At 33.5% G+C, this 144,179-nt stretch overlaps 12 protein-coding genes and 6 pseudogenes across 16 annotated transcripts; 5 read left to right on the top strand and 13 right to left on the bottom strand.

Moving 5' to 3' along the window:
- Window positions 1–7,385: 7,385 nt before the first annotated feature.
- Window positions 7,386–8,763, bottom strand: LOC120184097 (ethylene-responsive transcription factor CRF4-like). The gene has a single exon (XM_039188656.1). It carries the CDS (start codon window positions 8,465–8,467, stop codon window positions 7,427–7,429), a length of 1,041 nt encoding a protein of 346 aa, XP_039044587.1. The 5' UTR covers window positions 8,468–8,763; the 3' UTR covers window positions 7,386–7,426.
- An 8,923-nt stretch (window positions 8,764–17,686) lies between these two features.
- Window positions 17,687–18,201, bottom strand: LOC120184183 (beta-glucosidase 12-like). Its single transcript, XM_039188710.1, has 3 exons — window positions 18,002–18,201; window positions 17,869–17,924; window positions 17,687–17,809 (listed from the first exon to the last, which is right to left on the bottom strand). Exons 1-3 carry the CDS (start codon window positions 18,171–18,173, stop codon window positions 17,702–17,704), a joined length of 336 nt encoding a protein of 111 aa, XP_039044641.1. The 5' UTR covers window positions 18,174–18,201; the 3' UTR covers window positions 17,687–17,701.
- Window positions 18,202–19,368: 1,167 nt separating this feature from the next.
- Window positions 19,369–21,854, bottom strand: LOC120184044 (probable inactive receptor kinase At4g23740). The gene is made up of 3 exons (XM_039188616.1): window positions 21,724–21,854; window positions 20,224–21,523; window positions 19,369–20,134 (listed from the first exon to the last, which is right to left on the bottom strand). Exons 2-3 carry the CDS (start codon window positions 21,440–21,442, stop codon window positions 19,461–19,463), a joined length of 1,893 nt encoding a protein of 630 aa, XP_039044547.1. The 5' UTR covers window positions 21,443–21,523; window positions 21,724–21,854; the 3' UTR covers window positions 19,369–19,460.
- An 11,720-nt stretch (window positions 21,855–33,574) lies between these two features.
- On the top strand, window positions 33,575–34,557 carry LOC120184035 (acidic endochitinase-like). The gene has a single exon (XM_039188608.1). The coding sequence runs from the start codon at window positions 33,600–33,602 to the stop codon at window positions 34,494–34,496; it is 897 nt and encodes a 298-aa protein (XP_039044539.1). The 5' UTR covers window positions 33,575–33,599; the 3' UTR covers window positions 34,497–34,557.
- A 3,035-nt stretch (window positions 34,558–37,592) lies between these two features.
- Window positions 37,593–41,283, top strand: LOC120184182 (annotated as a pseudogene).
- Window positions 41,284–43,639: 2,356 nt separating this feature from the next.
- On the bottom strand, window positions 43,640–48,312 carry LOC120184209 (WD repeat-containing protein 91 homolog). Of its 3 annotated transcripts, XM_039188732.1 has the most exons (16): window positions 48,209–48,312; window positions 47,607–48,007; window positions 47,412–47,534; window positions 46,990–47,131; window positions 46,606–46,874; window positions 46,290–46,348; window positions 46,085–46,179; window positions 45,625–45,727; window positions 45,429–45,523; window positions 45,292–45,354; window positions 44,934–45,009; window positions 44,744–44,852; window positions 44,514–44,626; window positions 44,337–44,395; window positions 44,143–44,251; window positions 43,640–44,012 (listed from the first exon to the last, which is right to left on the bottom strand). In XM_039188732.1, the coding sequence occupies exons 2-16, from the start codon at window positions 47,995–47,997 to the stop codon at window positions 43,878–43,880; spliced, it is 1,941 nt and encodes a 646-aa protein (XP_039044663.1). In that variant the 5' UTR covers window positions 47,998–48,007; window positions 48,209–48,312; the 3' UTR covers window positions 43,640–43,877. The 3 variants fall into 3 exon arrangements, with proteins under 3 accessions (XP_039044663.1, XP_039044664.1, XP_039044665.1); XM_039188733.1 differs by lacking the exons at window positions 47,607–48,007; window positions 48,209–48,312 and having other exon boundaries at window positions 46,990–47,171; XM_039188734.1 differs by lacking the exons at window positions 47,607–48,007; window positions 48,209–48,312 and having other exon boundaries at window positions 46,990–47,167.
- A 2,098-nt stretch (window positions 48,313–50,410) lies between these two features.
- LOC120184045 (G-type lectin S-receptor-like serine/threonine-protein kinase At5g24080) lies at window positions 50,411–54,831 on the bottom strand. Of its 2 annotated transcripts, XM_039188618.1 has the most exons (6): window positions 54,518–54,831; window positions 51,688–53,039; window positions 51,433–51,613; window positions 51,062–51,341; window positions 50,888–50,984; window positions 50,699–50,791 (listed from the first exon to the last, which is right to left on the bottom strand). In XM_039188618.1, exons 1-5 carry the CDS (start codon window positions 54,814–54,816, stop codon window positions 50,889–50,891), a joined length of 2,208 nt encoding a protein of 735 aa, XP_039044549.1. In that variant the 5' UTR covers window positions 54,817–54,831; the 3' UTR covers window positions 50,699–50,791; window position 50,888. The 2 variants fall into 2 exon arrangements, with proteins under 2 accessions (XP_039044548.1, XP_039044549.1); XM_039188617.1 differs by having other exon boundaries at window positions 50,411–50,791; window positions 50,888–51,341.
- Window positions 54,832–59,723: 4,892 nt separating this feature from the next.
- On the bottom strand, window positions 59,724–62,183 carry LOC120184060 (reticulon-like protein B1). The gene is made up of 5 exons (XM_039188627.1): window positions 61,922–62,183; window positions 61,002–61,182; window positions 60,769–60,910; window positions 59,959–60,028; window positions 59,724–59,881 (listed from the first exon to the last, which is right to left on the bottom strand). Exons 1-5 carry the CDS (start codon window positions 62,124–62,126, stop codon window positions 59,724–59,726), a joined length of 756 nt encoding a protein of 251 aa, XP_039044558.1. The 5' UTR covers window positions 62,127–62,183.
- Window positions 62,184–72,384: 10,201 nt separating this feature from the next.
- LOC120184181 (probable membrane-associated kinase regulator 5) lies at window positions 72,385–73,517 on the top strand. The gene is made up of 3 exons (XM_039188708.1): window positions 72,385–73,204; window positions 73,298–73,369; window positions 73,459–73,517. The coding sequence occupies exons 1-3, from the start codon at window positions 72,586–72,588 to the stop codon at window positions 73,515–73,517; spliced, it is 750 nt and encodes a 249-aa protein (XP_039044639.1). The 5' UTR covers window positions 72,385–72,585.
- Window positions 73,518–76,196: 2,679 nt separating this feature from the next.
- LOC120184040 lies at window positions 76,197–77,786 on the bottom strand (annotated as a pseudogene).
- A 440-nt stretch (window positions 77,787–78,226) lies between these two features.
- On the bottom strand, window positions 78,227–80,735 carry LOC120184041 (protein SGT1 homolog). The gene is made up of 10 exons (XM_039188612.1): window positions 80,483–80,735; window positions 80,316–80,385; window positions 79,950–80,074; window positions 79,688–79,820; window positions 79,506–79,602; window positions 79,323–79,388; window positions 79,043–79,181; window positions 78,863–78,945; window positions 78,682–78,786; window positions 78,227–78,572 (listed from the first exon to the last, which is right to left on the bottom strand). Exons 1-10 carry the CDS (start codon window positions 80,640–80,642, stop codon window positions 78,465–78,467), a joined length of 1,086 nt encoding a protein of 361 aa, XP_039044543.1. The 5' UTR covers window positions 80,643–80,735; the 3' UTR covers window positions 78,227–78,464.
- A 1,851-nt stretch (window positions 80,736–82,586) lies between these two features.
- LOC120184050 (probable NADH dehydrogenase [ubiquinone] 1 alpha subcomplex subunit 5, mitochondrial) lies at window positions 82,587–84,315 on the bottom strand. The gene is made up of 2 exons (XM_039188620.1): window positions 83,884–84,315; window positions 82,587–82,999 (listed from the first exon to the last, which is right to left on the bottom strand). Exons 1-2 carry the CDS (start codon window positions 84,194–84,196, stop codon window positions 82,812–82,814), a joined length of 501 nt encoding a protein of 166 aa, XP_039044551.1. The 5' UTR covers window positions 84,197–84,315; the 3' UTR covers window positions 82,587–82,811.
- A 5,944-nt stretch (window positions 84,316–90,259) lies between these two features.
- On the bottom strand, window positions 90,260–91,924 carry LOC120184069 (annotated as a pseudogene).
- Window positions 91,925–106,434: 14,510 nt separating this feature from the next.
- On the top strand, window positions 106,435–111,714 carry LOC120184124 (annotated as a pseudogene).
- Window positions 111,715–113,053: 1,339 nt separating this feature from the next.
- Window positions 113,054–117,305, bottom strand: LOC120184180 (annotated as a pseudogene).
- A 2,054-nt stretch (window positions 117,306–119,359) lies between these two features.
- On the top strand, window positions 119,360–121,880 carry LOC120184201 (beta-carotene 3-hydroxylase 2, chloroplastic-like). 2 transcript variants are annotated; one of them, XM_039188723.1, is made up of 7 exons: window positions 119,360–119,872; window positions 119,968–120,027; window positions 120,111–120,182; window positions 120,272–120,406; window positions 120,867–120,992; window positions 121,416–121,472; window positions 121,630–121,880. In XM_039188723.1, the coding sequence occupies exons 1-7, from the start codon at window positions 119,486–119,488 to the stop codon at window positions 121,708–121,710; spliced, it is 918 nt and encodes a 305-aa protein (XP_039044654.1). In that variant the 5' UTR covers window positions 119,360–119,485; the 3' UTR covers window positions 121,711–121,880. The 2 variants fall into 2 exon arrangements, with proteins under 2 accessions (XP_039044654.1, XP_039044655.1); XM_039188724.1 differs by lacking the exon at window positions 119,968–120,027.
- Window positions 121,881–127,102: 5,222 nt separating this feature from the next.
- LOC120184178 lies at window positions 127,103–128,853 on the bottom strand (annotated as a pseudogene).
- A 537-nt stretch (window positions 128,854–129,390) lies between these two features.
- LOC120184200 (scarecrow-like protein 8) lies at window positions 129,391–131,571 on the bottom strand. Its single transcript, XM_039188722.1, has 2 exons — window positions 131,512–131,571; window positions 129,391–131,430 (listed from the first exon to the last, which is right to left on the bottom strand). Exon 2 carries the CDS (start codon window positions 131,381–131,383, stop codon window positions 129,632–129,634), a length of 1,752 nt encoding a protein of 583 aa, XP_039044653.1. The 5' UTR covers window positions 131,384–131,430; window positions 131,512–131,571; the 3' UTR covers window positions 129,391–129,631.
- Window positions 131,572–144,179: the final 12,608 nt, after the last annotated feature.

Genomic DNA, 144,179 nt, shown 5'->3' with positions numbered 1-144,179 from the left:
GTTTATTATAATATGAAAAATTCTACAGCGCTCGACAAGCGGCGATGAGCATCAATAACGATGAGCACCGATAAATTAATTTGTAAAACGATAAAATTATAAGGTACCCAAAATATAATTATATTTTAGCTAAAATATAATTGTAATTTTAAGGAAATCACAGCTTTAAAAAAATAAGCGTTTATTTAAAATATTAAAAAAACAAAGGTAAATTATACTATTGACCGCCTAACTATTTAGTCATTTTACTTTTACCAAAAATCTTTTAATTTTGTCAATCAAACCACTTAATTATTTAATTGTATTCAATCAAGGCACTTGACGTTAATGTCTAACGAAAATGTTGATGTGGCAGTTAATAAAATCGGTATAATTATACATTTAGTCTTCAATACTTATACATTATATAAATTTGGTCCTAAAATAAAATTTAATTCAATAAATTTAATCCACCAATTAGATGGTGAAACATATCACCATTAGATTAAATATTTTTTTATAATTTAAATTTATTAATTTATATATTTATCTTCCAACCAAATGGTTAAATAAAAATCAAATGGGAAATAATGGCTAAAGAAAAGGGGCATGGTGGGGATCAAACTTGGGTCCTTAGGGGAGGTAGGGCTGTTAATGAAAAATTAATTGTATCGTTTAGTCTAACAGTCGGTTAACCATTATAACAATTATGAGTTTTTTCTAACTGTAAGCTAACATTAAGAAACGGTTAATCGGTAATGATTAACCGTTATTAATGGTTCGATTACAGGTTAACCTATTACAATTATTTGTCAATTTTTTTTCATAATTCATATTACAAAAAAATATAGCACTTAACACATACTTACACCGGTGTAAGTGAAAGAAAAAAATAAGTGTAGCACTTAACACATACTTACACCAATGTAAGTGAATAAAACAAAAAAGTGTAACACTTGACACATACTACACCAATGTAAGTGAATAAAATAAAATAAATGTAGCACTTGACACATACTTACAACGATGTAAGTAAACAAAATAAAAAAGTGTAACACTTAACACATACTTACACCGATGTAAGTATGTACATCTGTCAATATCTTAGTACCTAACAATAAACATATAATTCTATTGGTGTAAGTATGTTTCTATATTTTCAAACAAATAAAAAATTAATATATATATATATATATATATATATATTAAGTTATTTGTATACAAATGTTATTAAAAATATATATATTATAAATAATAGAAAATTATATTAAGTTATTTGTGTAAAAATATAATAAATTATAAGTATAATTATTAATTTAATTTATTAACAGTTAACGTTGGTTAATCATTTATCAACATTTATAACCATAACCTTAATCGTTAAACATCATTTTTAGCGGTTCAGTTAACTGAAACAGTTTAATATAAATGGTTCGATTAATTAATCTATTAAATAAAAACGGTTATATTGATTAACAATTTTGATTTTTTTTAACACCCCTAAGAGGAGGTTTGCACGCGCCTTACCACTTGGCCAAACTCCATGTTTGTCTTTACAATACCATATATATTTGTTAATGTGAGGGGAAAAATACACCCACGCTTATATATATATATATATAAGTGATTATTAAATTCGATGAGAATGTATCAAAATAAAATAAATTTATTTTTAAAAAATCAGTAAAAAATAATTAAAATACAAATAATTCATACATTTTATTTTTAAAATAAATGTTTGTTTGACCTGATATTGTAATATGTATATTTAAATTTAAATTTAAAAATGAATTAAAATATCAGTATATAAATCTTTTTAAATTTTTTTTATCATATTCATTTTTCTTTTCTATTATCTGAATATTCATTACATATTTCAGATAATTTTCAGTCCAACTATAAGATAAGGGTAATAAAATTTGTCAAATAAATTTGCTTCCCATGAAAAAACCAACCTCACTGTCGGTAGGAAGTAGCCACCTTGTAATTTTTTACACTTTAACCAGTTTCACAATAGATGCAGAATTTTTTTATTATGAATAAATTTAAATTTATAAAATTTATAAAATATACATAAAAAAACTTAAAATATATAATGAATTTAAATTTTTAGGGGAGGATGACCGCCTGTATGTCCGCCTAGATCTGTCTAGGATCACTTTCAACCTTCGATTGTTCTGCTTCGACCGACCAGCCTGCAAATGTATATGCCTCTCCATGCGCTCCGGGGCAGGTACTATATTACTGTCGAATGAATATAGTCCAGTTGATACTTGATCATGATGTCCACGTGGGCATAAAAATAAGGAGCAAAACAAATGCTTGAGTTGATAGGGACATCAATTGGGTACAGAACTCCCCATACTAATTTCACGTGTCCACCACCTGATTGTGTATCGGGGCCCCTATTTTTTTTATTAGGGTCAGGACCCACCTTGGAAAATCGAAATGCCCCAAAGTCTTAAGCCATGTGAGTGGGCTCAGACCATCAAATTGATTTTGTGGACCAATGAGATTACACTGCACGGCTGCTATTCACTCTACGCTCTACACGTGGTTGCTGTTTAATCCTAGAGAGCGAAATTTCAACCCTAACCCTATCGAAGTCCAAAATCAAAAGTCGTGAAGGTAAGGTAATGTCAAAATTTTCTTTTTAACTCATAAAAAATGATATAATTTTAATTTAATTTATTCAAAACTAAATTAAAATAATAACATAATTTTCTTTTTAACTAAGTTATTCACTTACTCCCCCACGAACATATAATAAGAGAGACTAAGGAAATGCAGCCTAAAAGGGTGGAGTGTTTACGGAGTTAATTTAATAGGATGAAACGATATTTTTTTTAATAAAGTTAGAGGTTTATATTTTTATATTGTAAATGAAGTAAACTGACATAAAAGAGTCGTCTTAATATATATTATTTCAATATTTTATTTAAATTAATTAACTAATATATCGACGTAGGTCAAAGACTATTATTTTAATTAATAAGAAATTAATGATGATGATCTTAAATTTTAGGGTTGATTGATAAACAAGGGGTAAGATCAGTTGACATACTAATTGTGGGCAAAAGCCGCCCATCCATTGTTCAACTTCAGCCATATTCCCTTTGACGAGAGACATTAGTAACATTTATCTATTTGCAAAACGAAAAAGAGTTTATGTAAACTGATGTATCATTTCATATGCAAAAATATTTGGGTAAATTAGCGTTTAGTACTTAAATTATTAGTTTTAGTATGTTTTAGTACCTAAATTTTCAGTTTTTCAAAATCATATCTAAAGTTTAGTTTTTGTTTCATTTTACTACTCCGTTCAAAATTTAACGTTAAATTTTGAAAAAATTGAAAGTCTAGGTACTAAAATGGACCAAAACTAAAAATTTAGGTACTAAACACGTCAAGTTTTTAACGGTGCGATACTAAGATGAAATGAAAACTACAAGTTAGGTATGATTTTGAAAAAAACTGATAGTTTAGGTACTAAATGCATGGTTTACCCTAAATATTTTTATTTAATGTATTATAATTTTATGTGTCATCATTCAATAAAATTATTTTATATTATTAAAATAAATATAATTAATTAATTTTTAAATTTTTATTATGATGCGTCATTGCTTGATTTACTAATAGTATATAAAAAATTATATAATATATAAATATAAATTCAATATTTAGAAGTGTTTAAATATCGAAAAGTGATTGGTCTCGTGTTAAACTGCTATTATTAGACCAACTTGGGTGTTAAAATTTAAAAATATCAGTTAAACCACATTAGCATCTCACGCGAGGGGTCATGATTTATACAACCGTGGCATGAACAAGGTATAAAAGGGTTAAATTCTCTGGAAGGCTCCCGTACTATTCATTTTTTCGATTTAGTCCCTCTAATATAATTTAATCATTTCTTATTTTTAAATTGTATCGTTTTGGCAATTATTTTGTGATGATTAATTTTACTTTACTTATGTTGGAGCCGTGTCTCTATCCTTGACCTTTAAGATATTTGAATCGATGGAAAAGGCATGAGAGATCGCCTCCACGCGCCATTCATCATTAATTTCACTTGCTCTCACCTAAACCGGTAATTCAAATTTCAATCCCCCATAGTTAATATTTTGGGTAAACTATGTAGTTAGTATTTAAACTATCAATTTTAATATTTAAACTTTTAATTTTTTAAAATTATATCTAATGTTTAATTTTTATTTTATTTTAATATCTCACCGTTAATACTCAACGAACGAGCTCGATGGTCGCGTCTGCAGTCATCAGTCGTCAGATCCATCGGCCGATGAAGCTCACACTTTTCAGTCCACACTTTTTGGCCTCCCTAAATGTGGTTTTGAGCTCTATTTCATCGGAAAATGCTTCAATCTATCCAAATTGACAATGAACTCATCGATTTTTTCATCTTCCGATATTGGTCATCAACCATCTGATTGGAATGATATTGGACTATGTTGGTCGACTCGTCGTTTTCTCATGGTCCAGCTTTTGGATTGGTCATCCGTCCACCGGAGCTATGCATTGTTAGCCCATCCATTAAGTTTTTAATTGTAGGGTGCTAAAATAAAATAAAAACTAAACATTAGGCATAGGTTTGAAAAAATTGAAAGTCTAGGTACTAAATGAACCAAAGCTAATAGTTTAGATACTAAATGCATAATTTACCCTAATATTTATCATAATGGAAATATAAACATATTTATATCTTTATAAAAGGTAATATATATTAAATTTTAAATCATATTAAATTTTAGAAAATAATTTATATATAATAAGACTTAAATCTAAAATCTAAAAAAAGGAAAGAATATATAATTTTTATGAAGTTGATAGTATGCTTTTTGCATCTCTTATAAAATATTTTTCCATCATAATAATTTTTTACTTCTCTTATATGACTTACTTATTTATGATTATTCATGTAAAGTGTATTTTTTTATTTTTTTATAATTATTTATGTATTATTATCATTTTTATTTTTTTATTCTTTTACATGAGAAAACACAATAAAAAAAGCTTTAAACTTTTGATTTTTTTATTAATTTGGGATAAGCACAATATAGTATATGTTCAAAGACAACTATTCAAATTATTTCATCTAAGTTCTAAGAAAGTTGACGTGTGACATTAATGAAAGAATACTTTAAGTACTTATTTTGACCAAAAAGATAACTTTAGGTATTTATTTTGATCAAAAAATACTTTGAGTACTTAAATAAAAAAGAGAGCATAGTTTAAGTACTTATTTGTTATATAAGCCAAAAAGGAAAGCCTACGGATTAGGGTTCTCCATGAGTTGAATTGAATTGTGGTTCAAACTTTTTGTGTTTAATTGTTTGCAAGGCCCCTATCAACGTGGAAGCTTAGCAAATTAACCCCTCCCATCTTTTGATTTAAATACTACTACTCTATCACCGCAGAAGCAGCTAAAACGACATTTGTACGACACAATTGCTGGGAAATAAATATCCACGTTACACGGCTCCTCTATTATCAAATATTTGTGAAGTTAATTATTTATATTTGTCTAAAGTTTCAAATATTTGTCTAAATATTTGTGGAACTGTTATTAGTTATTTATATTTGTCTAAAGTTTCAAATATTTTTGTGAAGTTAATTGAGACATGGGTTAATTGTATCATCAAGCGTCCGAGGTACATGTTTTAAGCGTCCGAGGTACGTTGAATACTTGTATTTTGTACGGCATTAATTCTTGTCTTCTTTGTCCACAATTTTCCCACATCTCAAGCAACCTTTTTAATAATTAATTCTACCTATATATAGCACTAATATATTAATTAGATGACACTGATATATTAAGTACCTATTTAGAAATAGTGTGTCAAATTTTCCATGTATGTACAATTATATGCATGGACGTGATTAAATATTAATTTGATACAATTTTAATTCAATTATAATATTGAAATTTTAAAAGTTTTGAGATTTAAAATTTCATATTACGTAAGTATATATTTTATTTAAACTTTATTATAATTTAAGTCGTAATAGATTAAAAAAATTAGATAACAACCCTAGCCTTTCCCTCCCACTCTCCTCTCCCCCTTTCATTCTTTACATATCGTGTTATTTTTAATAGATCGAATCAATTTTTTTTAATTTTCTTTAGACGACGGCGACACCGGTTTGATGTTGGTTATTGGTTGTCGGTTATTTTTTTTCCTCTTAGTTTCTTTTTTTAATAAAAATAATATTATCTTTATGAAACATTTATCTATGTCTTTGTGACACGTTTATCTTTGTCTTTGTGACACGTTTATCTTTGTCGTTATGTCATGTTTTTCTCTATCATTTGATAGTCTTCGGTTGTTTAGCCATTATTTTCGTTTATCTTTTTTCTCATAGTTGGATTTTACATCGCCACATCTGATCAATATGACACTTATTTGTTATCATGTTGATATTCACTGCTTTTAATCCTCAAAATGATTTGGATACACATTATGTGTTCGTGGATAGTTTTCTCACGTCGCTCGACTCTAATTTGCGATTTGTCGGTGTTCTTTCAGTAGTTTCATCCCTTTTGTGGCTCGCTTGCCAATACAACCAGATTTGTTTATATCTTTATTTTGTTCGAGCTTTTTGGTTAGGTTTTCTAACCATGTCATTCTTTGGTCTTGTGTGATATTTGTAGCTAATTTTTGTGTCAATAGTTATAGGAAAATATCCTAATTAAATTTTAGTTTACGGTTATGCTTATGAATATTCATTGTAATTTTAGATATTTTATATTTTTAATAAAATTATTAACTTTCTATCACAAACAAAAAAAAAGTCGTGTAATCTGTATCTTATTTAAGTTTATTAGGTGTAAATAATATATATTTTTTTTAAAAATAAATCGAAAAGGTAATAAATATTGGTGTTAAATTTGGCATGGTATATTATTGTCGTTATTAAGGCAGAAGATACAAACTCAACAACTTACAAATCAGCCAATTAATTCAACAAGTTACAAGGCAGACCTTGTCGGTTTTCAGAAATGAACGGCCCGACTCGGACTCACTCGACCGGCCAAAACCGTGAATTACGGCCGAGTGTATGGGGAAAAAAGAATGCCACCGTGGGACTTTCAGATTTCCCACACGCGATGTACTGCAACATTGCCAAGTCATAATCGCATACATCAAATTAAAATATTTTATTTATAGCTCAAAATTATAAGTTCACTCTATGGTAACAGCAATTATTAATCTAAAAAAAGAAAATCTCAGCAAAACTCCACAGTCCACTCAACTCTCCGTTTGTTTCAACGGAGAAATTTAACATTAACAACTTTAAAGCAAAAAGACTATGCTAGAACATATATATATATATATATATATATATATATATATATATATGTCGTCGCCGATACAAAATCTGCTGGAAAATCGACAAGCAAAACGGCGACGACATAAAATCACTTTCATAATGCTACTACAGGATCTGAAAAGAACAGATCATCGATGTCTGCAAAATAATCATCGACTTGACAAATAGTCGATGACGACGAGCAGCCAAAATCATCACTGAAAACAGTACTGTCTGGTAAAACCATCGCATCATCATCATCGAAAACCGACAATCCCGACACTGACATGTCGAAAAGCTCGTCGACTGAAGGGAAATCGAGCGGCAAATCGAACAACGAAATGTCGGAGAAGTTGGTTTCAGTTTCGCTTTGACATTCTCTCAGAACCGGTTGCTGCTGCTTCTCCTTAAGCGGAGGAGGTTTACTCTCTTCTTCTTGGGATTCGGGAGCTTGTTTCTTAGGTTCGACCGGCGTTTCTTCACTAGACTGAGTTCGGAAGTTGAGGACCGAGGTTGGGGAAGAAAGATTGTGAGTTGACTCGTCACCGGATTCGTACTCGGAAACCGAACTGACATTGATGTTTTCGTACTTAGCCGGTGGAGTTACGAAGTTGGTCAAAGCGTCAGGTCCTCGGAGCTTGATCGCTGCATTATCATAAACCATTGCTGCTTCTTCAGCAGTATTGTAAGTGCCCAACCACAGCCGTACACGTCGAGCAGGATCTCGAATCTCCGCCGCCCATTTCCCCCACGGTCTCTGTCGTACTCCTCTAAACTTCCTTCCATTCCCGTTGACCGGAGAAACCTTAATCGGTCTACGACACCTCGTCGCGACCCCAGCTGCTACAGCCGTCCTTTTCCGGTTTCCGTTGCAAGCCGCGCTTGAAACGACGGCAACTTCGATATTTATCTCGTTGACGTAAAGTTTCACTCTCTGACGACCAAAGAAGTCAGCTTCCTCGTCGCTGGAAGAGTCCGTCGCGTCATGGTCTGTAACAGACAGCCGAACGATCCTCGGAACTTCAATAACGTCACCGGATTGAGTACGTTCGTGATCGGAAGCTGCTTTCTTCGGTTTCAAGGCCGGTTTTTTGAACTTCCGAGTGATACTTTTGTGTTCGGTGTATTTGATCGGACATAGGATGCTTTCCTCCATTTCTGCTTTTATCTTTTCTCTCTCTCAGATTCCACCGGTAGGCATCGACTCAGAATAAAGAAAGCAAAAAGAAAAGGCAAAGGAACCGTGAAAGTGAAGCTTGAAACGATGAACAAAAAGACGAAACCCAGAAATCTGACAAAAGGGTATTCAAAAAACACAAACTCGGTCCCTGGAAAAAACAGAGAGAGAGAGAGAGCTTTCAACAAAGCGAACCTGCCATGGGAGGCTGAGAAAAGGATAGAAAAGCAACGGCTTTAAAAAGCAGGGACTGAAGAAACACAAAAGGAAAGTTATCTACTGTTTGCTTTGCCAAGAAAAACGCAAGCACCGTGCCAACTCAGTACAAAGAAAATTCTATACTTGTCACTGTTCTTTTGAAGATTTGGTTTTTCAAAGGAGATATAGCACAAGTACTGTGTACTTGTGTAGTATAACGTTGTGAAAATGTGTGCAATAGCCGGAGGGTTTTGGTCGCGGTGGAGTCCCATGCACACTGATTTTTCTGTTTTATAGGATCCCAAACAGCCGAAATAGGAAGAAAAAAAATATCCTCAATATAATATTATACTGATATAACGTATTGTTTACAAAATGGTCAAATTGTAATTCTGATCCTTCTATAACGCTAAAATATGAGGTTTAATTTTTTATTAAATTAAAGTGATTATTAAGTATAATATGTTTAGTGTTCTATACACTCTTAATATTTGACAATGAATTCTCAATCACTCTGCTGCAGTCATTGGTTCTCAAACTCGTGACCTCTATGAACAACAACTATTTCTTTAATCACTGAGGTAATTTTGGTTCAAATGGTAAGTAGTTTGATATCGTTTAAGCAAGGTCTCGAATTCGAGTGTTTGTGTATGCAGAAAATTCCTTTTGGGATACTCACCCACCAAAATCAAATGCGTAACTAAGGTCGGTCTGAATTAATTAAGACGACCTTAGAACTGAGAAGGCAACAAAAAAAATCCCACTAAATGATTCGACAATTTTTGATTACTTTGATATAGCTTGGTATCATATTAATTTATCTATAATTTTAACACAGTTATTTTTTTTCCTTTAAAATGTTGAGAATATTTTAAATTTTAGTATATTAGAAAGACCAAAACCTAAATTTGACCTTAAATATTTTAAGTATATACGTCTTCGTATTGTCGTGGGCAATTAAATCGATAGGTATAAGTGGGTCCCGGGAGGCGTAATTTAACCAATGGGATAGCACGGAACGGTGCTGACTCAGCGTGTGACTCACTCTCGAACAGCGTAATGCCGGTCACGTGAGGCCCCCAAGATACCCGGCTCAGTTAAATCAGTTTTGATTAGGCAAAGGAAAACACACACACGACTCGTCTACTTGTTTTGTCCATTTAAAAGCCTCGCTCCATGGGTTAATTACGGGTTGTTACCCTCGTCTGTTACCTTAATTACCAATTAATCTCAGTTTAGTAAGTCAATGAATGGGGGTATTTTTGTAATATTACTGGTATGGACCACCTCAGTTCTTGCTGGCTTTGTTAGAGCATCGCTAGTTTACCGATCTAGTAATTTTTTTATCTAGTAAAGTTTCAACTTGACGGAATATATTTAAATAAAGGATAAATTACCGTTTAGTATATAAACTATTTATTTTGATCCGTTTTAGTACTTAAACTTTTATTTTTTTAAAATCTTACTTAAAGTTTAGTTCTTGTTTCATTTAATACTTCGTCATTAAAATTTTGACTTTTTGTTTCGTTTTAACATCCCGTTCAAAATTTAACGTTACATTTTGAAAAAAATTAAAAGTTTAAGTACTAAAACAAATCAAAATCGATAGTAGGTTCTAAACACATTAAGTTTTACCGACTGGTACTAAAATGAAATAAAAACTAAATATTAGATATGATTTTGAGAAAATTAAAAGTTTAGATACTAAAATGAACTAAAACTAATACTTTAGATACCAAATTTGTAATTTACTGTTAAATAAAATAAAATAAGATAAAATTGTCGTGAATTTTTTATGGTAAAAATATGACATTTTAACAGCTAGAATGAACGTGGCGGGCAACCTTGAATTCGCCGCCATTTTATAAAATCTGTGCTGTAACGAAATGTATAGGCAGAAGCTGTCCTCCCCCCCCCCCCCCGATATTTTTCATGCTCTTTTATTTGCATCACTCTATTTTTAACTAAAAATAAAAAAAATTATTTTTTTTAAAAAAATTACTAAATATTTTAAATACACATATAAATTAAAATAAATTCTATTTTATTCTTATATAAAAAGAAAGCTTAACTAAAAAAACTCCTGTGTTGAAGGAAAAAAATCGAATATCATCGCAATAAATGCCGATATCAGAATTCTTTTCGCAGCTTCCCGCCGGTTCCCACCGAATGAGTCGACTCTATATGGAGTCGAGTTAAAACCTAAGTTGTCTTTTTTTTTAAAGTTTTTAATTTGAGAAATTGTTTGATTAATATTTATTATATAATTAGTTAAAAAAACAGACGAAAGGGGACACATTAATAGATAATGTACATAAATTATATTAAAATATTTTTTAATCATCGTAAACTTTAAAGTTAAATATGATTATTTAATTTATCAAATTATTATAAAACAATTTTAAATTTTATTGAATAAATACAAAATAATTATAAAAAGTATCAAATCATTGCAAAATAATTAATAAACTTGTTAAAATTTATTATTATTTTAAAAATTTAAAAGATTTATAATAATTCGGTAAATTCATTTTGTATTGACAAAACAATACCAAAAACATAAACCAGCTATTGAATGCTTGCATCATGGATGTAGCTAAGATCAAACGTTGAGGGCGACAAATTATTTCATAGAAAAAGAATAAGGGTCCATTAAATATTTGAAACTAAAAATTGGGAGGAACAAATATTTAATTTGACTAATATTTAAACTAAAAAGGACCTAAACTATCATTATACCAAAATTTTTGCACGTACTTGGAAACGGATCTTTGTTCCCAAAATTCCATCAATTTGTCACCATCGATTTCTCAATCCATTAAAACCTCCAACGATTGAGGAAGTACGTTACAAAGATTAATCAGAAATTACCAAATGTTAAACGACATAAATTTCGTTAATTTTATTCATTTGACTTAAAATTATTATTATTTTTTATTAATCTGGAGTAAGTATAATGCATTATCTGTTCTTAGATAATTTTTCACCATTTGATACTGAACGCTCGTACCTTTGATATTTATGGTGCTCGAACGAAACCTCAAGAAAAAATAACAATTCTTTTACCGTCCGAGCTCGCTTGGTTCGTATTTGATTTAAAATTAAATCGAGGAAGGAAAGGATGTTTTACCATTGAAATACGCTTTCAATATTGACCCTAGAAATTGTCAAGGGACGGTCGTCCAAGCCTTCAAAATGAAGCAATTATTATTATTATTATTATTATTATTATTATTATTATCAGGATACATTACACTAATGATCACTGAACGTTTAGGACACTTTCACTTTAGTCACAAAAGTTTTAAACTGGCAAAGACTCCAATGAATATTTTCAATTTTGGTGATTAAACTGAAAAATTCCTAAAAGTTCAGAGACTATTAGTACAGTTTACCCATACTATTATTAGGGAAAGGAAAATAAAAGGTCACTAATCTATACTTAAATAGTCATCTTAATCACTAAACTTTTAAAAGTTATAAAATAACCATTAAATTTATCAAACAATTATAAACGATTGTTAACTTTTATCGAACTTTAACAAATTTTTCATTCAATTCTACCAAACTATTACATAATGGCCGTTGAGTTTATCAAACTTTTACAATTATTATAACATTACACGGACTCCTTTATATTTCAGTAAATTTAATGATCATTTTATATATATTTTTTAAAATTTAATGATCAAAATTTTCATTTAAATATGATTTAATAATCTCTAGTGTACTTTACCCTTTTTTTATTATTAAAATAAAAAAATCCCAAGACCCACGGTTACATGGAACAAAAAAGCCGACTGTGTTTTGTTTTCTTTCATGTTCTTTTCTCGCATGGCCTTTCCTCGTGAAGGAAGAGAGGATCAGACAAATTAATTAACAAACGCGGCTCTCATTGATTGGTTGTTGAGAAACGAAAACGCCACTGTTGGATATTTTGGAAGGGACAAAAATGAAAAATTAAGAGGATGAAAGGGATTAAATTGAATATTTAATTTTTAAGATGGCAAAAGAAAATTATGCTAAGAACCCCTGCCTGCAAAAAACCTTTGGTTTAATGTTTTTTTTAGGTAGTCATAGTTTTGAAGCTAGATAAATTATGTCTTGTCTCTTAATTTTCCACATTCAATTGTTTTTAAGGCCCTCTTAATTTTAAAACTAGGTGAATTAGATCCTAACCTCTCATTTTTGGTATAATTACTTTTTAGGTCTCTCTTGATTCAAAAACTAAAGAAACTAAACACCGTTTAAAATTAAGGGTGAAGTACACAACTGGTCCCCCGACTATAGGATAATACTTCATTGAGTTCTTTGACTATTAAAAGTTACAAAATAATCCCTCGACTATAGGGAGTTGCTTTGTTGAATCCCTCGACTATTAAAAGTTATAAAAATAATCACTCAACTATTCATTATGCTCCAAACTCATCCTTTTCCTTTAAAAATTTAGCGGTCGTCTAAGTTGGAAGATAACATGACCGAGACATGATAGTCATTTAAGATTATGAGATCAGATTTTATCATATCTCAGTTAACAAGTTAACGTACAGCTCAGATTGCTGTCAAAATTTAACAGAAAGTGACAAGTTTGGCACATAATCAGTAGTTGGGTGCCGTCGAGGGACTCCACAAAGCAGCTTCCTAGAGTCGGAGGACTATTTTGTAACTTTTAATAGTCAGAGACTCAGTAAAACAGTATCATATAGTCAGGGGACGGTTTGTGTGCTTTACCCTAAAATTAAATAAACTAATTCCCAACTCCAATTTTAAATGAATGGTTTAATTATTATTTTATATCTATTTTTGAAATTTTAGCTATATTATTTTCACAGTTATCTGTTGCCGTTTCGTTAAAATATTATAATATATCGCTTATATTATTTGGATTATTTTTCATCCGTTTGTGCTTAGACGTGTCTAATTCGAAACATTGTAATTGATTAGCTATATGCGTTATGATTTTTTAAAATGGTTTCGTTGTCAGTGAATGCAGTGAAATTTGGACATTTCACTGAATGGAGGTCATGATATGGGAAGGTGGGTGATAATGTCTTGTTCCGGTACAATTAATGTTACCATTGCCTGTCACATGAAATTCTTGGGGCACATGCTACTTTGGTTCAAAGGTAAATGATTCGAGTTTGAAATTATGATGAATTATTATATATAATTTTTCATAAAATTAGATTTATTATATCCCACATCACGACTTTCGAAAAATATAAGTTCGCCGTTGATCGAGAGTTCTAAGTAGGTCGTCCTGATCAACGGAGCCTCTAAAGAATCCGACTCTTTCGAGCAGAAACCTTTGAGCCAGCTATAACCTATAGATGAAACTTTTGGATACAATCTCTGACAGACCTACTTGATCTATTAAATTAAGGGTAAATTACATAATTCTTCTCTGAACTTACAGATTGAATTATTTTCTCATTTCCCCGTTAACTCTCTAACGTTTTGATGATGTGGCATTTTTTTTATTTTTTAATATAAAATAATTGATAAAATAACAAAAAATCAGAAGGTGGCAGGGTGCCACCGCCGACCACTGTAGATGGAGACCTTTCGGTCCCAAATTTTATGGGTCGCTCCGCCTCGACATCGTGATTTCGAATCCAACTTCCATTTTATTGGAACTTGCTTCAAGATCCACGAATTTGAGATTGAAAGTGAGGGAGTTGAAATGTTTCATTCGAGATTCACGGGGTTTGAGACGCTTTCCGGTGAAACAATCACTAGATTTGGATTCAGGGGTCGAGATGAACCGACCTGTGAAATTTGGGACTGAACGGCCACCACCAACGACTGTGGACGGTGGCCGGACTGAAAAATGGCTGGTGGTCCAGAGAGAAAATGAAGAAGAAAAGGAAAAAGGCTAAATTACACAATTCCTTACTGAAATTTACTCCCTCTCATATTTTACTCACCAAACTTTCAAAATATAGAATTCAAAACGTCGTTGTTTTGATGTATATTTAAGTTTTTCAAAATGACGTCGTTTTGATGCTTGTTCCATGTCATAAAGCTGTTAAATAGTTAACGACAAAGTAAGCAAAATGATTTAATTTGTAAAATTCAGTGAGCAAAATATAAAAATTAAAAGTTGGGTGAAGAAAATAAGAGAGAAAATATAGTTCAATGAGGAACGATGTAATTTACCCTTAAATTTAATATTTTCATTGTTTGTTTCGAATATCAGTGAGTAAACGAACAAGATTAATATATCTATATCTATATCTATATCTAGAAAAATTCTTTAGAGAAAAATCCCAATGACAACAATTGCAAGAAAGACTACAAGAGAAGCCTAACAAGTTCACAATGTCACTATCTAAATCTAAAAACCTTAGAAATATATTTACATAGATATTCAAAAATTACATATCTCCTTTTTTTCTCTCTATTTAATTTATTTATTAAATGAATCACGCCGTACATTTTTTATTGGACTAAATAGAACTCAAATAATAATATCTAACCATTATAAATAAGCATGAACCGAGTGATTTATATGATAAAGGAATTGTTGTTATTATTTGAGGATACGAGTTCGAGCACCATAAACGCCAGGGGTGTGAACATATGTCAAAAGGTTTATATATATATATATATATATATATATATATATATATATATATATATATATATATATATTTGCATGTATTTTGATGAACTAGTAAAATAAATCACATGTCAAATGGTGTGAGCATCAAGAATATAAGGAGTGTAATCATTTAACATCAAATGGTAGAGAGTTATCTATGAACATATATTGTCCTTACTTACTCCATATTAATAAAAAAATATTAATAAAACACAACAAAATTTATAATATTATAAAAACAAAATATAAAATAAAATAAATAAAATATCACCATTCAAATATGTAAAACAAAACATAGTTTTCAACCTCAACATACTAATTAGAATAATACTTAACATAACACATAATAAAAATCACCATTGCATACTTCTGCCTACCCTACTGAGTTAGGATAGAGGGATTAGTCAATCCCATGCACATGCTCCTCAAGGCGACATGCAACTCTCTCTTTTTCATTAAAGAAAAAACATATTATTGATTCATCACCTTATAAAATAAATCGTCTTCAACTTCCGACTCTAAGAGATCGTTTGAAAATACTTATGGAAATGTTTTCGGCACAAAATTCCATTTGAAACGCAAAAGCATTTCCAAACAAATTCATTTTCAGTCAAAAATTTATGTTTGAAACGTGATTATTAACTTAAACAAAGAAACGATATTTTTAGGTTAAAAAACTTATGTCTTGAGTTTTTGACTTAGGATGGGTGTATCTTTTTATTTGAAATTAATTAATATAGTTCAAATTATTGGGAGTAGCAGTAGAAGTGTTGAGTGTCTTAGGGGAAGCTGGTGACTTTGTCTTAAGTGGAGACAATGTGGAGTTCATTCAAACTATAAGATAGGGTTTGGTTTTATTAATTAAATAATATAATAATTGAAGCTGATTTTTGGGGACCATGCTGCCCTCCACTCGTGCTCACGACCCATAAGCCAGACCAAACGCAAACTTAGCTTCATTATTTAAATGTTGTTTTTTGTTGAGATAGATTTTGGACTGAGATCTTTGGTCAAGTTCATGACCAGACTTGTGTTGATTAATTAATATTAATGGATTGAATGATAAATGATAATATTTTAGTTTAATTTTTCTTTATTTTCAAAATTTTGATGTTAATTGCCGTCATTGATATTTCTTATTTTTTAATTTATCTATATTATATATTTGATTTTTTAACTTTCAATAATCATGCCTTTATAATATGTTTTTATTTACCTTTCGACACGTTTTTGGTCTTTTGATTGATGTTTTTGTTTATTTATTTTTTTTCACTTTAAGGTTGGATTTGACATAGCCATGATTGATCAACATGACACATATTTATTATAGTGTTGATCTTTCATACTTTGGATATTCGGATTGGATTTGAATACACGATTTAAGTTCGTGGATAGTTTTCTCAAGTCGCTTGACTTTGATTAACGATTTGTTAACGGTCTTTTAGTAGCTTGATCTCCTTTGTGGTTCATATATCGATGCGATCAAATTTGTTCGTATCTACTTTCGGTTCGAGTTTTTTTTGTTGGGCTTTTAACCTTTTACTTATGTGGTCTTCGTGTGATCTTAAATGACTAATTCTTATATTAATGGTTATACGAAAATATCATTGTTATGTATTTAGTTTATGATTATAATTATATATCTTATTAAAATGCCCACTCTACTCAATAAACAGGCTAGGCTTCTGTTTTTATAAATTTAATACACAATTTAATTATTATTTGTAAGTATACTATTTACGTACAGTTGTGGTTTACAAATAAATCAAGTTTAAACCAGTTCCTAAAACAGATCGACTAAATTGATTCATCTAATAGTATATGGGTTAATTTGAGCTAGTCCCTATAATAGAGGGACTTGATAGGTAAATTTAGCCATCTCTAACCACACTAGTATATATCTTCTTGGTGAAAGTGGGGAAGGATGAAGCATCCGAGCTCTTACAAATTTATGACAATTTTATAAATTGTAGCAGTTAACCAAAGAGGAACTTGTTGAACCAGTGAGCTGAATGCTTAAGGTATCTTCTCAAATTGTTCTTGTAATCAATGTATGTGAACCATAATCCAAGAGTATATCCAGAAGTCCACTCGAAGTCATCCAGAAACGCCCACACGTAGTAGCCCTTTATGTCAACACCCTCCCTGCCAAAATTTAATGACCATTTTGTAAAATTTGAAAGTTTGTTGACTAAAAAGACTATTAATTTGTTTCCTAAGTACTCACTGGATTGCTTTCAACGGGGACTTTAAGTGGCCGTCAAGGTATTTGATCCTTGTGGTATCTTTGAGGGCTTCTTTTATTGGCAATGAATCATTCTTTGCTTCACCACCCCTGCAGGGACAAAAGAAACGAAATTCAGGGTAATTCCCATGTTGAAACTCGAGGACCGAAGACTCCGGTGATCCGGCTAACCGTTCTCCGTGATGTAAATCGGTGGATTGTGGTGTTTCTTCTTCATGTGTAGCATAAGATCTCTCAAACCCTTTGAATATACGAAAAGCCAGCTCACATCGGTCTGCAAAATCGACACCGACATTTCATTCGTCAAAACGGAAGATCCAAAAAAGAGGAAAAGAAAAGAGAAAGCTTCGAGATTACGGGTGTGCCAATCGGGACTCCGTTCTTCTCGGCTGCATGAACGAAATGGTACGTTAATGAGAGTGCTAGCTCTTATTGGTTCAAATGCAAAGATGTTTGATGAACATACTTGTGATGTTTGCCCTGGCATCACTGAACAAGCTGGAAGTATTTGATGGGGGAGCATTTGCTTCATAATTTGAAGTGTAGTAATTTGCACCGAGGAAATCAATGGACCCTTTCAACATCTTGGACTCTGCTTTCGTAAATTTGGGCAATCTGCTCCCTACCAATGCCTGCATGCTCTTCGGATACTCGCCGTACGGATCCAAAAACCTGCACGGTTTTTGTCGAGAAACGTTCGGATCCGATTCCGTAAAATCGGGTACGTGAAAAAATACAAATACGACATGCATGAATGAATTATTTGGTGCAAGGTTGAAGTGTGTAATGAAAGGGTAAATCAACTGCTACGTCCCAAGTACTTCCATCAAGGATCCTTTCTGTCACAATATGCCAAGCTAACTTCAGATTGACATATATATATATTATATTGAAAATCTTAATATGTACATACATATGATTAATGCATCTTTTAAAAATGCGCATATTATTGTTCACAGAGTTGGGAGCATCACACATCAGCTGCTACTTTATGTTCGGATTTTGTCTTCCGACTCTACTGGTGCCATACTTCGATTCAAATGTACTTGGACTCGCACAATGGTTCTCGATAGACAACACCTTACGAATTTTTTTCCAGGAAAAATTACATCGAAAACAATAGCATTAATTAACTAATGGGAGAAGATAGGCACCTGGTAAGCAGCCAATCCAGCGCCGACGTCAAAACCTTCCGGAAAACAGTTGCAGTTAAATGGCTTACATGCATAACTTGCGGTTGCACCCAAAGGTCCAGCCAATGGCATCACCATGCACAACAGAAAAGGCCTATTGTTTGCAATGTCTTGCCCCTTTCCACTATGCTCCCTATCCCTCAATCCATATATATGTATATACACATACACACCCATTGTTATATAAACTAGCAAAAATGGCCGTCCTTTGAATCCAGGTTTAAGAAAAGATTAAATGGAACAACTTGGGATTAAATTAGAATTTCGCAGTTGATTATAAAGACCACTAGATGGTTCATATTGACTGGCACTTTATATTTTGTAGATAGCCGGCAAAACCAGACGCCTAGTGGCTAAAGTCCACAAGCAAAAGGACAGAAGAAAACTACCCAATATACCCATGAAATGGTGGTAGCCTGGCCTGCTTGCTGGGCCATAGAGGTGGAAATTTAAAACAACGGAATCAATTTCTCAACATGTTTCTGGGTTTTCTTGTCCATAGATTGTGGTTGGTTATGTGTTCTACAAGAAACACAAAGGAAAACTACAAATCAAGAGCTAAATAAATCTAATAAGTCATTCACTGAGCAAAATCATGCTTTTTGAATGATACAATAGCCCAGATAACTACACTAATTAATGACTTAAATAATCAAAGGCCCTTCTCCATCTCCCTATTTCATATGAAATTTTAAAAGATTCTATAGTGATTCATTATTCTAAATGAATCACTCACAGTGGAACTGTTGAACAGGAGGCTTTTTCAGCTCCTACATGAGGGGTTGTTGTTGGAACTGAGATTTCCGGTGTAGTTTCAAAAGATGATTGCATCCCACTGTTACCTCGCCGAATTTCCTCCACCATTTTTGCTACGTTGGCCATTTTCGGTCTCTGCTCCGGCACTCTCACCGCACAACTCATTGCAATTTGTAGCAGCTCCACCATTTCCTCCTCTATATTCGGATACCGTAAGAGTTCCAAGTCAAAAACTTCGGCTGTCCACTCTTCTCGAACCACCGAATGCACCCACCTCACCAAGTGAACAGTCTCCTCGCCACCGGTGACATGTATTGGTGATTTCCCGGTTAACAGCTCAAGTAAAAACACCCCGAAGCTGTATACATCAGATGCTTGAGTTGCTTTCCTTGTGTCTGTTACTTCGGGAGCACGGTACCCCGCGGCACACAGTATGGGCGGAGGCATTGGACTCATCACTTGTGCTAAACAGATATCCGAGATGCAACCGTATCGTTCGGAGTTGAGGAAAATGTTGGAGGCTTTTATGTTTCCATGAACAAGTTTGCCATTGCTTCGTGTGTGGATATAAGCAATGCCTCTAGCAGCACCAATTGCAATCTTAAGCCTAGTTTCCCAGTCCAGAGGTGTCCTGCCTTCTCCCCTTTTACCTGCATCACGTTACCATAGATTGAGGATAAAGACAAAAGATTATATCGAACAAAACGGACCAGTATTCAAGTATAACGAGTTAGATTACCATGTAACAAATCAGAGACACTTCCCAGGTCACAGTAATCATGAACAACAAGCTTCTCATCTTTTGAATAATAATATGCTCTAAGAGCAGACACATTCTCATGCCTTATATTGCCAATTACTCCCATTTGTTGCTCGAACTCCCGTTTCGCCGAGGCTACCTCTTTCAACCTCTTCACCGCAACGGTTGTTGAATCCTCCAAGGCCGCTTTATATGTCACCCCAAATGTACCTTTCCCAAGCACCTCAGCCGAAGCAATCAACAAGTCCTCGAGATCGAATGCCAGATTACACCCCTCGAAGAACACAAGCCTGTTGTTCTTGTCACGACTCTCAGAAGTCGTTTTCTTCAAAGAGACCTCTTTCTTTCGCGTGTTTTCCGGGAGTTCTTGTGGCCGGTTTCGTCTCTTCGAGTGACAACACATGATAAAAAGGGCAATTAAAACACACAACAGGACACAAGATCCTATTATTATCCCCAAGAGTGCAGGTTCACCGAGTCTATTAGCTTTCTTGGATGGTTGAGAACTCGGTCCTTGGCCCGGGAGAGGAGGAAGGACGATGGCTGATGAAGAAAGATTACTATTACCAGAGAAAACCCAGTTTGGGAATCTTTGAAGAGACTTGGGGATGATACCAGTAAGATTATTGTTGGATAAATCAAGCTGTTGTAAGCTAGAGATATTGATATCAGGAATATCACCTGAAAGCAAGTTATTAGAAAGATTCAAAGCCATTAAGTGATACGGTTTCGACACCGAAGGAGGAATGCTTCCATTGAAGCCGTTGCTCGAAAGATCAACGATTGTTAGATTACCCCAAGCTGATAAATCAGGCAATGGACCAGAAAACTCATTGAACTGAAGATAAAGGGTGGTCAAGTTCTTGAGTTGGACAAAATCTAAGGGGAATGAACCAGAAATGGCATTGGATCTAAGGCTCAAGAACTCAAGAGCTGATAATCTACTCAAAGTATTGGGTGGAATAGGGCCTTGGAATTCCATTCGAGGCAAATGCAGACCAATAACTCTGGAATTATCACTGTTGCATGAAACTCCAATCCAGGTGCTGCAAACAGAGGCTTCCTTGCTCCATCTGAGAGAGCTTGAATGATGATGAATATGTTCAATGAAATCTAGCAATGCTTGTTTATCTCCAACAGGGTCTGCAAGTATAGACGAGAAAACTGCCCCCAGGATGAATATCAACAATGGGTTCATTTTCTTTCTAATTTTCCAGCAACCCAAACAATTCAAATCTCAGTAAAAGAGAGAATCTTTTGAGGAAAATTTTGGCCACATCTACATGAATTTGAATGAACAGAGATATCAGAAAGTCAGAAACACAATCACTAAAGAACAGAAAAGCACCAGCTTCAGGTCTATCTATTTGTCGACTTTTCCTATCGGTTTCTACACTTTTCTCTACATTTTCTCAACAACCAAACAGTTAATCTGCAAACTCCAAAGAATATTAAAAACGCTAAGAAGAACAGAGTTACTTGGAGAGAAGAACTCAGAGCCCAGATCAAATGAAAACTCGGGAAAGCTTCAGAAATGACTAAAGCTTAAGAAATTGCACGGGCAATTAATCCCTGGAAAATTGGAAAAGGAATTAAAGATGAATACAGAAAACAGACAAACAAATAATAACCATTAGATGATAACCATTTGAGAGAAAGATTTATCATTTATGAGCTGTGCTCGCTTGAGAGAGCATCATCACATGCAAAAAAAGAAGAAGAAGAAGAAGAAGAAGAAACAATAATAACAGTACCGGAAGACCTGGAAAACACCATGTGAAGACAAAGAACAGAGTAAGAAAATCTGATTAAAAAAAGCTCAGAAGATAAACACACGAAACTCATTAATTACTTTTATATTTGTATTCATCTAATAGCTTAAGAAGAAAGAAACTGTTAAGGATCCGTGCAAGTGTTTTCTTCTGCCATTGATGAAACGATGATTGCTTTATTAAGCTGGAGCTGTTTTTTTTATGAATGATCAACGTAAGTTTTGGTTATAAAAAAAGAATTAAAAAAACAAAAAGTCAGGGAGAATTAATTGGAGGGGAGGTGATAAGATTATGTCATTGTTAAGGAATTTTTTGCAAAAATTAATGATTTCATTTGTGGCAAGCGATTCAAACATATAAGCATGGTACATGACCTCATTTGCTTGCGAATTATGTATTAGAAAATGAAATTATTTGATATCATAATAACTATTTATAGATTGATAATATATATATGAATGTCAAATAATAAATTTAATTCTAATAAATTATTTGTACGAATCAAGTGGTCTTGTGATAAAAGAATTATTGTTATTCTTAGGACCCGGGTTCGAGCATCATATATATCACGAGTGTGAGCGTTCAATGTTGAAAGATTGAGAATTTATCTTCGAACATATATTATCTTATATTTAACTTAGATTATTCAAAAAAATTATAAAAAATCATTTGAACATATTAATAATTACGTTATGAGATTATAGTTCATGCACGAACCAACGAGAATTTATCAGTAAATTACCCTAAGAATATATAACTGATATATTTTACGAAAAATTGTCATTTGAACTTCTGTCCAATATAATATGGAAAACTCACATGCAGGCACCGGTGACCTAACAATATAAATAATAATATTATTTGAGAAAGGCACGCTCTAGGATTTTAGACGTTGACTTTGTATTCGGCGGTGTAAGCTATTTAATAATTAATTATTATTAAAACGGACAAAGCGGGAACCATTTAAGAGCGGGCAAAATCCCCTAATAAATTGCCGACGGTGACATGGCTGATACGACAGCACCACCACACGTGTCAACTTATTAATTACACATCAATGCAGATGCTCTTCCATCGGACATAAAACCATGATGTTTATAACAATAATAATATTTTATGATGGATTTGACTATATATTAATTATATTGAAAAATTAAAAGAACCGATTATTTTAATATTTTTTTAGAATTCGTCATCTTAAGACGACGAATTACGTATAATTTTTTTATGTTTTAGATTATGTTGAAAAAAGAAACAATCTGTAAACATTAGATTAGACCATTAGAAATACACATTAAGAATGAAAAAAAAAAATATAAACTTTATACATTAACATAAGGACGAAAATAAAACTATCCTTATGAAATCATAAACATTAAATAAAATCATTAGACTATAATCTAATTATATTTTCTAAGTACTTGTTCGACCATGTGAGGGTGAGATTTATGCCACATACACTGGTAATCTGAATAGAAGATTTATAGTCGATGATTGTTATAACTTGCATACTATGTGCAACATATACATTTGTGAGTTTAAGTGTCTTCCGAACGATGTATATTGGCTACCTATTGTCTCTAAAGAATGGTTGTTCAATCCACAATTATGAAGGAAGTTGAAGGGTCATCTCGAATCTAGTCGAATTCGTACTGATATGGATAATCATCAAAGAGATCAAGGTCTGCCAAAGCAATGTGGCCGCTTGCAGAGGTGAAGACCACAATTAAAAGCACTGTCCACATCTCTCAATATATCAAGCGGGCTGATAAATCGTCCTTTGTAATCGTATTACCATGTTGTATAGATTTTACAAAATTAATCAATATCAATATAATTTTTTTTAGTTTTTTACGTTTCATATATAATTGCAAACTATAACGTTTAATTAAGTTCAAATTCATACATTTATTTAAAACATTTTTAACAAAATAAACAATTTTTCTTCTTCTCGATAATCTCAATTTTTACATTATTATTTTTTTCTTATTCTTTTCAATGCGTTGGCTTGCTAACTCTTCATTATTCTTCTTATTCTTCTCCTCCTCTCTTTTAGGTTTAAAAATTATTGGATTTTAAATTATTATTTGGGTTTTAAATGGTTTGGGCTAAGCCCATATGTTATATATAATATATATATATATAATATTTAAAATTTAATTTCAGTTAATTAACCGATTTCAAACCGAATTAACCGTTAACCGAATTCTAAAAAATTTATTAATCGTTCCTCGACCGAACTAATTCGGTTCGGTCGGTTAATTATATTAAAACCAAAAAATGAACACCCCTAATAATATGGAAAATAATATTTTTAATAGAAGTCGTCACCTCAAGGTGTCTAGTTCCACAAGAAATATTAAAACATTGAGTCTACAATATAAAAATAATATCCTATGGAGGCGACGAGTTCTCTCTGACCGTAAAAAATATCGTAGATTCCAAAATAATTTGCTGCACCTCTTTTTCCATATTTATTTTTCAGGCCACAGTAATGGGCCAGAAAACCCTTTCACAGTGCTTCGTCCCAAAAACCCAATCTAATAAAACCTAAGAAACATAAATTTTGGGCCACCTTTGTCTCACAATTTGTACATAAATTTTCACAGTGCTTCCGTTTATAACAAATAAAGAAGAAAGATTCGTTCACAATTCTCCAAAAAAATTATAAATTTTACCCGTTAATGATTTATTTTATGGAACGAATCAAGTAACCTCAATAAGAGTTATTATTGTTTTTTAAGATTTTGAGTTCAAGTATAATGAATATCATATATGTGAGTATTCAATGTTAAATTGTTCAGAGTTATCTTTGAATAACTACTAACTTGTACTTACTCAAGTTTAATAAAAAAAATATTTATTTTATGGGTAAATTGGAAGTTTAGTAACTGAATTTTATTTTCTCTCCCGTTTCATTCGTTGTACTTTTAATTTTTTTCAATTTACTCACCAAATTTTATAGATTGAATTTTTTTGCCACTACGATGTTATACGGTTAACGACGTTTATGACATAACAATTTACATAAAAAATATGTCATTTTGAATTCTTAAAAAAATAAATTTTAGACTAAAAAATAAATTTTCTAATTAAAAAAGTCATTTTATAAGATCTTTAATTATTTAACGACATAGTAAAGTTCAGTTGCCAATCATGTAATTTACCCTTATTTTATATAAATTTTATCATGCTTGAGTACTTATGATATATATATATATATATATATATATATATATATATATATATATATATATATATATATATATAGTGGTCAACTTACCCATCAAAATCTCATTGGGGTTGTAATCATATTTTTATTGAAGAATAATATATATATTTAAATAAAATATTAATAATTAGTATTTAATTTATTAATTGATTATTTTAGATAAACTTTTATAAATTTCTGTTATAATATTAAAAATTGATTCTTAATCATAATTAAAAAATTAATACTTTTAACTCATTAAGTTGTCTCAATGCTAGAAAAAAGAATGTTACTGTAGATTATGATATTAGGTTCAAAAAGCTATGTTTTCAAGGTGTTTGTACGTTGTTAATAAACTAAGAAAATTTTTGAACATATCTTTGATGAGTGCTTAATTTCATAATTATTTTACTATTAAATACTCATTGATTAGTCGGTTTATGTTGCTAAGTTGGGTGTTCTTTCTTATTTTCTATCAAGAACATTGGATTCTAGAAAATATGCTAAAAAGGATGAATTTTGCAAAGCTTTTATTTTTCTAGAATCATGGTTGGACCAGTGGACATGACTTGGGGCATGACTTTTCTAACGTGTCGACAAGTCAACATCTTCTAGATAGTCCAGTCAACATTTTCGTGAAGACAAAATACTCAGCCGCAAATCCATACGTGAATTTCGGATTTATCTTTATTTTTTGGATTTATTTCAAACAATTAAGGGAATTATCTATTGTATTTTTTAGGCAATTATCTTTTCATTTATCAGGAATTATCTTTTAGGATTTTTAGGATTTAGAGGAGACTATAAATACCCCTTGAGGTAAGCCTCAAACACATCTCAGATTTTATTTGTTCTTGTTTTTTTCTTTTATAAAGTTTTACCTTTTTTTTTCTTCAAGTTTTTACTTTCTTTACTTTTTTATTTATTTTCTTTTAAATGCTAAGTTTTTCAGCCAAAGGCTGAAGTGATGACTCAATTTTAATCGTGAGAATTGAAAAACATGTAATACCCTTCGGGTTATATTCTCAGTTTTCTAAAAACAAGGATTGATAATCGGCCAACTTTTTATAATCAAAACGTTTTCAAATCAAAAAGAGCTCGTTGGCTTGTTAGTTGTTTCGAATAACAGTTGGGAGGAATGACCGGCTTGTAACACATTCGACTTCCTGGGAACACACTTAGCAACAGTCTGCTATTAGTAACTGAGATTGGATTCGATTCTCAGCGAGACATTATTCGTGTCGGGTTTTTCCAAATCTTTAAAATCGAGTGGCGCTAATAATGATTGTCGCGATTAGTCAACACAAGGACTTGCAATCAAAGATTGTTTTGGATTGTCAGTTCAATTGAAAGAAAAAACAAGTTATATGGTTTAGGCCTTATAGACTGTAACCGACATGAATCTGAAGTGAAAAACCTATTTCGATGATTGATGAAATTTGAGGCAAAGCGAAAGTCAGAGGCTGATTTTTATAATTAGAATTTTAGTTCAACTTTACTTCCTTTTAATATCAAAATAATGATCCAATAGTGTATAGTAAAGATGATCATGTAATTATTTAAATTACATAAATGCTCTCCACCCATACATCATATGCAATCCCATGATTTACCCAAAAGAATGCTTTGGGGCCTGAGAACCTACTTAAGAAAGTTTCTCGGGGCCTCGGAGTCTACCTAAGGGTCACCTTAGATATGTAAGGAATTACCAACTCGATCGATCTGAACCTATATAAAGAATTACTAGTTTGACCGAGTTGAACCTCCATACTCCAGTATCCTATCCAGATAATGTCCCAATAAAACAGCTCAAGTAGTAACCAATAAATTTCATGCTCCATAAATCATGAATGATCATATTTTACAATGAAAACAGGTAACCAGAGAACATATTTCAGGTAACCATAGTTCATAAACCAGTAAATAAGTGATTTCAGAAAATCACATTTTAAAATAAGTAAAACACTTAAATGACACATAAGGAGCACACTAGAGGATCTAAATATTATTCGGAGATACTCGATATTTATCAAGTAAGGGACCATGAAACTTTTTTAATTTAATATGAATTCATAATCAAGATCCCTATAAAAAGGGTTTGATAGCTAACTGATTCATCATTCAATCGAGAAGTAATTTATCAAGATCATATAATATTCAGATATTTTTCGTAGGCAATTGAGTATCGGGAAGTTATTCAAAAATCTTGTGCTTCATAGTTATTTAGGATTTCAAGTATGACAAGAGTGATTGCATTACTCAAACAAGCAGGGGTATTCCAGGCATTTTGATTCTTGGAGAATTCTCATTAATTTAACTCAATAAGGATAGAGTGGTGATTTATGATATTCAAGATTATGTATTGAATTATCAGGATTTCGAGTCCGATTGAACTACAGATCCCAATACTACGATACTTGTTATTTATTAGGACCGTGGTACTTCATTATTTTCCACTTCTTACTATTGACTACACCGGCTGATCTGATTAAATTAGAATCATCCTTGAGGATACGAATAGATATTCCGTTGGTATTTATTTCATTTCCACGTTGTAATATTATCTCAAAATGTTCGACGACTTGGGTCGTGCTCTATAACCTTTAAAGGTAGTACACCATTTAGTTTCATCCATGTTCACATAGTCTATCCAAAGACATTCGCTTAATCCAAGTCCTAGAGGTATTTAGGTCATCTCGATATTCGAGGTTATTATAGTTATTTTGGGGTCCAAACACATTAGTTATTTCAAAACTTAAGAATAATCCACCATTTAAATACTTCAGTGACATGTTGTACTTCCAGTAATCTAATCTTCAAATGAACAATAAAAAAATGAGGGAATCACCTTATTAAGAATTTCTAAATGTAGAAGTTTTTTTTGGGGTTTTCCAAATATATCATAAATTTAACGATGATTCCAAGGTTCAAGTGAATCATAATTTGAGTTCTTGGGTCATCTCCATTATCATGTCCATCCATAGTCATTTTTACATTTTAAGAGTATTAACGCCATTCCAATTAATTATGTCAGTGACATTACTTCCGATAAATTAGGCTTCAAAGTATTCTAGTTCATTTATAGTTTAGGGTATTTTGTCCATTTGATCATTGGAGGTTATTTTAGTTATTTCGTAGCTCGATGACATTTTGGTAATTCCTTTCAATCCAAACATATGCATTTTTCCTGATAATTGGTCAAGTATGTCATTTCTGGGTTATTTTTCACCATCAGGGGAAGTTTTGGTCTTTTACATCACAAGGGCATTTTCATAATTTTACCATATAGGGCTATTTTTTGATAATTTTTTATCCAAATATTCCCGGTATTTAACTTTTAAATAAATTTATCAAAATTTATGGATCTTGAAGTCAATTCATTTATTAATGAATCACTGAACTTATAATTATTTCCAATCGATCTTCTAATTTCTTATGCGATGCATGACTTGGGGCATGACTTTTCTAACGTGGTGACAAGTCAACATCTTCTAGAAGGTCCAGTTAACATTTTCGTGAAGATAAAATACTCAATCACAAATCTAGACATGAATTTAAGATTTATCTTTATTTTTGGGGTTTATTTCAAACAATTAAGGGAATTATCTATTGTAATTTTTGGGGAGTTTTCTTTTATGATTTTTAGGAATTATCTTTGCATTTATTAGGAATTATCTCTTAGGATTTTTAGGGTTTTAAGAAGACTATAAATACATATCAGGATAAGCCTCAAACACATCTTAGATTTACTGAGTTTTTCTTTGTTATTGTTTTATTTCTTTTATAAAGTTTTACTTTTTCTTTTGCAAGCTTTTACTTTCTTTTGTTATTTATTTATGTTCTTTTAAATGATAAGTATGATTTCTATTTACAGTTGGGTTGTTAGTTGTTTCCATTAACAGTTGGAAGGAATGATCGACTTGTAGCACATTCAACTTCCTGGGAACACACTTAATGGCGGTTTGTTATTGGGAACTGAGATCAGATTCGATTCTTAGTGAGAAACTATCCGAGTCAGGTTTTTCCAAAGTTTTAAAATCAAGTGGCGCTAATAATGATTGTTGCGATTAGTCCACATAAGGACTTGCGATCAAAGATTGTTTTGCATTGTCGATTCAATTGAGAGAAAAATAAGTTATAGGGATTGTGCCCTATAGACTGTAACCGTCATGAATCGAAGTGAAAAAATCTATTTCAATAATTGACGGAATTTGAGGGAAAAAAAGTCGGAGGTTGATTTTTATGATTAGAATTTTAGTTCAACTTTACTTCCTTTTAATTTCATCTTCTTTATTTTCAATCAAGCTAAACCCCTTTTTTATTTTTCTTTGTAGATTACGCCTAGCATAGAAGCAAGAAGCAACTCATTGGCAATTACGATATTCCTGCGAATCGACCCTTACCATCTCTATACTATTTGTTTTTATTTTTAGTTTAAGATTAAGACTGTTTTATTTTGCAATTAAAATGACACGTTGTCAATCTTATTTCATTAAATTAATATTTTAATATTATTTAAAAGTAAAAAATACATAGTAATTTATTTAAAAGTTGAAATTTCAACATTTTCAACTATTAGTAGTCTATGTTTCTAGATGTAGATAATGGTCATGTCCGCAATCCACTGCGCCACCTCCCCCCGGAAAAGTGGAAACTCTGGAAATTCAATTAGTCTACTAATATATATTTGGAGTCGGACAATATTTGACTTGTGCTCATTAAAAAGTTTTGCTAATCGACTTTACTTGATATTTATTAAACTCGTTAAAATTTTATTCATTAAGCTAGTTGCTCGTTAAATTTATCAAATTTTTAATCTTATTTTTTTACTATAAGTAAAATGTGCTAATATTATATATAGCATAATATAGACATAAATGAATAAATTTAACCAAAAAAATATTAAAATACTTTATGAAACAATTTCAAAGTCTAAAATCTAAAGTAAGAATTCACTAATACATTGAAATCATAAATAAGGTTTGATTTTTGGATATAGTAAAGTATTAATTATACTTTAATATTTTTTGTTGTTTATTAGAAATTAATAGATTAACAATTTATCATCTTTTTCATTATCTATTAGTAAATTAATAATTTTTTTGAATGAAATAATTTTTTACGATAACTACTAAAATTATATAAAAAAAATTAACGAGTTGCACGCGAACTTATCGAATCGAGTTGGACTTTTTGCTAAATCGTTAATGTCTTGAGTCAAGCTCGAGATTGAGTCAAGTCAACCCAAGTTAAATTTTTACCGAACTTTGACCTAATCGAGTTCGAACTGCTCAAATTGTTTTTAAAACATAATTGATTAATTGATTATTTGCATTGTTAATTTATTTTTTAAAATATATATTTTCAATAGTAAGATTAACTTCTATTATTTAGTTTAATCGATTAATTTAATATGTTTTATTTTTTAAAATATGAGATAACGTGGATATGCACTTATAAGTCTTTTTATAGAATAAAATGACTTTTTTGTACATTTAAAGAACAGTTTAAAATTAGAGACAAGTATATAATATTTGTCGAATTGTATAAAAAGTTAAAAATATCAATGTGTATGTCACATAATCACATGGTTAAAATAGTGAAATATGATTGTGCAATTACTTTGAAAAATCGAACCCATAAAGATAGAATTGAAACTCGTACTAAAAAGTTTGATTTTAGTTGTTTTTTTTGAAAAAAAAATGTATTTAATTATGATTCGTAGTGGAATTAAAATCTATAATTATTGTCATATATGTATAATGTTATTGTCAACACACCTTTTCGTCCTACTAGAATTCAAACTCCTAAAGATATGATAGAATTTTGCTAGGATTCAAAAAATAGGATAGAGTTCTACTATGATTTAAACTCCTAAAGATAGGATCCACAAGCACTATAAATAGCCATTGTAACTCACTATTGTAAGATACGATATACACAAAACATAGAGGAAAGCACGGGAAGATACAAAGGCAAAGTTATTGTAAAGGATTCGAAAAGGAAATAAAATGTAGCATTTTCTTTTTTCTTTCTTTTGCATGTGCACGTTATTTTTCTTGAGATTTGGTTCGAATAACCCAAAACGTGGGTTGCGCCGATGACCAAAATGGGTAGGGTTTCGAAGTTTCGAACCTAGATCTACCCCGAGGCTTATTTTTAAAACCGGTTTGATTTTCGGTTAAAGGAGGGAAAGAGCTTTTTAAAAATCTATATTAGTCCCTTTATTTATTATATGGATATTTTATTCATTTATTTTTATTATTCATGTTATTATTATTATATGTATATATATATATTAAATTATTTTCATTTGATTTTTACTATATTTTATTATTATTATTATTATATATATATTTCTTTAATATTTTACTTATAAGTCTAATATTACTATATATATATTAAATTATCTTTATCTAGTCGTATATATTTTTTATACTTTTAATAGTTTATTATATACATATTATTAAATATATATTCTTAATTATTTTTATTTGATTATTTCTTTATTTATGTAATATATCTTATAACTTTATATATTTATATTATTTTTTATTATTTTCGTTTTTTTTATTCATTATTATTATATTATTATTTTTTTTAAAAAACCTTGTGTCTTTATCATTATCATTATTAAACATTATATTATATACTACTAACCTAGAGGGCCCATTTTTTTGTCTTATTTCTTACTAGAGCCCCCCATTTTCGATAAATTGGGAGGGTAACTTTTCTATTTTTAAGTATTTGGTGTACATATATAGCTTATTTATTTTATTAATACTTTGATATATATATATATATATATATATATATATATATATATATATATATATATATATATATATATATATATATATATATATATATATATATATATATATATATATTTTCCTTTTTTCAAATATTACTATATATAATTATTACTTTACTATTTTTTCTTATCTTATTTACTTATTTTATTTATTTTATTTTTCCCTTGTATCTTATTTGTTTTCTTTACCTTGTTTATATAACACATTTCTCAATTTTTTTAAAGGATATTTTCAAATCAATCAAGGGTAAGTAATTAGGATCGAAACTTTACCTTTTAATTTAACTTGTTATTTTTCTTAATTAAGACAACTGGAAATTACGTAGTACCGAAAGGGCGGTTCAAGGGTGCTAATCCTTCCTTGACCGTAACCGACTCCCGAACCCGACATATTTCTGGTAAGACGCAGATCAGGTAAGAAATAGGGTATCCGATCAACCCATTTATTTTTAAATAAATGATCGGTGGCGACTCCAATCCACATTTTTCAAGTCGAAGCCCAATTACGGGGCCCAACCGAAAGACGGTTGCGACAGTTATCAACAAAATATAATATAAAATTAAGTGATCAATTATGTTACATGCCAGAAGATATTAGAAGTATCATGAGAAAAATTGTAAATACCATCAAGTTGTAGATTTGTAGTTTTAAATTGATAAAGGGCAGAGTCATAAATCATATAATAACCGAAGTAATAATCAGTTACATAAAGAGATAATGTGGTCCACAAGAAATATTTAAATTTATATTTTCTTTTATCACGTCAAATAGTTTACTCAAAAGAAACATATCTTCTTGAAAGAGCACAAATACCTTCTAGGTGATTTTCAACAATGAATTCATATACAATTTCACAATATAATATTTTATTCTTGATGATTTGAAATGAGTATATCTTAGATCTGGTTTCATATTTATTACGTTTTAATTCTAACTCATAATTTTGAACAAACCCAAATAATTGAAGCGATCAATTATTCATAATAAAAATGAATTATTTTTTTGGATTAATTTTGGATAAGTATGAGATAATATCTGTTTAAAGATAAATCTCAACCGTTTGACATTGAATGCTCACACCCCTGACATTTCTGGTGCTCGAACCCGAGACCTCAAACAATAACAACAATTCATTTATCACTAAAGTCGCTTGGTTCGTGCATAATAAAAATGAATTATATATATTAGGTTGGATTCGATTTTTAGCTTAAAAATTGGGTTGAGTTTCGAGTAGGATGAAACCCTCTTAAACTTTGGATCGGGTCGAGTAATGATGGAGGGTTTTAATTTTTTTTGTCAAATTTTAGTGGGCCAAAACCCGACCCGATATATGGATATCCCTACTTGTATCTACTTAAAAAAAGTAGGTGGACTCTGTTCAAGAAATTAAAAGGAAATGGATTTATACTTTCCCACAAATAACGTGTTGAGAAGATTTTTTTTGTTCTTTTGGAAAATGGCTTGAGAAGACTTTGATTCTATTGGATGGAACTGCATTCCAAGTCTCTATAAAGCCGAACTTCACTAGCACATTAGAAGCACGCATCTTCAGCAAAAATGACAAGTAATTTAGTTTCACCACTCTTCTTTCTTACTTTAGTTTCTGCACTGATCGGAGCCTCCCACGCCGCCGGCATCGCCATCTACTGGGGCCAAAACGGAAACGAGGGCACCTTGGCAGCAACCTGTGCCACCGGCAGATACACCTACGTTAACATAGCTTTCCTCAACCAATTCGGCAATGGTGGAACCCCCGGACTCAACTTGGCCGGCCACTGCAATCCAGCATCCAACGGTTGTGCCTCCCTCGTCGGAAGCGGCATAAAGAGCTGCCAAAGTCGAGGAATCAGGGTCATGCTCTCCCTTGGAGGCGGTGCTGGCAGCTACTCACTTACTTCTCAAGCAGATGCCCAAAACTTAGCTAATTACCTATGGAACAACTTTCTGGGTGGCAACTCGCCTTCCCGTCCATTCGGCGACGCCGTACTGGACGGCATCGATTTCGATATCGAGCTCGGGTCGAGTCTACACTATGATGACCTTGCCCGATCTCTATCGGCTTTCAGCCGCCGGGGAAGAAAGGTGTACTTAACAGCAGCTCCTCAGTGTCCGTTTCCAGATAGATTATTGGGGTCCGCTCTTAATACAGGCCTCTTTGACTACGTCTGGATTCAGTTCTATAACAATCCGGCTGCGGCATGCCAGTACACGTCGGGCAACGTTAACAACCTTGTGAACTCGTGGAACCGGTGGACTTCATCGATAAATGCGGGGAATATATTTTTAGGGTTGCCAGCGGCACCGGCGGCGGCCGGAAGCGGGTATGTTCCGCCTAATGTGTTGACTTCTCAAATCCTTCCGGTTATCAAGAGATCATCAAAGTATGGTGGCGTTATGCTCTGGAATAAGTTCTTTGATGATAGTTACAGTGCCTCCATTTTAGCTAGTGTGTGAGGCAAGACTTGACTCGGCTCGCTAATATTATTAAATAAATCGAGAGATATCCTTATCGCCAGCTATTATCGTTTCATTATCTTCTTTGTTTTCGATGTCATTTCGATAATAAAATATCCATGGATCCTATTTATCGATGATTGGATTTTATTAATAATAATAGAAATTAAAATTACAACGTATCAAAATATAAAGAGAAATTTAAATGTAATAGTTGTCAAAATATTCATATAAAAATAAAAATTAAATATACGAGAAAAATGAGAATTTTCTAATAAAAATGATGACCAACACTAGACCCAATAACATTCATAAAAAATCTTGTGTCTGTCGAATAAAGCGTTAGACTAAGTGATAAAAGAGTAGGGAGCGAATAAATAATCTATTGACAGGCTGTTTCGCTACACAATCTAATTATATCGGCTAACAACCTTTTACCAAAAGAAGAGATTTAACTATACGTGATTATTAACTAATTAATCGAAAAATAAATGTCATGATTTTTGTGGGAGAACCAAAACAATCACAAAAGTATACTAAAAAGTACTAACAAACATAAGAATCATATTACCAGAACAAAAAAAGCGTGTATTATAAAAGCAAAAAAAATTATGTCACAATAATATAATATTATTTAAAATTAAAAAAAATCAAACAAAAAAAAATAAAATACATAATATAAAAAATAAAAGAATTAATATTCACCGACATAGCAGCTAATAATAAGATTGGTTCCGTAGTCAAAGATAAAGACAGAGAAAAATAGGTTGAAAGAAAAGAAAGGAGGGACGGCTAGTTCTCTTCTATAAATAAAGAATAAAATGAAATAATTTTTTAATAAGTCGAAGCCAAATTTAACAGTAAGAAAGTTGTGTTTTATTTTCAAAATGATTCAATTATTAACAATGGTATATAAGAAAGTTTTAATTGATAGTTTCGATTGAGGTTTAAGAGATTTGTTGATGAATTTAAATTAGAAAAAGACGGTAATAGTTTAATGCGACTGGTGAAACTATTAAACGATAATAAAAATTATACATGATAAATCTTAAGGAACGAGTCAATATATATTTTCTACTAGGGATGGGTAGAGGTGGGTATACGAGTTACCGGTCTGTTTAGTCCGTGGGTTTTGACGGTGCAGGTTTAAATGGAGCGAGTTAAAAAGTTCGCATTCATAAACGGTTTTAAATTTTAAGGCCCGCAGTCCGTCCATTTAACTCGCGGGCTAAACGGGTTTACCCGCGGCCCGTTTAATAAAAATAATTTTAAATGCTTTAAATGCAATAAAAATTAATGTTTTAACTTACTATACCTTTAAAAATGATCGAGCAACTTGAAAAAGAAGGTAGCACCGTCAAAATAATAAATAATATTTAAATTTTATTTTAAATAGTCAAAAATATTATAAAATAATATTTTTTAAAATTTTTAATCATTAATATATATATATATATATAATAATATAATTACTTAAACTCAAATTAAAAAAACAATATTCACTTATATCACCAAATTGAAAAACAAATAAAACAATAACCACATTATACTTTTATAAAACACGATTATTCAAGGCTATAATATGAAGACACAGAAGTGTCTGAAAGCAGAAATTCAAATATAAAAATTCAACAAAGTCAAACATTATACAAATCTAACAAGAAAGTTGTCAATTGTTCCTAATAATTGTATTTTATGGATACTTTAGAGAAATACTAAAACATAATATGAAAATATAAAATAAAATACTTATAGTATAATAGTAAATTTGAAAGATACAATTATACTAAAATTGATAAAATATAAGTCATTAATTTGTTAAAATATATTTATTTTGTAAAAATCTTTAAAAGTTGAAAAGTATGTTTTTAATTTTTTCTTTTACTTTTCTTTCTTATTTTTAATCCAAATATTACGTGTCATGTGATATATTATTAGAATATCACGTGACTTTTTATAATTAAAAAATAAAATGGATAACATACTTCATGAAAAAAAAATAAAGGTCAAAATTAAATAAAAAATCTTTAAATACCAAAATGATAAAGATGTATATTTAAATGAAAAAAATATCAAGCAACAGTAAAATTATGACAAACGCCCTAATAAATTTAAGAACTACAATAGTTATAAGTAACATCATATTTATAGGTAATTTGTTTTCTTTTTCTATAAAATTCTTTAAGTTTATTTTCTCTAAAATTTATAAATTTTAAATTAAGCGGGTTTTAGAGGGTTTAACGGGTAGCTCGCGGTTATACCCATTAAACCCCCGGGTTTAACGGTCCGGGCTAAAAAACCCACAATTTAAACGATCTTCAATTTTTGAGGCCCTTAGCCCGCACGGATCGCAGGTTAAACGGGTAGCCCGCGGGCCTTAGCCCATATACCCAGCTCTAGGGATGGTCATGGGACCGAATCTAACGAGTTTTGATCCGACCCAATCCGATTAGGGCGGGATTAAAAAAAATCAGGTTCGGGTCGAATTTTTTTAAAAGTGATGTTCGGGTCGGGTTAGATTAGGGTTTAGGGTTTAGGGATGATTACAATAATACTATTATATATATATATATATATATATATATATATATATATATATATTCAATTAAATCAATATTTTTATTGAATAAAATAATATTTTATTATTATTTTGGGTCGGATCGGATCAGATTCGGATTTTATCACAAAAATTGGGTCGGGTACGAGTCGGATGAAGGATATATATTTTTCAAATCGGGTGAAAGATGTAAAATTTTCGAATTGGGTTGTCCGAAACCCGACTCATGACCATCCCTATTTTCTATTGTCTTATTTTGATTTAGAGCCGTTAATGAATTTACGACATTATTAAGCCCACATACATGATAAATCTCCACCATCCAAAACTGATTCAATATAGATCTCATTGCATTTACGATAACATTTTTTTCAATAACAATGATTCGTGAACTGAGAAATCATACATATTAACAGTTTAACACAATCCATTTCGATTTCGATTTTTTAAAAGTAGAGATGCACATTAGTAAAATTATCGAAGTACAGGATGCTTTGATGTAATTAATCCAAAAGTCCGTGTTATTGTCGATACAAACTAATTTCTTTAGAAGATCAACAACAAAGAAACTCCATCACCATTTCATCAGCTCCTCTTCCATTAGACGTTTTCATTTTCCTCTCTTTCTCTGTATCTATCTTGCATTTCAGTAAATGGCGGAAGAGGTGGCCACCAGATCGATTCACGGCTCATTCTTGAACCAAGGCTCTGGATCCGTTCACGAGCGAGCGGCCAAGCTTAAGCCGGCGAGCTTCGCTTCGAAAGTGCTGCCACGTGACGAGAAGAGGAACAAGGGAGTCGTGATTAGGAGGAACTATCGGATTACTGCTAAGAGAGCCGTACGCTTTGAGCATGAAGTTATTCCCGTATCGCCGGAGGATGTACCGAAGGTTTGTGCAACTAGGAACTTTTTTTTGATCGTTTTGCTTATGTGTTTGGTTGGTTAAAAAGCATGCGAAAAGGAAAAAAAAAAGAATATGTGTCGATCTTTTCTAAATCTTAGTATGTTTTTGGATGAAATTGGTAACCGATAAAGCATTAGGCTAAATTATATAGATGTAGTGGTTGTAGTGTGTACATTAGCAGTATAGTTAGAAGCTTCCTGAAGTTGAAGCTGTTATAACTGCTAAGGTTGTTAGCAAGTTAGTTTTGGTTAGTTGGTCAGTTAAGGTGGTTGTATTAGCAGCTAAGAGCAGTAGTATATAAGGAGCATCAACCTTGTACTATGGGGTACTATGGAGTTGTATAATGTATCTGCACTATAGTCATGATTTCATTGACAATCTGACACCAAACCATAAGGAAAATATTCGGACTCACGTCCAAGTTTTCTGCTGAGATATTGTTATTTGTTTGAAGCCAGTGTTTGATTTTCTATGGGGTTATTTGCCGACGATACTATCTAAAAAATGAATGACATAAAAGTAATTCATGTATCTGTGTAGTATTCGTGTACTTCGCCATGTTGTGATCTTGTTAAAGTAATTCATGTATCTGTGTAGTATTCGTGTACTTCGCCATGTTTTGATCTTGTTAAAGTATTTTATGTTGGCATAAATTTTGATACCGTAATAATGTGTATCATATAGATATTGAGATATTGGTGTATTTATGTTGTGTTCATGTAATTATTTCCGTGTTGTGTCTAATGTTGCCACATCTAGCATAACATATCAACGATAATGGCATGATTCCACCTGTTTTCCCTCTTACAGTAACAATAAATGGAGCATTGAAGTTTATAACAATTTAATTTTTGTGGTTAGATTTAGGAAGTCTGATTTATATGTCTTATCTCACAGAAAATTTAAGCTTTTGGTATATGCACTCTATTATAGATTGAAGGCACTGCAGTTGCATGACATAATAAATATGATTTTAGTTGTCATTATATATATATAATCAAAGGACTTATCCTGGGAAACCATTGCTTATATGTTGTTAGCTTCTGTAACTTTTTCCCTCTTTTTCTTCAGAGAGAGGTGCAATATGAGCAATTAAGGGGGATTCAACAACTTGGTGACACATCAGTGGCTATGTGGTCCAAACCTATTGTTAGACGTAAAACAAAGATAGTTTGCACTATTGTCCTTCAACAAACACGCGAGAAATGATTTGGAAATTGGCTGAGACTGGAATGAATGTTACTTGTTTGAATATGTCTCATGGAGACCATGCGTCTCATCAGAAAGTTATTGATTTAGTTAAGGAATATAATGCACAATCCAAAGACAACACTATTGCAATCATGCTTGACACCAAGGCAAGTTTCTCTCAATTTCATTATGTTCTACTCTATGAAGCCATGTTCTGGTTGCTTGAGTAATTGAGTTTGGTAATTTACTGTGTAAAGACATTATAATTAGTTAGACATAGTGATGTTGGCACAATAAACAACCGATATCATGTACATTTCTCTGATAGTTCTAATCCTTTTCATTTTTTATAATTTATTGTGTTCTTATCCTTTTCATTTTTTATAATTTATTGTGTTCTTATGATTATTTGGTTCTGTTTATCAGGGTCCCGAGGTTAGGAGTGGCGACTTGCCCCAACCAATTACATTAGAAACTGGATAGGTTTTCACTTTTACAATTCGGAGAGGGGGTGAGACACCTGATTGTGTCAGTGTCAACTATGACGATTTTGTTAATGATGTAGAAGTTGGTGACATGCTTCTTGTTGATGGTATGCTACCATGAGACTTTCAAATGCATGTTAAAGTATGCTTATTAAAATTCCCCCCCCCCTTAATGTTTTATATGCGAATGCAATTCATAATTTCTTGGGTCTTTCTCAAGTTGTAAATAAAATGTTTATAGTTATAGATGAAATTTCTTTGTTCTATTTAATTAAGATTTTTGATTGAATAAAATACATATTAGTATACAATTATCTCTGTATTTTATTTCTAGGATGATGTGTATCCTTTCATTATCAAACACGAATTTGGTGTTCTGGATCATTCTTCTATTATGAAAACAGAACACTAGAAAAATCTCAAGAAACACTTTTTCGTTTTGTTGATTATATGCTCCTCTGACTTTTGATTTGTGATGTAGGTGGTATGATGTCATTAGTGGTGAAGTCTAAGACAGAAGATTCAGTGAAGTGTGAAATAGTTGATGGTGGTAAGCTCAAGTCTAGGCGGCATTTAAATCTCCGAGGAAAAAGTGCTACATTGCCTTCAATTACTGGTTGGTACTTGAATTTTAATTGATGAAAAATTTACCTTGTTTTGTAGATTTTTCACTTTCCTCCTTTCCTTTCTCTCACTCCCCCTTTACACGGTTGAGGGATTGTAAGGCGCAATGGATTAAGTACTTCCTTTGATTTACTGCAGAAAAAGGACTGGGATGACATAAAATTTGCAGTAGACAATAAAGTTGACTTTTATGTTGTTTCATTTGTTAAAGATGCTCAAGTTGTTCATGACTTGAAGAATGATCTGCGGAGTAAGTAATATTGAGTTTTTTCATGAAATAATAACTGTAGACTTGGTATATGCTTTAAATCTCCATTAATGATTTTTTTCTTTCGCTTTTGGCAGGTTGTGATGCAGACATTCATGTTATTGTTAAAATTGAAAGTGCAGACTCCATTCCGAATTTGCATTCAATTATAACAGCTTCTGATGGGGTGATCACTTAAATCTTTTTGCTGAATATTTAATGCAGCTAATTTTAAGTTATTTATGCGTAGAAAGATATAAATAGTTTTCTGGCTATTTAATACCTTTTGTTCTATCTTTGCCTAGAAAAACTCATTCATTCAGGAAAATTGGTTAGCCAGTTTTCTGGGTTTTAGGTTAAAATCTTAAAACCAATTTTGATCCGTTTAAACAGAAATTTCTGCTCAGTTGTTAGTTAATACTTTTCTTGCTTTCCGTATCAAAAGGTTCTTTCATGATAGCCAGTTTTGAATTGCTTGCATAAAGGGTGTCATTGTGTCAGATATATAGTTATGGACTTGTACCCTGGGTGGGATACTTGACCTGCATCTTGGAGCTGTTTGTTACCTCCTTCCCCCATTTCCTCTCAGAAAAATGGATCGATTCTTACATACTGTGCTAGAACTAATATGATTCATGTGCAGAAGCATGGAATGGTAAAGAAGGGAGAAGATGTGGCACTTGTTCATAGTGGCAAACAGCCCACCTGGCGATTCCAGTCTACTGACAATATTCAGGTCCGCAAAGTGAGAGTCTCTTACATTTTGGATGGAATCTGAAGATTCTTTGTTTGGCGGCAGCGTTCAAGAGCGAGGAAAGAATGTTCATCACAATAACAAAAAGATAAGGGGATAAAGGGTCCCCTTGTCTAATTCCCCTTGCTCCCTTAAAAAAAAACCCACCAAGCTACCATTTAAACAAACCGAGAACATAGGGGTAGTAATACAGACTTTGATCCAATTACAAAACACAGAGGGTAGCCCCATGGCCTCAAGAACAGAAAGCAAGAAAGACCAATTAACAGAGTCGAAAGCCTTCTGCAAATCAATCTTGATTGCACATCTAGGAGAAAGACTCCTCCTAGAGTAGCCTTTCACAATCTCTTGAGCTAAAAGGGTATTATCAACAATGTTCCTTCCTTTGACAAAGGCTGACTGGTTATGAGAAATCATGCCAAGGAAATAAGGAGTGAGCCTATTAACAAGAACTCTAGTGATAGTTTTGTAGACCACTGAACAGCACGAAATAGGTCTAAATTCCTTGGCCAAACATGTATTTAAGGATTTAGGGACCAGAACTAAGACAGTAGCATTAAAAGCAGGCAGCAAATAAGATGTTTGGAAGAAATACCTTACAGCAGCAATGAAATCACTGCCTACAATGTCCCAAGCAGCTTTGAAGAAGCCAGAGGTGAACCCATCAGGGCCTGGACTCTTGTCTTTCCCTTGCCTAAACAGGGCCTCTTTGATCTCATCATCACTCACCTCCCTAATAAGGCAAGTAGCAGCATCCACAGGGAGAGAAAAGTTCAGCAGATTTTTCAAGTTATCAACAGAACAACCTTTAACTAATGGGTCAGGAGTGCCTATGAGATTAGTGAAATAATCCACTAACACAGCGGCCACTCCCTCAAAAGAGTCATAGCTCTGCCCAGCCTCGTCTTTAATAATTCTGATCATATTATTTTCACAAGTGCAATAGTTGGCTAGTAGTGTATGGCCAAAAATGAGTATCTACTAGACTACCTGTACTGGACGTTGCGAGGCTTGAATGTTAGACCGACAATTACTTTAATGGTCATGCAGGAAAAGGATACAACAAAGATTGGCTTTGTACCGAGGGGTATGCCCCATATACATGGAGTTCTCAGATGATGCCGAGGAAACATTTAAGGATGCTTTAGCTCTGCTATAGGTAAAGTTTTAGCTCTGGTAATATAGTTTTTTTTTTTATAAGAGTTTCAGGCCTCGTTAAAAACCCCCTTCTTGATTAATGGAGTTTATATGAACTCCTTAATCAGTGGAAGGAGGAAAAGAGCGCCTTAGGATTTTATTGAACCATAAAATTATATAAGATACAACCATCGTACACCCCACCAACCAAATAAACTTGAAACAACCATAAAACACCCGAAATATAAGACTAGAATAGAATCAGCCAATTCCTTCTTTAGCTAAGGCATCAGCCTCTAGATTGGCTGACCTATTAACCCATCTTACAACACCTTCTAAAACATTAAGCCTATGAACAATATCTTTGATCAAAAACGCATAAACATCAGGAACTAGATCTTCTTTCTTAATCCAGTCTACCGACCCTTTTGATGTACTTGTTCATGCATCAGTCGGTTCACGTTTATTTTGGAACCTGGTATCAAGTGGTTGTTTTGAGGTATCCAGTAGAATTTATCAAAGTTTGTAAATATTTCAAACGTATTATCTAGATGATGAGGTGCATTGATGCTTGCTGGGTTTTAGGTTAAAATCTTAAAACCAATTTTGATCCGTTTAAACAGAAATTTCTGCTCAGTTGTTAGTTAATACTTTTCTTGCTTTCCGTATCAAAAGGTTCTTTCATGATAGCCAGTTTTGAATTGCTTGCATAAAGGGTGTCATTGTGTCAGATATATAGTTATGGACTTGTACCCTGGGTGGGATACTTGACCTGCATCTTGGAGCTGTTTGTTACCTCCTTCCCCCATTTCCTCTCAGAAAAATGGATCGATTCTTACATACTGTGCTAGAACTAATATGATTCATGTGCAGAAGCATGGAATGGTAAAGAAGGGAGAAGATGTGGCACTTGTTCATAGTGGCAAACAGCCCACCTGGCGATTCCAGTCTACTGACAATATTCGGGTCCGCAAAGTGTAGAGGCTTGAAGATTGATGGAGAATCCATTTGACTCATTGATCTTCACAATCATGCAAGTTCTTAGTATTTCAAACAATCGCAGAGAAAGAAGAGGATTAAGGTTAGGTTTTCACAGGTTCCTTCACGTCATATGATTGATTGGACACTTTTGGTTTAGCCTGTATTGTCTTTATTTATTCTGGGTTTTCTTTTCTGTTTGCTTTGAGACCCATTGGATCGAAAAAAATATACCGGTGTTATTAACTACCGGTGTTAGTGAAGAGACAGAACAGTTTACAAGTAAATGACAAAAATAGATTTAAGGTACAAACACATTCAATGAATTACATCATCACTCACGAGATTACCTCTCCCAAACACTGGCAAACGAATGGCATGCTCAAACATGCATGCAAAAATGAAAAGAAAAAAAAATACTATTTTTCAAACTACTATGCCTATAATTGGTCTTCATTTAACCAAAATGGGGAAGCAGATGTAGAATAGATGTTTTGTTGTCTTCACGGTATAGAAGTTACTCGAACCGAATTGTCTGCTGATCCGGTCAAGAAAATCGGCAAGGTTGGGTGCCAATCCACTGTCGTTATAGCTGAAGTGTGGGGAAGAGTTCTGAATCCGCTTGAATGGCCTTGTACCTGATCCATGATGAAAAAATGCAAACAAAAAGAACATATAATGGCCGAAACAATTAGTTTTGATACTGGCCAGTGATTGTCATAAAAAGCAACCGATAACTATGCGTGGCTACACGTATGAAGAATTCACCTGATATATGGGTGCCCTTACAGAACCGGATGTTACTAATAGCTGCCTCCCGTTGGCATCCAGTGACATTTCATCTCTACAGTATTTTGATCTCTTGGAGTCGGAAAAGCTACAAAGTGTAATATCCATGTTACTAAATCTGGTCCCATTAACGGAACAGAATGAAGATGCAACCATCAAGAAATGAAAATTACAGGCTAGAAGTTTTTGACCATAGGACACGACCTTGGTTTTGCAGGCTCCATTCAAATATCTGACATTGGAAAATCAATATGTGAGTCTACTAGCATAATCATCAAACCATAAGATTGAACATAGTCTAAAGATAACATGCATTTGAATTTTGATGCTTAGTGGACTAAAAAACTTGCCTTTCCATCAGAGCCCAAGCTAAAAATGCTAGTCTCATCAGGCCCAAAAAGAAGTGAGCTTATTGCAGAGTCATGTGCAGGCCACCCCGTGATTTGTAAACCAGCCGACATGTCTTTGACGCGTCAAGGAGAATTCATATTACATTCTAGGTTTGGCACAACTTAAGTTTTCTAAGAAAGATACTGTAATCTTGTAGTAGGTAAGAGACCGGGAATAAAGAAAAGGATACCAAACATATGAATCATTCCATCGGTGGCAGAGGCGGCTAAAATCTTTCCGTTGTGATTGAAGCATAGGGAAGTAATTGCAGGCGGATCTTCACCAAGAGGAAGGACTGTCTTCATTGAAATGAAGTCTATTGAGGGATAAATGGTTTTTAAACAAGCCAATTGTCACTAATAAGCATTCTCTACACATACCATAACTTTCCATGTTTTCATGTTCCACACGGTCAAAGAAGCATACCCCAGAGAGTCGATAGACTTTGAACCAAGCCTGAAAGAATTAAACATCCAACTAATCTCAAGCACCCAAATACATTTTTAGGAAAAATGGGAGAGCAAAAAGGTTACTATGATAACGAGCAATCAATTTTCTAGTGGATTCTGAATAGTTACTATCAACCATAATAACACGAAATGATAAACTCTAGCAACCCAGCATAACTGCTTGCCAAAAAAAAAAAGTTGTCTGAATCACTGCGTAAGAGACGAGCAAAATGAGCATACTAATGCACACTTGTGAAAAACAAGAGGCTCTGTAGAGCTGGATCCATACCTTTGTGATGATGTGGCAGAAACAAATATTGGTTCCACGGGGCTGCATTTTAAATCCAAGACACTGCAAGATGAAAAAAAGAAGAAAGATGAAGCATAGACAAACTAACAAACCACTAAACATGGTATTCCAAGTACCTTGGAAACGCATCAGTTGTATTCAGATCACAGACAACTCTCTTCGCATCAACATTCCACGCTTTAATGCCTCCCTCAGCAGTGCCTATGAGAAGCTTTATGAAAAACAGAACTTACAATTACAAATTTTAAGATGCAACAGTTATAACGTTATACCCAATAAAACTACACATCAAACAATAAAGTAGTAGCATACCAGCCGATCAGATTTGCATTCCCAGTCAAGTGACATTATCTCAGCTCCACAATATATTGTTGCATTTCTAGATGCCGGAATTGATGAGTCATATGTCCATATCCTTCATAAAAAAACAAAGAGACAAGGAAGTAAATCACAAGTCAGTAGACAATAACTTATCAGAGCACAATAATCAGTACAAATAACACCTTATAGTCTTCTCATGTACATTTAACCAAGGTATCCGACAGTTACGTTTGTTAAAAAGCATGGTCTGCACGCAGCAGTAGCCCATCTAAACAATATTTGGTCAAATGTCAGATTGTAAGGATGATGACATTTCCTTCCATTTTCTGTTCTTTATATTAGATGCTCATCAACTATTTGGTGACAGACAAATTTAAAAACCAGCAAGCAGTTGCAGGAAGCAAAATGCTCTACTTTATAAGTTTGTATTAGTTCCTTTTAAAGAGCATACCTGACAGTGCCATCCACAGATGCACTAGCTATATTGTTTCCAGAAGCAGAAAATCGACAACGAGTAATTGAACTTGTGTGGCCCAAAAATGTCTCCTGGAAATAAGGTTGTTCCAGCAGTTTCACATATACAATCAAATGAACAAGAAATCAAATCAAAGTGCATATAGGTATGATGTTTGAATATATCTTGTCAGAGAACCTGCCTGAAACTCTACACTCACTTCAGGAAATTCTTCTTCTCTGTGCATTTCCCTGTCATTATCTGTCAAATCACATGATCCATTAAAGCAGAGGGAAAGGGAGAATTTAAACGAACCTAATTCATTGCATCCAAAATTGCACACACATTGAAAACAAAATGGATGAATAAATGGTTCTTCTCTATATTTTCATCTCAAAGCTACTTACTGAAACCATACTTGTTGACATCATACTTTCTTAATCTTTCTAATGCAGTCATGGTGCTGCCACGTTAGCCTAAAATCTATGATGGGAAAGGTATGCAGAGCTATCACTTACCATTAAAATGGCTACCATAGAACTTTTGAGCAGTATCATCGATTCCACTGGATAAGGCATGAAGACTCGAAGCAGAATATGAATCTTGCCAAGACGAGGACTCAACATAGGCTGATACAAATTTGGCGGATTCAGTACCAGCATGTTGCTCACCCTGTGCTATTCTACCCAAATGTGAGGTTGCATGAGCAAATATGTCCTCACTACTTGTAGGGAGGTGCAAGTTTTCACCATCAATGCCACTAGAACTATTAGCTGCTCCCATGCTCCTATTAAATGTTCATGCAACAATATTGGCATCATAATGTGTTTAGATAGAATCATCTTTATTTATAAGATGCAGCAAGTACTACCGTGATCTAGCAAAATCAGAAGATCCTTTACCTTTTAGATAGACCTAGTTGTACCTCCTTTTCCTCCAGTAAAGCCTGAAGTTGTAATACCTTTTGATTAAGAAGCTTGTTGTCTTTTTTAAGACTGCTAATAGTATTCTTTTCTGAACAGATCTTCAGTAGGGCAGGAAGGCGTGCTTTGGTTAAGGACATTCTTTAAAATCCCATCATTAATTGAATCACTCTTATGTCAAGGAAAAATTATTATATCCAATGCTATGCTCATACTTCTACTAGTTACAATAACATCACCAGAATGGATATCTTTAGAGGCAAAAGCTTTGAAGACCTACTTTATTTCAGAAAAGTTCTGTAGTAACTAATTCTAATTGGCTATCTGCTAAGCTGCACATAATTACATACATAATTTATGTAAAGCATCTCCAGACGGAATGCGTCAATTCTAAAGGATATGAGTACCATTGAAGATCTCGCTGAAAAAGTTCCTCACAGAAAGACGGAGAGCTTCATACCATTCCTTGGAGAAATAAACACGAAACTGAGGATCCATGCTTGGATTCTTCAAATAAGGAATCGCTGCATTGCATACTCAATAGAATCAGTCAACAAGAGAACACTAGACAAAGAAACCAAAGGAAATGAACCTACCAAACCAAGGAGTCCAATCCGAACTCTTTACTAGCAAATCATCTCCATTTATTCCAAAGAACTCCACAACTTTATCTTTCCTCCCAGATTGCAATGCATTAACAATGTAACACCGAAGAACAGAGCACTCCAATTTCGACAAGGTTTCAAGCATCGTGGTCTCAGACCATGACGAAAAGCATTGCTTGAAGAACCTAAACAGACCAACTAATTTCTCGGCGTGGAATTTAGGAATATAAACCGCGAAAATCAAGTCTAATACCTTGTTCACTTGAAAGCTTTTACCAATATCCGTACACAACTCAGTCTCAAAAGATTTTAATGTATTCGTAAATCCTCTGAAGACCAAATATCCCCTCACAAGCTCCTCCGCCTGTTGCATATTCTCCATCTGATACAATCTACAGAAACAAAGAAAACCTTGAGCACTGCTAACTAGGTGAATTCTTGGATCAACCAAATATTAATCAAACTATGATTCAAAACAAATTATGAAAGTAAAACATTAACCGAATCAAGAATGTGAAGAATTTGGTCTAGGGTTTGGTGTAATTGTCATTCTAAATATGTACAAAATTACGATAATTTGACAGAGATTGTACCTTACAGAATTACAGGGCAATCGAACGTAAAAGGAAACAAAACGTATGGATTGGGGGCTTCAATCTTGAATCTTGCTTGAAGAAAAAGAATCTTTGGATTCTTCGATGGAATTTGCTAAGAGCTTTGGTGCTTTCAATATATATATATATATATAGTAATTTTTATGCACTTTTGTTTTTGAATAATTGCTGGAAGCCTCTTTATCGGATAAAGTATTACAGACTCGAGTTTCAGTAGCTACTGCTAATTTTTATTCGGGATAAATTAACTTTTAGTTCTTAAACTTTACTAAAATTTTAATTTGGTCATTTTTTTTATGAATCAGAGTATTATATTTAGAGAAAAAAAATTAAAATTACGAAAAATTATCGGAATTAAGAATTAATGTAAACAATAATCTCGAAAACTATACGGTGTAATATAATGTGGTGGCTGCTCACCTCATCCTTTAATTATGTAACTGAGATCCAATTTTCACTTATGAATGAAATATAATTTATGATCAGTCGTTTAAATTCACGATGAGATGGTTAATCACTTTATTACCAACATTCAATATTCTTAGTTTCAACAAAAATTAAAAAATTAAATTAGAAAATTTTATCAAGTTCAAGGGTTAAAAAAATAATATTACCCTTTTCTTCTTTTACTAATTATCCACTCATATTATCATATATAATTTTCTTATTAAATTGATTTCGGTGGTATAAGAGAATATTAATCTCTCTAGATTTTATGGATTCGAATAGCGATCTTAGCAAAATATGTGCGTTATCAATAGGTTTAAAAAATTAAACAAATATTACCTAGTATTCATTCAGACTATTAAAAAATTTAGGGTAAACTATGTATTTAGTACCTAAACTATCAGATTTGATCTGTTTTAGTACCTAACTTTCAATTTTTTCAAAATTATGCCTAACGTTTAGTTTTTGTTTCATTTGAATACCTCGTCGTTGAAAGCTTAACGTGTTTGTACCTAAACTATCAGTTTTGATCCGTTTTAGTACTTAAACTTTCATTTTAAAAAACTTAATGTTAAATTTTGAACATGAGTACTAAAATCAAACAAAAACTAAACTATATGTATGATTTTAAAAAAAATTAAAAGTTTAGGTACTAAAACAAACTAAAACTGATAATTTAGGTACTAAATTCATAATTTACCCAGAAATTTAATTAGTAATTCATATTTATAAATATAGTGTACTTTTTTGTATATAAATATGAGATAAATACAATATATTATATCTTTGAACACACTTAATTTGATAATAAACATTCATACTTTTACACATACAATACTTAACTTTAATCTTTTAACCTATCCTTTATCACAAAAATCACTTATCATTGATAAGTAAATTCTGTACTAACGGTGCATTAAATTATTCAAATCAATGCATCAGAATTTCACACAGTTTATTATTATTCATTCTTTATGAAAACCTTTTTTATCATATGCTTATACATGCAAATTTCTGGCTTTAACAGTTTAAACCTGAAACCTCGTCATCATCTTGCTTTATTCGCATGCAGTTCCCTGCTCCATGAAACTCAACTCCAGCTGATACCGAGCCCAGAAGAAACTCGACAGAATATCCGACAACGCCAGAAAGTAGATCAAAGACGACAACATGGACAAAACGAAGGGCAACCAAACCAGGTTCGGGCATTGACCGCCGGGTGAACAAGCTTGTTTGGTTATTGAAACCAAAGCTACGGCTTGGAATACGAGGTAAGCAACCGTTAACAGCCGCGTCTTCTTCTCGTAGAGCTGCATGTTTCTGTTTTGTTTCTCGGCTGTGAGCTCAGCCATGGTGAATAGTAGTGGCGGTGCTTGATGATAACGTAAACGCAACGAGAATTTATATAGATAATGTAAGCGCGTTTTCTTTGGTTTCCGTGTGAGTTGTGACCTTCGAGTGCCGATTCCAGGAAGATGGATTTTAATGGAAACCGGCGTTTTTTTTTTTGTTTTTTTTTTTGTGTGTGCATAAAGTAAATTATCAGTCTATATTTGTAGTACTCCTTTTTGACTTTTGTACGTGTTGTTTTTTTCACGGGTTTCTTTCTGGGAAAATAATGGCGAAGACTAAGAACCATGTGAGAAAAGGAAATGTTTGTAGATTGTCAACGAGGAAAGAACACATGAAACGTGGTGCTGTGATGATGCAAACCGTGTCCCGGTGACGTAATAGTATTAACGTACGGCCGCAACGCTAGGTTTTTGATCTTATAGATCATCTGGGGGACATTGTTGAATAACTGCATGTAGCCAGAGATGATGGATGTGTAGTCATGGTAAACGAGCTTGACTGATTGAAATCCCTTTTCATTGCCTTGTACACCTGTTCCAAGCCTTCCTCGACCAGTTCCAATACCGTTTGAGGCATGGGCGGTGCGTTGATATCCATTGACCCTTCGAGCATTTTCACCACTTCCCCCATCGAAGGCCTCACGATGACCTCGTCTTGAATGCACCAGAAGGCGACTTTCAACGCTCTGGTCAGTTGTTCCTCGTCAACAGCACTCCCTAGTCGTTTATCCGTGACTTTCATTGGCGTTCCGTTTGTCATCTCCTGCACATACCATTGCTAAGTACGATTAAGTATGATACAATTTTTTGTGTGCTATATGGAGGATGGATCATTAAGACTAATGAGTACAGAGTATACCTTATAGGCCCATCCGGGGTAGAAGAAGTCCTCGGCATCGTAAGACATGTCGAGGTTTCTTCGGCCACCAAGAATCTCCAAAAGTAGCATTCCGTAACTGTAAACATCGACCTTTACGGTTATCGGACGGTTGCTAACCCATTCGGGTGCTAAATACCCTCTAGTTCCTCTTACCATAGTGACAACACGCGAGTGCTCTCTTCCCATCAACTTGGCTAGTCCGAAATCGGATACTTTGGGGCAAAAATTCTCGTCCAAGAGGATATTTTCCGGCTTGATGTCGCAGTGTATTATCCTGTTTCTGCATTGCTCGTGAAAGTACGCAATCCCTCGTGCGATCGCAATGATGATATCGAACCGAATCGGCCAATACAACATCCTATCCCGGCACTGATAGGAAGGGAAGATCCACTTGTCCAGGGATCCATTTTTCATAAACTCATACACCAGAAGACTGGCAAAAAAAACATATAGACTGGTCATTTGAAGAAGTCATTTTAGAAAACAAAGTGAACAGAGAACGATGAGTAATTTGGATTCGTTACCGATGTGAACCCTCTGAGCAGTATCCGCATAGGCGAACCAAGTTCATGTGATGCATGGAGCCAATTGTGTTCACTTCGGTTATGAACTCCTTCTCGCCGTGCGGGAAAACACGGTCGAGTTTCTTGACAGCAATCAATGTTCCATCCGAAAGGCTTCCCTTGTATACACTTCCAAATCCTCCTGCAAATGATCATATCAATTCCAAGTGCGTAAATGAAACACTTTGATTCTGCAGTATATGTATATGTCTTTACCTGTTCCGAGCAGCTGAGAAAAATTGTCGGTACGGAGCTGCAAATCTCGGTAGCCAAAATTCAACGGTGCCCCTTCAAAGATCAAAGAGCTTTCCATGGATCTCTTTAAATATCTCCTTCTGTGAACATTGTAATACAACAGTAGACAAAGTAGGCCAATAAGGACACCCATGCTTAGTACAATTGGAAGCACCAAAATCTTGTCATGACTAGAACCAGACCCGGACCTATCACCACCTGGACCCAAAGACACATTAGACCTGACCTTCACAAACATGGTCGAACCAGGGTCCTCAAATCCTCCATAGTCCAAGCTCTTCAGAACCCAGCAGTATGGCTTCTCATCGTCCAACCCGTAAACCGATGCGACGCAGTCGCAATCCGATAAACAAGCATCCCCACACTTCGAGACCGTGGGAATATCACTGTAATTAGCCAACACTGAATAATACGAGAAATAGTAGTTGGTTTGTTGTATTGTTGCAATCTTGAAGTCTGAGGTCCGATTTCTGTTCCGATAATCACATTTTACGGTCGTCGATGAGTTCAACGAGCAAAACGTTCCACCAGCTGGACCGCTTACCTTGGAAGTACCGGGTAAGCATGTACAAGAAGCATTTGTCTTGCTTCTATCCAAGTTACATACCCCATTGCCGCATATACCAGCAATGTCACAGGGGTTCGACACAGCTGCCCATTCAGGTACCCATTGGCGCGAACCATTAACATCGTTATCCCATCGATACAAACGTAGATTGCCATTAGTCTCGATGATCAATCTCCGAAGCACCGCTAATCGGACATTCGATTTATTAGTAGCTGAAGATAAGCCATCATAGTCTCCATCATTCTTATACACATAAATCGCACCGTTCGACGACTGGCCATAGACTATTCCGAAGCTTCCCGCTTCGTCTAAAACCGCAACGACATCGCCAGTAACATTCGATACGTCGGGTGAAGCCCAATAGGAGTAGTTCGTATAACCTTCAGGGGAATGATCAAATGTATCGGGCAAGTTGTACGTTAAGGCAAGTGTTAATGAAGTAGGCTGTTGGAGCATCTTGAGAGCATAGTAGCTGCCATGGAGGACCGATTTCGATGATGTTAATTCGAGTGACACTGTGAAGGGTTGGTTAGGGAGAAGTGTATCCGACGGATGCGCAAAACTCTGCCACGCAGGGCGGTTGTTGGCCGTGTAAAGGATGAAATTCCCGGATTCCGACATGACGGCGAACTCGACTCGGCTTCCCGATGTGTTTGACGTCCAAACGGTGTCGTCCCCGTCCATCAGTACGAGATTTCCAGTTGTGTCAAGCTCCAGGATTGCATCTTTGGTGACCAGAGAGTTTCTAGTTTTGATGATCGAAAAAGAAATGTTGGCTTAAAAGTGTAATAATGACTACAGATGGAGAAATGACTTTTTTTATATAAGAAAAAATCAAATATAAATTGTCTTGATTTTAAATTATTTTTTAAATCATTTAAGTAAACATTATTATTTTAAATGTCTCGATCGTAACAACTATTATAAAACTATTATAAAACCTCATCAAATGACATGTATCACAATCTTAAAATTTTGATATTTTTATTTTTTTTTTTAAATATTATTCAGAAAAAAATCCTTTCTCCAAACCGTCTCACCCCTCATCCTCCCCTGTTTTTCCATGCTTCCCTCCATGTCCAACGGCCAAGGACCAAGGGCCAAATGGCCAGCTATAATAATCGGCTAAACGGTCGATTACCATGATCTATCAAAGAAATTTAAGGGATTGAATATTTAGAATTTTAGGGATTAAGAATTGAAATGTAGAGATTTAAGAAATTTAGGTTTTCAGATGATAATAAGGGTTGTGACCGATAAGTGGGTGGTCGAAGATGACTGATGGTTCGAGTAAAGAGGATTAAAATAAGAGGTTTAGGCAGTTTGAGATTTTTTTGGTATTTTAAAAAAGAATTAGGGCTTTTTCAAAAATAAAATATTTTTTAATTTTTTTAAAATAAATTTCTAAAATTATCAAATTATGACACATATCACTTAACGGATTTTTTAACGGTAACTAGAATCGAGACACATAAAACAATAACATTTGTAAAATTTTCGCACCTAAATGATTCAAAAATAATTTAAACACAAATTTGAAAAAAGGGTAGAATTTAGGCATTTGTTTTATATTTAAGCCTAAAAAACCATTAACCATCCGGTAAGTATATTCCATACTTCAGATTCAAAACTAGACTTACTAAATAAGGGTTAATTAGACCGACGTCCTTAAACTATAATCCAAATTCTAAATTAGTCTCTAATGATCTTCAAAAGGTTTTAATTTTTTTTTTCTAAAACCAATGTCTAAACTACTCATATCCTACCGTAAGATGTGTTAATTAAAACTTTAAAATATTAGTCTCTTCGCTAATTATTAATTGGATTACATGCTACACTTGTCAATAAATATCCCTGATATTAGATTTCTTATGCAAAATTGGATGTGTGAATCACAATATTATGAACAAAGAAACTAATTTGGAGTATCTCTACGAACGAAATCTACAATAGTATATAATCCGAATTAATCAATTAATTTATCAGATACCTTGTATATATACAAATTTTTTATATTTCAAATGTATATTTTAAATATACTTCTCGTCAACTTTAACCGATAATTCAACGTCAATCCGATAAGTAAACTAATAAAAGAATTTAGCTGATACAATATAATAATTGGAGGATGTTTCAAAGTTTAGGATCATTTTAGAATCTTACAATAGTTACGGGATATGTGGTACAATTAACCCATAAAGGAAAGTATAATGCAAAACGTACCTATTAGCCGACCAGACTAAGGTTCTATCTCCGGGAAGCTCAGCGAACCAAATCCCGAGCAGAAAACGGTAACGAATGTCCGACGGGGTGAAACCAAAAGCAAAAGTTCCATTATCGGAAACCCAACCTCGTCCCTGCTGACTGCCCACCAACCTCGAGCCCAAACCGATTTGGCCGGCAATGCAGCCGGAGAATCCAAACAGAACCAACCAAAACAACACCGGAGCACTACGAGAAAAGCTATCAGCCATGGAATACACAGTCCAATAATCAAGAGACTCGAACTGATGATGAGCCATCTTTTATATCAGTTGCATGGCCACGATGAAAGAGGACGAAAAGAACCCATCGTATGGACACACAAGTGCAGAGTTTGGTGAGCTAAAACTTTGAAAAATGTTTGCCATCGAAATGGACGGCTGCTGATGGAGCCGGACGCCATGGCACGTGTCGATACGCTTGTGGTTTACGCGGTCCAGGATGGGAGCAACCGAGAGGGCGAAAGGCCATTGACACCTAACTCGAAGCTCTATTCAGACCTTTGATATTGTTGCGGCTGCAGCTTACATGAATCTGTACTTTTCACTTCCTTTTGTTTTCTCTTTTTCTATTCTTTTCCGCGGCAATGAATGATTGATTGCGTTTAAAAACCAGTTCTTGACTTTTTGGATGGATGAGAGGTAGGTCTTATCCGATTGTGTGAATTTATAAATTTTATATTTCTCTATATGTTAATATTATTGAAGAAAATTTAATGATCAATTTAGAATGACGTTAAAATTTTCAGGTTTTTTAAAAATATATTAAATGTTTTAACTAATAAAATCGATGATACTTAACAAAATTATTAAAATAAAATGATATTAATACTTTGAGGATTGATATATAATGTTTTGAAGTTTAAGGATTAATTTAGAATGAGATCAAAATTTGACAATTGATATAAAATATTTTAGAGTTTATATACTAAGTTAGAACGTATTCAGAATTTGGAACATCTTATGTAATTAATTTATATTATTAGTGGCGGATGTATGGCTAGATCAAGATTGGCACGTCTTCATCTTAGAATTTAAATTATTTTATATTAATTATTCACTTTATTATTAATATCTATTTTAAAATTTTAGTTGTACTTATCTCATATAAAAAATTTATATTAATATATATATATATATATATGATCTTTGTCCAAAATATTTATAGATCCACTATTGTATATTATCATAAAGTGATTATAGTCGAGAGGAGAAATAACGTGACTTAATTGTGACTATCAAGGTGGAACTTCGTGGGGCTAAGGTTATTTTCTGGGTAAATTATATAGTTAGTAGTTAAATTATTAGTTTTGATTTATTTTAATATTTAATTTTTTAATTTTTTTAAAATCATAATTAATATTTAGTTTTTGTTTTATTTTAGTACTTTAACTATTAAATTTGATCTATTTTAATACATAAGCTATTAGTTTTTGTCCATTTTAGTACCTAAACTTTCAACTTTTTTCAAAAATTAACGTTAAATTTTGAATATGTGTACTAAAATAAAACAAAAACTAAATTTTAGGTATTATTTTGAAAAAAATTAAAGTTTAAGTACTAAAATAGACTAAAATTAATAGTTTAAGTACTAAATATATATTTTACTCTTAGTTTTTAAGTATTAATTTTTTTTAAACATTTTTTTCTTAAATTGAACTGCTTCATTAATGTTTGAAAGTTCTCTCCCATTGCTTATCGGTGATTTTCCCGAAAAATCACCGTTCAACAGTATATTTCTCGATCAGGTAACAGTCAGATTATATTTTTCGATCTAACACCCTTAGCAGGAAAGCGTACCCCCTGCATTGCTTTTTATGTTGATTTGGCGCTACGTGGGGTAAGACGCACCCCCTAAAACGCACCTTATGCTTATATGGATACACGTGGGTATAACGCGACCCCTGGGACGTGCCTTGCCTTTTTTGGGTCTTTTTCCCGCACTCAGCTTAATGTTACGTTATACGTGCAAAATTATATATAATAATGTATATAAAAGGAGTTAACTAAATTAATTTAAAACTAAAAAGGAAAAAATAAATGAAGTGATATGAGTCACGCGCTGGTGAGTGGAATGGTGTTTTGTGTCAGTCACGTGAGTCTTTCACTCACTATCTTTCCGAAACAATTAAAACAAATTCATGCTTATCAAAAGCTTCAATCTTTTAAACAAAAGAAAAAATGCCAAAAACAAAGTTCAAATCTTTGCTTTATCTCTTCATCTTCTTCTGGGAATTTTTAACCTGTTTTTCTAGGCCTATAACTTACTCTTCGCAAACCAACTTGTTGTTCCCCTCCGACGCCGTTTCCATCCTCTCATTCAAATCCAAGGCCGACCTCGACAACAAGCTGCTTTACGCACTCAACAAGTGCTTCGACTGCTGCCAATGGCGCGGCGTCAAATGTGCCTAAGGTCGTGTCGTTCACTATAACCTTCAAAATTCCAGCTTACGTGGTGTTTTTCCCGCCAACTCCCTCTCCCGGCTCGACCAGCTTCGGCTCCTTAGTCTCCACAACAACTCCCTCTCCGGTCGGATCCCCAACTTGTTTTCAAGCCAAAGGAGAAAGGCTTGTGATCTATGATTATCAACCCAATGGAAGCGTTTTTAATCTCGTTCATGGTATGGATTTTCTATTTATTTATTAAAAAAAACACTTTGATAAGTGAGTAATGACTGAGTTTCACATTAATGTTGCGGCTGCATTGTTAGAATGGGAAAAAAACCTAATAAAGGTAAGGCGCGTCCCAGGGCTGCGCTCGTGTATTCATATCAACATAAAGCGTGCTTCAGGGGACGCCTTACCTTATATGGTGCCAAATCAGCATATAGCGCGGTGCAGAGGGCGCGCTTTACTGCTAAGGCTGTTAGATCAAGAAATATAGTACTAGTGTTAGATCGGTAAATATACCGGTCACCGATGATTTTTCGAGAAAAACGCCTTGTTTATCGTCCTCATAAACAGTAGGGACTAGTTGGTTCCTAATCACTTTCCTTTCACTTTATTTTCGGTTTAATCGATTTTAGCCACCGATTTTTTAATTAAATACATTTAATCCCTTATATTATCAATTCGTTTGATTTAAATCCTTTCGCTGTTAATTCCCATTAACCATTAAACATAAGTATTACATGACAAACAAAATATTTTAAAAAAATCCATGTCCCGCGTCAACTCTTCTTCTTTCTGTATATTTTTCTTCTTCACTTTTTCATTCTTTCATTCTCTCTCAAGCAAATCTTGCTCCATTTGTCTCAAGAGAAGCTCTAAGATCCCGGTGGCCGTCCGACTCAGCGCCGGCATTAGGCGTCGCCGACAGCCATCCGCCGTCACCCTCCACGTGTCTCTTCTTCTTCTTCTTCTTCTTCACATTAAACCACACATAACCATTTCACGTGTAAGCTCTCTCTCTCTCTCTCTATATATATATATATATATGCCCACAAGACCATTTCAATTCTGCATGCAAAAGTGCCGTTTTTATGTTTAAGTTCATAGAGATGGAAATAGCAATATATCTAGATTGCACTTCAGATGCTAATTCCTAAGAACTTGCTACGTTTCCTTTTTTTTTTTTCGAATTCTGAGTTTATATATGTTTACTTTCCCGTGAGGCCGAGAGAATGGAATTCATGAAACGGGTATGACGGATCTGATAATGTGAGTTTTTGGACTCTGGGAGATGAAGACTGTTAAAGCATGATAAAGCTAGCCTTGGAGAAAAGACTTTCTTTAGAATAGTTACTATTAGAAGACAGAGTTCAATTGGAAGATGGTAGAATGTGTTAAATATGTTGGACGTGGAACCTTGGAAATTTTAGAATCTACTCCTTTTCCCGTGTGGCATCAAGTATTAGATGCACGTAGGATTAAGAATGCGTTAAATGTGTTCCATCCATAGTGTTGAAAATGTTAGAATCTTCTCATTAATCTTCTCCTTGTCTTGCAAGTCCCATGGTATCAACTTTTACGAGTACTCTTGCTTTACATGTAATATTTGATCAGAATCATCCCCAAACGAGTTATTTATTTGTATTAAGCCTTTTGGATCTTGTCCTCTAGTGTCATTTTTATGTTGAAACTCCTTAAATGCATAGCGGCCCTGAAGGAGACCAATACTTGTATTTGTATTTGGCTCTTTTTAACTTTTAAGAGTAACCTCTTCTTGTCTATTTTCTTAAGGATAAAAATGGGGTCGGAAACTGAAGATTGCATTTTCTCCTCTTTTCATGTGATGCATGTCATTTTCCTAATGCAAGGGCTTTCGTTTCATTTTAAATCATTTTGCTTTTCATTAAGCCACGTATGCATCATCTTCTTGATGATTTTTGAATGTTGAGGTTGAAATACTCGTCCTTTATTGTGATTGAAGTGAATTCATCATATTTGAAAATAAAATATATTGGTTCAGTGGCATTTATAAAGGTCTTAAAAGTAAGATAAATACCTCAGAATAGTTCGTCTTCTTTGCTATAAACTAGTGTCTACCTTTTGGTTTATTTTTTAGAACAAGGAATTATTTCAAGATTTGGCTCCAGAGGAAGAGGTGTGTGAGGGGAGGCCGTCGAAGAAAGCGGCGGCGGAGTCGAGGGAGACCTGAAGTTAACGGCGGTGAAGAAGAAGAAGAAGAAGACACTTCACATGCTATCTCACTCACGTGGGTTTTTTTTTAATTCCCAACTCAGACTTCTGTTAATAAGTTGACGAAAATTAACGGTCGAGATATTTGAACCGGACGGACCGATAACGTAAGGGACTAAATGCACTTAATTAAAAAATCGATGACCAAAGTCAATCAGACCGAAAATAAAACCGAAAACAAAAAAGACTACAGTCATAGTTTACCCTTTTTTTATATTCAACAACCACAAGAGAAAGAAAACGGTTTTGGATGTTCTGTAAAATAAATTGATTTTCTCTTTAGAGTAATGACAGTAGTACATATATTGTAAAACTTATTAATATATATATATATACACACATATGTATGTAGCTATGTACATACATGCATACAAAACACCAAATCATCTATAACTAACATCCTTTGGAAACCATATTCAATGAGTACATCTGCAACTAAACATAAAAGTTGGAACCGAGAGACTCAAAGATGATGATCAGTCGCAAGAAATAAATATAAAAAAATGATTTCAGCAAAAAGAAAATGTCTAATCTCTTTTCTTGCCTTTATTTATATTAGCCATAACCTTCTTCTCTAAAATTACATACTGCTTCTTGATCTCAAGTATTGCCTTCTCAGCATGTGCATCCACCTCGTCCTCGTATTTCTCGTACAACACCGGCACGGTGTATAGCAGAAGAACCACTGTGTTATACAATTCTTCAATAAATCCAGATGTATTTGAAGTGCTGGAAAAAGAAGAACAAAATCGAATTCCTTACCGATGTAGACCAATGTCAAGAAGTTGAAACAGCTCCCCAGAACTGAGATGAACCATAATCCAGCAACGGCCTAGAGCAGCAAAACAAGATATTAATTTTTTTCACATTAACCCTTGAATTTGATTGTTTTCTTATTTTTAGTCCTTTTGATGACACGACACTCTAATATCGTTACACATGACACAACATGAAAATATCATGTCATTGAACCGAAAAATATGGAACAAAGTAAAGTTTAAGGATCAAGTTAAAAAAAAATACCAAATTCAAAGACTACAAGTTACTCCATCCCTTGGTTTTTAAGCAATAGCCTACACAAACATAACGGCTAAGCAAAATACCTAGCGACTTTGAAGACATAGCACAAGTTGGATTCAAAGTGAGTGTGGGTATAGGTATATATCCAACATGAGCATGTTTTATACATTCTAGTTTCCAGGGGCTGATATATGTCCACTGCACACTCATTATTTCGAGAAAAGTGTTAAATCTAATTTAATTTGTTAATGAAAATAGAAAAAAAAAAGACGAAAATTTGCATACCCAAAACTTTTAGAATAGAACAATAAAATTTTGGATCCCATTTTTTAATTTCTAGATACACCACTGCTAGTTTCATATTTCTGAAGAATCATAATATATTATTCATATTTAAATATGTATTGAAAAATATCATTTTATAAGAAATGAAGAGTTCAAGTGACACGGACTGTAACCAAATCCGTGCTAGAGAACTATTTTTCTTTATTATTTTTCACAATATAATAGTTAACTAGAAGAAAGCAAGGAGGGACATTAACGTTAACTTACACCGAGAAACGTCTTCAAATCTTTGCCGGTTGCAATGGTCCGCACAACATTCACAGCTAGGTTAATTTCAGTCGATAAACAAGATGCAGCTTTAAGGAGACACTTCTCAGAGATCACAACTTCTGGAATGGTTGGTGGGGAACTTGGAATGAACAAAGTTGATAAAGTTGCAATTAAGATTTTGATCACACGATCATATAAGGAACAAAAGAAGAATGATTGAAGAGCCTTACTTGTTGATGAAATGTGAGGCATTGGACCATAGGAAAAGTACTGATAAAGAGAGTATCAGTATGTGGCAAACCAGAGTGATCAAATGGTAATCAAGAACTTCAAAGAGAAACCAGAAAGTTGTTACGCCACCAAGCACGGCTCCAGAAACTCTCTTGTTCCTCCACAAAAGAATATCAGCAGCTGAAAATCAACATTGAATGAACATAAAAGACGATAGCAAATCATAGAAAAATAATAACCAAGGCTTTAATTGAGTAATGTCACAAGATTCATCTACTCATAATATCATTCACAACTCTCAAATTTCTCAAAATAATACATCAAAATGAAAGCGACTACGTTGAAATCCTCACTTTCGTAACTGAAATCAAACAAAAGAACGAAGCAGAATTCTGAAAAACTAGCATGGATCTAACCGAAATAAATTACATAAGCATTCGACTAACAAATTACATAAACAGGAAAAAAATGCATGAGAATGAAGGCAATAGCATTGAAATCGTGAATTTGAAAGATTTCATATCTGGACTCGATCAAGAGAGAGATAGCAAGCAGGATTCTGAATAGTAATTCTTTGATTTAAATATCAAATTAAGAAATCAATTGGTAAAACAAAGCATTTTTTAGAAAGCGAGTAACTGATGCTTATTTGATAAACTAAACATCGTCAAAAAATAAATAAAATGAATTCGCATAATCCAAATATATACATATAAACGATAATCATACGGAATAGTTTTACGTTTTCCGGAGCCTAAGACTTGGTGAAGAATCTTCGGAATAGTAATTCTTTGATTTAAATATTAGATTATGTAATCAATTAATAAAACATAGCATGCTATATAGCCGATTTAATAAAAATGAAATTCGCATAATCTATATACACATATAAACGATAAATCAAATGAAATAGTTTTACGTTTTCCGGCGCCTAAGACTTGGTGAAGAGGCTTCTCTCTGCCGAAGAGGCGATAAACCTTGGACTTGAAAGGGAGTTTGTGGCCATGAGAGCGCTTGTCGTCGTCGGAATCGGAGGACGATGAGGAGGAGGAGGACTTGCGGTGGATCTTGTCGGAGATCTTATCGGCGATCTCCTCCATCTTCGACTCGATGAGCTCCGCCATCGGATTCAATGTGCGGTTGGTTTCAAAGGATGGGAAGGCGTAAACCGAAGAGTTTAAATTTGTAAATGCCAAATGGTTATCCCAAGCTAAGGTCTTACGAGTGTAACGAAAAACGAGGGACGTGCTAATTTCTTGCTTTGGTTATTTATTCTCTTGCCTCACATTCGTTTCCCGTTTTAAAAATCTCTTCTAATTTAGATTAACGCTGAAATGACATAAAATCCCTACATTTTAACATTTTTATTTAGTTAAAATATTCACTAAATATATCTATATTTAAAAGAGAAAATAACCTCAGTCACCAAAAATGTCTTATAATATACGATTTTAACCAATTTTTTTTAAATTTGCTAAAATGACCAACTAAATCGCAATGCGATCGATAATTCGCAACGCGATCTCTGGTATCGCAAATCAGTTTCCAGATTCGCAACGCGAACTTCGACTATCGCATTGCGATTTACATATTCGCATTACGATAGTCCAAGTTCGCGTTACGATAGCCGAAGTTCGCATTGCGATTTTCCAAATTCGTTGCGATAGTCCAAGTTCGCGTTGCGATTTATTCCAAGTTCGTTGCGATAGTCCAAGTTCGCGTTGCGATTTATTCCAAGTTCGTTGCGATAGTCGAAGTTCGCGTTGCGATTTATTCCAAATTCGTTGTGATAGTCGAAGTTCGCGTTGCGATTTATTCCAAGTTCGCGTTGCGATTTATTCCAAGTTCGTTGCGATAGTCGAAGTTCGCGTTGAGATTTATTCCAAATTCCTTGCGATAGTCCAAAATCGCAACGACTGGTGGTATTGCATTTGTTTCTTAAGAATTTTCTCTAAAAATATAGTATTCGCGCGGACGTGTCGAAGACATGTATTACCACGACCACGACCACGACCACGACCCGAGACGAGACGGCGGCGGCGCGCGAGAGTCCCCCTTGTTCTCTATCACTCAATAAGGAAGTGAGAAAGCCAAGCCTTAAATACCATTCTCAATAGTGTTTCCAATACTATGTGGGATTGAGCATTACCAACACTTGTTCCCAATACTATGGGGGATTGAGCCTTAAATAGTGATATTATTTTTGAATGTTTTGCTTAAAATTGCAATAATCGCGATTGATTGTAGATTGACTTTTAATTATGACATATTTAATCGTATAATACTAATGCAATTGGTTGCTGATTCAGTTGTTTTAAGGTGCATGATTGTTAATTGTTTCCTGAATAATCACATTGTATTGGAAACAAGTGTTGATAATGCTCAATCCCACATAGTATTGGAAACACTATTGAGAATAGTATTTAAGGCTTGGCTTTCCTACTTCTTTGTTGAGTGATAGAGAACAAGGGGGACTCTCGCGCGCCGCCGCCGCCGCCGTCTCGTCTCGTGGTCGTGGTAATACGTCTCTTCGACATGTCCGCGCGAATACTATTTTTTTAGAGAAAATTCTTAAGAAACAAATGCAATACCACCAGTCGTTGCGATTTTGGACTATCGCAACGAATTTGGAATAAATCGCAACGCGAACTTCGACTATCGCAACGAATTTGGAATAAATCGCATTGCGATAGTCCAAGTTCGCGTTGCGATAGTCGAAGTTCGCGTTGCGAATCTGGAAACTGATTTGCGATACCGGAGATCGCGTTACGAATTATCGACCGCATTACGATTTAGTTGGTCATTTTGGCAAATCCAAAAAAAGTTAGTTAAAATCGTATATTATAAGACATTTTTGGTCACTGAGGTTATTTTCTCTATTTAAAATAAGGTGTATATATATATATATATACACACACAAAATTAGATTTCTATTTATCAAATAAAAAAATGTCATATGTTCTTATGGCACGATTCTGATGGGTTTTTATATTTTTTCGCATATTTTTGCGGTCATTTTGGTTCTCTTACAAAAATCATCACGATATTTATTTCCTGATTGATTAGTTGGTGGTCACGTATAATCATATTCCTCTTTTGATAAAAGGTTGTTTGCCAATGTAGTCATAATTATATAGCGGAGTATCCTACCAAATTATTTGATCTGCTCTCCACTCCTTTATTACTTCATCAAGCGTCTTATTCAACATAAACAATAAGTTTGTACGAATGTTATTGGGTTTTGATATTGATATTTAGAATGTTTTAATTTTCTTTGTATTTTTAAGTTTATTATTTACTTTTGTATGAGTATTTTGGTGACTATTGTCTTTAATTTTTTCTCTTTTTTATGATGCGTTTTAATTTTGATTCATTCTATTATTAATAAAATTTAGTTATCATTGTTAAAAAAATAAAATAATATATATATGCATGCTAGGTGCGGGTATAGATTTCTACATTAAAAATCAGTTAGAATTTCGAGTTGTATGACAAATAAATAATATAATACTCAGGTCAGATTCATGTAAATGAAAAACTCAGTATCTGACCCGACCCATCTCTAAATCAACTCTTAATTTACAGGGTAAATTACATTATAAGTTATTAATTCACATATAAATAATCATTTTAATCAAAATTTTAAAATAACTATTAAATTCTTTAACGGCTATAAAATTTAAATTAAGTTTTATTTAACTATTACAAATTCAATAAATTTTATCGAATTATTAGCATTGACACATTATTCTTTATTTCACTTTTTTATATTAAGCGACGTTAGTGTTAGAAAGCTCGCTAAAATAGCATGTTATGAAATTAAAGATATGCCATCAAAAACGCGGCAATTTTACTCAAATAACACCATAACAACAAAATATTACTTGCACATTTTCTACAAATATTATCGATCTAACACAATATTTTTTACAAAGCAAGCATCATGAGGCGCGCATTCATAAAGTTTTGTCCGAATTGACGTCACGATGGAAAAGCACGGATCATAAAGCGCGTCTTCACGGGTTTTTGTCATAGTTGCCACCACATAACAAAGGCACGGATCATAAAGTGTGTCTTTCATTATTCACTTTGAATTATTGAGCACTCCATTATTACATGGGCTTTAACTCTCTCGGTTATTCACCCATCCCCTTCCCCTATAAATACTACCGAATGCAAATATCAAACTACACCAAAATTACTTTCAGATTATTCCTTTATCATACTAAGTATATTTTGTTATAGATTTTAGAAGATAATTTTTTTTTATTATATTATATTTTTTTATTTAATTATTTTATCAAATTTTATTGTACTAATTATTTTATATTATTTTTTATGGTTGTGAAATGGAAGATGTGATTATATCTCGAGACATTTTATCGATACGGTAACAATATTAACTTATGTTATTTAAATTATTGTGAAATTTTTTATTTTTTTAGCATTAGTTTATATTTTAATTTGTATAATATTTATTTAATCAGGTGTATTTCAGTTGTTGTTTTTGCATATATATATATATGATTATCAATCTTTCAAACTCTCAAAATGAGGCGTATTTTAGCTATTGTTTACTATGATGGATAAATTCGGGAAGATGAAATCGGCGTTGTCTTCTCATCAAATCATTTAGTCAGAATATCCTTCAAAAGTAACATTACTCTTGAGGAGTTGATCACTAAAATTTCAAGGAAGATTTATATTTGAAGTACTAGAAGATTGTCCTTACTTCAGTACAGATTTCCAACAACACTATTTTCTTTAACTTATACAACGTTTGAACTCTCCAACGATGATGATGTTGCTATGATGGTTGATGCTCAGAATAAAAATTCATATGCTGTTACACAAATGTATGCCACATTTGTTGAAGTGTATGTGGTTCATGGTATGTCATTATGCTCACACTATGGGCTGACTCAACAAGCTGATCAAGTTCACAACCTAACTCAAGTAATGTGTAATGATTTTAACTCTTTAATGAGAAATCCACATTTTGGTATCATCCCATCAAGTTCAATGGGGAGACATTCATCAGCAACTTGTTACGATCTCCACCGAGGAGACTATACAAAAAATATGTATGTCAACATCGCTTACAGTTCAAATGGAAGACATCCATCTGCCAATTTATTTGACCTTAATATGGAGATGCCCTTAACACAACAATTTATTCAGTACCCATTTGACACAATGCCTACAAGTTCCAAGGGGAGGCATTCAACTACGAGCTTCTTTGATCTCAATATAGAGATGCCTACGACACAACACTTAGTTTAAAACTCGTACGACATGATGCCTTTAAGTTCAAGGGGAAGACATCCAACTACCAGCTTGTTCGACCTAAATATCGACATCACTGAGGAACCCTCATCTCCACCAAAATAACCTCTTCGTGAGCCAGATGCGGATGATGTTGAGACTGGACTATTCGTTGAGCCAGAATCACCGCAATTCAACATGGACTCCGATAGTGATAATGTAGATGAAGTTCCCACAAATATGGTACACACAAAACCTCCATCACACATGTATGAAGCTGATTATGGTGCAATGTACGGGCCAAAATTTGTGGATATACCTAACGTTGGTGACTATGAATTTTAACTCATCAATCAATGATGGTGAGTTATATATCGTAATGGAGTTTCCATCCAAAGAAGAAATGATGATTGCAATTAAGAATTACAACATTTGTAATTTTGTTCACTCTAAAGTCGACCTATCCACCACCAAAAGTATGTATGCTACTGTGTCCAACGTGATAACGGATGCAACTGTATGGTTCGTGTATGGAAGAGTAAAAGTAAAACAACATATGAAAACTAGTATACAAAGATCCTCATACATGCTGTGCTGGAGGGATCAACCAAGACTATCTCAACTTAGACTCTGACATTATCTACCAAGTCATCATGCTCATGGTCAAAGCAAGCTCCCATATAGTTATATGGCGCTGATTTTAGCTATAAAATATCAATATGGGCACACCGTATCCAATTCGTCTAGTATATCACGATAATTTTTCTTTATAGATGACCACCTATTCAGTGTAAAAAATCATTATATACTCAAAAAAATTATTTATATACAAACTCATAATTGAAATTACCTCAATAATAATGGGAAGACTAACGAGTTTTTCACGATCAAACATAAAAAGGGCATGTGATATCACGCCCATGATTGCAGAAGAATGAGACATCTACCGATAACATTTTTTGATAATCAGTTACTTGACACATTTCTCTATACAGAGATGTCAAAATCGCAGAGCCCTAACTGAATGAGCCGACAACTAAAAATATGTGAGATGATGCAACCACATACAATGAACTTGGTTGCAAGATTTATTGCCATCAATATCCCTCTTATGAGTTGCAATATGCAAGTCGAGACAAATATTTGAGTCTGTTCCTCGAAACAATCGTCGCTCAACCGTCGAAAATTTCTAACCAACCATGATAACGGTATTCGACCACCCGTTGAAATTAAGCAGGATACATTCAAGATACTCCTCACACAAGGAATGCCAATCACCATCTGATACACCAAAAATAACATCCTCATCTACCGGAAGCCCCAAATGCAAGGAAACATCCTCCCGCGTAATAACGCACTCTCCACTCGAAAGATGGAATATGTGTGTTTTTTGTCTCCACCTCTCAATCAGTGCATAAATAAAGTTGGATTTAAGGTTACAATGCCCTTCATGTTTCGCTATGTAATCGAATCCAGCCCCATCTAAATACGGTCATACATGACTCGGTATCTTTAATTTAGCGTTACGAATAAATGGATCTAATATACATCATTCACCTAATTAAATAAATAATATACAAATTAAAATATAAACTAATACTAAAAAATATATGAATAAAATATTCACAATAAATAAAATAACATAATTTAAAATTATTAAAGTATCGATAAAATAACTCTACATATGATTCTCATCTAAATACAACAATCTACCCTCATTTTATAACTATAAAAAATAATAAAAAAATAGTATAATAAAATAATAAACTATTAAATACTTATAATATAATAAAAATTTAGTTTCTAAAAATGATAATTATTCTTACTTAAAACTTAATAAACTGATATATAAAAGGAAAAAAATAGAGTGCTTGTGTGGTATTAGTGTTGGATAATGAGTTATTTATAAGATATGTGGGCGGGGGTTGGGAGGTATTTAAGGTGGGGCGGTTGAGATTTAAATTCAATGCGCGGATTATGATTTACGCCTTCCGCCACATGTTTGATTCTTAGTAAAGACGTGCTTCATGATATGTTTTTTACTATTGTGACGCTAGCTCGGATAAAACCACACGAAGATGCACATTATGATTCGTGTTTTTTCACCGTGACTTCAGTTTAAACAAAACCCTGAAAAGACGTGCCGTATGGTCCACGCTTTGTCAAAAAAAATACTAGATCAATAATATTTGGAGAAAAAATGCCTGACAGATAATATTTAATTGTTAGTTTGATTTTTGGGTAAAATTACCTCAAAACGCACGTTTTAAAATATATTTCCACATAAATATTCTTTTATTAAATTGATATTATTTTCTCAATAATATTAGTATTAAATATCATTTTGATAAAAAAATATTAAAAGTATTAAAAGCATTAAAAGCATCCTTTACAATTTGATTATCTTATCCATTATCTCTTGTAATTTTTGAGCTAATACTAATTTAAAATATCATCCCATATTTTATAAGGGGACTTATTTATATATTGTAATATGAATAAATATTTAATACATTTTATAATAGGATAAATTACAAATTTAATTATTTAACTATTATTTTTTGTTTTGTTTTAATCACTCAATTATTTTTTTTAAAAATTATATTTAGCGTTTAGTTTTAGTTTCATTTTTACTCACCCGTCTTTAAGAAATTAAACATAAGATAATGTCACATCATCATTGAGAAAAATATAAAAATTTAATGTCAGTAATTCTGTTAATTTTTTAACGATGAATTATTAAAATTAAACAAAAGTAAACGTATCGTATGATTTAAAAAATAGTTAAATGATTAAAATAAAATAAAAGTGATAATTAGGGCGCTAAACGTGTAGTTTACCATTTATAATATCAATGCATGAATAATCATCCTGACGAGTGACGAAGGAATTTAGATTCGGGGTATGATGCGAAATCCAAATCCAAGTCAAATCGTGTAATGTAGCCCACCCTATTTCCGGCTCAGAAAGACCCGTCTGACTACATCTATTGATAACCATCACTTAACTTCTTTTCTCTACTTTATTATTTTTGGTATCATCACATCTATATATTTAATCATTAAATTTTTAAAATTATTAATATAAATTATCAAGTTTGCTATATTTTATTACCTAAATTTTTAAATTTTTTAAAATTTAACGTTAAAATATAAATAAAAATAATAAATTAAAATAAAAATTAAAGTTTTAACAATGAGTTATTAAAATAAAATAAAAATTATATTTTAAATATATTTTTTAAAAAATAAAAAATTTAAATAATAAAATAGATCAAATTCAATAATTTTTAAATATTAAATACGTAATTTATTCTTAATTCATTTGAAAATATATTATAACTAAGATTTTTCTTTTTGCTAATAAAAAGTTTAGGTCAAGTGTAACTACTCCAATCCAGAATCAAAGTATACCTAAGACTTAATTTAAATTTACATAAAAATTTATAAATTACCTATTAAAAATAATTATAATAAAACTCAAACAATTTACAAACTCAAATTTCTCGATCTTAACTACTTTTAACCTTATAACTAAGATCGTTTTGCTGAGTAATTTGCATCATTTGCAGAAGATTGTCTTTCGTCACTCTCTCGCAACAACATGCTCCTCCACGCGCTCTACCTGTTAGTTTCTCACGCAAACTATAATCATTCTATACAAATTTTGCAATTAAAATAGTAAAATAACTTCTTATGCCCCTCACATATTTAAAATTAGATAAAATTATCTTTATAATAAATATTATATTTATAATATAATGTATAAATTTTTTTCCTCTTTGCTTTTAAAGTAATATAACGATAAAATTAATATATAATTCATTTTTAAAGAAACTTGGAGGATTTATGTTGGGTTTGAGAATATCAAAATATTTTTTATCGAAAAGAATATCATATTCACATTTATGAGATTAAAAAAAAGGAATGACCTATAAATTTTGAGATCGAATAGTCATCGTTAATGATAGTCGATGATGACTATTGGACTTTATCAAATATAAAAGTGATAAAAAAATATTTTCTTCAAAATTATTGACTAGAGTAAGATAAACTCAAAATGAAAATAACTAATACTGTAGTTTACCCAAAATCCTCTAAGGGTAAATTATGCGAATAGTCCTCTTTATTTTCAGTATGACTGACTTTGCTAATCAATTTAAAAATTAAAGGTACATGATCCCTAATGTTATCGATTCATTTAATTTTAGTTTCTAACGTTATCGATCTATTCGATTTTAGCCCCTCAGCCGTTAAATCATGTTCAATTCAATCCTTCAGCTATGTCACATATTCGTTAAGGGTTGACGGAGGAGGGACTTAAACTACACGAACCGATAATGTTAGAGATCATTTACCCTTAATTTTAAAATTGGTGATCAAAGTCAAACAGACCCTAAACAAAAGGGACTATTCATATAATTTATTTATACTTTAATCAATATTAAAATTTTACTTTATGATATTATTAATATAATAAATTAATTTAAGAAAATCACTTGTATAATTTGCTTTTGAACAAACTACCTATTTAGTATCTAAACTATCAATTTTGATATGTTTTAGTACTTAATTTTTTTTTTAAAATCATACCTAACGTTTAGTTTTTGTTTCATTTTAGTACCCGGTTAAAAACTTCACACGTTTAGTATCTAAACTATCTATTTTGGTTCATTCTAATTCCTAAACTTTCATTTTTTTTTTCAAAATTTAAAGTTAAATTTTGAAAGATGTACTAAAATGAAATAAAAAAACTAAATTTTATATATGATTTAAAAAAACTAAAAGTTTAGATATTAAAAACAAATCAAATTTGATAATTCAGATATTAAACAAGTTATTTACCCTAAACCTTTTATTATATCTAATAAAAGTTAATAAATGGGTTAACTATAGGAATGGTAACTTATATTTGTGTTTTGTCTATTTTTGGACATTAATTTAAAAAAATATGCTCAATTTTATTTTTATTTAATTAAGATATGGTCACCCCGAGCTAACTGCCGTTGACATCAGTTAAATATTTTGATATATTCACACATTTGATCACCATTATTTATATATTTTTTAATTTAGTAATACTTTTAATAAATTATACATTTTAAAATGAAAATAAAAATAAAATGTTTTTAAATTAAGTTAATAATAAAATATATTTAAAAAGTTGATATAAAAATATTTTCATTTAATATATATAAATTATATTATATATAATTCGGACGGATACTCGGTTCATAATTTTTTTATTTTTCCTTTAAATTATATTATATTTAAAAAAAATTATAAAAGATTCTAAAATTTAAAATTTAAAAGTATATAATATATATAATCCACATATAAAGTTTAAAAATTTAAATTTCATAATTGAAATAAAATTTATTAAAATTTAAAAGAAAGAAATATAATTAAATTTCAAATATTTTGAAGTTAAAATGAATATTTTAAAAATAATTTTGAATGTTAATGTGAACTAATTTATGAAATTAAGAATTTAACGTTATGGTGTCAAAATTTAAAAAATTAGGATTTTAGAATGTTAGAGTGAAATAATGTGAGGAGTATGAATAAAAATTTAATATAAAATAAAATGAAAAATAAAAAGTATATAATAAATCGGGTACCTTTTTAACCAATATTTTGTGACCTATGCTCGACCCAGAAACTCGGTAGAGTACCCGACCCGAAAAATTAGATATTTTATTATAAATAAACAATATTTTTTAATTGGATCAACGGGTTGATGAGTTAGCTCATTCGGGTTGAGTATTTTTGAACAAGCTTACTGGCATGACATGTGGTATCGTTTAATTAAGGATTAAATTTATTTTAATTTATTAAAAGTATGATTAAATTTAAAAATTATGTAAGTAACAATAACTAAATATATAATTATATAAAAAATATTTAACTCTGATTAAAGATAATTAACTTAAAGGTGAAAATATATTAATTAAATAAAACCAAAATTTGTCGTATCTTATTTTTTTAAAAATTAATTATTTAAAATAGGTAAAACACAAAAATAAATTATCTTCTACATAGTTAACTTGGATAAATTGACAGGAAAAATATATGTTATTATATTTCTCTCTCTCTCTCTCTCTCTCTCTCTCTCTTCCGAATCTCTTTGTAAAAGTGAATATCAAAAGCTTACCTCACTCCCCTGAAACACCATTTTCAATTCCCTGTCATCAAAGGAAGTGCAGAGAGCCCCTTTTTTGAGCTTTTTAAATAGCTAAAATCCCCACCACCGAAGTGGAAACCCTAAAAATCACTCTGCTTTTCCCTTTTGGATTCATTCTCCTTTTGTTTCTTATCCATGGAAGCTCTGAATTTTCTGAGGTTTTGGAAAAATGGTTATGGTGTTCACAGAGTGAACCAAACCCATCCTTGTAATGGAAACGGCGGCGCCACCACCACCACCACCACCACCACCGAGGTTTCCGATCATGAGTTTGATGAAGGAGATGACGGTTTCATCGACTTGCAGTTCCCTTTGCATGGGGTTAAATTTCGAGTATTTACTCCCAAGAAACCGAAACCAGAGGCCACGAAGCACGAGAAGCATTTCACCAGAGAAAACAGCTCGCGGAAAACTAATGGCAAAACCGATGATTCCTCGAAGAGATCATCCAAAGATCTGGTGCACAAATGCTTGAACGTAATCAAGCCATTGTCCACAAGAATCAGCATAAAGAATAGTCAAAGAGAAAAGGTGGGAATCTCTGGTGACTCACCATTGTTTTCTCCTGCGACGGCGTATTCCACGAAGGAGAAGCAGGGGAATACCAGAGGGACTTACAAACATCTGGAAAAGAGCAAATCGTCGTCAGCTGCGGCGTCGCCAATTAACCGGAGAGATGATTCATTGCTGCTACAACACGATGGTATCCAAAGCGCCATTTTGCATTGCAAGAGATCTTTCAATTCATCAAGAGGTAATAATCTTATAGCAAAATTTAAAGCTTTGGGTTTAATTTAAAATCCGATTCTCAGATTGTTTTCTTTTTCTGGGTTGGTATTGTCGGCAGAATCTTCTTGGTTGTCGAGATGCCCAAGTGATCCTTCTTCACAAGATAAACTAAGCAATGCATCTTCAACAGGTATACATATACATTGAGAAAAACAATCTTCTTAATCGCTGATTAATCTTTTTTTCTCTATTTGCCCCCAGATTCTTCTCTGTTTTCAGGAGTTGCAAGCAATTGTGCAAGAACATCCAGCGATGAAGGAAATGTACTCAGCACCTGAAAGAAAAGGAACGATTTTTATTATCATGATGTAAAAATTCAAAATGGAAACAAGAAAAAAACAAAGGGTGCTGTTGTTTTTTGATTGTTAGCCATCATGAGCAGTGGTGGTTGAATTAGGTTTCTCGCGTGTAAAGTTTTTGTCATTATGAAGAAATTGGAACTTCTCTCTTTATTTTGGATTCTTTTTGTTCTTCTTCTTGTCGGGAGACTGTGTTTGGTCTGATTTCTGCAGTTGGAAGCATATATAATGTTTGGTTTGAGAAGGTGAGATTTCTTTCACATCAAAGAAGTGATAATGTTTTTAGTCACTCTATTGTCTTGAGATTAAAGATTTAATCCTTCAATTTTAATCATCTGCAATTTGATCCTTAATTTTTATGATGCTATTATTATTTTTGGTTGTAATAGTATCAGCTTCTGTTCCATACAGTAACGAGACCAACAACATGGAGTATTAAAAAAATGGGTAAATTGCATGTTTAGTACTTGAATTATCAATTTTAATCATTTTCTATATAGATCAATTTGACGGTGTGGGAAGACTTCCAAAGCGAAAGGATCCGATTGTGGAGAAGGTATATCCGATTAGACGGCAAAGGATTTTAACCACCCGCGTGAGTTCCAAACTTTTGAGAGCGAGATTATAGACTCGATCTGAAAAGTTGATAATTTGGATGCCATCGGATTCGCCAACTTCAACATCAGTTTCCAGCAATTCAATATCATCATCATCATCAAGGGAAATAAGGTCTTCAGGAGGCACATCGACGTTTGCGCCGATTACCATATCACGATAAGATGCAGGAGTCTGCGAAGCTTGGGAATTGTGGACGTCCATGTCAGAGCGAAGGCCGAAAGAGGGAGGTGATGGGCCGTCCGGCGGATCTCTATCACGCCAGCCCTGCCTCTTTGGAAGTTGTTGAATATCAGGGGGTCGGGTGGGAGAGTCATCTAGGGTTTCTTACACATTCTCTTTGTTTTGAATTTATCAAAATCTTAATTCAACGGATTAAGCGTTTGAGGTATGATTTTGATTTTTTTTTTTAAATTTAGTTATTAAATCGAATTAAAATTGATAATTTATAAATTAAATGTGTAGTTTATAGTCATGGTGGTGCCTCATCTGATCTTATACCATCGGACAACTGTTTCCCACAATTTGTTTGTCTTTATTCCTATATTGCATTGTGTAAATGAATCTATCATTTTTTTACAAAAAGATAAACAATTTGATACACGTTCCATTTAAAGATTAGATTCTATAATCTAATCTGTTATTATTTTCAATCCTAAATTTTATTTTTAATAGAATAAATATCATTCAAATAGATAACTTCTAATATAATCTACTAAACGTTTAATGATACTTACAAATTATGTATTAAATAAGACTATTGATAGAACAGAGAGAGACGCTAGAGATACGTTGTTATTTTTAGAGGTTATGAGTTCGAGTACCAACGGTAGTAACAGAGTGATTGAGCGTTCATTGTCAAATAGTTAAAAGTATTTAGAACGCAAACTATTTTGTAATCACATTAATTTAATAAAGAGAGATAGACATTGGATAACGGATGTTAAATTTCAACGACACATGTCACATTTATATTTTTTAAAAATATTTAATTTAAAAAAACTTAAAAAATATTTTTTAAAAAATAATATTTTATCCCCATGACCTGCCCTTTCCCCTTCCCCTTCTCCTGCTGATCACTTCAACGTAGTTATCTATGACTCCCCTCCACTGGAAGCCGTAGGTATCTGCATTTCTGAAGCTCACATCTTCACCATTGCCGCTGGAACGCAGCGTTAGCCTATTCTTATAGGTCCCCTAGTATGTAAATTTACCTTCATGATTCAGAACGATCCAAATAAGTAATTTTATCTCAAGTACTCATTTGGACCAAAAAAATTAAATGTATATATCAATTTAAGCAAAGAAAATATATTCAAACACATAATTGGACAACATCAACTCCACTAAATCAAATTCATTACTGCTCGACCTTAACTCAACAACAAAGTCAATTATCCTGGTCGATCCAATCCTAGATCGACCTTTCTTTATCGTGACCTCCCCAATCGGTGTGTCCCTGTATGCAAACGTTACATGAAACATGTGTTCATTTGCAGGTGGAACAAAGGGGAGCTTCGGCCCCAACGTTAATGGCCCCATTGACGAATGATCCCGATCAAACACGAACTTTGGGTTGTTTGTATGCATGGCCGTTAACACGTAAACCGATAATAATTCATCTGGAACATCCAGACAGTCATCAGATCTCTGAAGCAACCTCAAGAACAGGAAGATTTGACCTTGAAATGATCATTCGAGCTCAATGGAAAGAATCTGGCTGTACTTGCTGCTCCTATGGTCATTATTGTACTGATTATCTGATTATAGTTTTTTCAGTACTGGTATTCACCACCAAACATCCAAAGTTTCGAATGAGCTCGGTTATGGTCTTGAGTCGACTATAGTTCTCCCTGAACCCTTTGTTCAACATGAGACCTGTTGCTCAAATGACCGTCGAGAACCCGAATTTTGGCTACTTCAGATATGGACATACAAACATCAGTGTTCGTTTCGCCTATACAGGGGCAAACAAGTTGGATTGGCTTTAGACAATGGCAAGAGTCGGGATTAAGTATAAGAAAGATAAATGCAGTACTGAACTTGAACTCAACGTAAGAAATGATACAAATCTCGGAAGCGGTATCAGGTCCGAGTTTTTGGCATTTACGACTTGGTCGAAGATGGAAGGTAAGGTGTATTTGATGTCTTCGGGAAACGGAGGAAGTTGAACGGCTGGATGCGATCTGCAGAGATGAACTGAACCATTACAGTTAATTTGTAATGTAGCCATTCATCCATGTACTTTATTTGTCATGCCTTCGTTTCTTCTTCAATGACTCGAAAAGCTGGGTCAACGTAATCTAAGAGGAACCTTCCTCGCTCACCGCCACCCTGGCTGAACCATTCCTTGACTCGTTCTCCACCTCAGTCGAATACACCAACCCAGTTTCCAACTCCATCGGCAAAGCAATCTTCATTTCTTCCACCATCAACACCCTATTGTACCTTTGCTCCGCATAAAGTGGCCACGCCAGCATCGGAACCCTGGCACACACCGACTCCAGAACCAAATTCCAGCCGCAGTGAGTTACAAACCCACCAATAGAGTCGTGACTCAACACGGCTGCCTGAGGGGCCCATGATTTCAGTAAGTATCCCGTCTTTGGTCCTATCCAAGAACCCTAGAGGAAGCAACGATATGATATCGGGTCTGGGTCGACTTCTCCGTCAATGCCTAAGTTTTGGTTCTCTAATGGAGGATTCCTGACCACCCACAAGAATCTATGCCCACTTCTCTCTAATTCAACAGCTATTTCCATTAATTGTTGCATCGAAAAAAATCCAGCGCTACCAAAACAAAGAAACGCTACACTTTTACTAGGCTGCGAGTCTAACCATTTTAAGCAATCAGGGACACCATCGACACCGCCAGCAGCTGCGTTAGCTATGAAGGGCCCAAAGCAGTAAAAGGGGAGGCGTCACGGAATTTGGCACGCAGAGTCCATCAGCAATTGCCTTGATGGCCCTTGGCTCCATGTATTCAAAAGTGTTGAGAATAATCCCAGCTAAGTGAGGCAAGCAAGTGGACATAGAAGAAAATTTTATACATCTCGTTGCGTTTGAGTACCGGCAATGGCATATCCGAGGATAAAATCGGCGGCACGCCGGGGATGTCAATGAGAAGGTCACGGTAATCTTCGAAACTTTGGGTGGATTTGCTGTGGAGGGTGGGGAGATACAGTAACGAAGCAAGAGAACCTGCGGCACCAGTGTAGAAACAGTAAGCTGGGAGGTCGAGATCTGAGGCGACTTCGAATGCTCTGCGGCTGCAGTAGAAGTCGACGATGACGACATTGAGTGTGTAGCTTTCGGAGATGGTAAGGAGGAAACGGCGGAGGTTGGGGATGTTGAGACGGATGAAGTCGAAGTGAAAGGTGTCTAGGTGGGTTGTTGGTGGACGGAGATCGACAGTGGGAAGGTTGTGGAAGGTGATGGCGGAGCAGACGGCGGCGGAGAAGAGATGTTGGGAAGGAATGGCGATGGCCAGGATGTGGATATAAAGTGAGGGTTGGTGGATAAGAAGGAGATTGGCTAACTCCACCATAGAAGTATGAAGGGTAACCCAAGGTGCTGGGTAAAGCACTATGGCTTCCTTCTTCGCCATTGTCGATACTGTTATTACCCACAGACGAATGGAACTGAACAAGCAAACTATATATATATAATCAGAAATAAAGGCAAAATAAACATCATCGCACACCAAACTATCAACCAAAGAGTAGATGGTAACTACCAACAGTCGATCAATCAACTACCGTTCCACCAAATCTGCCTCAACCGACGAGCGAGGAAGAAGTTTTTAGCATTTCATGTAAATTCCAACAATCATTTTGCTTTCTTTTTTCTGATTTTCGTTGTATATTTCATTTTGATTAAAATAAAAATATCCAACTCATTACCATCCCAGAAGAAAGGGAAAAGTGATAAAGGAAGGGGGAAGCCTGCAGTCGACAACCAGTCCATGGCAGGTGCTGCCACCGACAACAATGATGATGTGAAAAGGGAGAGAGGTCTAGTTGTTTTGACTGTCAAAAATCACTGCTGCTGCCTGTTAACAAGGCTTAGAGAAATAGAGAGAGAAAAGTCACAATCTTCATTGCATAACTTGAAAGTTCGGAAGGTTTTCACCAAAATATTACACAAACCCCAAAAGAGACCTTTAAAACGAAGGGTACTAAAGCAAAAAGAAAACAATCCATCTACCTCAACTTGGGAACAAGTTTAAACAGTCAAAGCATAGATAATTTGACATAATGTAATATTGAAGATATGTATACAACACTGCAGTTGATTAAGAGAACAAAGAGCTCAGTACTCCCACTTCTTTAGCTCCATACCATCCGGAGGACTTCCTTCCACCTTCTTTACACCAACTTCTTTCCAGTTTGTCGAAAGAACAGTCCCATTTGATTCCACCTGCAAAGCACACAGCAGACAGATCGTTCAAGCCCTGTATTCCGACCATTATTTTATCCTGTAGACTAACGTTATGCATAGCCAACTCCTTCAGTAAAAAATATCTTACGAAAGATTTCTGCATGGCCCTTCTTGCATCCTCATCTGCATCTTGATAAATGTCCCGGAAAAATTTGTTCAATGCCGCATCACCATCCAACTGTTCGTCTTTCTCCTGAAAACCAGCCACAAAGGGTTGTGTGTTAATGGTAATTGTATTCCACAAAGGATAAAAAAGATGCTTGATATACCTCTTTCTTTACTTGAGCTTCAATTTTATCCCAATCCCTTTTTGGTTTGGAGGATGGATACGCTGGTCTCTGATTTGCAGTAACTATAACACAAGAATTCGATATGATCACAAGACCATAAAGGATACTCACAGTTTAATTGCTACTAATAAAGATAACATAATAGGGTGATCGACTTACCAGAAGATACATTAACCCTTTGGGGAACAGCAGCTTCCCTGCTATATTCAAGGGATGTCCAATGAATTGGTTCAGCTTTTGCTAGCCGAATTTCAATTTTAGTCGACAAAACATCATGTCTGCACCTGTCGGGTATTATCTGTTCAAATAAAGGCAATTGCCACAGAAAAATTAGCAATAGCAAAAGGCTGAACAAACAGCTTGCTTGTCACACATGCCAACCTTATGCACCATGCTAATCTTACTCTTACAAGCCAGAATCTATTAATTTCATGTATACCTTTCCAAATAAGCGAGGTAGGAAATGATAAGCATCTTTACCGGGAGCATCAATGGCTACACTTAGCTGCATGGCAACAAAGAAAGATGGCATATCTTTAGCCTATATACTAATAAATACTCAATGCTACTCATTGAGCACAGGAAAGGCAAACCCAAAGACAGGTTAATTATTTTAACTTACAATTTGTTCACCATAATCAACTTTAACACATTCACGCGGTATTCCCTTAGCAAAAATTGTGACAACCACTTCCTCTGGCTTCTGGTAAAATTCATGCCTGCACAATAATTTTGACAAAATTAACTGCAAATCACCCAATGTAAATAGCATTGATATTACAAAAGGTGCACATAGGCACAAACCTATAAGAAGGTTTGACTGGTGCTGCCACAGTCACAGGATCAGGCACACCCTTGTGGGACGAAACTTCTTTCACAGGTACAACATTTGTTGTCACCTTTTCTGATGTCTGCATTGGCAGTTCACCAGTTTCCTCTAAACAAATACACACTCATTAGTAAGATAATGCATGTTATCGGTAAACTAATAGGATGTCTTTACTTATATAGCAATTCTTTTAGACAAATTCATCGCATTAAAAAGCCGTTCTTTATGACTATATACCTGCAATGCGCTCTTCACATTCTTTAATCAACTTGGGAAATCTCGAGTCTACCGGTGCCAAAGCAGCGCCAGCATCCAATGCAGCCTTGGCAGTTTGATACTCCTCAAGCTTCATACACGCATTACTGCATACATATGTCTACATATTATAGGTTTCCGCATCACTACCTCAGAATCAATTATTAGAAATTTTTCCTGTAATAATCTTCAGGAAAACAGCTCTAGGAATTCCTTTAGTAATTATACAGTAGAAACGATGTGGAAACAGTCGATTCTACAGCAGAAAGCACCAAAGTATGCAACGGACAAGCAAAAATTATGAAATTAATGGGGGGAATAAAAGCAGGCAAGGGAAAATCAACTAACGCTTTGCGCAAGTAGGCTTTAGACATGGAAGGGTCCAACTCGATTGCTTTGTTTGCATCAGCCACAGCCTCTACGATAAAAAAAATTGCAAAGCAACAAAAAGATTAACAACTAATCTTTAAAAAGTACACATAAATTGAGACAATTTTTTTAAATAAGGTAGATACCAGGTAGATTATTGAGTTTGATGTTGGCTTGAGCGCGGTCGGCGTAGAGCTCGGCCTGTTTAGGGTTTTGTTCGATGGCTTGCGAGTACAGATCCAGGGCTAGTTCGAAGTGATCATCGATGAATGCTTCTTTGGCTTTGGTTTCCAGAGCAGACGCCATTAGAAGTTCCTTGGGAGAACAAACACAATCGAGAGGTGAATTTTGATTTTCTGAGAACTGGAGAAGAATACAATTTACCCAATAAAAACAGATTAAAAGGCTCGATTTTTATTTTTTTTAATCGACTATTCCAATTTCTAATTATAATTGAATTACACGAATTGACAGTATTGCCCTCGTGACTTTAGTTTTTTTTTTATTTAAATCAAATAGTTTTTTAAATAATGTGATGCGTTTATATATATTTATAATTTTTTAACCTATTGATAACGAGCACATATTCTATAAATATAACTATTTGATTCTAAGTCCTCAATGGATTAAAACGAACACTAAAATATTTTATAGTCTTTGATTTTCGAACATGAGATCTCTAGGAATTACAATAATTCCTTTAATCATTGAGATAATATGATTCGTACAGACATCGATTATCTTATTATTCAGGGATAAGCTTAACATGTATAAAAAAAATACTACTAACTAATGTGAGTATATTCCATACTTGCAAACACGGTAAAGTTCATTAAGCAATAAAAGGAAAAGGTGTGATTTTTGGTATCCAGTTTTAATACTTTATAATATGGTATGTACTTTTTTTGTAATTAAATATTTAATTTAGAGTTACACGGACAAAACGACCTTAATAATTAAAAGGATAATTGTTATTTTATATATATATCAGATTCGAACACTAGCTATGATAAGATATCCGAACGATCATTATCAAATTATTGATAGTCTTTAAAATAGATACTACAAGTACTTAAGCTAGTTGCTTCCGGGAACCAACATCGAAACTATTATTGTCTCATAAACAAGAAAGTTCCTGTCTGGAACAAGCAGCAAATTCGATTTTGCAACGAATTACTTTCCATGCGACTGATGTTTGTGCTTTGCAAGTAGGCCAACCTAACGAACTAACAGAAACGAAGTAACGACACCACTTGTTTGAGTCATTTTGCAATTCCACCTCTTTCAAACAAGGTATATATACATTCACTATCCTATAATAAAACTGGGTCTTCAACACCACTTGCAATTTAACAACACCCTCGTGTCTCTATTCTAAATGCTTTGGAGTGGACAAAGCACGCCGCTTCTTCGACGAAATGCCGCAAAAGAAAAAGACTCTTGGACTGGGATGCTAATATCTACGGAATGCCCGGATGAGTTAACGGCATCAAGCGTGCTGCGAGCGCGTTGAAGTTTGAGATGGGATTTGCAGTCAAGGTTCTACGATAAAGCAAGGGATTGATCAGAGCCTGGTTATGGTCAGTGGTTTAATTATTTTTACCCCAAAATTGATTCAATAGGTGAAGCTTCTAAGTTGTTTGTTGATAAGGAAAATCATGATACTGTTTCTTGGACAATGATGATCTCTTCATTTGAAACGTAGCACCTGGTTCACTCGAAGGTGGTAGTGGCTGATTTGGAGGATGATGTTTCGGCTGGAAATGCTCTTCTCAACATGTATGCCAAATGCTTCGATAAAGTCGATGATGCATCGAGAGTATTTAGAGGAATGAGCTTACCATCTCGTCGACCTCTTTGATTGCAGATTTTCCTTTGATCTACAAGACATTACGGCAAGCCTGCAAAGCACATAAAAATACACCTCTAGCTGAAGATATGGCAAAACGAGGTCTTGAACTTGACCCATCAGTTCGAGCATTCTATATACTGCTACAAACTTGTACGAGGACTCCGGTCGACGTGACCTAGTTGAGAGGACACTCAAGGTGATGAGAGAAAAACAATTGAGGGAGGAATTCTAGCCAGAGCTGGGTGGAGATTAGGAACAAAGTTAATCTCTTTGTTGCAGGGGAAAGATCAAATCCTCAGACAAATGAAATTTATGAGAAAATAGAATCGAGCGAGGCCGTGCTTAAATCATCGAACAATGTCTAGCTAAAGTATAATAAATGAAAAAGGATAAACTTATTTAGGATGGAGAAAAATAGCTGAGGGAACCCCAATCATATTAACATTATTAGCAGCTGAATGATTCCAGCTTTTGTCTTTAGGGTTTAACATCTGATTCATTAAAGAACAGGGACAATACAAGATTGAAAAGAAAAAGAAAAACATAAATAAAAGGATGATTAGAAAAATGCAATATTCGACTTTGAAAACCTAAGTGTCTCTAGCCAAAACACTTCAGCATGCTTATTCTTTTATCTGTGGCTCCCCGGATGTGATTTTAGGCTCATCCTTTTTAGAAAGGGCTTCGAGCGTCTTGTAGAACTCCTCTGGGAGTGGACCGGGACGGTGCAGTGGAACATGCTTGGGAACTGGAGCATCGTTTTCGATAACCTCACATTCATAGTCATCGGGAACACCCCAAGGATCCCACTCTGCAACCAACATGATATAGAATGGCATGTCATTTTTCGGTAAATGCGAAGCATCAGAAGTTTTCTAGCAATTTTACTTCATATAAAGACTTGCAAGTAGAAACAGAAGAAGATTTTACTGGGTTCTAGAGAACAAATTAAAGCTCATCAAACAGCTGTGAGAGTGCCAACCAACATAGTAACATTAACCAAGAAAACCCTGACACAGAGTACGCCAGGATCATTGACGTCTGCGACTAAAAATAAATACATCGATAAATCACAATTACGACTATGCTAGTTACCATAAACTACCTATATGCCAGGGACAACTAAAACTACAGGGCCTTCGAAGGTGAAAGACGAGCGATGCTAGACAAGAAGAACAACACACATTAACATCAGTCTAATGCTTGCAAGGTAAGGATTCATATTTAAGCAAAGCAAGTTTTGAAGATTGAGGTGATAGGTAAACATTCACAATTCACCTGCATACATAAAAATGATGAGCTAATTTAGATTTGTTAACCTTATAGAAAAAAGATGAATATTGGTCTCATTATCAGTGCAAGTATAATATATCCCTTTCCAAAAGCAAGCAACCATTTCGATTTTAGCCACCAACCTGTTAATTTCAGCCGATACAAAGTAGTTTTCTATAATACTTTCACCATCAAATTCATTCAAAAGCCTATGCACATTGTTCGATTATGGTTAAGTAATTCTAATACCTTCTTATTAACAAAATTTATCATTTCTCATAGGCAGTCTTAGTTGAGCAAGGCAATAACCAGCTCTAGTTTAACCAAATTTGCTTGAAGGAAGACTAAACCAATCATAAACAAAGAACGAACCCTAAAATTTAAAATAAGGAAAAGAAAGAAAGAGAAGGAATGGGCACGAACCGATCATTTTCCCGATAAGAGTGAGCTCGTCACGAGCTTCCTCGATGAGCTCCTCGACCTGGCCGCATCCGAGGCGCTTCTCGATCATTTCCCAGTCTTCTTCCTCTTGGCAGACCTTCAGACGGTGGCGCGTGAAGCTCTCCACGGCCTTACGGTAGCCCTCGTCTTCTGGTACGGCCTGGATCTCCTTAAGGGTCTTGTTGTAGAGCCCGATCAGGACTTCCCTGGCGTTGGGGACGACGTCTAATCCAACGATCCCCGTCGTCTCTTTCACCTTCGCCAACAACGGCCGCGCGATCAATCGCAGGAACATTTTTATAGCTTTTCCTTTTTTTGGTGTCTGATTCTGGCGGCGCACTGTATTACTTCTCTTCCTTCAGGTGTATTTTCCTTCTGTTGCGATGAACAAGAACCGGAGCTCGGAGAATGAGAATGTAATCGAGTTGGGTTGGATGGTAGTTGAATCGTGTGTGGCGAATTCATGGGATGAACGAATCTCGGCCGACTAATTTGTCGTGTGGATCAACGATCGGATGGTTATGGGTCCATTGTAGGCTCTAATTTGAAGAGCTTTTTGGGCCCAACAGGCCACCCGCCGAAATTATTTGCCCAAATAAGGCACTCAAAAATTATTTTGGAATCTATGGTAATTTTTTTTACGGTACAACATGAGATATAATTTTTATATTCGAGGCTTAATATTTTAATATTTTCTGAGCAACTCGTCATCTCAAGGTGAGGAGTTGTATTTTTTTTATAGATTATGTTACTTTTATTTTTTAGAAAAAAATACAATGGAACTCGTCACCTCGATGGTTAACTTTAATAGGAACGAACATAAATAATTAAGCGAATATAACTTCTTGTTCGTGTTCGTTCGTTAAAGAATGTAGTTTATTCATTAAAATAGTAAACGAACATAAACAACAACAACAATATTTTATGTAGACGAACACATATAAATGAATTAAACATAAACAAACGGATTATCGAGCGTTTACGAACATAAATGAACGAATGAGTCATTTGTTTGTGTTCGTTCATTTAATTAAACTACATCAATCATGCATACCTTTAAAAATAAATAAACAAACACGCCCACAACATTATTCCTTCAAATTCAAATCATATACATCCCTATTTGTGTGGGTTGAAGATCGAATGGTTATGGGTCCTTTGTAGGCTCTTAATTTTGAAGACTCTTTTGGGCCTAGAATAGCCCATAATGATGGAAAGGGGTAAATTAAGTGAAGTCCTCGTACTTGCACTTTTTAGGAATTAAAAAATAAAGATAAACTAATATTGCATTTTCAAAAAAAATTATATACTATTTGATCCTTTCAAAGAATAAATGTTTTTTCTTCTTTATTTCATGATCTGATGGTCTAAGTGTAAATATATTTTAGTGTAAAGTATTTAAATAATCATCGAAACTTTAGGCGCTTACATTTTAATCATCCAACTTTTGAAACTTCTAATACAATCATCGAACTTTTAGTTCGTTTTCAGTAAGGTCTCAATCGTTATCTCCGTAAGTTTATCTGACGTGACACTTAAGTCTCGTTAACCTCAACTTTTCTTTTTCTTTTTCTTCTTCTTCTCCTCTTCTCCTCTCACACAACAATATCTCAAGCCATGCCATCATTGTTCACCCCACCTCCGATCTGCGGTGGTTCACATCGCCATCACCATCGTCACTGACGTCGCCTTCCGACCACACGCCGACTCTCGATTCATACTCACCGTCCATCATTCTTCCCAAATTGCGAGAAGATCGTTTGAACACCCATCCCCGATCTTTGTCGTCAATCGCCGGTGACTATCATTATCGGTACCAGTAAGAACGCCACCCTAATTCAACCAAAACCTCACTAGCCACTCGTCGAGACTCACTTTCATTTTGCCGTGGAGAGGGCCCCGAATCTTATCGAAGAACTCCAACGCCCATTTTCTATTTTCATCGATTTTGGACGATTGAGCCGTCCGTTCACCACACCGCCACCACCATTGGGGTCCTCACACCATTCCGACCAAAACCCAAATAAATTTGAAACAAATGAATATGGTTTTGGCTAGCTGGAAATCTTTACCATGGGGAGAAACTTGTTGAAGGTACAAGAAATTTCTTGAAAGGGGGGAAAGGGATTTGGTTGCCTTTCTGGTTTCCATGAAACTGATGATGTCAAATCTGCTGATTAAGTGTTTGCTTCCATAGATGCATTGCTTGAACTGGAAAAAATGGTATCCGACAATGTTTTCTGGGTTCATCTCATATTTCGGTATCACCTACCGGTGGAATTATCGACCAAGCTTATCGTTTATCAAGCCATTCTCTTCATAGCAAAATAAACAGTGAGAGTGTAACTTGATGTCATTGAAGAAGGCGATTAACAGAGTTAAGTGTTAAACTAACTAGAGGTAACAACAAAGACCTACTAAAAATGAATTAAAAAATCAGTAATTATATTGCAAGTTTTCAAAGGTTGGATGATCAAAATACAAACACCCTAATCGTTCGAAGATTATTTGTATACTTTACCCTATATTTTAAGTACGTCGTGTAATATTAAATTTTACCTTTTACGTAAAAATCTTGAGTACCCTTTCGTTATTGATGCCCTTAGGTCACATTCGCACATTAGGTAACTTTATTAAGATAAGATTGGCCTAACAACTTGCATCGTCCGACTTTACATCATTAGATTCTTGAGCTACCTCACTATGATCATCATTCACATTCTTCTTAGAATATTTCATAATTTATTGCACTCGATATTCTCTGAAGCTTAAAGCTCAAAATAGAATTGGAATAATAAACAACTTTGTCGATGGTGAATGATATGAGATATTAGTTATGTCGGTAAACTTTGAGGTCAGCAATGTGAGTATCTAATCCCGAGTCTTGTCATGCATGTTTGGATTTCAATTCCAACTTTATTACTATATTTCAATTTCGGGTAAACTATGTATTTAGTATATAAATTTATCGGTTTTGGTAAGTTTTATTTAGTATTTAAACTTTTAATTTTTTTTAAATAATACCTAACTTTTAGTTTTTTTTCTTCATTTAGTACCACGTCCTTAAAAACTTAACGTGTTTAGTACCTAAACTATTAGTTTTGGCCCGTTTTAGTACCTATACTTTAAAAAAACCAAAATTAACGTTACATTTTTGAGCGGTGTACTAAAATAAAACAAAAACTAAACTTTAAGTATGATTTTGAAAAAAAATAAAGTTTAAATACTAAAACAAATCAAAATTGATAGTTTAGGTGATAGACATAATTTACCCTTTAATTTTTTAAATACAGGTAGATTATAAATTTCATCTTTCATTTTTTTGTACTTCTATTTTAGTCATTACAGTCTAATTTTTTTTATTTTACTCATTAAATTTTTTATTTGTTCTTATTTTAATTACTCGAGTACCAAATCATAAATAGAATGGTGACATGTTAACCACACATGCGATGTTAATTATATTTTATTGACATGAAATCCATGTGTAATTCACGTCATTTTTCATTTTCTTTCTTTTTTATCTTCTTCGTCCATATATGAAAATTTTCAAGTTTCATGCATGTGTCCCAACGACGTTGTAATTATAATTTTCAGTGTCTTATTCGATTATTCAAGATATCGATAAACTCATCTCATTATCACGTATCCTTCTATTAGTTTAGGTTTTATCGAAATCACTTTAAAATTTATAAAACTCAAGCCTCAAATAAAACTCATGAAATTCAAACCAATATAATCTATAATATTCACCATCCGATCAACGTATAATTTATTTGATATAAGTTTTATATTATTTTTAAATATTTTAATTACCAAAAGTTTAGATATAAATTTTAATCGATAATATTGACTCTATTATTTTAATGATGAAAATATATTATGATCCTCAGCCAATCTATATTATCGATTAAAATTTTGCAAATACAAATTTCAATACTCTCTATTAATCTCACTTTTTCTTTTTATCTTTCTCATCATTAAAATAATGGGTAAATTACGCGTTTAGTATATACACTATCAATTTTTATCCGTTTTAGTACTTAAATTTTTAAAAAATATATATATATTAGTTTTTGTTTCATTTTAGTATCTACCGTTAATTTTTTTTAATTTTTTAATTTTTTTTCATTTTAGTACCCTCGTTCAAAATTTAACGATAAGGTTTGAAAAAATTGAAAGTTTGTGTACTAAAAGGGACCAAAACTGATATCTTAGGTATTAAATCCATTAAGTTTCTAATGGTGAGGTATTAGAATGAAATGAAAATTAAATGTTAAGTAAGGTTTTAAAAGAAGTTGAAAGTTTAAGTACTAAAATGAATTAAAATTAATAATTTAGGTACTAAATATATAATTTACCCTAAAATAGTTCTAGAGTTAATCCATATAAAATAAGTTTGACCAACTCTTAACACTATATACTAAAAAAAATTGACCTAGGAACCCACTTACAGCCAAATTCCACCCGTGTGAACTGTCGGGAAAAGAATCTCGCCTTTTGTCCTGTGATAAAGGCCGATCCTTTTCCCACCCCGACCGAACCGGGCACGGTCTGAACTCCCAACTCCGGCTCTTATCATGTTTCAACCTTACTGGACATATTCTTGTCAGTTTGTTGGTTTATCTTTTATAATTATTGATTTCAGTGTTAATTATATAATAATTGGTTTATCTTTTATAATTTTTAATTATATATATATTTGTTAATTATATAATTAGTCAATGAGGCTGCCAGGTGCTAATTTATTTGTTGCAATTATTGATGTATCAGTTCTTTGATGATAGTCGATATGTTCAAACATTTTTATTCACATGTATATTATTAATAATGAATTCATTAATATCAAATGATGAGTAAATGATTTTTTAAAGAATGTTTAAGATTTATTGATAATATTAACATATAAAAATCTATTAATAATAATATTTAAGGGTAAAGTCTATTAATGGTTATTGAACTTGGGGCACTTTCACTTTGGTTATTAAACCTTTAAAGCTTGTATTACGATTACTAAACTTTTAATTCATTTTTGTTATTGTCGTCGACTTTCATTGTTATTGTGAAAAAGTTGATGTGGTACGTTAAAAATCCTAAGCTTCTTCTTCTGAATTTGCTAGTCATTTCTCATGCTTTCATCGGAGTTTCTGCCATGAATATGTAGTTTATCCGGTTGAAAAGATAATCAAACTACTCTTCTTGTTCTTCTATTTCGTTTCATCTGGTTCAAACTAGTCAGAAAATATTTTAATCTCATCGAATCTCAAATCGAAACAAAAATCTAAAAAAAAAATAACTCTTCGTTACCAACCGTCAAATCAATTTATAACCAAACTATGTTAAACTTCTCGCTATACCTCTTTCTATTATTGGGATTCATCGAAAATTCGTCAAGGTTGAGCATGGTAATTTTCTTTTTATCATCTTATTTATTGTTTTACTTTTTGTGTTATTGTTTATTGTATACTTATATTGACGACTGTGAATGTAGACGGTGATTGAAACATGTCGGATAATGATGACATATGTGATCCGAGTTATGATTATTAATTAATTTTTTTAAAAAAAAATACACATCATGTCAATTTTTTTAACTATAATGAAAACAAATTAAAAGTTTAATATCACAATACAAGCTTTTATAAGAATTTTTTTTTTTTTATGAAAACCATTGACGGACATTAGAATCATCATATGGTTATATGCAATACCATGACATACATAAAATTAAAACTGATATAGTGGCTTAACTAATCACAGTAAATCGTACTTTTACTATATCAAACCGAATGAATGGATTGCGAAAAAGAAGGAAGATGATTAAAGCCAAATCAAGTTAAATATCTGCTGTAGGTAATCTATATTTTATATTGATTTTTTATTAAGTTAAAATGTTTATAAAGTAAAATCTGTTTTAAATAATAATTTAATAATACCGTTTAATCATGCTACAGCTAGGGGTGATAAATAATATCCGACTCGACGACCCAAACTAAAAAATCGAGTAATTGTCTAAAAAAATACATCCGACGCGATGTTTATTGGGTATGGCTTGGGTCATAAAATTATATTTTTCCGGCTAGCTGACTACTCGAATACCCGATTACATTAATTTTTTTATATATAATGATTTTATATTCACCCAATTTAATAATTAATATAATATTTTGTTTTCTAATATAAGCAGTATTTTTTAATTAATAATTTGTTGGTGTTTGAATTTGTGACATTTAAGAACAACAACAATTCTTTTAACCACCGAAGTAAGTTGGTTCATGTTATTTTATAATTATTCTTAAACACATAAAATAAACTTTATGGTTATAGTTACAAAATATATGTTTTATTTTCCTTATTTATCTTGCTAGAGAAATTCTAAAATGAAAATCAAATCACATAAACTCTAGCCATTCTTAATCTCTCAATACAAAAATGTAGTAGTATACAAAAAAAAAAAACGATGATAATAAAAATAAAAGTCTAGCAGCCACAGCTGGAGGCGGCGCCGGTGGCAGTGGAGTTACCCTGTACTCCAAGACGAGAAGTTATCACCAAAGGTCGAGCTTCGTCCTACTCCACTACCAGCACTTCCAATGAGTTCTTCCAAACCCTCAAAGAGATCTTCTTCTTCATGCACGTTGGGGATCAAAAGATCGTCGTCATAATAATCGCTTTCACTTCCAAGAGCCATGCCAACGCTTTCGTCCTCACCGGGGGTTGTGCACGGCGGCGGCGGCGGCGTCTTCGGGCGCCGAAAGTGGGGTCGTGGGAGAGATGGGAGAGAGGCTTGTGGCCGAGCGAGGAGAGGAGCAAGAAGCGGGCATGGTTTCTGCGGGGGAATCTTTGGTGGTGGTGGCAGCGGCGTCTTGAACGGTTGAAACCTTGTTCCGAGTACTTCCGGCGAGAGAGTTCCGGTGAGTCGGCTTGGGGTGCGTGTGTTCGCCGGTGTAGGTGACGATAAAGACGTTGGGATCCGTATTGCTACGCTCCAATTGTTTCCTCGCCGAACAGCCTTTCGAGCTACTGCACCTGTAGTAGTTCCTGAAAGAACCAAAATTCATCTTTAATTACACATTCTCTAGTATCATCGAATAAAGAAGAAAAGTAAAAATCAGAAGAATTTATCACTAAATCAGAAGAAAAGTAAAATTCATCTTTAATTGAAACCTTTATCGATGTCACTTTACCTTGGATATGGAGAGCCTTTGATGGGTTTCTGCCCGTATTTACGCCATGCCCAAGGATCCGATAACAAATTATCTCCAGTTACATGGCACACGGTTCTCTTCAGCTGATTCTTCCTGCAAAAACGGTGGATTTTCAGCTGGGAAAATACTGGAACAGCATGAATATTTCGAGAAAACGGTGTCCTTTACCTCTTTCTTGATCTTGGAGTCTGAGCCTGTGGTTGAACTCGTTGTTGAAGCTGCTGCGATGGTGGTTGCTGCTGATTCCCGAAGCCGCCGAAAGAGAACATAGGAGTGGAGGTTGGAGTCAACGGGGAGCCTACCCCGACGGCGGTGGTTTTCGGCGGTTCTTGCTGGTTTTTTTGCGGCCTTTGGTGGTGATGCTGATGATGAAGTTGGCCACTAGATCCTCCGTGGACAGAACTCGAAGAACGTGGATCCATGCCTTGATTAGTGGTGGGGTAGACTCTCTGCAAAATGGGCTTGTAAGAATCATGCAGGGAACCGCTTTTAAATGTAAACAGGTCGTCTTCTTCCTCGAACTTCAACGACGCTAAGCAAGCCAAAGGATCTTCCCTCGAACCACCGCAATTCTGATTGTTGTTGTTGTTGTTTCCGCCGCCGCTTCTTTCCAGGGCGGCGTCTCTACTGGTATCGGCAGCCGCCTTCGTACAACTCCTCACGACGGCGTAAAGATCCCAATCCTCGGCCATCTTTTTTGAATGAAATTTCGAACACCGAAATCTCAGCTGCGTTTTTCTTATAGCAAATTTGGAAGAAAAGTAAGGGAAATCAGGCAGAATGGACAGCGTTGACTTTCGTTTTTTTAGTGTGAAACAAAGAGATGAAGCGGCGGTGCACTGACTTGGTAATTGTTAATTATTTATACAGAAAAAAGTTAAATAGAAATGTCAAATGTGGATTCCATTCATTTCATGAAAAGGAAAGAACCAATTTGGACTAATTCTGATTTTTATCCTTCTACTTTATATAAAATGGGAAGTTTAATCCCTCTCCTTTTATTTATCATAATTCGATTCTTTGATCTTGAACTACTGATTTTCATTGATTCTTTACTTGTAAATTGTTGCATTACTGAATAATTGCTACCTATATAGGTTGACTTTATAATTTTCAGTATATAAGGACTAAATTTTAACAAATTAGAATAAATGGACTAAATTCTACAGAAAAAATAGTTCATTTTTTGTTTACGAGTTTTAGTTTCTCCACTTTAGCTTTCTCTTTGACTTCGCTAAAATGTCAAAGGGAGGGAGGCAAGGCAATTGGGCAAACTGTAAGGACGATGCTTCCAAATTTTATTCTTGCACGCTCTCTTCGAGTGCGTGTACTTCAACTCTAATACACGCTTGGGAGGATTGTCAATTTGCACGTTTTGCAACTACTCTACATTCTATTTTGGAAGGTGATAAATGATAATCACGAATGGAGTAAAAATCAAATATTGAGTGGACTAATTTATTTAAATTTAAAATTTAGAGGGACTTAAAATAATTAAAACCAATTGTTTTTGGCATGACACCTTTCACAACTCAATTAGCTTAATCCATGTTTTCCCTAAGAGTGTGTTTGGTTCACGGAATGTAAGATTACCAGTGGGAATGCAAGATTACCAGGGAATAAGATTACTGAGAATATTGTATTTTGTGTTTGGTTGGCTTAGCAGGAATGTAAGATTACCGTGTTTGGTTAAAGGAATAAAAGATCATTGGAATGTATATTTGACCAAATTATCCTTATTATATATTTGTTTTTTTAATAAGTTGGAAAATATTTATATATTCTCTTTAAAAAATTTAAATTCATAAAATTTATATAATTTTTTTTTACAAAATTGAAAATATAAAAAGGTTTAATGAAAGGGTGAAATTTTATTTTAACCCCTGAACTTCGTATAAAATTTTAATTATAGAATTTTTTTATAAATCTAAAATAGTTTAAGAATAAATTTGTAATTTAACCTTCGAAAATTTTTTATTATTCAATGACAGAAGAAGGATATTTTTGAAAGAAAAAAAAATTAAGGGAATTTTAGTCCAAAACGTCGATAATCCAATAATACCTAAGGAAAGGGAGGTAATGACATTCCCAGTAATATATCCAAAAAATTCACTATTGATAATCTTACATTACCGGAAATGGGATTCCAGGCTAATCAAACGGGGGAATGTGGATTCCATTCTCATGAGAATCCCACATTCCTCCATCTAAACACTCCCTAAGAGACACCTCAAATTGCTGCTTCAATTGAGGTTGCAAATGTTTATGTAATGATTTTTTTTAAAATAAACTGAAAATCATGTTAATGCAATAAAACAATATATAATTTGATTTTCCAAAATGGTTAAAACAATTTGGTAAATATTGAAATTATCTAATTAATATCACAAATTAAGGAAATTTAGACGCATAATGGTAGGTGCTTCCCCCCTTGTTGTTGTGCATTTAGATTCGATCCATTTTAGCAACCCAAATACACTAAAGTTGTAGGAAACATTTTCAATGTGTTTGTTTCTATAATTCTTAGCTTAAAATAGGGTAGCCTATTGCCTAGTGGTATATAGAGCATGTGTGCAACTCATTCAAGGGCCATGATTCATCCATTTTTGTCCATCAAGTATCTTTTGTTTGTAGTGTTTCTTAATAGTTCGGAGTAATTATAAAATTATATATATATATATATATATATATATATATATATAAACACATATTGTAGATGTAATTGTTCTAATTTGAAATCTTAAAAAAGAAAGTGACACTTTCTTTATCACCAAGACCACTTAATAGGTTAACTCATTGTGTAAATTAAATAATAAAGATAAAACACATAAGAAAAGTAAAAAAAATTAAATAAATTGTATGTTAATTAGATGTTGGTTCAAGTCTCATGTTTATTTTTCTTTGGTTTATTATTTTTATAGAGTAATAATATGATTCATTTCGAATTAAGATTATTTGAAAATAATACTTGTGTTGTTATTAAGAAAGAAAAACGGTTTTAAAAATAAAAATATAATGATGAAATATTAAATTAAGAATAAAAATAAAAAGTACAATATGATTTAAGAAAAATAATCACTTATTTAATTGGTTAAAGCACGAGGATAATAACACATTAGATTGATCTCTGGACACTCCTAGCAGCTTAGAATAATCAAGTAACTCACATCTAACTCATCTATACCATATATAGCTCATTTAGGTGATATTTGGTAAGTTTCATAAGCTTGAAGAATGATCATGGTAGATTGTTGGGTGTTTTCAATATGTTTACAGACTCTTTATGACCCCTAATATCAAATAAAACAGTTAAACATCATTTGAGGACCTCCCTAGGGCTTTTGGGGTTGAAAGATAGGATCTTTTGTGCCTAAACATGGTACCCCGTAGCGATGGTATTGATATTGTAAGAACGGTATAAATATTGTTTTTCAATCAAGTAAAAATTAGACAATTTTAAAAGGGCAGTATTCGATGATCATTCATAGAGTATCAACACCTGGGTAGGAGTATCGATACTCCGCATAGGGGTATCGATATCGTATATTTTTCAAAACATCGAACCTAATTTTGGTATCGATACTCAGTCAAGTATCGATACCCCAGTACTAGAGTATAATATTACCTTATCCAAACAACCTATATTAGTCAGGGGGTATCGATACCAACAGGTGGGTATCGATACCAAAAGGTTAATAATGATACTGAAGGTTCTGTATCGGTACCCACAAACAATTTTGGATAAATAATCTGAACTTAAAGGGATCAAACTAAAGGTACGCCATATACTCAGAATAAAAATAAATAAGACTTCAAGTGAGAACAATAATTAAAATCATAACAGTAGAAATAGTAACAGAGATAATTACATAAAACTAGCCTTGCTTGACACTCGAGAAATAGTCAGGACACTGAGTTCTTCTTTAGTATAATACGACAGTCAGTGGCTATCCAAGTCAGTGCCAAGGCACTTCAATAGCCGACTGGGCATAGATGCCCCAAGACTTGACAGAGTAAGTTAGCGGATGTATGTTTCCAATGTAGCTCCGGACCTCACCCTAGATACCCAAGGGTATCTCAGAAAGTCTAGAGGGGTGTGTGAGCTCCGAGATGCAGAACTCTCAGTTGCACCATGATGTCTATTCAGCAGTTAAAATCAATAGCTTTGGATGTTCAGACATGTTCTACTAGATAATTCATTTAGTGAATGCATGTAGTATAGTGCAGTTATTAATGAGGCACTGAGCTCGTAAGCTCAACGTTCGGAATGTGTTTTCGTGCGTATGTTCTTAGGAGTAGTTTGTGGGGAGTTATCGTCACTAGACATTCCAGTGCAGCAGTTCAGACCAACAGAGACCATCAGACTACTACGTCTTGGGTCTACCGGTGATAATGGGATGAAACAAGAAAACAACGTTTATCCATTTTAAAGATAGATTCTAGTCTCGTATCCACACTCGTACCCTTTTTCAGGTTGGAAAGAGGTATAGAAAAAGCCAGTTCTCCAAGCTTTGTCACTTTATGCATCGCCTAAAAGTTTATGCTCAAAATTGAATGGAATTACGACTCACTTCTGGTGGTAAAAATCGGAGTCCATTAGGGTTTCCATTGGTGTTATTGGGAGACTCTTTATCAGCTTAAGGAGAATGGATGACTTGGCTTTCGTGACATGAATGAATTTAATATTTCCCTTTTTGGCGAAGCAAAGATGGAGACTAATGACTAATACTTCCTCCTTGGTTGGTAGGGTGCTTCGTGCGAAATACTATGTTAATGAGGATTTTTTTGAATTCTCATTCGGGTTCTACGATGTCATATAAATGACGAAGTATATAGAGTGCAAAAGTTATTCTTCAAATTGGCTTGAGATGGAAGGTAGTAGCTGTGAATTCTATCTCGGTTTGGAATGGTCATTAGTTACCGTTACAGGTTCCACGCTGCATTGAGTCTGTGAGGGTGGACACTTTTGAGTTGGTCTCGGACCTAATTGATCTTGAACGGATGATCATTGCAAATTTATTGGATACTATAAAATTGTCGAACTACTGATTTTCATTGATTCTTTAGTTGTAAATTGTTGCATTATTGATTGATTGTTACCTATTTAGGTTGACTTTACAATTTTCAGTATATGAGGACTAAATTTTAACAAATTAGAATAAATGGACTAAATTCTAAAAACATAGCTCATTTTTTTTCTTTATGAGTTTTAGGTTTTCTCTTTGACTTCCTTAAAATGCAAAGGGAGGGAGGCTGCGCAATTGGGCAAATTGCAAGGACGATGCTTCCAAATTTTTATTCATACACGCTCTCTTCGAGTGCGTGTACTTCAACTCTAACACACGCTTGGGAAGATCGAGTGGAGTAATTTATTTAAATTTAAAATAATAAATATTACTGTGGTAATATATTTAAGGGTAAATAACATCAATCATCACTAAACTTTACTCTTTTTTCGATTTTATTCAATGTTCTTTAAATCTATTTAATTTTCTTATTGAATTTAATACAATTAACATTTTTGGTCACTCATTCGTTAAATATTTAATGGTGTTAAAACGACACCATTTTAGAAAAACAAAATTTTCACCAAAACAACATTATTTTGCATCTATATAACAACTCATTTATAACGTCATTTAGTGAGAAAACAGCTGAGTGACAAAAAATGTAATTATGTTAAATTCATTGAGGAAATTGAACGGATTTAAAGTACAATGAGTGAAATAAACTAGAGAATAAAATTCAGTAATGATTGATATAATTTACCTTATATTTAAATCTAATTATTTATTATATTTAAATTTAAATTTACCCTCAAATTGTTGCTTCAATTGAGGTTGCAAATAACTGTGTCGGCTTTTTTTTATTATAAAAAACATTACATAAACGGAAACTCAAGTTAATGCAATAAAACAACATATAATTTGATTTTCCAAAATGGTTAAAACAATTTGGTAAAATATTGAAATTATGTAATTAATATCACAATTAAGGAAATTTAGACGCATAATGGTAAGTGCTTCCCCCCTTGTTGTTGTGCATTTAGATTCGATCCATTTTAGCAACCCAAATACATTGGAGTTGTAGGAAATATTTCAATGTGTTTGTTTATATAATTCTTTAGCTTAAAATAGGGTAGCCTATTGCCTAGTGTTATATAGAACATGTGTGCAATTCTATCAAGGGCCATAATTCATGCATTTTTGTCCGTCTCGTATCTTTTGCCTGTAGTGTTTTTCTTAGTAGTTTAAAATATTTTTTAATCATTAATATGGTATATATATATATATATATATATGGATGTAATTATTTGAATTTGAATTTGTGCTCCTGGTTCACCTAGGCCAATCATGATCGTACGATCGACCTCACGTGGCATGTTCCGATTGTGATTTGGTGGGTCTCTCTACAGAAAGAAAGAAAAAAAAGGGAAATTTTGATGGAATTGTACCTCTATTGTTTGCCTTTTGTGTAACCTTCTTTTATTGGGAGATCTTGGGGACCACACAACTTGCAAAGCGTGAAGTTCTTTCGAATTTTGAATTTTTTATAATATTTTAATTTGAAACGTATAAATTAAATGAATATAATAAATAAATATATTAATAATATTAATTATTAAATATAATAATATATAAATATAGTAATTAAAATAGATATTTTATAAAAAATAATTATAATATATTTTATAAATTTTGAAATAACGAAAAAATTATATGTTTAAAATATTAAATATAATAAATAATAAATAATATTATATTTATAATATTTTTTGAAATTTAAAAGATAGAGTAATCTCGCGTCTTACAAACCGCGAGGTACTGGGAACGGAATAAATTTCGCGTGTTTTCAACGTAACTCACGTCTTACAGGATGCGAGTTGCATTTAAAACCGCGCTTCCCCGGTCCGAGAAGAGCTATAAATAGAATCTTCCACTCCTATTCATCACCACACATATCCCTCTCATATATTCAAAGATTCAAATATTTCATATCATGGCGGCGAGTCTATTAAGACATGATCGAAGTCACGTATTCGATTATTGGAGGTGAAATGATGAGATAAATTAATTAATATTATTTTATATATTTACTATTATTTATTTATTTAGTCTATTTGCTTTGGTATTTAAATAATTTTTTAATATTTATATTTCGTAGGGATATGAATGTGTATTGGAGTGTCATATAAATCGTGTGACACCGCCCGATGCGGATATTATTAACTATTTACGTTTAACGGGTTTCAGGTATATCAGTAGTATAACTGGTGACAGTGTGAAGTTGCATCCTCCACTTATAAATGCGTTGGTGGAAAGATGGAGACCGGAAACGCACACGTTTCATTTGCCGTGTGGGGAGGCAACTATCACTATGCAAGATGTTGCATTTCATCTGAGACTGCCTATTGATGGAGTAGCTTTTATTGTTGTTGTCGCACTCCTAGAAACGTATGTGAGGTATTGCTCGGAATTGATATGCCTGATGATGCACGCGATGGTAGAAAAATAAAAAATTTAATTTTTGGATAAAAATTTTGCGAACCTACCCCAAAATATGGAACATGAAGTGAAGAAGGTAAATATAAATGTTTTTATCTATGAATATTTATTAATATTTCAATTTTTTTTGGAAATTAAGTAGTTATATTATTTTATTAATTTTTTGAAGCGATTTGCTCGTGCGCATATACTCAGAGTTATTAGGGGGATTTTAATGCCAGACAAATCCTGAAATAAGGTACATCTAATGTGGTTGAATCATTTGCAAAATTTGAGAGATTCAAGAAATATAAGTTGGGGGTCGACAGTTTTGGCATTTTTGTTCTGGCAACTTTGTATAGCCGTAGATCCGACGAAAAATGTCATTAGAGGGTGTTTATTGTTGTTACAGTCGTGGGCCTGGATCCGAATGCCATTTTTATATATGATCCTTAAAACACATGTCTCATATGAATTTCCGTTACTTAAGAGGTAAAAAATATTTTTTATTTATTTTTTATAATAATATTAACAAATAATACAATTCTATTGTCCTAATAATATATGGACTGATGAAACCTTTCACGCCCACTTACCAACACATCAACAAGACTTCAGACTCTTGATCGATAATTTTGGACATCAAGTAATAAAATATTTTCATTCGACTTTTATCTTATAATTTTATAATAATTTAATTTATTTGAGGTTTTTAGCTAATAAAGTTATGTAATTTTAATTTTATAGTTCTTGTGGACACTTTACTGCGATGCTGATATTGACGACTATATATCATATGAGATTCGTGTGATTAATGCGCTCGTGTACATCGTGTCAGTCACGCTGATCTTGTATAAGATAGTCGAGTGACATCCTACCGAGTGTATCCTTCGACAATTTAATTGTGTCCAATCGATTCTTCCACATCCACCTTGCTTGGATCAGTTGCATCGATTGACGTGACAAATGAAAATGAAAATTAATTAGGCGGACCATAATATAGTGTATTAGAAAGAGTGGGTCTGAAGATTCGAGAGGACATCCATGACTCAACCCATCTTCGATCACAGCGTGACATACGATTATATGCAGTGATACTAAGAATATGGGATGCCACATATATTGACCGATGAGGAGCGAGCACGAGAATTATATGTTCCTCCACAAAGTCGCCTACGGGCAGGGTGCGTTATTTGGAAATCACATCTTGCAACTCGTGAGGTTGTTGAACGCCAATAAAACAACTGTAATTCAGTATTATCAGACAACCACTCAGCTAAAATGTCAATGAGAGAAAGCCTTACTCTTTGATATATTACAATGACAGAATGATCAGTGATGTATCTCTCGGTGTCGTATTTCAGTCTGTACACACTGTGACAATAACGCAACCAACGAAGTTAATGTATAATAAGTTGATGAAGAAATTGAAGAAAAATGTCTCATATACTCATGGTACAAAGTTGTTACCCTTAAAGTATCGACTATTGACGTCGTTAGAACTATTAACGTACACGATATACACCGTTGAGGATAATGATGATGTGCATATGATGGTCAACACTCACTTACAATATTCATTTGGAGGGCCGATGGAGTTGTATGCATTGTTTTCTGATGCTAATGATGGTACTAGTGTACCAAGTTAGAGACGAGCATAGTTCAACTTTGATCCAAATGTTGACAGTCCGATGGCAAATTTGAGAAACAAATTCAATTTGTTAAGCACACATGGTACACGTAACGATTTGGATGCATCATCGTCTTCGATACCAAGGCATTCTTGCGTTGCTAGATTTGAGTTTGACTTGAACATGCCACCAACGCAACAATCCACGTTTAACTCGTTCGATGATTTCTCATATGGACGATATTCAACGTATATCCCTTCTGCAGATAACGTCTCAATACATATGGAGATACATTCTTTTACTGGTGTATGTGACATTGATCTTGGGGAACTGGTTCGTGAGCGGTCTCGTGATCGAGAACAATTGTAGCAGTGACTTACTTTGATTTAAACGAGACTGAACTATTCTTTGAGGGGGATCATTCTAAAGAAGAACCAATACGGGAACCCAACCCCGATAGTGATGAGTTAGGCCCATTCTATGAAGAACCAGAAGACCTTGACATGCCATCATAAGCAGAAGACAACGAAGAATACGACGCTACTACAACTGTTCCACATGCTGCAACGCCTATTTCTTATTACCAACCACCATTCTACTTTACAACAATTGATATAAAACATTCAATGCCCCAAAATTTTCCCAATTACCACACATTGATCAATACAATCAACGTAGTGATGGTGATCTCTATGTTGGAATGACTTGCAGGTTAATATAATGTTTTAATTTTTCATTATTTATTTTTATTTGTTTATTGATAAGTTGGAAATTTTATTTACTCTTTTTACGAATGAGTTTTAGAACAAAAGAACAAGATGTGGCTTCAATCAATAACCACAACATACGTCACTCAGTCATGTCAACTGTGAAAAAAACTGATATGGATAAATACATCACTGAATGTCTCCACAAATGTCTCCACAAGAAGCATGGATGTAATTGGAGGGTTCGTGTATCACGGTTGAAGACGATGAACAAACTTTAGAAACTCACAAAATATGTCCAGCCACATACATGCACCACCAATATCCTGAATCAAGATCATCGTAACTTGGATGTGCACGTGCTTTCTGAAGCCTTCATTATGTTGCACAAATCAAATCCACGTATTATGATTGTGACTTATATTGCTTCAGTTACATCGCTATATGGGTACACAGTTGATTACCACAAAGTATGGTATACAAGGTATCGGGCCCAACAAAAATTATTCGGCTAATAGGAGGAATCATACAATGAATTGCGGCCAGAGCTTAAACTGATGCATAAACACATTTCGGGAACAGTTGTGAAATTGGAAACAGTCTCGGTGTATGAAAATGATTGTGTTGTACAAGGTGTCTGCCAATTCTACCAGCTCTATTGGACTTTTCCGCAATGCATTCCGACACTGCAAGCCGGTTGTTTAAATCGACGACACTTGGTTATATGGTCGATGCACTCAAATGATGTTATTGACGGTTGCACAAGATGACAATAAAAAACTATTCCCATCGCCTTCATAATTGTAGAAAAGGAATATATCAACTTTTAGGAATTCTTCCTTACGAACTTACAAACATATGTTCTATCACATGTGATGCAGGATAGAGATGATGAGATTTGTCTTATTTCTGACAAAGTAGCTGGTATCAAATACGCACTCCAGCGTATGGACCCATCTTGCCAACCCCTCAATATTTATCATTGGTATTGTTTACGACATATTGCCGTAAACTATTTGCAGAAGTTTAAGAGTCAAGATGAGCGTCTAATAGTGCTTCAAACGTATTTCACCATTTTTGGTTTACTATATATTTACAAAAATTATTTCAAATTAATTGTTCCATTTTTTATTGATAGGTTACACACAATCCGTACGTGAGTTTGAGGACTTGGTGCAGGAATTGTGACACATGAATTTCGAGGGCTTCATCTACCTTGTTAGAATCCCAAAAGAGTAATGACTTCGATCATTTGATGGGAATAGACGATATGGTCACATGACAACGAACTTGGCTGAGACAATTATTCATCACTAAAGGGAGTGCGTCATTTTCCTATCACGTCCGTTGGCAAAGCAACATATTATTGACTGACAATCTTTTTCGCAACCTTGGAAAGGAAAGCAGCTGACTATATGGCAGGTGGCCACAAAATCCACCCATACTTCCTTAGAAAATTGAAAACATTTTAGCACCATTCCAACGCAATGAGTGTCATATACTTCTCTCACGAAATGTCATTATTATGTGTATCAGAATTTGTGAGACCATTGAAAGACATACAACACAACGCATACATGGTTAATTTATGAGAAAAAAACATGCGAGTGTGAATTCTTCCAAACTTTCAAATATATGTGTGCGCACACTATTGTGGTTGCTTATTCTGTTCGAATACCCTACATGAGATTCTTTGATTAGGTTTACTTACTTGAAACTATATTCAAGGTTTATAAATACAAGTTCCCTCCTATTGAAAATGAATGAGATCCGAATGAAGCTGATGATAAACCTATAATACGACCAGATTATGCACTACGACGAAAAAAATCAGTCGCCCTCAGTCAACCTAAATTTTTTGTTACGAGGATTTGGTCGAACATCAAGAAAGAACCAGACAACCGAAATTTTGCTCTATATGTAGGAATCCCAAACACACGAAGAACAAATGTTCCAATCGTTCAGTCCCACGTATTAATTAAATGGGTTTTAACATTATTTATTTTTTAATTAACAACACATATTACTCATAATTACAAGCCAGAAACAACATTTCAATATGTCTATTAAACCATTTTTCTTCTTTATTCACAAAACCATGATTTCTAACCATTTTCAATGTCATTTTTACCCCGCTTAAAATGTCTTATATATGTTGATATTATAGTCATCTTAAAGATAAATTGCAACACTTCATGTTTATGATTAAAAATTAAAAAAAAATCAGTTTCCCACCCGAAAATAGTATCTGAATAAGGCTATGGACACTGAATAGAGGGTAGGGAATCTATTGTCCTCGCGTTTTGCAGGCCGCGCTATTTTATATCATAAATCTCGAATGTATCTTGCGATAAATCTCGCGATATTTTAGATCATAAAGGCTACCTCGCGCTTCACAATGCGCAATGTCATTTTATCCAATTGTTTTATTAGCTTACCTGAAAAGTACGTCCACGTCGGATGTATCTCGCGTGTTGAGGGTGTGATGATTTAACATACGGTTTGCAAGCCACGAGGTCGTCCGATGTGGACGATTTGGAGGTTATTCTTCTAAATAATTTCTAGAGACCCTATTTCTTTAAATATTGGGATTTTTAATATAAAATTCGCTTAGATCTTGGACCGTTAAAAAAAATTATTGGATACCTTTTTTCTTGCTTAATTCGATGCATTGTTTAGTTGGAATCTTTGCATTTTTAACGGTGTCTGATTGGAACGTACTGTGCGAATGAATAGAGACTTAAATGGTCGATTGGGAGAATTGATTTTTATTTCAAATGAGAAATTAGATTTGTTATGGAAACTCATGACACTTATTAGGAAAATATAATTCATGTATAATAATAAAAATAGGTAAACTATGCATTAAGTACACAAACTATAAGTTTTGGTCCGTTTTAGTACCTAAACTTTCAAAATTTTCAAAATCATACTTAACATTTAGTTTTCATTTCGTTTTAGTATCATGTTGTTAAAAACTTAACGCATTTAGTATCTAAACTATTAATTTTAGTCCGTTTTAATACATAAACTTTCAATCTTTTCAGAACTAAACGTTAAATTTTGAATGTATGTACTAAAATGAAACAAAAACTAAAGTGTTTAATGACGGAGTACCAAAATAAAATAAAAACTAAACTTTAGGTATGATTTTAAAAAAAAATTAAAAGTTTAGATACTAAAACATACCAAAATTGATAGTTGAGATACTAAACAAGTAATTTACCCTTAAAAATGCAAAAAGAGATCAACAATTAGTTGATATAGTGATACAAAGAACTCAATTTTTTAAATAAGAGCTTGAATCTTGATGTTCGTAAATGGAACAAATTAGGTTAAAAGAATTATCTCATAAATGTCTAGTAAATCTCAATATAGAATAATACATCAATAGATCAAATATTGATCGTTAAACATAAAAAAGACGACAAAAGGTTAAAAGGCGATGTCCGAGTTTAATCCTGATCGGAGTTTGGAGTTTAATCCTCCAATGGTGGGGCGCATCCGAGAGTTCATCAATCGGCCGTGGAATATTGCGTTGGTGTTCATCCCTCGGGATTGTAATAAGCTTGCAGACGGTTTGGCTAAAGCTGCTTGGACTTTACCCTTTGGCTTCCATTCTTTCGATTCACCTCCTGAGGCGGTAAGAGAGATGCTGAAAGCTGATCGTGGGAGCTGTTAGTCCAGAACTACATAGGCACTAGCTGGGTTGCTATCTTTTTATAATAAAAAATTCACTCCCTTCACAAATCATCAAAATCTCAACCATTGATATTATTTAAGGAATATAATATCTCATCCTGCTCGATCAAGTGATTGTTGATAAATCCTAAACCACTTTTATATACAAAACACCTATTATTTAGTCGATGAAATGAAAATATACAATTTGTTTCCTCCTTCTTTATCTCCTCATCATTGAAATTTTATAAGAAGATATTTCGTCGCTGACAAGTCAAATGAAATATGAAATCAAGAGATTTTTCATAAAAAAGAAAGAACATTTTACGATCGTATCATAAATTTTTAGGTAAACTACATGGGTGACCACCAAACTATGATCATCAATCATTTAAAAATGATCAAACAGACCACCAAATTATTTGAATGTTTCAATTAAGCCAGTGACTATTAATTTTTAACAGAGGTAATGATATGACCGTTAATAAAATTAACATAATTACATATTTAATATTCACATATTCTATTAATTTAGTACTCCGGTCCAAAGTATTGTCACCACATATGTAAAGGAAAAACAAATTAAACCTACAAAGGAGTTAAAGTGGAAGAGGCGGGATTTGATTCAGGGACCTTAAGAGTCCTTAGGCAAGCCTTTGCCGCTAGACCAAACTACCCATTTGGTTCAAAATCGCACAACATTTTATATATTTTGTACAAGATTATTTCACACATATGTATATTAAATTATTAAAACAAATCTAATAAATAAATTATAATTAATTTAAGACTTAAAAATGAAAAAAAGTTTAATATTTTTATCTTATTATTTGGATTTTTTAAATAATTTTAATATATTTTATATATTATTATTTAAAAAATAATTTTAGAAAATAATTGAAATAAAAATATTAAACTCATTTTTATTTTTTGATTTGAATTCTCTAAAAAATTTAATATAAATTTATTTTTTTATATTTTATTTATTATTATTTTAAAGTAATTATAAAAGATAATTTAAATAAAATATTAAACTCATTTTTATTTCTAAGTTTCACATTAACTATAATTTTATATATATATATATATATATATATATATACACTCACATGTGTTTGTGAAATAACCTTGAATAAAATATATAAAATGTTGGGCAATTTTAAACCAGTGGATTGTTTGGCTTAGTGGCAAAGGCCTACCCAAGGACTCTTAAGGTCTCTGAATCATATCCCGCCTCCCTCACTTTATGCTCCTTTGTAGGTTTAATTTGTTTTCCCCTGTGGTGACACGTGATACATTTGAATTAGAGTATTAAATTTATTTAATTGATTTAAAATAATAATTAAATTGATAGAATATATGAATATCAATGACCAAATATATATTTATATTAATTTTATTAATGGTCACATCATTACCTTTGTTAAAAATTAACAGTTAATTGTTTGATTAAATCATTTAAATAGTTTGATGGTCTGTTTAATCGCTTTTAAACGATTGTAGTTAAAATGGTTGATGATCATAGTTCGACGTCAGTCGTGTAGTTAACCCTAATTTTTTTTAAAAAATATTCTCCAGTTATAACTTAACGATACAATTATTAAAATAAAAAATAAAAAATTTAATAAGTAAAATTAAAAATTGATGATCAAAATAAATGATAAAATTTATAACTTACTCATATTAATGCGTCCTAATATCATAGATGCCTCGTATGACCATCATAACCTTAGATATTACATATCTCAAAGGCTAAATTGGGGAAACTACACCAAAACCCTCTATGTTTCGGGATTTTAAAAGGAAAACATTACAAAACCCAAGAGCGCATCGTTACTATTCACATATATGTATTCCCCCTTTTTTATTACACAGATTGGCGCCATCGTACACAAAGTCATCTCTGAAGCAGATCCCGATCTGAAATCCAATTTTCACAGGTGATCTTCATCTCTCTCAAATTCTTTTGATTTTATGCAAATATGTTGAATTTTGAGTTTTTTTTTTAATTTGAACAATCTCAAATGATTATTCGAATAGCTGCAAGATTTTTTGTCCGAATTGTATTATAATTCCTTCGAATTTTTGTTCCAATTCCAGATGTTAGGACTTAGGATTTTCTACTGTTTTCTGCTAATTTTTTAACCCGATATCATAATTGGTTCGAGTTAATAGCTGTTAGTCGACTTTGGCGGTGCTAGCAGCTTTAATCTTTAGGTTTAATTTCTTTTAACTACCAGATTCATCAGTTTGTAATTAGGGGTTTTTAATAGTTTTCGTCAAATATTTATGTGTAATTGGATTTTCTTCTGAATATGTTCATTTAACATTAATTATAGTAGAAGGAAATGTAGATTACCATAGAATTGCTGCTTTTACTTGTGCTGTAACTGATTGGAATTTATATAAGGTAGAAGGTCGACATGGCTGCTTCAGAAGAGAATAGTGCATTGTTTCCGATTTTCATTTTAACAATAATGGCACTGCCTCTGGTGCCCTATACAATTGTCAAGTTGTGCCGAGCAGTGTCCAAGAAAGCAAAGGTAATTCATTGCCAGTGTGCAAAATGCTCTCACTCAGGAAAGTACCGCAAATCCATATTTAGGCGGGTAAGGCCATTTGTTGTCCCATTAATTTTTTTGTTAGTTTTTCCCCTTTTGTGAGGAGTTACAGCATTTAGTTAGCATTATGGTATATGCTTATATTTGGAATGAGTTGGTTCTGTTACTTCTTGCAGGTCTCGAATGTATCAACTTGTAGTAATCTGACTCTGGTGGTGCTTTGGGTCATCATGATATTCTTGGTTTATTACATTAAAAGCGTTAGCCAAGAGGTAAATGGAATTAGTAGAGTTCCTGTTTTTTCTATTCTTCTACTGTCATCATTCGGATTAAGTTCTTGTGGTGCCTATGTTCTAGATCTATATTATGAGTTGCACGAAGTGAACTTCTCTGTTTTTCTTTTTTTCAATTCAGATTCAAATTTTTGAGCCTTTCAGTATACTTGGGTTGGAGCCTGGAGCTTCTGATTCAGAAATAAAGAAAGCATATAGGAGACTTTCAGTTCAATATCATCCAGATAAAAATCCAGATCCAGGTTGGGTGTTTTAGTTGTATAGCTGTATGAATTCCTGTAGCCTTAGTATGAAAAATAGCATGTGATTGATTGCACTTGTTTATTAACAATTTATTATATTAATTTTCAGAGGCTCACAAGTATTTTGTGGAGTACATAGCCAAGGCTTATCAAGCTCTCACAGACCCAATATCCCGTGAAAATTTTGAGAAATATGGGCATCCAGATGGAAGACAAGTAATTAATTTCTTATGTTTTAGAACAAGCGGTGTATTTTAATTCTAAATTTCTAATTATTAAGATAATTAACCTGCTTTAAGAGATAAGACAATGCCATATCTTTTGGTGCAGGGTTTTCAAATGGGCATTGCTCTTCCTCAGTTCTTGCTGGACATTGATGGAGCATCGGGTGGCATTCTCTTACTCTGGATTGTTGGTGTTTGTATTCTCTTACCATTGGTGATTGCTGTCATATATCTATCAAGGTCATCAAAGTATACTGGAAATTATGTCATGCATCAAACGCTCTCCGCTTACTATTATTTCATGAAACCTTCTTTGGCCCCAAGGTACTTGTCTCAATTAAACAGTATTTATGATCACTAACTACAAACTCTATCGTGAATCAATGAGTATCAGATGAGGTGGCTACCAAAGGAGTGCAGTTAATATTAACCATGTAGCAAGTACCCCCCCCCATTTTTTTTTTGAGGCTGGGGACTATAATTATAAATAATGATCTCTTCGTCTTTCTTTGATGTCTAGTTACATGTGCACTTGTTTTACTGAAGCTTTGGTTATAATCATGTTGTACCTTGAGCATATGGAGTATTGGTGTATTCAGGGTGCAATCACCTAGCTTTAGTTTTAACCTTTCTATTCCCTTCACCGTATGGATTTGTGGAGTTTGTATAATTTTTTGCAAATTGATTTGATTTGTGGTACCTGATTTACAGCAAAGTCATAGAAGTCTTCACTAAGGCTGCTGAATACATGGAGATTCCAGTTCGTAGGACTGATGATGAACCTCTCCAGAAGCTGTTTATGTCAGTTAGGAGTGAGTTGAATCTGGACCTTAAGAACATTAAGCAAGAACAAGCTAAATTTTGGAAGCAGCATCCGGCTATAGTGAAGGTACTTATATGCTGACTGCTGAGATTTATTTGTAATGAGAAAATAGATTTATTTATTATGATTCCTGACAGAGTTTCTTATGATTGCTTGTGTCATTTTCAATCCAGACTGAGTTGTTGATTCAGGCACAATTAACCCGTGAATCAGCTGCCTTATCTCCAGCTCTGCTTGGTGATTACAAGCGCATGCTAGAACTTGCACCGCGACTGCTGGAAGAACTACTGAAGGTCAGATTACACCTGCATATCATTTCTGTCTGAGTAGACTTCTAGGACTGATCATGATACATCTGTATTTGAGTAATTTCTGCAAACCCAATTCTCAAGTGCAACAATAATGAAGCAATTTGTGCTTCATCTGATTACTACGTAGCCAAGACCAACTTCATGGGTGGATGCCATGGAAATCCTAATTTCAGGAAAACCAACTTCATCTGATTACTACTAGTGTAAGATTACTACTAACTGTTGGTTAAATAAATTTCAAATACATAAGAAATTAATCAAGTTGAAAGCAGTGGTTATGCACATGAAAGTGTTGTTGAAAGGTCAAACAATATCCTTGCACTGTCTAGGGGTTGTAGATATTTAGGACCTATGATTAAAATTGAGAAAGTTCACCGAAATAGAGTCAGATGAGTGACCATTCTGGAGCGATGGATATACAAATGTATAAGAAGCTATCTGAAAAACTGCTGCAAAAAATTAGTATTACAAGAAATAAAATCCAAGTACGAGTTTGTCTGAAAGATAAGAATGGGCATGCTAAATCATGGTACTAAGTTGCCATGCTTTAGCCTGCTAGCTTGTGTTCTTGTATCCTTATGCCATTTCTGTTCTTCATATGGATCTCAATTTATGTGGGATTTCTATTGTTAATTATGTATTCTCCGTTGCAGATGGCACTTATACCTCGTACTGCCCAGGGTCATGGATGGCTGAGGCCAGCAGTTGGAGTTGTGGAGCTTTCTCAATGTATTATCCAGGTGCTTATGATGATGAGAAATTTTTCAGCTTTTGTCTTTTTTCATTTCTATGTTTCGAGTCATGCATAAGCCAGTTATTAACTTTCATCTGTTAAAATTCCCAATGCAATAAAGATCAAACTTAAACAACTTATGAAATAATTAAGGTTGGTCTATTTATGCCCTTGGCCTTTTCCTTTGTCCTCAATTTTCTTGATTTTCTCGATGTAAGCCTTATAATACTGTACCTTCTAAGGTTTCTAATATACATGCTTGCAAAAGTTATTATATAAGATGATAGGAAATAAATCCAAAATCTTTTTTTAAGCTTTGATTGGCCTTGTCCCTTTCTCCATCTTTCTTGGTGATAAAAGTCAATAAGCTTCCGTTCCTTGTTTTTTGGTCCATATTAATGCTCGTGTTATTTAATTTGATTGATGCAACACAGGCTGTTCCGCTCAGTGCAAGAAAGGCAACTGGGGGATCCTCTGAAGGCATTGCATCTTTCTTGCAGCTGCCACATTTTAGTGAGGCTATTGTAAAAAAGATCGCTCGCAAGGTTAGTGAGGAAGTTTCGCAAGAATGCACTGTTTAATATTTCACCTTCTAGCTTTCAATGGAGCTAGATCTCCATGATATTTTATGTTGGAAATTTAATGTAATAAGCATTGGTGGAATCTCTCTCTGTAGTTGAGATATTTTAGATAGGTGTTGAAATTGGACTCGGGTAATATACCCAAAACTTCGATATAATTTGTGCTCAAGATTTGCCATTTGCCATATATTCCTCGGATCTGTCTCTGATTTGTGGTACAAACTACGAAGGAACGATTCTTACGTGTTTTGTATAAGTTGGATTGCTTAGGGAAAACTATCTCACAGTTGAGATTTATTCTCTGTTGCAGAAGGTGAGAACGTTTCAAGACCTTCGAGACATGACTATGGAGGATCGTGCTCAACTTCTAACACAAACAGCTGGGTTTCTCTTGTCGAAGTACAAGATTTTGAGATGGTATTGGAAATGATGCCTTCCCTAACAATCGACGTTACATGTGAGACCGAGGGTGAAGAAGGTATACAGGAGGGGGACGTTGCGACAGTTCAAGCTTGATAAAACTCGAGCGTGGCAATGGCCTGATCGGTGCTCTTCCCCATGCCCCTTATTTCCCCTTCCACAAGGAAGAAAATTTCTGGTTTTGCTTGCAGATGCCGTCTCAAACAATGTGTGGTTTTCCCAGAAGGTGAGCTTCATGGATGAAGCTGCAGCAAAACCGCTGCCTCGAAAGCAATTCAGGACGATGGAGGTTTCAGGATCAAGTGCCAAGGAGACGAGTGAAGCTGTTAAAAGAACTATAGAGAAGGTTCAAGGTGGCTCCCGATTGGTGATGGGAAAATTCCCCGCCCCGACTGAAGGGAACTACAATTTGACTTGTTACTGCTTGTGCGACTCCTGGATAGGTTGCGATAGAAAGACAAACTTGAAGGTTAAAGTTCTGAAAAGAACACGAGTCGGCACCCGTGGTGGTCATGTATCAGAAGAAGGACCTCTTCTGGAGGATGGAATCGAAGAGGAAGAAGAGAACGAAGAGGAATACGATGATGATTACGAGAGCGAATACAGCGAAGACGAGGAAGATGAGAAGGATACAAAAAAGAAGGGCCATGCAGCTAATGGCAAAGTGCAAAATAATAGTAAAGGCTCAAGCTCTGAAGGTTCAGCCTCAGATGAGGAGTGAAACAAATAATTCCAATCATCACTTGGAAGAATATGCCCCAATTTTCCTTTCCAAATCACTTTTTCCTTTTTTAAAAAACAGTCTATGCCCCAATGAGTTTAAATTTTAATGTTTGTTTTTTCAAGTAAAATACCTAACCTATCTTGAGTACATCACTTTTATCATTGAATTTACTTGATGAGTTCTAATTTAATCTATTTATAATGTTAGTATTCGAATCAATGACATGTTATTGAGACTAATAGGAGAAAAATAATAGTTCATTTATTGCAGAGCTTAAACAGAACAGGTTCCATAGCTACACACAACCAGAACAAATCAAGCAAAAACCCAAACATATCTTCTAACGCCTGTTCTTCACATAAAGCTTCGTAAGCTAATTGTGCAGCCAAAACGTCGACAGCACCCGAACCAACAGATTTAAACACGGTAATCTCTTCAGAATCCCTCCTCCCTGTCTTCTTCCCTTGGATCAACTCCATCAGCTCACCACAAATATCTTCTTTCCCAATAACCCCTCTATAAAGCACCCACCAATTCACCGGCCTCCAGGAGCGCCGCCGCATCGCATTGTCGTTTTTTTAATATTTTTAAACTTTCACGTCAACAATCAAATATATTTTTTTTATACAACCAATAGGGTGATGACCTGTGTCACCACCTATTGAAATAAAATTAACGCCAAATGTGCTTAAGGTGGGAATTGAATATTTGATTGCTGACGTGGAAGTTTAAAAATATTAAAAAATTATCGCATGCCATGCCAGCTTTGCCGTTAAGTTTTTAACAGTAGGATACTAAAATGAAATAAAAACTAAACGTTAGATATGATTTTGTAAAAATTGAAAGTTAATGCACTAAACGTGTGATTTACCCTTAAATTTAGGACAAATTACGTATTTAATACCTAAACTATAAGTTTTGATCCATTTTAATATCCAAACTTTGATTTTTAAAACTGCACTAAAAGTTTAGTTTTTATTTCATTTTAGTACCCGTTAAAAATTTTAATGTTAATTTTTAAAAATAATTGAAAGTTTAGATACAAAAGCGGACCAAAATTTATAGTTTAGGTAATAAATGCGTTAAGTTTTTAATAGATAGGTACTAAAATGAAATAAAAACTAATCATTAAGTATGATTATCAAAAAACTAGAAGTTTAGGTACTAAAACGAATCAAAATTGATAATTTAGATACTAAACAAGTAGTTTACCCTTAAATTTATTATATTATTACAAAATGATCATTGCAATAATAAATAACTTAATAAGTGTAGAAGTTGAATAAATTCAATAACCACAATAATTTGATAAAATGTAATGACCGGTTTGTAACAATTTGACAAATTTAATGACCATTCTATGAATTTTGAAAATTCAATGATCAAAACCATCATTTAAGCATAGTTCAAATACATCTTATGTACTTTCCCCTAAAATATAAAATTGGTTATAGCTAAGTTAGAACTTCAACGTTCAGATTAATTTGAATCAGTGAGCATGCAATAACAAAGCCTTTTCCTAGTCTCGTAACTCCAGCTCTTATCTGGACAAAATTTCATTTGTACAACAATAGAAATAAAGGCTGCGTGGATGGTTTACATCAATCTAAATATGTACAATCACGATCAACTTGCAGACGAGCGAGCCATTCTATATTATGTTGTTTGTACTCGGGTGTTTTAGATACGAACGTTTTATCAATCGGATCCGATCCTTAAATTAACCTAAGTGTGTAAGTTTGACCTGCGTCGCCGTCCTTTCTGCTGCCATCCACCAGTCATCGTCTTCTTCGTCGCTCGTGTTCTCCTGGTACTAAATTTGAAGAAGTCTTAGAAAAACGAGTAAATGGCATTCCTTCAATACCATAAGGTAGATCAGCAACATGAAGTTTTAGGTAAACTAACCATGTCATCGAGCAGCGATCTTTCCAGCTTACTTTCTATAGTGTCTGCGACTTTTATAGCTTCAAGCCACCATGAATCTTTAGTAGTGCAGTCCAAATCACCTTTGTTACCATAGAGCAAAACTCTACCCTCGTGATTGTTGGCAAATCGGTATTCGAGATTGTTACTTTTTAATAAACCGTCATCATCAACCATCTGCGTTGAATCGAAGAAAAAAGAAGAGTCAGGGACGCAATCTGTTGGGATTGGACGCAGAGGAGATCGGTAACCTGCGATAATCAGTGATTTTGCAAATTGTCATTCATGCATATAAAGGAATACTAATGACAAGAATAAGTAGTGTTCCAAACCTTTGCAATCTGGATCATAACACTTCCGATAATAAGCTGCCCTTCTCATGTCAACAACATACATAACTGAAGCAATACAATAGAGACGAATTTTGTCAACGGAAGACGTAAAATATATCAATTGCAGCGTACTCTGGTAATTTACTTCTACATATTCTGAGGATTTGGCAGCACTGTACCCGACTTGAGGTATTGGACGTATGTTTGGTTAGGTTAAAATGTTGACTTATGGAACTGAAAACATAAGATTAAAACAAATAAGCATACCGTGATTGCTCTTATGCTCTTTGCCAATTCGTTCGCAGTATCGATTTCTCGACATGCTGTAGACAACCAATCCATATTCAGAGAACCAATACCAACAGCGTATTTTCCCTATAATCACAGCAAATTGATCAGGCTAGCCAGTATTTGATTTGTGAAGTAAATGCTAACAATAAGTTTTTGTTAAGCATTGAAAGCTGTGTATAAAACGACGGATGATATTATAGAACCATTGATTTTATTATGAACATAGGAAAACAATCAAGTTAAAACAAAAACAAATTTCTACTGCATTTAGTTCTAGTTAACGAGATGACATGGAATTACGTGCTCCAAGCCACAGTAAATATGTCAAAACTCAAGCAAGAACAAGATATTGTTGGTTCTTGATCAAATGTGGAAGGTGAATCAAAATAAGAGTACTGAAACATGCTTGATTCAATTGCTACCTGGTATTTTTCCGGTGGAGGCAATTGATATTATAAATTCATCCAAACAAGGGAAGGGCGACTTTCCCGTTTGGTATCTGAAGAAACATCACTAATGCCAGTGCCTTTTTGAGCTTTGTGATATCTTCCAAAATTACTAGTTACCTGCGTAGCAGAAGAACTCTCATGGTTAACAGATAACGTCTCAATAGTATAAGACTCTTCTATTCTGCAAGAAAGAGAACATAGAATATTCTGGCCTCCGGGCAAGGTAAATAACAATATCTAAAATGCTGTTTGCTTTGAAGGTTGGCCTTCCTTTTGAAACGAAAAAAGGACATGTAGCCCATACTGCTGTTCTAGAAAATTAGAAACAAGAGCCAAGTCAAGAAAAAAGGACAGTAAGAAAAGATATAAAGAATGCTTTTGTATCAAAACAGTTAATCTAATAGAATCTAAGAAGTCCTGAAATGGAGTCAGACAACTACCTCAAATTTGATTTATCTTGTTCACTAAGATCAATATGAGTTTCACGTAACAAGCACAGCAAACTCAATGGTCTTTTTGGAGGAATGCCATGTGGAAACCCATAAATATAACCGTGAGAACTGTTTCCCACGTCTAAATTTTCCAGGCTTAACTGTTGTTGAAGCAGACTAAAGGAAACATAAAGTTAAGTCAATTTCTGCAGTGCCGTAGACAAGAAACAATGAACTGGTGACAAACAAGTTAAAGAGTCTAAATTACGGGATTTTGTTATTAAATCAAAACAAAGCCAAATTTCGTTCAAGTAAGTGAATCCATGTATCAAAAGTTGATTTTAAGGTGAACTGAGTTTAACTCCCCGCTGTATTAAACCAAAAAAAGTGTCCCAATAAGCTATAAACATAAATAAAACAAAAGCAATTTAAATCAAATACCTTTTCGACGGAGAGTTGTGCACTGGTTGCAGTTTCCTTTCTTTCTTCTGATAGAGATGGCGAACAAGGTGACACGGAGGTCTTTCTCGTAGAATTTTCTCGATTCAGCTTGCTTTTACATCTTTTTCTTTCCCTTACAGCAGATTCTAAGGGGGGAAATCAAGACTCTTTACTATCCCCCTCTTTTTTTTCTTTAATTTGCACAACACACTAAATTCGCGTAAAATTGAAGTGGACTAGAATCAGTGGTAGCAACTAATAGATTAATTTGATATTCAACGATGATGAAGATTGCAAAAAACATAAATACATTGCCTAATTGAAACCTTTTTACAAATACAGTTGCAATTTCAGTGAAAGTTTTAATGAAACTCTCGTAAACTATTTGATGAAGTATGACGCCCAAGGCTTATCATCGTCGACTACTCGATTTCAAAATAATTTTGCAGTGTAATTCACTAAACAATAAGAAGAAGAAGAAAGGGATTGAGAAGAAAAGGGAGAAGAGCTTACGAGGAGGAGAGATGCCACATTTGAAGCATTCGAACAACCGATCAACGTCGTCCATTGTGCTTGCATTAATCTTCTTGCCCGTTCTCTTTCTCTTTCGATTTCCCTCTCTATCCGCTCGCTCAGCGGGAATTTAATTTTCTTCAATCTTGCTACCGACGTTTTATTTTCAAAGGAAATACTAACATTATTGTCTCTTCTTTACCTTTATCAATTTTTTTAAATTATAGATTTTACCACTCACTTTATTTAAAGACTTAATATAAGAGTAATTGTCTAAATTATACCTAGAAATAAGGGCTTAATTCTTAATTAAATGCCCAAACTATCTTTTTTTTTTTTTGCTAAATAAGTGCCTACGGTTTTTTCTGGTTCATCTGGATTCCTACTATTATAAATGTTACCCTTTTAGGTGCCTAGGTCGTCAACGCCATTAATTTTTCTGTTAAGTGACACATGTCAACACTTGGTAGTTTTAAAAATTTTATATAATTTTTTTAAAAATAAAATTATATATTTTTAAAAAAGAAAAAACATAAATTTTGAAATAACCCTTAAACTTTGAAAACTATCATCTCAACCCTTAAACCCATGTCAATAACCGCCTTTACCATTGAAGAAGCTCCATCTGACCTCTCCTCCCCCTGGTGACCATAGCCCCTATGAAATCGTGATCGGTTGACGACCAATCTACCACAAATTGACATTTTAAATCTCACAAACCCTAAAATAAAAATCGTGATCCCACGCGATTTCGACGATTAATCGGCGACAACTAAAACAACATATAACTAGAATGATGTTAAGGACTACGTTGGCGATGACGGTGGTGGTTGGAGAAGGCGTCGGTGGCGGATTAAGTATTTTGGGATTGTTTTATAATATAAGAAAAGTTCGAGTTTTTTATAAACATAATAATATTTTTATTTTTGTGAAAAAAATTTCAAAATTACGAGTGTTCACACATGGCACTTAACGGGAAAATTAAAAGCGTTAACGACCTGAGCACCTAAAAGGGTAATGTTTGTAACGTTAGGCACCCGGATGGGTAAAAAAACCGTAGGCACTTATTTGGAAGAAAAAAAAGGAATAGTCTGGGCACTTATATGAGAATTAAGCCCGAAATAAGATTTGGTGCTTAAAGAAATTTTTACTCAAAATAGGTGTCTATTGTTCCAATATTATACTTTTAGGTGCATGAATCGTAACGACCATTAAATTTGATTGTTATCTGACATGTATCATGCATATAAAATTTTAAAAATTATTTTATTTAAAAAATAAAAAGTTATAAGTTTTACATTTTCGTCGAATGTTGGCCATCATCGGTCTGTGGCCATCATCGTTGACACCATCAGAACTGTCTCGTCGCCCGCCATTAACAAAACCCAATCCCGCACCCATCGTGAAACTGCATCAATTGTCGTGAGAAAAGGCATGAATGATCACTAGAATTTTAGGTTTTCATTTATGTTTTATGACTATTTCTACGGCTATAGTCGTCTGTACGTTATACGGTAGCCATCGTTGTGTTCTTGTCGTGCTCTGAATAAAACCCAACTGATGATGACCGTTCGACGTCAAACGTGGGGCAACGAGAGGGGAGGGATGACGGGGAAGGGGGCTTATTTAAAAAAACTAATATTTTTATTATTAAAAAATTAAAAAATATAATATTATTCATCTAAAAGTGCAATAAAGAAAACGTTAGATACCTATTTTTAACGAAAATCTTTTTAGACACTAAATCTTATCTCAAGGTATAGTTTAACCACTTATTTCTTAATCATTAAATTTTACATTTTAATTTAATCATCTTTAAACTTTTATTTTTTTCATTAACTCTATCATTAAATCTCAAATAAAATATAGGGTAAATTACATTTAGTATTCTAATGATCATTTTTTATTTCGTTTTGATCATCTAATTATTTTTTGTTTTAAAATTATATCAAATTTTACGTTTTGGTTTCAGATCACTCTCATTTAAAATTAATTGTGGTGTTGATATGTCACCAATTCAACGTAAGATAATATCATGTCATCATAGAACTTTTTTAAATAAACATCACATTGACATTTATATTAGTTTTGAACGGTAAGTGATCCTAACGAAACTAAAGTGTAACATTATATGTGATTAGTGCTCCCAAACAAATAAACAAAAATGTTAAAATACTAAGCATTTTCGGATTAATAGGCTTGATTTGGGGATTTTTGGGGGTTAGAATTTGGTAAAACCGATCGCAAAATTGGACTCAGGACATCGAAAAACATCAAGACCGAGGTTTTTGAAAAAGTCAACTATGGTCGACGGTCAACGTCGGTCAATAGTCAAACGGCGCGGTGTGGCGCGGTGCGGCGCGACACAGCTCGTGCGAAATGGCTGGACCAATTCAATTTGGTTCAGCTCGGCTCCATTAGACTGATTCGGGTTGAGCCAGTTCAGTTTGGGCTGGATCATATTTGGGTTTAGGATGACAGTGCACGGGTCGGGTAAGTGGATCAGATCGGGCAGATAGACCAACGGGTCAGGCGGTTGGGTCAGATCAGGTTAGCGGGTCGGTTTGACCCACTTCTAGAAACCCACCAAGCGGTTGCTCTTCCCCATGCGTAACGATGGCATTTGGGGGCGCTTTCGGGCTTATCTACGATCGAAAAAATATGAAAAAAAATCTAAAAGTTATTTAGAAGCATTTTAAGGCACTTACCAACCTCAATTCACATTTGTGAATGACAGAGAGCCCGATTATGCTTCACCAGAAACTTGTTATCATTCACCCCTCCTCACGCCAACGACGATGGAAACAAAGAGACAATCGTTGGACTCGAGACGAACACAAGGACTTCAATTGTATGAGCGGTATCAACAACGGAGCTTTGGTCGGAAGTAAAACGACGTTTAAGTATCCTTGGCTTATATATTTCAAAAATGGAAGGTTGAAGAGAGAGGATTGGTTTACAGAAATGGAAATTTGCTGATTTTGGGAGTGTTTTATACCCATCAAAAGAAAATGGTATAACTATGCCATAAGTTCTTGGCTTTTGAAACTTTCTAATTTGGGTCTATATTTAGCTAAAGTTTCATTTTGATCTCTAAATTTTGCCAAATTTTAATTTAATCATCAAAATAAAAGTAAGAAAAATTTATCTCCGAAATTAGGATGTGACAACAGGATCCGAATTAATTAATATATTAAATATCGATAATTATAATAAAAATTATAATAATTTAAATTAATTAAACACTAATCTAAGTTGACATGCATAACACCACGTGTTACATTTGATGATTTGAAGACCAATCGTAGTGGCAATTTTAGTAGACGAAGCAATGACATTTTTTTCTCTTTTAATTTCTGTGTAAATTAAAAATACGCATTGACGGCTGTCGAGGATGTAGATAGAGTGTTTTAATTCCATAGTATTTCCCACGATACCAAAATCAAAAGGGAAAAGTTGTGGTCTTCGTGCATTTAACCTCACTCTATAAAAGACATAAAACTCCACCACCGGCCTCTCTCTCTTTTTCTTCTTCTTCTTCTTCGCCGGACCTCGCTTTGAGCTTCTCAAGGTTTATTTCCATGGCTGCCGGTCTATACGCCACCGTAACCCCTAAAACCTCCCGTTCACTACTCTTCTCACACCATAGACCGAACCCAGCGCCGGTTTTCAATCCTTTAATCCACCACCAAAAGATCAGGTACGGCGCTCGAAGAAAGACGAGTTTGTTGTCCGTTTGCTTCGTGTTGGAGGAAAATAAACTCGGTGAGCCCCGGGTCGTGGAAGAAGCTTCCGAGGATGCGGGGAACATCGACCCACGGATCTTAATACCCTCCCATGTGGCGGAGAAATTGGCTAGGAAAAGATCAGAAAGGTTTACTTACCTTGTCGCGGCCGTCATGTCTAGTTTCGGCATCACTTCCATGGCGGTTATGGCAGTTTACTATAGATTTTCTTGGCAAACGGAGGTTCATTTCCTTCTCTTCTCCCTCATTATTTTCTCCCATTTGTTTCTAATTGTACGGTCAATCTCTGACCGTGTTGTTTTCATACGTTTTGCAAGGGTGGAGAGGTTCCTCTTTCTGAAATGTTTGGCACATTTGCTTTATCAGTTGGTGCTGCTGTGAGTTCAATATCTGAAACCCAGTCACTGAGTCACCATCTCGTTGAATGTTGAAATCTGAAACTGTTTTTGTCCTTGTTCAGGTGGGCATGGAGTTTTGGGCTAGATGGGCACATCGAGCTCTATGGCATGCTTCCTTGTGGCATATGCACGAGGTATTTGTTCATATATTCATTTCCCAATGGATATATTAATGTAGATTATATCAGGAATCCAATCGAGTCGAATTCTTGCTGTTTTGCAGTCTCATCATCGGCCTAGAGAAGGTCCGTTCGAGCTAAACGATGTATTCGCCATTGTCAACGCCGTCCCAGCTGTAGCTCTTCTCTCTTATGGTTTCTTCAACAAAGGCCTTGTTCCTGGTCTATGTTTTGGTGCTGTAAGTCTCTCTTTTCTGCCTTTAATTATTTGTTGAATTATGTTCAAGACAATTATTCAACTTTGAAGCTATAAAATAATTATTAAATTTATTAAATTATTATAAAATAATGAATTACTATTAATAATTTATAAAAATTTAAAGATTTTAATGATTGATTTATAATATTTTGATAAAATTTAATGATTGTTTTTAAAATAGATTTAGTAATTATTTTACAAATATTAAAAAAATCAATAATAGTTTTATAATTTTTAAAGTTTTAGTGATAAAAAAATTGTTTAATCATTATTTAATGTCTTGGTTTACTTAACCTTTTGTCTATCATTGTAATTTAGATAAATCACGTATTTAATATATAAACTATCAGTTTGATATATTTTATTACTTAAACTTTTAAAATCGTGTGGTTTTTGTTTTAAAAATATAAAATAGTGTGTACCTTTTGAGATGGGTGCAGGGGCTTGGGATAACGGTGTTCGGAATGGCCTACATGTTCATCCACGACGGTCTTGTGCATAAGAGATTCCCAGTGGGGCCTATTGCCAACGTTCCCTATTTCCGGAAGGTTGCAGCGGCTCATCAGGTTATTTATTTAATTACGCACCACACTATCCTTGTTATAAACAAACAATTTTTTTTTTGGGTAAACCACGTATTTATGATTTAAACTATTAGTTTTTTTTAGTAATTAAATTTTTAATTTTTTTAAAATCATACTTAACATTTATTTTTAATTTCATTTTAATACATATCGTTAAAAACATAATGCATTTAATATCTAAACTATCAGTTTTTGTCTATTTTAATTTACTTTCTAAAGTTTTAAGATTTTTGAAACTTAGTATTAAATTTTGAATCGGGATAATAAAATGGAACAAAATCAAAAAATTTTAACGATATGATACTAAAATAAAACAAAAAATAAGACGATAAAAAATGATAGCAATCTATCCTTTTTTTTTTCCTTCTTCTGATCTTATTTGGATTTGATTTTTGGCATTTTCAGCTCCATCATTCAGAAAAATTCCAAGGTGTACCGTATGGGTTGTTTCTAGGAGCTAAGGTGACTAACTGTCCAAATCTCATTTATTTTTCAAATTTTTTTATTCCATATTGTTTGAATCATCGGGAATCACTAGCAATTATTTTTTTAAAATAAATAATTCGTTTTTAATTTTATTTAAATTATACGTATCAATACATCAAATACAAACTTGCAGGAATTGGAGGAAGTGGGAGGGCTCGAAGAGTTGGAGAAAGAGATCAACAGGAGAATCAAATCAAGCAAAAAGGGTTCATGAATCACAGAAGAATCATGGTGTTCATGGATCAAGCAATTAAACAACACTTGTCGTTGTCATGGATCGCATGTACAAGTATAGTTTCCTTTTATTTTTGCAATGAAATCGAGTATTGTACGTATGAATTTTTCCCACCACTTGAGTGATGTACAACCTCTTGTTCGAAAAAAGTTTGATACAAACGTTTTATTATGCGAATTAGTCTCTTCTAGTATTATTGTGTTGTAAGATATGTAGATTTTGTCGTGTTCAAGAATATAATTTGGATCGAATATTAAAATGAATTAAATTATTAAACTTCAAATATAAAAGTATTTTTTAGTTGGAATTTAAGAGCCAAAATCTATTTCATGCAATACTTAAAATTGTTTTTGATGATTCTTAGATCATGTTAATTCCTAAATTTATATTTTTATAACACTTTTATATAAAAATGCATAAAAACCCTGGAAATTTTTAATATTTTCTTAATAAAAATAATTTATTTGATGGTGTATCTTGATGTGTCATAGTAGTGATGTATTTCAGTGTGTCATGTTAATTTTAAAATTATTATTATTATTTTGAATTTGAACAATGGTAGATTTTTCATTCTAAACTTAATCTAATCCATTGTTTACAGTCCAACCCAATATAAATTAAAATAACAAATATTTTAAAATCAAGAGTAAATTTCGATCCATTTAGTATCTAAACTTTCATGTTTTTCAATATCATACATAGCGTTTAGTTTTCATTTCATTCTAATATCCCGTTGTTAAAAACTTAACGCGTTTAGCACCTAAACTATTATTTTTTTTTGTCTATTTTAGTACCTAAACTTTAAATATTTTTAAATTTTAACATCAATTTTTGAACAAGTTACTAAAATGAACCAAAAATAAAACTTTAGGTATGATTTTAAAAAAATTGAAAACTTAGATACTAAAATGAATCAAAATTGATACTTTTAAATACTAAACGTGTAAGTTATGCTGAAATCAAATTAAAGGTGTGTTTGACAGCCGAAAAATATTTTTCAAAAAATATTTTTCTCATTTTCCTATGTTTGATAGTTGAAAAATATTTTTTAAAAACGTTTTTCGGTGTTTGATAGTTGTAAACGGTTTTACGGAAAATATTTTTCTAGTGTTTGATAGTTGTAATTGATTTTTCTAATTCTTTTGTATATTTTTGTAAATTGTTTTACTATTTGATTTTTCTTAAAATATTTTCCTAATTTTTCACTTCAGAGTATAAACACTCAAAAATATTATTTTATTAATAATATTATTTATTTAATAGTTTCTTAAAACTATTTTTTAGAAAATATAATTTATTTTACATAAAATAATTTATATATATTTTTTTAGATAAAATATTTTACGTAATTTTTTTTTAAAAAAAATTACAATCTATAAAACAAATATATCTAAGTGTGTTTGGTTGGGAGATGTGAGATTCCAATGAGAATGAAATTCACATTCCCCGTTTGGTTGGTCGGGAATGTCATTCCCGGTAATCTTATATTACCAATAGTGAATTTTTTTGGGTATATTACCGGGAATGTCATTACCTCCCTTTCCTTATGTATTGTTGGATTACCGACGTTTTGGACTAAAATGTCCTTAAATTATTTTTTTCAAAAATATCCTTGTTCTGTCATTGAATAATAAAAATTCTACAAATATTAAATTACAAATTTATCCTTAAACTATTATAGATTTACTAAAAAAATCTATAATTAAAATTTTATATGAAGTTCAGGGGTTAAAATAAAATTTTACCCTTTCATTAAACTTTTTTATATTTTCAAATTTGTAAAAAAATTATATGAATTTCATGAATTTAATTTTTTTAAGAAAATATATAAATATTTTTTAACTTGTTAAAAAAATAAATATATAACAAGGATAATTTGATCAAATATACATTCTAATAACCTTTTATTTATTTAACCAAACACGATAATCTTACATTCATGCTAAACAATCAAACACAAAATATAACATTCTTAATAATTCTATTTTTTGATAATATTTTATTCACACTAATAATCGTAAATCTGAAAAAGTAAAATAACAATACTTAAACAAGAGACAAGACCGCCAACAACTAGACAGGTCGACTACAGCAAGATAGATAAACCTGCCTATTTGCAATGTCGGAGCCCAATATATGACATAAAAAAAAGTGTTAGTGGAAGAGTGACCCGACTGCACTGCCATTGGACATGATTCCGGTCTTGAACGTTGCTTCAATTTCATGGGCTACGTGTTAACTCCACAGTTCACCTTTCAATCTCCCCACCTAAAGTATCCTAATAATGCATAGTGGCCCCTGCACTTAACTTTTTAACCCCCCAAGAACAGATATATTAATTTAATCCATCACTCTGAATAAGCACTGTTAGGTTTCGCCATTTACCAAAACAAACCACGTAGTTTATTGCAATGGTTAATGATTTCATGGTGGAAATTAGAAAAAGGCCAACAGAAAATAATAATAAGAAGCGATGTTCTGGGTTTGGCGTATAAATATAGAGAAAATAACTTTAGTGATGAAAAATTTAAGATAATATATGATTTTGACTAATTTTTTTTAGATTTGTGAAAATGACCAATAAAATCGTAATGCGATCTCTAATTCGCATTGCGATCTCCACTATCGTAAATTCGCGTTGCATTTCGCGTTGTGATTTTTCATTTCGCGTTGCGATAGTCTACAGTTGTCGTTGCGATAGTTGAAAATCGCAACGCGATTTTTCATTTCGCGTTGCGATAGTTGAAAATCGCGTTGCGATTTTTCATTTCGCGTTGCGATTTTCCATTTCGCGTTGCGATAGTGTCTTTCTAAATTCGTTGCGAAAATTCGTTGTGATAGTTAAAAAAATGATTTTGTTTCTTAAGAATTTTCTCTAAAAAGATAGTATCCGCGCGGACGTGTCGAAGACACGTATTACAACGACCACGACCACGACCACGAGACGAGACGGACGACGGCGGCGGTGCGTGAGAGTCCCCCTTGTTCTCTATCACTCAACAAGGAAATGAGAAAGCCAAGCCTTAAATACTATTCCCAATAGTGTTTCCAATACTATGTGGGATTTGAGCATTACCAACACTTGTTCCCAATACTATGTGGGATTGAGCCTTAAATAGTGATATTATTTTTGAATGTTTTGCTTAAAATTGCAATAATCGCGATTGATTGTAGATTGACTTTTAATTATGACATATTTAATCGTATAATACTAATGCAATTGGTTGCTAATTCAGTTGTTTTAAGGTGCATGATTGTTAATTGTTTCCTGAATAATCACATTGTATTGAAAACAAGTGTTGGTAATGCTCAATCCCACATAGTATTGGAAACACTATTGGGAATGATATTTAAGGCTTGTCTTTCCCACTTCCTTGTTGAGTGATAGAGAACAAGGGAGACTCTCGCGCGCCGCCGCCGCCGTCCGTGGTCGTGGTCGTGGTCGTGGTCGTGGTCGTGGTCGTGGTCGTGGTCGTGGTCGTGGTCGTGGTCATACGTGTCTTCGACACGTCCGCGCGGATACTATCTTTTTAGAGAAAATTCTTAAGAAACAAAATCTTTTTATTAACTATCACAACGAATTTGGAAAATCGCAACGACAACTGTAGACTATCGCAACGCGAAATAGAAAACCGTGTTGCGATTTTCATCTATCGCAACGCGAAATGGAAAATCGCAATGCGATTTTCCATGAACTATCACAACGCGAATTTCGATAGTGGAGATCGCAATGCGAATTAGAGATCGCATTGCGATTTTGTTGGTCATTTTCGCAAATCCAAAAAAAAATTGGTCAAAATCGTATATTATCTAAGATTTTTGGTCACTAAAGTTATTTTCTCATAAATATATTATGTAGCATTGGCTGCCTAAAAAGTCTCGTGTCAAAGTTTAGTTGCTACTGCATCATTTGATATCGACCACAACCTAAGCTATTAATGGATATTTGCTAGTCTTCCTAGCAGTAGCGGAGCCTCGGCTTGGTAGGGTGATACGTTCCTATCTTAAAATTTGAATTTTTTTTGATTAGTTGTTTATTTTATTAATGGTGTTTATCTTGAAAATTTTTTGTGCCCATCTTAAAATATAAATTTTATTCGATTAATTACTTATTTTATGAACGGTATCCGCCCTAAAATTTTATTTACACTCATCTCATTTAAAAAATTTATGTTGTTAATATATATGTCCATCTTAAAAAATATTTCTCATAAAATATATTAGTACTGTTTGTATAAATATGTAAAAATATATATATATATGTATTGTTTTTTTAGTACTGAATTATATTTGTACAAAAAGGATTGTTCAAATAATCTATTCTGCAATGCATCTTTATTAAAAGCATAATATTTTAATAAATGAATATTATTCTCGTAAATTAAAATATAAACGTAACTTGAAATGATTGGTATAATTTGAGGAACGTGGAATGTTGAGAGTGGAGTTTCTCCACCGCCCTGCCTAACGGGAAAGGGGTTATAGTTTGGACCCACATTCATCCCTCGGTCTCTTTCTGCTGCATTTCCCATCCTTTTAAATATTTAAATTATCAATTTTTATATATTTTTTAATATTTGAATTTTTATTTTTTTTAAAAAATAATACTTAAAATTTGATATCGTCGTTAAAATTTTTATTTTTCTGTTTCATTTTAGTATCTTTATATAAAATTTAATGTTAAGTTTTTAAAAAAATTAAAAGTTTTAAAAAAAACGATAGTTTAGATATTAAAACAAGTCAAAATTGATAGTTATATACTAAATGTGTTTAAGTTTTTAACGGGTACCTAAACTTTTAATTTTTTTTAAAATCATACCTAATTTTAGTTTTCATATCATTTTAGTACCCGCAGTTAAAAACTTGACGCATTTAGTAACTAACTATCAATTTTGGCCCATTTTAGTACCAAAATCATTCCTAACTATTGATTTTTTTTTCAAAACTTAGTTAAATTTTGAACAGGGGTACTAAAATAAAATAAAAATAAACATTAGGTATGATTTTGAAAAATTAAATGTTTAAATACTAAATGGATCAAAGTTGATAGTTTAGGTACTAAACTATTAATTTACCCTTTTTTAATTAAAGTGAAAGTCCACTACCCTTTGTTAAGTTGGATAAAACTTGAAGCTTTCAAATTATATGTTTTCAATGTTGCAAAGGTTAAAGGTCTAGTCTTAAATGGTTCTTTGTTGCGTATACTTATAGGGGATGAATTCCAATTTATAAATGTTTATATTTTAATCACTTTTTGTCTTAAATAATTTAAGATGAGAATATTTTTATATAATTTGGATATGTAATAAATAATTTTGTATTAAACTAAATATTTTTAAAATTTGGATATGTAATAAATAATTTTATATTTGTCCATTTTCATCAGTGACTGTACAAGGACAAGTCTCGGTAAAAAAAAACCTTTATTATTCATGGAGTTACCAATACAAAGGTCAGATAATATTCTTTGCATTGGTCCATATTTCATCTACGTGACAGTAAATAATAAAAGTGCACTATTTTCCAGAAATTTCCTAAACATTAAACTTCATTAGGTAACAAATTATTTGCTCACTGGATGCATATCCATGTCAGGAATGGTAAAAAGATGCACACAGTGTATCAATCACCTGTGTCCCAAAAGCACGGGAGAAGTTTTGCCCAAGATTGTGGCTGGTTCCAGCTTGCAAGGCCTTGCGATCACCCATCATACCCTCTATTGTGTAGGTTTTATTGGCACCAGCAAACGTTTCCACTTTAGATTTTCTACCTACAATTACAGGTATTGCAGCTTGCAGTTCAGTAGCATCCAATCCTTAATAAAAACAATACCATCTGAAATAATCATAACCAAGCCATAAGTAAAGTGACAAACCTCCTTTTCAGCCTCTTCTGGTGTTGCATGAGCTGTGTGGCCTTCCTGCCAAAAAAATTTAAGGGTCCTTACAAACGGTTTAGTGCGCATCTCCCATCTACTGACATTTGCTCACTAAACCAAATAAAACATGATAAAATGAGTGGATCTCAGTTAGTGGCAACTTTGCATAACTATATAAACAGGTTATAAATAACTAAGGTGATACCTGATTAATCATTAGACTAAAATCACGTTAACAGTGAATCCACTGAGTAAACATATGATTTACAATGGTTTCACTGGTAGGTCGAACCTGTCACAACCTCAGGGAGTATAACGATCAAAGGCAAAACTGATCAGGTCATGCCATCATGGTTACTCTCGAACCAGCATTTTCATTAAAAAGTAATTCAGTATGTATGTCGCTGGATAGATTTAAGCTAATTCATCAAAATGCAGTGAGAAGATTTAGCAAGTAATACTAGAAACAAAAAGAGTTAAGCTAACTAATACTACATGTGTACCACAAGTTTCTCTTCGAGTTCCTTTCCTCCTCCAACCGTGACAAGAGCCAATTCTGGACTAAATCCCTCCACATGGCTAGCTTCTTTCTCTATAAATGAGTATGGAATAAACTGCAGTCACAGTAAATTTCATAAACCAAAGCAAATATACAATAGGATAGCTTAATTTCTATCTAAACCAATGCCCACACCTGTGGGAAGTACATGTTACTATGCCCAGTCTCCTTGAATTTAACATTCAAATAATCCTGCAAAAATCCAAAATCAACCAAAATTTTGAAAAGATAGAAAAGAGCAACCATTAGTGGAAATTATAAGAAAATGAAGCGACCTGAATTGCTTCCCAAATAGCGTAACCGTAGGGGCAAATGACCATTGCTCCACGAACGGGACCATAATCAGCTAGCTCAGCGTTGGCAATAACATCAAGGTACCAAGCATTGAAGTCCTGAGACCGAGGCGTTATGACTCGGTCCGTGTTTCCTCGGTCTTGCACTCGGCTGCTCTTCTTACCGTCAACTTGATCCCCGGTATCCGGTGGACTCGTCGCCGCGCTTTGGGCGGAGAACCTAGCGGTTATAGGCGGACGGATATGGAGACGCCGGCGCAGGGACACCGTGGTACGACGGGTGAAGGAGGGAGAGAAGAGGGAGGTGAGCGTTGGTAGTATACCTTTTGTGTCAAATACTAGCCTACGGAATTTTTGGCCCATTAACTTTACGAACCTAATCACTTTAAGTACTCAAATCGTGAACGACGTTAAATTCATTCATTAAGCAACATGTATCATAATAATATGATAATTTTATAAAATATATTTAAAATAAAAAATAAAATTATATTTTTTTTAAAAAGAAGACATAAATTTTGAAATAATCCCAAAATTTTAAAAACTTTTATTTTAATCCCTAAATTTATGACGACTATCACCTTTTATCGTCGAAGAAATTTCATCCGACCGTCCCTCCTCAGGCGATCAAAACTCATATGAAATTGTGACCGGTAGACAAAAAACCGATATTTTGTATTCTCGAACTTTAGGATGAAAATCGCGATTCAGACGACGAATCAACGACAACTACAACCACATATAACTAGGATGATAGCAAGAGTTACGTCAGCGATGATAGTCTTGACTAGAAAAGACATCGATAGTGTATTAGGGTTAGGATTTAAATTTTTTTAGAGATTTTGAGGTATTTTTTTTATAATTTAAAAGATATTAGGATTTTTTATAAATATAATAATAATTTAGATATATTTAAAAAACAATAGTAATCCATAAAGTGGAGCCCTCCGATTGTTGGTAATGTGACGCAAACACCATTGTCCCGTAAACAACGAAGCCAGCAGTTTTACAGCCAACACCTTTTTCAACACAAACAAATTATATTTATATATTAAATAAAATGTGGGCACGGGATACTGGTTTGGTTCGGTTTGGTGGGATTTTTTTTAATATGGAAAAAGGATAAAAATACAAAACACCGATCAATGATAAAATAGAAGAAACATGAAGTTAACGCCAAGCAGATGCGACGGTCAGAGTTTGGCCCATCCAACCAAAACTAACGCCTCCGTTTTCTTCTTTAACGGTGAACCCCGGGTTGACGCGATTACCCGAACTGAGTCTGGCGCGCATCGACTCCACAACGCTTTGGCTCATAGGCTTTAACTCGAATCCCGCCATGCTCATCCGGGCCCGCCACTTCCCGAATACCTCACATCTCTCGACTCGGTCCCTCCCCTCGCACGCAACTGAGTTGGCGATTTTTCGCCACAGACCTTCCTCAAGCTTCACTCGCTCCGAGTGTTCCGACGACACGGTCGACTCGATCGAGTCGAACAACGCTCCGTAATACCCGCACGCCTCTACCACCCTCGACGCGAACGGCGCCGTATTGGTGTTCATATCTTGTTCCACTAACGTTACCACACGCGGCGCCAATGCTTTCACTCGACGGAGAAGCTCGTCTCTCGGGTTCTCCACCGACACGCTCTCGTCGGGAATCCGATAAACCTTGAACGCAAAGTTAACAGCCAATGACTCGTCCGTTTCGCACTCAAGCGAATCGCGACTCAGATCTCTGAGTTTAAGATTCGTTATCACATTGAATTTCAAGCAAACTCCGAATTGTTTAGCGATTTGACTCAGCTTATCGCCGACCATCTTCAACCCCTCATCCCCACCGTTATCAGCAACAGCTGTGATCTTTACCAACGAAGGATTCGCAATCCCACGCTCCGATAGCGAGTGGAGAAGATTTACGTACTGCCCTCCTTTCCCGAGATCAAAATCAATAACATGCAAGTTCTTACAGTTTGGTTTCTCCAAAGTAGCGTCGAGGATGGCTAAATTAGCGGCCAAAAACCCAAGCTTAAAACAAGGACACAAATCATAAAGTATCTGAGTGGACGCAACGTGTTCGGTACTGAACAACTCAGCCACTGGCAGCGGGTTTTCCACCGAGTTAGCCCGCGATTTAAGACACAACAACATAAACTCGATCAACCTGTGCTCGGAATTCCCTTTAGCGTCAGCAAATAATGATAATCGGCTTAGGATCTGGTTTAAAACGTCAGTTTCACCCTCGGAAACAGCTGAAGCAACCTCCATTATTGTCTGCCTAGAACAAGTCGAAGCCCGAGAAACCCCCGATGTTGTCGACGAAGAAGATGAAGAAGTTGAAGATGGAGCAATCGGGTTGTTAGGGCTGCTAGAACTTAATAAGCTTTGTATAGTTTCGGACCAGTCGCTGTTGGTATTGGTAATCACCGAAACCGTATCTCCTTCGTTGTCGTTGTCGTCCAATAGTTGTTTCTCCAACTCTTGTAGTTGATTCCTCATATTTTTCTCCGGGTCTTGCTGCTGGACTAGCCGTTTTTGAACCGGGTTCATGCACGGAGCGCCCGATAAACACGGTTTCACCGCCTGGGTTGTGGCTCCGGCGGTGATGCCTTGAGGAAGCTGCTGCGGGCGCAGTTGTTGTAATAGCGACATGCCGTAGAACTGCGAATTGCAGGTAGGAGACGAGAAATCAAGGGGCGATAGTGGAGAAATCGGGAAAGTGTGCTGGAAATTTCTGGGCTTAACCGAACGGAGATAAAAACCGTCTAGGCCAAGATGATTGTTCTGGTTTTGCTGCATTTGGAAGTCAGCTAGCGTTCGCTTGCCGACGAGACCTCGGTTCACGACCTGTGACGTTGGATCCATGACGATTCCGGGGATATAGTTCCGATACGGTGTGGTGGGTTGGCCGTTGTTGCTCATGGTGCCCGTGTTAGCGGCGGATCTGCCTGCTACTCCGCCGTAAAAATCTAGAAAATAAAGAATTAATGGAACAAGCTTTTGATGAAACGCATGACGAATCGAGAAGAGAGAGAAAGTGTTTAGCATACGGCTTGGAAAGTAGAAACCGATCGTCCAGAATTTAGGTCGTTAAATCTGGAAACGGCAGATAGAAATAGTTTTTAAACTCACTACGCAGTATAAATGTATAATTAATGTATAATTAATGTAAATTCATTTGGAGGTTATGATTTTTTTTTGGAATAGAATAATTCTTAAAATAAAATTTAAATTAATATTTATAACTAAATTATTTTTTATTAAATTTGAAGTAAATAGAAAATGATAGGAGATTTTTTGAGGTTTAAATTCACTATAATATCATATTAGGGGTGTGCAAATCCAGTTACTCGAATTTTTTTGTACTAGCAACATTCAGGTCGATGATTTTTCGATCTTTGTTTTGACCCGGATGTTATTGGGTATTCGAATTTTGTCGGGTACCCGGTTTTATTTTTCTTCATTTTTAAATTATTAATTTAAAAAAATATGCACAAATTTAAATGTTTTAAACTTCGAATTACATACTCCAATATCCGAACATAAAATTTAAAAGTTCGAAATACAAAATCTAACAATAGATAATATAAATAATCCATTATATATATATATATATATAATAAAAATAAAAATTAACCGGGTACTCGAGTAACCGGATACCTGAAAAAATTAGATTTTGTAACCCATACCCGACCCGATAAATATCGGGCAGGGTACCCAACCCGGCCGAGTAATTTGTAAAAAATTCAGCTAAAATAGATTTGAGGTTTAAATTATTCTATCAAAATTGCCAAAAATTTAAGAAAAATATAACACAATTTAAAAGTTAAAATACATGTTTTTAAGTTCGGTGAAATTTTAATGTCAAGTGGTACATAACTAAAAATCGATTCTGAAAATTGCCAAACTCTAGAATCTAGCCCTACCCTTGCGCTTTGAAAGAATTGTTTGGGACCCACTAATTACTTTCTCTTTGAATGACCACAGCAGGCGTGGCCTATTTGGTAAAGCAATGCTCTTGGGATTATAAACTCGTCTTATATTTTAGGTTTAAATCGTGTTGGCTGAAAATCTTGAAAAAAAGCGGAAGGACAGAGTAGTAGATTTTTTGAGTCCCTCCGAAGATTATCTTGTAAGGTCAGATTCTTTAATCTGACATTAAAAAATCCTACATTATCAAAAAAAAAATGTTCCATTGGTGAAATCATTAGTAGATTAGAAGGCTGCAATAAAGGATGAGTTCTAGAGTGCGATAACATTAAGTAAATATAACATAATATTTTAGGTTATGTGTAACTTAAAGTATTATATATTTTAATATTTTTGGTTATAACATAAAATATTATAAAAATAATAATATATTTTATTATAACTTAAAATATGTTTGTAATAAAAAAAGTAAGAAAATTTAACATTTTAGGTTAGTGTAAACTAAAATATTATGTTATTTTATAATATTTTAAGTCACGCCTTAATTAGCCTTATAATAAGTGATTGTACCGTATAATTATCCACAATAAAGAAGTCTAGCATATTTATTTCCATGAAATTTGAAAGAAGGATGTTGATGAATAAAATCTTATTGGTAGATTAAACCTAATTAGTTTTACATTTTTTGAGTGGATCATATGTATATAAGAGTTAAATATAAAATTATATAAAGATTAGGGACTGAAATCATAATTAGACGTTTATTTAACTGAGTTGGAAGACAAATACAATGTTTGAGAAGTTCTATCGTACAACAATTTAAGTTAAGGTTAAGAAACGAACGGAATGGACTCAAACAAAAATGTTAAAAAATAACATTTTCGGTTGAGCACAACCTAAAATGTTAAATTTTTAATATTTTCAGTTAAATCGAAAATGTTATAAAGAATGTGTGCAACCAAAAATATTAAGAAAAAAATTAATATTTTAAGTTGCGTGCAATCAAAAATATTTTATTTTTAATAATATTTTCGATTATGCCCTTATTTATAAATTTTAACCTTAAATTAGACTGTGATAAACATCCCGTAACATTTAGCATACCAAATATCATTCTAAAGTCATATAATAAAAATTTAGAAGGACCCTTTGCTCGAGATGGGATTAGATTTAACCAATGCGTGCATGGCTTAGTTTTCATGGTTGGGCCGAGTTAAGACCGAGTCCGGGCTTGATTCAGGCCGTGACAGACATAATCAATCAGTCAGGAGATAATTTGTTATTGTAAAAATTTAAAATTAATTCATATTATTATCTAATTTATTATCTATCCATTGAATTAAACAAAACTAATATTTAAATATTCATGAAATTTTCAATATATTCATATATTCAAACTAAAAAAAATAATTATCAATAATTTATTAAGATAAATAATTAGATTTTTCAAGTTACACTACAAATTCGAATCATAATATCACGAAAAAATAAATTAAACTAAAATAATTATTTTTGTAATGAATTTATATAATATTTAAATTAACTAATTAATTAATTAGACGGATACTAATAATTTTAGTATAAATTTTCTGTGATATGCGATTGGAATGAGATTAAATTAATTTAAATTAAATAAAACGGGTTAAAGTACACAGATGCACTGATTATAGAATATTATTTTATTAAGTCATAAATTACTAAAAAGTTACAAAATGATCCTTTTACTATAGAGTGTTATATTATTAAGTTCCTCGACTATTAAAAGTTACAAAATGATCACCAGACTATTCATTTGTTGGGAAATAAACGAGTAATTTTCCTATAACCAGATTAGTGAGAATGCGAAATAAAAGCGAAAAAATAATACCCGAAATTGATAACGGAGTTCAGCCAATTTTGCTTAAGTCTCCGGACTGCTGCAAATCTTTTACTAAAGAGATAAAATTTACAGGTGTTTACAAAACACTCACTACTCACAAGAGAACTCTCTAAACTCTTTAGTATTGGGAGAAAGAAATGATTTGGGATGATTTTGAAGCTAAATGGGATATGATATTTATAGTTGAAGCTTGAGGACTATTCTTATAAATACCATAAAGTTCAATGACTAAATTTGGTGATTATCCCTTTATAATTTTTCAACAAAAACTGCCCAAATTGTTGAATTATATTCAGCTGCCCCACTTGCTCAGCCGCCCATGTTTTAATTGTTTAATTTCAACAATCTCCCACTTGAAGGCTGATTTTAATCTGTCTTCACACCTCGATCAATCCAGCAGCATTTCTGGTCTTGTTATTCTAGTATTCCAACTGAAGTTGAACATAACTTCAGTTTGTCCATAGTCACCGTCTTTGTCAACATGTCTGCCGGATTTTGAGCTCCACTAATCTTTTCAAGTTTCAAAATCTCATCTTCCAGAAGAGACCGTAATAAATGATATCGCAATTGTATGTGCTTTGTCCTGGAATGAAAAGAAGGATTCTTTGCTAGATGGATAGCCCTTTGATTGCCGCAATACAAGACATTGTTTTCTTGTTTCTTGCCTAACTTTTCCAAGAAACTTTTGAGCCAGACCATCTCCTTGCTGGCTTCCGTAACAGCGAAATATTCTGCTTCAGTTGTGGAGAGAGCAACTATCTTCTGTAGTTGAGAAACCCAACTCACTACAGTTCCTCCTAGAGTATAGACATACCCTGTAGTGCTTATTCTGATGTCGACATTTATGGCTAAGTCGACATCTACATAGCCTGTTAGTATCGTATCTCCACCTTTGAAATAAAGTGCTTTGTTTGTGGTACCTCGCATATATCTGAGGATCCATTTGACTGCTTTCCAGTGTACCTTGCCCGGATTATTCATGTACCTGCTAATAACTCCCACTGCATGAGCAATATCTGGTCTGGTAAACCATGACATACATCAGAGTTCCAATTGATGAGGTATACAACACCTTTACTGTAACACCCCCAACCCGTATCCGACCCGGATACGAGTCCGAAGTGTCACATTGACTTTTCAAACCTTGACTCTTAAGAAAAATCTCGGGAAATTTAAAACTTTATTTAAATCAAAATAAAGACTTTATCAGAGTGCTCGTACTTAATGACTTATTACATGCCAACACTTTATACATAACCAAATACATACTTTGTCAAATATTTCTGATCTGATCTTTTGGTAAGGAAAACTGACCTGTCTTGCTCCGCATCCCTCCTTACTCTTCTCGAAACCTACGTGTGAAACAATCACACGCTAAGTCGAAGACTTAGTGAGGCATAACAACTTATAATGCACTTTAAAACATATATTGATACATGCATGTTCTGTTCTATCATGTTATAGCAATTCCATACATTTTTCATATCGTATAAAATCATATCAGATTAATTGCAGTAAATACATACATACACATAATTCATCATTAACAGTTTATCATATAATCACATACTTTTTCAATCAAACACTATACACACACAACATCATATCATTTCTATAGCATTTATCATACCACTAACTTATATTTGTTCATATCTCTGGATTAGCCCATGTACATATGTGAGAACTATCGATATGTGAGTCTATAGAGGTTGTGCACTATGCTGTCACCACAGCTCGTATAAATGCACCGAAGTGCCCCGTAGAATTGCACCGTAGTGCCATATAATGATGTCCATAAGGACCACATAGAATTCTTTAAGAATCATATACATATGCTAGGGATCAAGTATGTATCTTTCCAGACTTCACACATGTTCCAAAGAATATACATATGTCCCGAAGAACCGCGTAGAATTGCACCGTAGTGCCATATAATAATGTCCATAAGGACCACATAGAATTCTTTAAGAATCATATACATATGCTAGGGATCAAGTATGTGTCTTTCCAGACTTCACACATGTTCCAAAGAATATACATATGTCCGAAGAACCGCGTAGACCCTCGACTCTTGGCATGCCAACTATACCCCTAGCTCTCATGACACATAACATGGGCGTTATCATTTATTTCATTTCAAATATTCACATAAACTTGTAATTCACTTTCACATATCACTTATCACATAGCTTCTTTTCATATGATCACATAGTCACGTAGTTCACTTACACGTAGATCATTTCCATATAATTCACATGTCACATATGTCATGTTTTCATATAATTTCTATCATTTCTCACCCAATCACCTTTATTCATGTACACATACTCATCATATCTTGTTCACATATGATCATATACTTCATATAACAGATATGAACACTTTCACGTAGCTTATAATCATAGGTTTTGTCTCATAACATATACTTGTTTTCACATATATATTTCATATCAATTCTTATACCATCACATAATTCCTTTAACATACATAACATATCATGTAACATTATAATAGAAATACTTATAAGTCATATCACTTAGAGCACATATACTTATAGTCACATTGCTTATATCTTAATCTTATGCCTTCTCTTAGACATATATATATATATATATTCACATGTTCAGGTAATCCACCATTTCATCACATAATTGTGTATTCATATAACTCATTTCATTTCATTTCATATCTATCTATATATATATATCCTCAAGATTATCCTAATATAAATCATATAGCACTCTTATATTTCGTATTCATATTCATCTAGGGCAGACTTATAAACATATCTCACTTCTATTATTTCTCTATATATAATCTAATATGTTTACTTAATTCAATTTCATATAACTCCTATAATCTTCTCATATAACTTCATAATTTTCTATCATAAAACCCATGTGTTATAGTTTTATTTAAACATATGAATCTTTCCCATCTAGCTTATCTTATATGTTCATCTTATCATTTATGTTCAAATCTCCTAGTTAGTGTACTATTCTCACTTCATCCTATAGATCAATATTATCCAGCTTATTTCACTTATCATATAATAATAATTATATTTTACTATGATCACATAGTTTATATCTCATATAATTCATAACATTTCTTATGGAATTACTTATACTTTATCATCCAACACATAAAAGAACAGATCAATCCATATCATCAAGCATACATACATGCATATTCCACTCATGCCTTTAATCATGCATTCATGTGTAACACTTTAGGAAATAGACTCATCGCAAGTCTTATTCCCATCGCACATCGTATACTATTGAATATGCACTCACCTGGCCTCACTAGTCAATTCCAATCTCTTATCTTTCCCTTGATCGATCTTACTTGCCAAACGTTCCGGAATTTCTTTATGCGTAGAATCTACATAAATGTACATTTCGAGGTAATCATTAGATACCTACACCTTTTAATTAGATACTAGCAACTTAAACGAACTTATTAAACCAATATTCCCATTTTTCCTTTAGGGGGAATCGATTCCCTACTGAGGGGGTATCGATTCCCTCATGACATTCTGGAAATTTTGTCGTTTGAAGGGGTATCGGTTCCCCTTGAATGGGTACCGATTCCCCTTGCCCAGAAATCATATTTTCAACCCGAAAATTACTTCATTTCCTCTCAAACACTTCATATATCATCCCCTTTTCATTATTAACTCTAGTACACATACTTAAACCAATCTATATTCATTTATTTCATCTTAAACCTCAAAATCCTATATTCCATACGAGATTCAAAAAATCATACCAAATTTTCAATGTGTTCTAATTCCAATTCTAACACTTTATACTTCTTAATTAGATTGATGACAAGTCAAATTCATCCTTAGAATTTCAAAAACCTTTCTATATCAAAACTTCATTTCTAATATTTTAATAGAAATTCCTTTCTAATTCTCCCTTCTTGATGTTTTAAGCTTATATAACCCCCAAAGATTCAAAACCAACTTATAAATTCCAGAAATTAACAGTTAAAAAATCAAACTTACCTTTAAGCTGGAGCTACGAGAAGAAGAAGAAGAGAGCAAGAAGAAGGCTTCCAGAACTCTCCCAAAACCCACGTATATCACCTGTATTTAAAGGAAATACAAAATATCCTTTAATCTGAAAAGACTAAATTACCCCTTTAATTATCCATCTATGCTATTCAATCCATCATCAACATTCTTTACTTAAATCCCAACACTTTTAACTTATTTCAAAATTGAGCACACAGTTTCCAAAATTTACATTTTAGTCACTGATCCGGCTTTTGGGGATGTTACAAATCTCCCCTCCTTATAAGAAAATTCGCCCTCGAATTTTCACTGAACATCTTAGTAAGAACATATCTTGTAATGTTCTTATGTTGCTTCCCTGACTTATTCTTTCTTGTCATCATAAGAAACTTACTTTTCAATCCTTAAGTTTCCAACTATCTTTTTCTTTTATACATTCCTCTTCTGTTGCTTATCATATAAATAATAACCAGTAATACTAATCCATTGTTGTCTTTTCTCTCATTCGATTATGCATTTTTCCTTTGACCTTTCTAAAATTCCATATAATGTCACTCATCACGTTGACAGTACATCCATCTCATTACTCTATATCATAAATCCATCTATTTCTTCATAACTCTCTAATTACCTCATAACCATACCAAACTTGTATTTCGTCATCATTTGACCAAAACACAACTTTAGATCTTCTTCAATGTGATTAAACATATACTTTAAGGAGTCAAACAATATTTTTCACATCACCTTGCACACTTGTCTTATTTCTATATCAAAATTGTTCTCTATACTTCCATATTTATCGTATCTAATTCTTTTAAATGAATCCCTTTCATTTCTTTATTCCTTATTCCTTATACATCAATCATATATTTCCTTTCATATTCACATACTCTGGTCTTATCACTTATACTCATCTTTATGTACCAATCTTCATTGCATCCTCATTACTCTGATAACCCATTTCTTATACATAGCTTCATTCTTTATACTTGTATTTCCTTCCTGAAGGTTCCATACAAATACTTATCTCTGTTTCTACATCATAGCTATCTGCTCAGAATATACAACTATATTCAAATTCACATCATAATCAATTAACTCCACTATATCTTTCCTCCAATCTTATAACTCTAGCACCTTTACTCTGACAGTTAGATAATAACTTTTGTTCAATCTAGGGCACAAGCCCTATTATACCAATCATATACATCCTTTCCAATCTAGATTATCTCAAAATTCGCTTACTCAACTTATCAATTTCACCTCTATTCTCATACATCCTGAAATTTCTTTTGCTCAAACTCAACATTCTGACTTCCTATGTCCTATAATCTGATCATCGATATACACATTCTCAAACTCTTCTTATCAATCCTCAGCTTTACTTAAATATACAAATTCTTACTTCCTTTTCCTTTACTATACCTCATTACTATGATCCAAATATGCAACTATATCCAGATCCATTGCAGATCTGGTTATCATATCCTGACAATATCTTATAATCTTATAATTCCAGTACATTTTTATCACATACTCTAGTTAGCCAATGCTAACTCTTTCCATCTTAACTGCAAACCCTTATCATAAACATACTCTTGTTTATGCGCAATATTATCACTTCGTTTCAAACTCATAAGCTCTGACTTATACATCTTATACGCTTGTCACTGATGCACTTATCCTTGAGTTCTTCTATACGTAATCATCACGTCATTAGATCTTTTTAACATTCTTATGGTGACACCCGTTCACCATCTTCTATCTTATTCACATAATAGCAAACTACTCTACATCGTTTTTCCGATTCCAAACGATGAAAATTTTCTATCATTATTCAGATATGATTTCAGCTTTCTGAAATCAACTTTTGATCTTACTAGGCATTTCCTGAGGTGTCCGCTCTTCATCCTGCCTGGCCAGGACAAGTGAATAGCTATCACAATCAGGAATATCACCTTTCACTTACTTCGAAATTATCATGATCGGATTTCTACTGTATTAAACTATTCTTATTTTATTAGCAAGACAACGTATTCCTTACATTATCAGATCAGAAATTTTTCAATCTATGTTGGCATGTACACCTTTTATGACATTTTGAACTTCGGTTTATGCCGAGAATCGGCTAAACCATAGCTCTGATACCATTAAATGTAACACCCCCAACCCGTATCCGACCCGGATACGAGTCCGAAGTGTCACATTGACTTTTCAAACCTTGACTCTTAAGAAAAATCTCGGGAAATTTAAAACTTTATTTAAATCAAAATAAAGACTTTATCAGAGTGCTCGTACTTAATGACTTATTACATGCCAACACTTTATACATAACCAAATACATACTTTGTCAAATATTTCTGATCTGATCTTTTGGTAAGGAAAACTGACCTGTCTTGCTCCGCATCCCTCCTTACTCTTCTCGAAACCTACGTGTGAAACAATCACACGCTAAGTCGAAGACTTAGTGAGGCATAACAACTTATAATGCACTTTAAAACATATATTGATACATGCATGTTCTGTTCTATCATGTTATAGCAATTCCATACATTTTTCATATCGTATAAAATCATATCAGATTAATTGCAGTAAATACATACATACACATAATTCATCATTAACAGTTTATCATATAATCACATACTTTTTCAATCAAACACTATACACACACAACATCATATCATTTCTATAGCATTTATCATACCACTAACTTATATTTGTTCATATCTCTGGATTAGCCCATGTACATATGTGAGAACTATCGATATGTGAGTCTATAGAGGTTGTGCACTATGCTGTCACCACAGCTCGTATAAATGCACCGAAGTGCCCCGTAGAATTGCACCGTAGTGCCATATAATGATGTCCATAAGGACCACATAGAATTCTTTAAGAATCATATACATATGCTAGGGATCAAGTATGTGTCTTTCCAGACTTCACACATGTTCCAAAGAATATACATATGTCCCGAAGAACCGCGTAGAATTGCACCGTAGTGCCATATAATAATGTCCATAAGGACCACATAGAATTCTTTAAGAATCATATACATATGCTAGGGATCAAGTATGTGTCTTTCCAGACTTCACACATGTTCCAAAGAATATACATATGTCCCGAAGAACCGCGTAGACCCTCGACTCTTGGCATGCCAACTATACCCCTAGCTCTCATGACATAACATGGGCGTTATCATTTATTTCATTTCAAATATTCACATAAACTTGTAATTCACTTTCACATATCACTTATCACATAGCTTCTTTTCATATGATCACATAGTCACGTAGTTCACTTACACGTAGATCATTTCCATATAATTCACATGTCACATATGTCATGTTTCATATAATTTCTATCATTTCTCACCCAATCACCTTTATTCATGTACACATACTCATCATATCTTGTTCACATATGATCATATACTTCATATAACAGATAGGAACACTTTCACGTAGCTTATAATCATAGGTTTTGTCTCATAACATATACTTGTTTTCACATATATATTTCATATCAATTCTTATACCATCACATAATTCCTTTAACATACATAACATATCATGTAACATTATAATAGAAATACTTATAAGTCATATCACTTAGAGCACATATACTTATAGTCACATTGCTTATATCTTAATCTTATGCCTTCTCTTAGACATATATATATATATATTCACATGTTCAGGTAATCCACCATTTCATCACATAATTGTGTATTCATATAACTCATTTCATTTCATTTCATATCTATCTATATATATATCCTCAAGATTATCCTAATATAAATCATATAGCACTCTTATATTTCGTATTCATATTCATCTAGAGCAGACTTATAAACATATCTCACTTCTATTATTTCTCTATATATAATCTAATATGTTTACTTAATTCAATTTCATATAACTCCTATAATCTTCTCATATAACTTCATAATTTTCTATCATACAACCCATGTGTTATAGTTTTATTTAAACATATGAATCTTTCCCATCTAGCTTATCTTATATGTTCATCTTATCATTTATGTTCAAATCTCCTAGTTAGTGTACTATTCTCACTTCATCCTATAGATCAATATTATCCAGCTTATTTCACTTATCATATAATAATAATTATATTTTACTATGATCACATAGTTTATATCTCATATAATTCATAACCTTTCTTATGGAATTACTTATACTTTATCATCCAACACATAAAAGAACAGATCAATCCATATCATCAAGCATACATACATGCATATTCCACTCATGCCTTTAATCATGCATTCATGTGTAACACTTTAGGAAATAGACTCATCGCAAGTCTTATTCCCATCGCACATCGTATACTATTGAATATGCACTCACCTGGCCTCACTAGTCAATTCCAATCTCTTATCTTTCCCTTGATCGATCTTACTTGCCAAACGTTCCGGAATTTCTTTATGCGTAGAATCTACATAAATGTACATTTCGAGGTAATCATTAGATACCTACACATTTTAATTAGATACTAGCAACTTAAACGAACTTATTAAACCAATATTCCCATTTTTCCTTTAGGGGGAATCGATTCCCTACTGAGGGGGTATCGATTCCCTCATGACATTCTGGAAATTTTGTCGTTTGAAGGGGTATCGGTTCCCCTTGAATGGGTACCGATTCCCCTTGCCCAGAAATCATATTTTCAACCCGAAAATTACTTCATTTCCTCTCAAACACTTCATATATCATCCCCTTTTCATTCTTAACTCTAGTACACATACTTAAACCAATCTATATTCATTTATTTCATCTTAAACCTCAAAATCATATATTCCATACGAGATTCAAAAAATCATACCAAATTTTTAATGTGTTCTAATTCCAATTCTAACACTTTATACTTCTTAATTAGATTGATGACAAGTCAAATTCATCCTTAGAATTTCAAAAACCTTTCTATATCAAAACTTCATTTCTAATCTTTTAATAGAAATTCCTTTCTAATTCTCCCTTCTTGATGTTTTAAGCTTATATAACCCCCAAAGATTCAAAACCAACTTATAAATTCCAGAAATTAACAGTTAAAAAATCAAACTTACCTTTAAGCTGGAGCTACGAGAAGAAGAAGAAGAGAGCAAGAAGAAGGCTTCCAGAACTCTCCCAAAACCCACGTATATCACCTGTATTTAAAGGAAATACAAAATATCCTTTAATCTGAAAAGACTAAATTACCCCTTAAATTATCCATCTATGCTATTCAATCCATCATCAACATTCTTTACTTAAATCCCAACACTTTTAACTTATTTCAAAATTGAGCACACAGTTTCCAAAATTTACATTTTAGTCACTGATCCGGCTTTTGGGGATGTTACATTTACCATGTGTGCACGTTCTTCCTCCGTCTTTGGTGACTGTTCTTTTGATAGTCTAAAATGAACACCTAAAGGTGTACTTACTGGTTTAACATCTTGTATGTTGAACCTGGAGAGTACTTTGTTGATGTACTTAGCTTGTGATAACATCAAAGTCCCATACTTTGTGTCTCTCTTAATCCTCATCCCAAGAATCTGCTTTGCAGCGCCTAGATCTTTCATTGCAAACTGCTTCGACAATTTTTGCTTCAAGTTTATAATCTCTTGTATGTCTGATCCTGCAACGAGCATGTCATTAACATACAATAATAAAATAATGAAGATGTTGTCGAACATCTTGATGTAGAAACAATGATCTGTTTGGCATCTGGTAAAACCACTGCTACTCATGAAGCTATCGAACTTCTTGTACCACTGTCTAGGAGCTTGTTTTAAACCATACAAGCTCTTCTTCAACCTGCATACCATGTTTTTCTTATCTGCCTCATATAGATTTCTTCATTCAAATCACCGTGAAGGA

This window comes from Hibiscus syriacus, unplaced genomic scaffold, assembly GCF_006381635.1.
Source record: "Hibiscus syriacus cultivar Baekdansim isolate YM2019G1 unplaced genomic scaffold, ASM638163v2 tig00112857_pilon, whole genome shotgun sequence".
Lineage (NCBI taxonomy): Eukaryota > Viridiplantae > Streptophyta > Magnoliopsida > Malvales > Malvaceae > Hibiscus > Hibiscus syriacus.
This window is presented reverse-complemented; position numbering and strand designations above follow the sequence as displayed.

Bases quoted from the DNA above. Each gene is read 5' to 3' on its own strand.
- LOC120184097 (XM_039188656.1), bottom strand. From the start codon at position 8,467: ATGGAGGAAAGCATCCTATGTCCGATCAAATACACCGAACACAAAAGT.
- LOC120184183 (XM_039188710.1), bottom strand. From the start codon at position 18,173: ATGCAGGCATTGGTAGGGAGCAGATTGCCCAAATTTACGAAAGCAGAG. The intron at 17,925-18,001 runs GTATGTTCATCA...TCGTTCATGCAG, and splicing joins TGCCAGGGCAAACATCACAA to CCGAGAAGAACGGAGTCCCG. The intron at 17,810-17,868 runs TTTTCCTCTTTT...TCGATTTTGCAG, and splicing joins TCTCGAAGCTTTCTCTTTTC to ACCGATGTGAGCTGGCTTTT.
- LOC120184044 (XM_039188616.1), bottom strand. From the start codon at position 21,442: ATGAACCCATTGTTGATATTCATCCTGGGGGCAGTTTTCTCGTCTATA. The intron at 20,135-20,223 runs GTAATCTAACTC...AACGTGATGCAG, and splicing joins TGTCTCTGATTTGTTACATG to GTAAAAGGGGAGAAGGCAGG.
- LOC120184035 (XM_039188608.1), top strand. From the start codon at position 33,600: ATGACAAGTAATTTAGTTTCACCACTCTTCTTTCTTACTTTAGTTTCT.
- LOC120184209 (XM_039188732.1), bottom strand. From the start codon at position 47,997: ATGGAGAATATGCAACAGGCGGAGGAGCTTGTGAGGGGATATTTGGTC. The intron at 46,180-46,289 runs GCAGGTTCTCTG...CCTTATTTCCAG, and splicing joins AAGTGAGTGTAGAGTTTCAG to GAGACATTTTTGGGCCACAC. The intron at 44,396-44,513 runs GCAAGTTTTTTA...TTCCAATGTCAG, and splicing joins GCTTGGGCTCTGATGGAAAG to ATATTTGAATGGAGCCTGCA.
- LOC120184045 (XM_039188617.1), bottom strand. From the start codon at position 54,816: ATGGCTCATCATCAGTTCGAGTCTCTTGATTATTGGACTGTGTATTCC. The intron at 53,040-54,517 runs GTACGTTTTGCA...CATCAAAACTAG, and splicing joins TTAGTCTGGTCGGCTAATAG to AAACTCTCTGGTCACCAAAG. The intron at 51,614-51,687 runs GTAAAGACATAT...GATCATTTGCAG, and splicing joins TTCTCAGCTGCTCGGAACAG to GAGGATTTGGAAGTGTATAC.
- LOC120184060 (XM_039188627.1), bottom strand. From the start codon at position 62,126: ATGGCGGAGCTCATCGAGTCGAAGATGGAGGAGATCGCCGATAAGATC. The intron at 61,183-61,921 runs GTAAAACTATTT...GTTGATTTTCAG, and splicing joins AGTCTTAGGCGCCGGAAAAC to CTGCTGATATTCTTTTGTGG. The intron at 60,911-61,001 runs GTAAGGCTCTTC...GTTCATTCCAAG, and splicing joins GCCTCACATTTCATCAACAA to TTCCCCACCAACCATTCCAG.
- LOC120184181 (XM_039188708.1), top strand. From the start codon at position 72,586: ATGGAAGCTCTGAATTTTCTGAGGTTTTGGAAAAATGGTTATGGTGTT. The intron at 73,205-73,297 runs GTAATAATCTTA...TATTGTCGGCAG, and splicing joins ATCTTTCAATTCATCAAGAG to AATCTTCTTGGTTGTCGAGA. The intron at 73,370-73,458 runs GTATACATATAC...CTCTGTTTTCAG, and splicing joins AAGCAATGCATCTTCAACAG to GAGTTGCAAGCAATTGTGCA.
- LOC120184041 (XM_039188612.1), bottom strand. From the start codon at position 80,642: ATGGCGTCTGCTCTGGAAACCAAAGCCAAAGAAGCATTCATCGATGAT. The intron at 79,182-79,322 runs GTATACATGAAA...TTATTTGAACAG, and splicing joins TACCTCGCTTATTTGGAAAG to ATAATACCCGACAGGTGCAG. The intron at 78,573-78,681 runs GTAAGATATTTT...TGTGCTTTGCAG, and splicing joins GGGCCATGCAGAAATCTTTC to GTGGAATCAAATGGGACTGT.
- LOC120184050 (XM_039188620.1), bottom strand. From the start codon at position 84,196: ATGTTCCTGCGATTGATCGCGCGGCCGTTGTTGGCGAAGGTGAAAGAG. The intron at 83,000-83,883 runs GTTCGTGCCCAT...TGTTGGTTGCAG, and splicing joins TCTTATCGGGAAAATGATCG to AGTGGGATCCTTGGGGTGTT.
- LOC120184201 (XM_039188723.1), top strand. From the start codon at position 119,486: ATGGCTGCCGGTCTATACGCCACCGTAACCCCTAAAACCTCCCGTTCA. The intron at 119,873-119,967 runs GTTCATTTCCTT...ACGTTTTGCAAG, and splicing joins GATTTTCTTGGCAAACGGAG to GGTGGAGAGGTTCCTCTTTC. The intron at 120,183-120,271 runs GTATTTGTTCAT...GCTGTTTTGCAG, and splicing joins CCTTGTGGCATATGCACGAG to TCTCATCATCGGCCTAGAGA.
- LOC120184200 (XM_039188722.1), bottom strand. From the start codon at position 131,383: ATGAGCAACAACGGCCAACCCACCACACCGTATCGGAACTATATCCCC.